The sequence below is a fragment of the Mustelus asterias genome, chromosome 5 (assembly GCF_964213995.1).
Source record: "Mustelus asterias chromosome 5, sMusAst1.hap1.1, whole genome shotgun sequence".
Taxonomy (NCBI): Eukaryota; Metazoa; Chordata; class Chondrichthyes; order Carcharhiniformes; family Triakidae; genus Mustelus; species Mustelus asterias.
Window position 1 is genome coordinate 79,896,557 of NC_135805.1, and position 144,179 is coordinate 80,040,735.

General features: G+C 43.2%; 1 protein-coding gene across 1 annotated transcript; it reads right to left on the reverse strand.

Moving 5' to 3' along the window:
* Positions 1–14,832: 14,832 nt before the first annotated feature.
* Positions 14,833–104,355, reverse strand: ptchd4 (patched domain containing 4). The gene is made up of 3 exons (XM_078213731.1): positions 103,804–104,355; positions 76,879–77,356; positions 14,833–16,469 (listed from the first exon to the last, which is right to left on the reverse strand). The coding sequence occupies exons 1-3, from the start codon at positions 104,350–104,352 to the stop codon at positions 14,833–14,835; spliced, it is 2,664 nt and encodes an 887-aa protein (XP_078069857.1). The 5' UTR covers positions 104,353–104,355.
* Between the last annotated feature and the right edge of the window lie 39,824 nt (positions 104,356–144,179).

The window sequence follows — 144,179 nt, forward strand, 5'->3', positions numbered from 1 at the left end:
AAAAACAGATGACTGGCCATATACTCAACTGCTTTGGCTGATAGATTTGCCATTTGGCCTTATTAGGAATGCTTGACAGGGGAGATATGAGATGATATGGAGAGATTTTAGAACTATGGGGGACATGAAGGAGGCCTGGGGGCTTGATGGGAGCTGGAGGTAGGTGGGGGGCAGGGGGGAGGGGGCAGGGTGTGTGGTGGGGGCTAATGGGCCTAAAAACTATGATTACAACTGGGCCGATATCCTAGTAAATGGAGACAGGCCTGCTGATCCTGCCACTTGCCTGCCTCTGTTTCTACCTCAGGCCTGTCTCCAGAGGCGGTAAGCCTGTTTCAGTATGTGTCCATCTTCAAGACACGTATATATAGTGAACTGGTAGGCTCATAGAGTAATAGAATCCCTACAGTACAGAGGGAGGCCATTCAGCCCATTGAGTCTGCACTGACAATAATCCCAACCTATCCCCATAACCCCACATATTTACCCTGCCAATCCCCCCAAAACTAGGGTCAATTTTGCATGGCCAATCAGCCTAACTCGCACACCTTTGGACTGTGGGAGGAAACTGGAGCACCCGGAGAAAACCCACGCAGACACGGGGAGAACATGCAAACTCCATACAGCCAGGAATCCAAGCCGGGAATCAAACCCAGGTCCCTGGCGCTGTGAGGCAGCAGTGCTAACCACTGTGCCACCGTGCGCCACTTCTGCAGCACGGAGACAGGATTGTGTGGTCCGAAAAATTGCTGAGTCCCGGTACCAGTTTCCTTGTCGAATATCTGGCCATTAATCTCTATTTCCTGATTTAACTGTCCTAAATTCTAATCAACCTTGCTTGTTTCCTGCATTGTGGGTCCTTTAGCTTGGCTCCACAATGTCCAATTTTTAAAAATATGCATGGTGGAATAAATATAAAAGTTATTGACTCCAAAGGACACTGATTGGTTAATATATAATTTTATTGGTTGGAAGTATGACAAAAGAGAAACAAATGAAATTTCCAAAATGGAAAAAATAACTGACATCATCCCATTTTAAGTTAAACAGTTAAAAAAGAAAATTAATGGAAACAATATTTTCCGATGGAACTGTTTTGTGACAGAAGTATCTTATTACAGTCATTGTGCAGCCATTCATGAAAGTACCTCAGATCCGTGGCTGCATTATTCTAACTTGTGTGCTGTAAATCTGTTTAGCATCTGCCGCCATACTGACTTCACATTTCCAAGCAGTTCGACACGTTATAGTTAGCAACTTGAAATTAAAAAAATATATTTAATTCAGCAGCTGAAAGTGGAAATTTCATTGCCCACAACATCCTGCATATCTGGGCAAAATATCTGTGAATGGTACTCTCACTACCACTGTCATTTTGTAATGTTTTAATAGATCTGACTTATTCCCAGGCTCTTGAAATCACCTACTCATCCGTGCATGGCCACCACATCCAACTACCACCGAAATGAAGGAAAGCAGGTATAGAAGAGAATCTGATCGGTTTATAAAGAACCCATTCCCACATTTTAGACATATTGTCATCTCCACACCAGTTCATGTAGGGTTTTTTTTTAAAATTGCAGATCTATTACGTACACTCAGCACTGGAAAGTTAATCATTTTCAAAGTGCTGTAGTGACTGCCAACATGGCATGCAAAAATGTTATAGCAAATAATGTAGACACTAGCTTCAAAGATACGAGTGAAAATGAATGTTATGTTCTGTTACTTAATCTAATGTAATGGAGCTGTTTATCTGCCTGAACTGTGGCTTGGTAAATTCTTCTTCTTGGAACTATTTTATTCACTTAATTCATAAGTTTAAAGAATAGAAAACACAACCTGCCAAATATGTGTGTGCTGAACAAACAGGCCAAAGGTTTCCGTGCCAATTATTTTGAATTATGAATTATGGAGTAAAATAAATTAATCTATTGTACATTTGCTTTTGATGCATTGAAAGTGTATTTTGTTGCAAATAACATTCCAATATTAACTTTTGTTTTGGGGGCAGATTCCCTCTGTTAAGCACAAATGTTAAATCATTGTCTGGGCTGTGAGGAAAATTGGATGGAAAGTATCACACAGCCGAAATGAAACTCACCTGATTTTACATCGATTTTAATGCTTTAATGTCCAAACACAAGTGAAGAAATTTTCTCCGATCAATGTGAACTCTCAATACAGCACTTTGAAAATTGAATTTTTTCCAAAGGTGAGGTTGGACACTTGGGCCAATGAAATAATTGTGTCCTCCACTTCAGTGGCAATCAGGTTGGCATGATGGAATGAGGTTTACAAGGTGGCCAGTCCTGACCTGAAAGCTGGGTTAAGTTGCAAGTTCAATGGTATCATTCCTCACAGTCACTATGCACCAATTATGATCTCTGACAGATTTCTGGTGGATGTATCTCTTTCATTTCAAATATAATACGAGAACTGATTATATTTACTCACCAGAAAATTCTTCAACAACTTTTGAGGAAAATACAGTTGATTCCACAGTTTGTGATGTTAGAGAATAGTAGAAAGTATTGAGTGTTGTCTTCATTTACAATCAATGATGACATTTCTTAGCATTTCACTAACATTAAACTTTTCTTTCAACTTTACACCCAGAGTGTGTACCCATACTAATCACAGGATATTTTTATTGTTCTATGTTTAGAGTGATGTCCACGAATAATGAGGTTTGCGATTTCTGATTGATTCTATACTTTTAAGTAGCTAACTGCATTAATGCTTGTCTAGTATTGATAAACCATTAAACAATGAAATTGCTGGTGTTATTATTCAGATTATAGAACCCATTAATCAATAATAATAGATTTTTCTTTTGATAGATATTTCCCTGTCATGCTAAAATTGTTACTAATACTTATATTGCAGGTTGGTATTGCTAGGAAATAATAATTACATTGACAGACCACTGCTTTACATATGAAAAGATTCAGAGTTTCATAAAAGTTTACAAAAATATTATTAAACAGACTGATAGAATTTTACAAACATATTAACATGCATATGTGAAAGGTAATACTGCTGTTAGCCTTAACACAGATGCATAAAACAATACGAGATTCAGATAGGATGTAAATAAAAAAATGCTGTCTAGACTTTGTGGTTGTAATGACAGCGAAACTGTTAGCGTTTGCTGTTGTTACTCTGTGAAATCGATGGCAACTTCTGGCATCCCCACATGTGTGGTTAGACGTAGAAATCCGGAATTTGGCGTCACGGATACCCTGCTCCTGCACAAGATGAACTGTTTCTGTTTTCACAGATGCAATGAGCAAAGAATCAATGACTAATGTTAACTTCAACTTTTTGCACCCTATTCTCACTACAAAAAGACAATGAAAATGTTACACCTTGTCGAACAAGGTATAACTTGAGTTTTTAACGGTGTACCAAGTCATAATTTCTGATGAACAACCTCTCTTGACCCTGAAAATCTAATTTCAGAAGTATGGAGGGAGTGTCATTGTCCCCATTTCATGACAAAATTTCCGCAGGGTATTAAAATTTAAAAAAATCTTTTTTGGGAAAAAGTCGTTTGCGATCCTTCAGCTTCTACTTTAATCCCATTCTCTCTGTGACTTGATTAACAAGTGAGTGATAATCTGTGCTTCTCATTTCCTAGTTTGCTGTCTGTGATAATTCTTCCATCTGATTGAGTGATCAGCCTACTCAATGACTTCACTGTTCTGGACACCAGAGATTCCCCATAGCTGCAGCGAGAATGAAACTTATTTTGTAATAGAGGAAATTGCTGCCTTGGCGCTCGGTAAATCTTTGCAGGCAGATTTGTTCTCGCTCAGTGTGAGTTCTGTTCCTCTGCCCTTGATAGCAAAATCTGACACTATAGATAAATGAAGGTAAGCAAAGATTGCCTGAAATATAACCTACTGCACCCACACGGTAATGAAGTGAGAACATTTTTTTTGTAAAATTACTACTTATCACTTGTTACTTAGTCAGTTTACACTAGTTTGTAATCAAATTAATAATAGTTAACTGCAGCAACTTGGGAAAGAAATTCTAACTGTTTGAAGCACTAAATATGTGTGTAGAATTCAGTATTTACTTCCAGGTGTTGCACAAAAGGTCATATTAGCAATATAATTTAGAGCATCACAGAATGGCAACAGTAAAGAGTCCATGGTGTCCCTCTGCAGGGGAACTCAGTTAATGCCACTTCTACTTCTTTCCCCTTAGTCCTTCAAAATGTTCTGTGTCAAGTGTTTATCCAATTTCCTTTCGAAAGTAACAATTTAATCTCCTTCTACCACACTCACAGGCAGTGCATTCCAGATCCTCACCACTCACTGTACAAAAATACATCTCTTCACTTTGGTATTGTTTCTTTTGCTATTCCCCACAAATCAGTTTCTTCTGATGGCCAACCTTTTGCAATCAACTCTTCCTAGACCCTCCTATGGTTTTGAGCGCCTCTATTGAACTTCTTTTCAAACTTCTTTAAGGAGAACAACTTCAGCTTCTCCCATCTATTCTCATAACTGCAGTCTCTTATCCCTGTAACCATTCATAGAATCATACAGTAGGAGGCCATTCGGCCCATCGAGTCTGCACTGACCACAATCCTACCCAGGCCCTAACCCCATGCATTTACCCTAGCTAGTCCCCCTGACACTAAGGGACAATTTTAGCATGGCCAATCCGCCTAACCCACATATCTTTGGACAGTGGCAGGAAACCGGAGCACCTGGAGGAACCCCATGCAGACACTGGGATTTCCTCGGGGATTCCTGTAAACCTTTCCTGCACCCGCTCCAAACCCTTCACGTCTTTCTTAAAGTGCGGTGCCCAGAATTGCACGTAGGGGGCATCTTGGCACTGCCCACCAGGTATAGGGCAGTGCCAAGGGTGTGGGGCCTAAAGGGGGTGGGGCCTCTGTGGGGGCGATCTGTGAGAGTGAGGGGTCCTGCTGCCACTCTGCATTTGGGCTAAGTGACAGAGGGAGTTAGGCCAACGATTGGGGCTAGACCATCGGGGGAGGGGGCTGCCGGTGGGGGAGATCGAGGTGGGCCGGTGCGGGGAGGGGTTGGGGAGGTCTAGGCTGGCCTGGACATGTTTGGGGGGTGCCAGCAATCGGGCTGTGGAGGGGTGGGAGGGCCAGCAATTGCACTGGCCAGCAATATGGAGGCCGGCAGACAGTGGCCACTGCACATGCGCCGATCTTGGCGCTGACAGATCAGTGCATGCGCAATGGCCCACTCAGTGCTATGCTGCCGGCCTCTTCAGTGGGAATAGTGTATCCGCCCACTGAATTTTAATCCATTGAAACTCTGCTGAAAAAAACCAGCATAATTTATCCCAGTTTTTACACAAATTCGGCACTTCGAATTTTTTTGGGAGAATCGCCCCCACATTCTAGTTTGAAGAGAAGGGATAAAAGACATTGTTGCTGGACAAGCTTTCAGTGTATAATTGTTATCGCATGCAATGTGAGAGAGTGGCAGGATGACGGATGAAGGATAAGTTCATTTCACCAATGATAGGAAATGTTGATGATAACACTAATATTCCCATTAAAATGTGTGGACGTCTGGAGAAAACACATTGCTGGGAACAGAGTACAACATACAAAGTGCATATACAGTGCAGCAATGTGATCATTGGTAGTCACAAGTGCATTTTACAAATAAAGAAAGGCAGACTTGAGTTTATACAGTGCACTTCATGTTCAGAGAACACCTCAAAGTATTTTACAGCCAATGAAGTAGATTTGAATTGTTGTCATTGTCACAATGTAAGAATAGGAGGTTACTGTAAAACTGTAACATATTGCTGTATTTGCCCTAATTAATTTACTTTAATTTGCAAAAGTAAGCTATTTATGAAACTAGCATTTGCAAATGTCAATATCATATCTGTCTACATTAACCATGGTTTCAGGGATAATTAAATATTCAGTAGTTCATGCATTGGTGAAAATTACTTTAGGAATAGCTTTCTTCTAATGTGTTGTTTGATGTCAAGCTACTCAACACACTTCTGGATCTGTAAAATGTGAAATTTAAACACGCTCATTTAAGGATTATCTTAGTCTATGATAAGGTTTCTCAAAATCAATCATTGCCGTCTAGATCATTATTCTCTTCACTACCAATCTTTGATAGAGTATGTTTCAAAAATGAATACCACTTACATTAATTCCCTTAGGAGGGATAGTTCAAACGTAATCACAATATGTTAAGACCTTATGTACATCATTTTGGTTAACACAGCTAGTGCCTACTGCCATTCAAAACCAGGTAGAATGATAGACACAGCACTGAGCAATTGTATTTGTGTTTCTGAAACTGCTGTCGTTCCGGAATTGGATTATGGACATTTTCAATAACAGTAGCCAGAAAGAATGGGTTCCTAGACACAACCAGACAACCATCAAAGCATCCCTGAGGAGGTCAAACCCATCAACTCATTACTTGTGACCAACTAAAATGGAGAACGCTTACGCAGGAAGGCACTGAACACATTGAGAGAGTTTACCTGGAATGTGCAGGCATGAAACCCGGGCATTGAAAGGAGCAGAAAAGCCTCCACACAACCCATCAAACTCCATTTGCCCCACATGTGTCAGAATCTGCAGATTATGCATTGGACTTATCAGCAATTTCAGAACCTATCAAATCAAAAGGAAAACAAGTTAGCCTCAATCTTGAGGGACTGCATAAGCAGAAGATGACATCAGAAACAAAGACACAAACCTCTATGGCTCTCAAGTGAAAGAGGAAGGGAGGATTCACTGTTGCTTTGAAGTCAAATATCGCAGCCAATTAAAGCACAGAAGATCAAATAAATACCAAATTAAATAAGTAAACAGCTAATCCACTTTGTTGATTGAGAGGGGAATATTGGGAGCCTCCGAGGAGGATATTTGATTTGGTTTGCAGCCGGGCAAGCTCAGACAGATGCTCTGAGTGCTATGGATACCAGTGTTCAAAGAGATTCTATTTATTCCAACACTGGCATATGTCCCAATTCAAGTAAAATAGAGGATATTAAAGCTATGCGAGTTCCAAAGATATGAATGACCTTTGAAGATGTCTAGGCCTCTTTAATTTTTTGTCTCGATACATCCCAAACTTTGCTCAAAAAATCTTCATCACTAAGGGAATTGTTGAAAAAAGAAGTACCTTCCCTGTGGCACAAAAGCCACTAATATTTCTTCAAAACACTGAAATAGTCATTATCAGAAAAAAATGACGTTGCAATTTATGACCCTATGGAAACCTACCCTGGAGATAGATGCCTCACAGAAAGGTCCAGGAGCATGCAACTTCAAAAAGGCAAACCAATTGCTTTTGCTCCAAAATCTCTGTCCATAATTCAATCAAATTGTTCCATCATGGAGCAGGAGACATTAGCTTTAGTGTGTGGAACTATGCAGTTTCATATCTATCTATTTGGCAAAAGATTTGTGGTAGAGACTGGCCACAAGCCACTGGAGATGATTTGGTGAAAACGATTGACCAGTGCACTGCCAAGGTTGCAACCTAACTTAATAAAGATTCAAAGTTATGGAAGATTAGGTACAAGCCAGGTAACCTGATGATGACATCAGATACACTTAGCAGGTTGCATAACCTAGTGAAAGCAGTTTATATATTTTTAGAGTTACACGTTGACTTAATTGACATTGAACTTGAAAGTGTTCTCCATATTGATCTGGTACATTTTGTTCAACGCAAATGGCAGCAGCTACAAGAAGAAACGGCAAAAGGTTCTGCACTAAACAGACCATAGAAAAGCTTCATTGAACGATGGCTTGATTCAATTTAGCGTGTCCATGAACACATGAGCCTATTTTGGCCTTATCGTGATGAGCTAAGCATCATATAGGAATCTTCGCGATCTGATATTCTGCAACAACTTCATTACTCACACAAGGGCATAGATTGGATGAGAAGCCTCACAAGAGAGACAGTCTATTAGTAGGGTATGAACAATGACATTGAAGGTGTTGTCAATAAATGTGAGGCACACAGTCCAAAGATGTGCGGGTTAGGTGGATCGGCCATGGGGGACTAGCTAGGGTAAATGCATGGGGGTTATGGGGCGAGGGCCGGGGTGGGATTGTGGTCAGTGCAGACTCGATGGACTGAATGGCCTCCTTCTACATTGTAGGGATTATATGATTCTAAGGTGACAATAATTTGTTTGGAACAAAGATCCTAAGACGTAATTCCACACAAAGATGCAAAGTGTAAATAAGAACAAATCAGATTCATTCCAGCTCCTTATACACTATATCATCCTATTATATTAAGGATAACATCCTAAATGCAACCAGGAATAACATCCCAGAATGACAATCCCACAAATTACTGTGTGCAATTAAAGAAACCTTCAGCTGGCGAGGGGTAGGATGGTGGGGGGCGCGGGGGGGGGGAGGGGGAGGGTGAGGGGGGGGCGGTGCAATCTTGAGCCTGCATTCACTATCCATGCAAATGACAGCAGGAGCTCAAGATCTGGACGTTGCAGTTCTTGCCGGCGAGATTGTGATCTCGGATCTTACCCGGCCGGCCCTCACTGGTGACGTTCATGCCCATAATGTCCATGCTTTACATGAACTTGAATGAATTTTATTATCATTAACCCACCCACTCTCCATATATTGAACCTGCCGTATAATGACACCAGCGCAGCTAACAACAGGTTCACCTAGACGTGAACCTGTCGTGGGAGTCACTCCAGGTGAGTATAGCCCCTGGTGGAGAGGGGCATGGCCAGGCAGTGGCCTGGCAATGCAGCCTGGCACTGCCCCTTGGCACTGGTTTGCACTGCCAGGTTGGCTCCATACCCATACCAACCTGATTGGTTGTGGCCTAGGAGCAGATGGAGGAGCAGGACAGGCGGTGATGGCCATTAGTGGCGAGGGGGTTGGATGCCGACTCTGAGTTTGGGGAGGGGGGGGTGGTGGTTAAGGTGATGATCCTGGTGGGGGGAGGGGAGGAGAGAGAAGTGTCCCAAGACTGAGTGGGTGGAGGGTGGGGAGGGGGGGGGGGGTTGGGGGGGGTGCAGGCAGGGGAGAGAAATGTCGACTTTGATTGAGGTGGAGAGAAGAGCCCCTGAGACCTCCGTGGTGGGCAGGGTGGAAGTTTATTCAGCCCTTTAAAGATGGCGCCCTGATCTCAGTCCAGCCGGGCTTTGCAGGTACTCGAGGCCCCGGCCCCCGAATGACGATGTGAAGCAAGCCCCTTGATTTCCTAAGGCAGAGTGTCATAAGATCTGGAGAGAAAAGTGACGTTTTTCTCTGGAGAGAAACACACCGGTTTTCCCAGCAAATAAAACCCTCTGCCCAAGATTTGAGTGTGTGAGCAGATTACATTTATACTTTAGAGACCTTTTGGGTGGGTTTCTCTGGCCTCCTAGCCACGTGTTTCTCAGCATCAGGAGGTGGCACACTTCTTGTCGGTGAAAGGGTCTCTGGTCCCATTGCTATCAATAGGATTTCCGATTGATTCCACCTCAGATCACCGGGAAACCTGCAGCGGGATCGGACGATCCTGCCAGCATGAATGGCCAGAGAATTCCAGCCATAGGTTCATCAATTCTAATCACTTATCTAATAGCATTTAAACATGAATATATATTGTAAATAGTTATACTAACCCGTAATGAATTTGTCAAACACAATTTCCCTTTCTTAAATCCATACAGACTCTGCCTAAGCATATTATGATTTTCTAAGTGTCCTGTTACCATGGAGGCAATTCACAAAGAAATTCTAAGGACCAAATTCAGGTGAAAACGGGAGTAACCCCTGCTGGTTTTTTAGTGGAATTTGCAGAATGAATCTCCCGCACTCTGTGCACTGCACAGTGCCCTAGCGTGATTTATTCTGAAAATCCAGGGACTGCTGGAGAGGCCAGCAGCATAGCACTGAGTGGGCCACTGCGCGTGTGCCGATCTGTCAGAGTGGAGATCTGTGCATGCAGATTGGCCCTGCACTGCCAACTTCCCGATCGCTGGGCAGCTCGATCGCTGGCCAGCTCCGTGAACCCACAGGGCTGCCATTCCAACCCCCCCACCCCTGATCGCAGCCCTCCCGGACCTCTCTGGGCAAGCCCTGACATTCCCCCCACACCAGCCAGACGTGATCTCCCCGACCTCCCCTCTAGCAGTCCTGACCTCTCCTCCCACCCCCTGGCAACCCCAACCCTCCTGGCAGCCCAATCCTCCCCCTGGCAACCCAACCAACCTCCCACCACCTAGATCGCCAGTCCTGATCACCCCTTCCCTCCTTCTCCCAGCAATCCTTTGAGAGAGTGGCAGTGGACCCCCACTCCCATGACCTCCCCCCCAGTAGGCCCTGGCCCCCAATTGGCCTTGCCCTCTGGCCTGCCCCCTTGACACTGCCCAATGCCTGGTGGGCAGTGCCAAGGTGCCTCTTGGACATTTCTAGTTTGCCCTTGGCCAGTGCCAGAGGGCCAGGCTGGCACTGCAGATTTGGCACTGCCCAGGGGGCATCCTCCCCTTCCCCCTGACCTCCTGGCAGGTCCTCAATGGCCTCACTCCAGTGAGGTCGGACTGCCTGTTCCCCATTCATGGGGAGCTATTACAAACGCTGATGGAGGGAAACACTCCTGGCTTGGGGAGAAGTGGGGGAGGGGGAGATGCTAGTGGGCCCAGAGACTTCAGTTCCGGGCCCGCTAATGGGATGCAAAAGAGAATTTCAATATTTAAATCAGCTTTGCGTTGATTTACGGCACATTGCTGATGACTCCAAAAAACGTTGCCATGGAGACGCGGAGGTCTGGATACCCAGCAGGCTGGGGGAATCATTCCCCCATGTTTCTAATCATACACTCTAGCATTTTCCCAACTACTATGTGACAATAATTGGTCTGAGATTTACCATTTTACCTGTCTCTCCGTTTCTTGGACAGTGTGGTTGTTTTGCTACCTTTCAATCCACGGGTCCATCCTATATTCTAGGGAATCTCTAAGATCAAAACCAATGCATTCACTACCTCTGTAGCCACTTCATTTTCAACTCTAAGATCAAGGCCATCAGGCCCAGAGATTTGTTAACTTCTGGTTCTGTTAACCTCTCCAGTACTATTTCTTTCATAACACTAATTTCTTTAATTTTTTGATTCTCACTAGACCCTCAGATTCAATATATTTTGTGTGTTCTACCGTGAAGACAGATAGAAAATCGTCTTGTTCCCAACTATAATTTCACCAATCTCTGTCTCTAAGTGGCCCACATTTATTTTGCTCATCTTTTCCATTTTACATACCTATAGAAGTTTTTACAATCTTTTTCATGTCCCCTGGTAATTTACATACTTTCAATTTCCTCTCTCTTTATCAATTTCTTTTTTTGCTAAATTCTAAAGACATCTCAATCCTCAGGCTTACAATTCCTTTTGGCAACATTAGAAGGCTGGTCTTCTAATTTAACTTCTTTTGTGTTGTGTAATCAACATTTGGACTGCTTTTCCCATTGGGTTTTATTTCTTAAGGGAATGTACATTCATTGTAAATTATTAAATATCTCTGTAAATACTTGACATTGCTTATCTACCATCATGGCTTGAATGTTACAGCTGTTGACGTCCTGTTGCCATTGCAATTGAGGACAGATCAGGGATGCGGGGGGGTTGGGGGGGGGGGGGGGGGGTCGGGTAGGCTGGTGATCTGAGGTTGGGGATGGCCTGCAAAAAACAAAGTTGGGAGGCCAGTGATCCGGAGGCCGGCGATGGCGGAGTCAGTGCGCGTGCGCTGTTCTCCCCACTGGCAGATCAGCCATGCGTAATGGCCCGCTCAGCACTATGCTGCCAGCCTCTCGGGTGGAATGAGTCCCTGCCCCCCCACTTTCTGGCATGAATCTCTCTAAGGTGCTCTGTAAATGCCAGAGATTTGCTCAGCGAAGTATGCCCAAAAAGGGGCAGGAAATCCTTGCGTTTTCCTGCCCATTGGGCACTTAGTTCTTTTTTGTGAGGATCTCAGCCAATATGTCTTGAAATAATCTGGGCTAGAATGTTCAATCATCCATAGAAATGAGGTCGATTGTGAGCACATTTTGAAAATGGTTCTCATGGATGAAGGGTCAGTGCCTGACACCACCAGGAAGCACTGGTACTTACAAAGTGAGGGTTGGCAGAGGAGGGGAAGGGGAAGCTGAGAACACACTCCCTTCCAATAAATGTCCTGTTAAGCCCCTTGAGGAGCTCATTAATGGGTTGGGAAGGAGAAGAAGGTAATTTTCAATTCGCAAAGGTATCATTTCTTGACAACGCAATCACGAGATGATGCACTACCCACACATACGCAAACACAGTACCATTGCCTGAAACACAAACATGGAGTCTGCACATGCGCACAATTTACCTGGCTGTGTTGGCACGGCACACTTCAATTTGTAAACCACTTAATGAGAGCAAACGGCTGCATGCTAGTACACAGCTGTCAGGTTCAATTTGGGGAAAAATTAAATGCTTTTTGTGAAGATAAGTTTTTGCAACTAGGGTTTTTTCCTGCACTATCAGGCGCAGTGAGGTTCCTGGCCCTCTAAAGTCCTGCCTTTTCTCTTCTGCAGCTCAGTGGCAGGCTCTGCCATGGTTGTTGCCTGCCTCTAGTGATCATGCTCAGCAGGCAGCTGCCACCTCCAATTAAAACTTGACACTATGAGTTGGGCACCAAGCTTGCTCTCAGTCCAATTAGGGCATCTGTATTTGAAGATTACATTTAGTGAGCCACGCAGATGTGGCACAGTGTCAGTGGACCTGGAAATGATGTGGGCATTGGATTCATTGGATTCCTGATCCTGGATCAAAAATAAAGCCACTGTTGTCAACCTGGCAAAATTTGGACAGTGTTGAGACAATTTTCTCTAATGTAACTGAAATGGACCCTTTATAAAAAATGAAACTGATAGATTCAATCGAAACACAGATAGCAACTGAGCACACTGTGACTGAAGGCATTAATTTCCAGTGGAGTATATAACCCTGCTTCACATTGATTAAATAATGAAAGATCAGAGATCCAATTTTCATTATAGATAAGAAATAAGTTTGTTATATTTTGGTAAATTGCATGGTAAGCAATTGGTGATGCTATTTACGAGAAACTTCATCATATCAGAGAGGAGTATAAGATCATTGCTATCTTATCCATTACAGTAATAATGTTATCTGTTACGAGAAGACTATTAGTCATTTCTTTGCATTTCTTAAAGTAGTTGTTGAAAACAAATCATAAATTCTAGAAATATAGAGTAGGAGGGTATAGTTGTAGAGATGTAATAACATTACGGTGTGGATCTTTCATCCAAAACAAAGAAAGAACCCACGAGTTAACATTTCTGGCATGTATTCTTTGTTAAAAACAAAGGCAGAATGAATGGACCCTTTGATAAAGGTTCCTGGAACATTATCCTATTTGCTTGGAATACAGTAGCACAGTGGTTATGTTACTGGCCTACTAATCCAAAGCCCCGACCTAATGATCCACACATGTAAGTTCATATCCCATGGTGGCAACTGGGGAATTTAAATTCAGTTAATTAAATAAATCTGGGATTTTGTTTGAAAAGCTAGTGATGGTGATGATGAAATTATTATGTTGTCATGGAAACCTATTTGGTTCACTAAATGTCTTTCAGGAAAGAAATCTGCTGTCCTTACCACATAGAGCAAAATGGTTGAGTCTTAACCACCATCTAAACTGATTTAGCAACTGCTCAGTTGCACAGGGATGGGGAATAAGTGACCTACATACTGCCAATGAATTAAAAAAGAGTTATGTTTCATCTACATATGCTGTATGACCTAATGAGTATTATCAGCATTTTTTGCTTTTAGTTCAAATCTCCAACATCTGCAGCTTCCTGCTTTTAGCACTTATTACTCTTTGTTAATGTTCCTACAATATTTGGAATATACCTGCATAGCATTTGAAAATATAATTTTTGATGGGATTTCAACAGGAAAATAAGATTTTCATCTTATTTTTCAAGACTCATTAAATAATAAGCAAACCATACTGTAAAAAATGTTTGCAACGTGTACGCAATTGACAAGATTTATAATACAATCTCTGCAAAATAATGAGTACATAATTAGAAATCTATGGTTTCAATTTTTAAAAAGTTGTACTAAAATAATGGCTGATTTCCTCTCACACAGACCTTGTGTATCAAGTACACATAATTCTTAACTGCCCTTTGGCTTAGTTACAAGAGGGATGAGGGTGCTCTTGTTGTTGCTGTCAACTGCAATCCTCCAAAATTACTATTTCATGTTAATTTTATAGAAGACCAAGTAAATCTTATTGACAACTTCATGAAAAAAAAATGTCTGTGCATAAGGCTTTGTATTGTGAATGTTTTCTGATAACTAGCTTTTAGTCATTAGCAATTCTTTGTGGTGGTCCATTTGTTCATGCAAAGATATACTCTTTCCTATCCAACTCTCCCCAATTTGTCCATCATTTCCCCATTCCAGTTCAAAAGAGGAAACTGCCAAAGAAAGAAGGTGGTGAGAAATAGTACGTGGTAAGTTTTGTTCCTTAAACCTTCACGTCATGATTGACAATTTACTAATTAATTTCAGTATTTCACTTTCATTGCACCCTTAGTGTCAGGTGGAACAGGTTTGTTCTTTTGAAATCATATCTCGATTGCCTGTTTAATGACAGAACATTTCAAATCACCCATGCTTCCTTAGTTCTGTCCTACTGGCCAGCACAAGCTGTCAGGATTGAAGTAAGCTCAGACCTTACCAGGGAGTCAAACCACCTGTTTTGTGGGTCTGTTCTGATGCAGATTTTACCAGTGATGTCTTGTTCAGGTGTTCAGACTGTGGTGACGTGATCAACCATCCCTGAATTATCTCGTATCTCCACGCATTCGATTTCCTCTTTCCTTTCCACGCGTTTCTTTTTCTTGTGTCTTTTCTTGGATGGAGGAAAAAATGTTAGAAAGACGGGTAATATAACAAAACAATGTAGGAGTGTACAGGTGGCTGTGAGAAGTAAGCACTTAAACAGTGTGAAGGTCAAATTTGAAGGCACAAAAACCAGGGGCATCAACCCTAAAAGAAAACAAATATTACTCTGCAAGATGGCTGCTCCATTCCATTCTAAAGAGTTTTTGATACATTCAGTCCTGGTGCGTTCTTTTTCTAATACAAATGTAAAAAGCAGAGGTGTACAGTGGTCTATGGCATAGTTCAAAGAGTAGATAAGGCACAAGATTGAGATGCTGTCCATATCTACTTTCCATAGTGTCATCAATCCAACCACACCAAACTCCATTGATGTTACGCTAAGGATCACCCAAACATTACCCAATGCATTGATAACCAAAAAAACAGTCAACAGTAGAATGATCAAGACGCTTACACTGGAGTTCAGGATGGGGGAAGTGATGGAGGAGCTATATCGATCCATGAAAACAAAGGTCGGATTGAACACTATATATTTTATCCTCGAAATGAGGGAGTGTTTCCGTAATGTTTCCAGTAAATCAATCATTTCTTCATGTATATTCTCTGCAGTTCTAGCCACCATGTACACCCGGGAGGCTATGATGTCTACTTCCTCAGATGTCTTTGAAAAAATGATATCGTCCATGTAGTTTTGAAACTCCGGTTGCTTTAGAAATGAATTAGCCAGAATGTTGATAAAATCACTTTTGGTTAGTACTGTAACATTCAGTTTTTTCAAATACTGTAAATAATGCTCAATCCATGATATTCTGATGAAACCCCTGCTGATTACTCGCAAGTCTTCCTGTATTGTTAGATTCCAATATTCTATTGGCTCATAAATATAAAAACCTATGACCGGGCTGTAGTTGCTGAAGTATTTTTGCTGCGTTATTGTAAAGGAAACACTTTGTGAGTCACTTGCAAGCAAATTAATGAGATTTGATCCATTACTGATTTGTAAACATCCCATGAAGGAAAATGACACATAAATCAGGTACAGTAACACAACAAAAGGCTTGACATATGTATTAATAATCCATTCAGTGTAGTGCTCTCTCAAAAAACGCTGAAGGAAATGTTTTTGATATGGATCACACTCATGAGAACCAGACTGCTGAAATCCATCGTTCATCATAGTTTTAAACCAGACTGGCCTCGAAGCCAGGTATTCAGGTGAAGGAATTCGACAGCAAAAGATACTGTGGTAGCGGTTTTGTTCCAGTTGCCCAGCAAAGACCAAGCACGAGCCATAAAAGGAAACAACATAGAAATAGTTTACTAGGACAGTGACACACATGTTCTGACAGAAGATTTTAACAGACTCAACATTTGTGAATGGGCTGGCACCCATACCGAAGGTAATGATATAGAGGGAGCTCGTCATAGTGTAGGACACCATTGCATCAGAATATGCAGCTGCTATTCTTTCCTTAAATGGCTGATCTTCTTTTGTTCTACGCCATCCAGCTAGTAGCTCAAATATTCCTTTAGTTCCATGACCTTACAGAAAGTAGAATAAGTAATGTTAGCACATGAAAATTCAGTGTGTATAAGCATTTCTACTGATGTCATAAACGTTAGTGTCACGTGGTTAACTTAGTGTTTCATGTCAGTACATGTATTATCAAGATTTGGCCAGGAATAACTATCAACACAAAAAAAACTCATCCTTCCATATCATTTTAGGGTAATATGTGTACAAAGTGAATTGCTTATTTTGTGGTACCATGTGGAAAGATATGGTGGGGAACACCTTTGTTTTCAACTGAATCAATAGAATGTGCAGATTCATTATCAGCAAAACAGGGAAAAACTTAAAGACAATTGTCTCAGCCCAGGACTTTGTGAAGGTAAACTTCTCATATCCATGGGTAACACATAATAGTTATCATATCTTTATCTGCACAAAATTACAAGGAACATTTAATAAACTTGAGCTTCCAATACAGACTACACATATCTGGATTGCATCGTGGAAATTTACAGATTGGGAAGGTTCGTTCATTCTACTGGTTGGGATGTCCTGTGGGGACTATTGATGTCCTCACCAAAGCTCCTGATTATTAATCCCAGTATCATTCATATATTTATTGTGACAAACTCTCTCCATCTATAACACATTAAGAATGGTGAGGGGTGAGAGAATCCCCAGTATACTGCGCCTATAGACAATGCTGTCAATGTAATGTTATGATACGACAGGGTACCAATTGCATCATAATACCTTGAGTGAATGGTCATGCTCAGCAGAGAATGTGGAAGGATTTGAAGTCAAGAAATGTCACCAGAGGTTGTTTTTTATTGGAAAAGAAAGCAATAGATTCCAGTCTTTGAAATTTATAGAGGAAACATTTACCTGCTACCCCTCTACTGAGCAAATTAACATTTCCTAAATCCCCCACTGAAAAAGCTTTTGGCTTCATTGCCCTGTCACTGAGCTACTGCTTTCCCTCGCTAAACCCTCCCTCCCCAGAAAGTTTGTTCTGTGCTGAGCAAATTTGTGACCACCAGCTCACCCCATTGAGTATCTTTCTGCCCCTTGCTGTGCAAGTTAAAAGCCACTGAAGAAATGGGCAAAATACATTTTAAAAGATATATTCCAGCTTCTTTATATCCCCCCTTTCTTTTCCTACCTGTCACCAGCACCCCACCCCCCCAACACCCCCCCCAACCCGCCCCCCCCCCCCCCCCCCCCCCCCCCCACCCCCCGCCCTCTCTGAGTGCAATTGGTTGAGATGCATAGAATCCCTCTACAGTGCAGAAGGAGGCCATTCAGCCCATCGAGCCTGCACCGACCACAATCCCGCCCAGGCTCTATTCCCGTAACCCCCACATATTTACCCTGTTAATCCACCTGACACTAGGATCAATTTAGCATGGCCAATCAACTTAACCTGCACATCTTTGGACAGTGGGAGGAAACTGGAGCCCCGAAGGAAACACACAACAGACATGGGAGAATGTGCAAATTCCACACAGACAGTGACTCGAGGCTGGAATTGAATCCAGGTCCCTGGCACTGTGAGGCAGCAGTGCCACCTCCCCCTCTGTATGTTTACATTTTTCCATTTCCACCCTCCTGTCTTTTTCTCCTTCTCATCCACCTCTCCTCTACATTGGTTCTCCCTCGTCAGATTATTTGGACTGGGAGTTCCTCACAAGATTTAAGGTAGAAATGGATAAGATAGAACAGGCAGTAAGACCAATAGCAAGGTTCAATGTTATCTTAAAATATAGAGTTGAGCCATGTTATGATGATGACTGGAGACAGTTGGAAGAGAAAGGAGCAAAGATTTGAATATCAATGGGAAAAGTTTGGTTAGGAAATTCAGAAAAAGAGGTTATAAAATGTGTAATTTGAAGTAAAAGATCTCACTCACATCAGCTGCACATAATATCTGGGATCAGAAGGCTCTGTAATGTAATTACAGAAATGTATTGCAGAAGATTGAGATGCTGTCCACTACTTTCCATAGTGTCATCAATCCAACCATACCAAGCTCCATTGATGTAACGTTAAGTATTGCCAAACATTAATCAATCAATCTTAAAATCAACCTGGGCATTTTTATTAAATATGTCTTACTGGAATGGCAGCGTCTCTATAACAGATCAAAACAACAGCGAGGATGGACAAAAGGGAATTCCCATTAGAAATGTTTATGCAGCATTTTTTGAAAGTATGCAACTCTATTAGACAGAATTTCAAACTGTTATTGCCATAACTGCCTAATTAATGAAATTCTGGAGATATTGCTCATGCATCTTTCCCTAACGACAATACCAAAACTTGTAATTGTAATAAGTACTTAGTCAAGCATTTAATAAACTGTCTGTACAACAATGGACAAAACTTGTATGACATGACAAGTTACTCCTCCTGCAGAGACCCTTACTAAAACAATGGCAATTGATACATCCTGCGAGCCACAACATTATACATCTCAGGAGCCACAAATCTGGTGCTGGGGCCTAAAAGTTCAACACAGTTTTTTGGTGCAACTTCATCTTTTGGTGGCAGTAAAGTGGGACAGAAGACAGGTTAGGCTGACTTTCTGTCTCAAAATTGATCCACTTGAATTCTCCATCCAGCAATGCACTTGCCAGGTGCAGACTGAACTCATTTAGTGATTTTGTAACGAAGCCAGCAGTGCTGCAGCTCCATGATTTATAATTTGGCACTTGCAACAGATTCCAGATGAATTAGACCCAGAATTCTAAGGTGCAGTATTCCCCTTGGTCAGATAAGTGTCGAGTTTGTCAGAGGAGAAACCGGACTCCTACCTGCCACTTACTGCATGAGAACTTGTAGCAATATAATGCTCTTTCTGTGGCAATAAAGGTGACCACTGTAATCAGCATTTATGGCAAAAGCTTATTCGGGCAGCTTTTGGAATTTCAGAAGTACAGCTATGCTTTTGACTGTTTACGGACACACCTTATAAAGTTGAGAGTTGAGAAATTTATCACTATTGGCATCATAGTAAGATAGGACCATGCATGTTAACAGGAATGCTGGTTTTCCCAAGATCCAGGGTACAATAGATGATTTCTACGTTGTTTTGTGAACTCATATGGCGATCTCCTCAACTTCCTCAACAGATAGGGGTTCCTCTCCCACGAATGCACAAGTCACATGTGATCTCACGTCAGTGAAAGTTACGCTGCAAGTTGTTGCAATGTTCTCATCAATTTCTCCAGAGAAGAAATTTATGTTACTGAATAGCTTGTGGGTGATATTGTAGTGATCAGTTCCGACACAGGGCCATCAGGATCACCGAGCTGAAACACTAACTCTATGGGATGATTTTGAGCCCGCACTCTCCATGGAGGGAATGGTGGCATGTGCTCTAAATCTGGAGAGTGAGATTCACGCCAGCGAATTTCTGAGTTCCGATCTCACCAGCCCTTTACCGGCAGTGTGGTGTGAAACACACTGCGGGACCTCAGAAAGCTCATTTGAATATATTAGCATGTCATTAGCGAGCACTCTCTCTTAGACCTCCCCCGCCTCACCGGTTATTCAGAGGTGCTTTCATGCCGACACCATTTACAAGAGGTTCACCTCGATGTGAACCTGTCGTGGAGGTCTCCCCGGGGGCGTAAAGGTAAGTATAGCCCCCGGGGGAGAGGGACATGACCAGGCAGTGGCCTGGCAATGCCCCCTGGCACAGGTTGGCACTGCCAGGTTGGCACCATGCCCATCGGTGTGAACGGCCAGAGATTTCTGGTCAAAGTCTTTTGACCAGATAATTGAAATGCTCAAGATCATTTTAAACCCCGGTCATCATATTGAGGTATAAATTTTATACTGCAGTCCAGAAGCCATCTCTGGTTTAGGGCAGCACGGTGGCACAGTGGTTGCCTCACAGCACCAGGGACCCGGGTTCAATTCTGGCTTCAGGTGACTGTGTGGAGTTTGCATATTCTCCCAGTATCTGCGTGGGTTTCCTCCGGGTGCTCCAGTTTCCTCCCACAGCCCAAAGCTGAGCGGGGTAGGTTGATTGGCCATGGTAAATTGCCCCTTAGTGTTGGGGGATTTGCAGGATAAATTCATGGGGTTAAGGGGATAGGGCCTGGGTTGGACACGGGCCAAATGGCCACCTTCTACACTGTAGGGATTCTATGATGTTTTCATGGCGAGATTCGAAGGGTTAGCAGAGCACTGCAAATTCAGCCCAGCTTGGCAGATACGTTAAGAGACCACTTGCTCTGTGGAAGCAACAGCCTCACAATACAGAAGCTGGCTGAGACTAAATTCTCTGTAGAAAAAGCCATAGAGATGGCCCAAGCAACTGAATGTGCCGAGCAGGGTGTAAATGAACTACGAGGCATGCTCAATGAGGTGAACTGTTTGTTGCAGGAAATTGCTGCTGCAGGGAACAGCCCGAGTGAGGGCGCAGCAGAGCCCGAAAGGGGTAGTATAGCACCGGGGGAGAAAGCTTGTTTTCGATGTGGGGAAGAGCACTCCCAAGAAACATGCTGGTGCAAGAATTATGTATGTCTCTGTTGTAAAAGTTAGGATCATTTACTTGAAGCTACAATGAGTCGCCTTTGACTATACTACAGTACCCTGTTCCCTCTATGCTTTCAAATATCCAAGACTGCCACCTGATCGGACCTTTATCACCCAGCGGCCATACCCTGGTTTGACTTGGTGGCTAAAAGCTTGTTGGAATAGTTGAATGACATTGTAAACGCATCACTTCTGTCACAAAGATAGTGAACATTCACAGCACCATATGCCAAGTGTAGTTGCCCATCAATGGCACATTCAGTGAGAGGTAACCATTGTCTTTGTGGCACACCACAATGTTAATATACAGCATCCACAAAGCCATGTGCTCAGCCATTAACACTCTGCATATTGGGGAAGTTTGCTATCTTGACTACTTCCCTATGTTTGGCGAGAAGACAATGAAGTCCTCTTTCTTAGTACAAAGAGCCTCTGTCACCTCTCTGATGCAGTGGACATGAACTCAGAAATGTCTGATATTTTGCCTGCTCCAGCCTGGAAGGACCACAACATGAAGAAATTCAGGGCAATGGTCACCTTCATGACCACTGGCAGTGCCATCCTTGCCCATTCTGAGACTGCAGGTCTGGTTCCAAGAGGTAGTAGAGTGCTATGACTACCCCTTCATAAAGCACAAACATTGAACACACTGCTTCTTCCTTAGGTGTATATAAGAGAAGTGCTTCTGGAAGATGGCGGGTTGATAAGGCCTCTGGCTGACAGCCCTTCTCCTTCTCCTTGCCCTTCCAGCATGAGGGGCTTGTCCATCCATTTATGGCCTCTGCAACATCCTTCTTATGTTGCAGCCAAGGGTGTCTGCCATCCATTTCCATGAACCAAGCAGTGTGCTCAGTGTAGAATAAAGGGTTTACATCAGAAGCACATGAAGCTGATGTTATAATGATGTGCTTAACAGATTATTTTCTTTATTCTTTCATAGAATGTGGGTATCACTGTTGCCCATCCCGAATTGCCCTTGAACTGAATGGCTTGCCTGGCAATTTCAGAGGGCAGTTAAGAGTCCACCATATTGCTGTGGGCCTGGAGTAGGCCAGACCAGATAAGGACAACAGATTTCCTTCCCCAAAAAGGCATTAGTAAAATAGATGGTCCTTTAAGACAATCAATGTTAATTTCATGGTTGCCATTACTGCATCTAGCCTTATATTGCAGATTTATTAATTGAATTCAAATTCTACCTGATGCCATGGTGGGATTTGAACCCATGTACCCAGAACATTAGCAAGGGTCTCAGGATTACTAATCCACTACACCAATGTCCCCTCTGGAGGGAGGAGAAGTTCTAACCTGATGCAGAGGTCCTAATATGCACATTGTAGTGGAGTGGCGAGAATCCAGGAGAGAAAACCCAGCTGTGCAGCTGGAGAGGTAGATGCCAGTTATCACGTGGAAACTGACAAAATATAAGAAGATTCTGCCTTCATTACCAATGCTGTGGAGCGCAATTTTGCATCCTAAATGTTTTATTAAGGCGTGCTCACTTTCCTTAGAAAAAACATAGAGTATTCTATCAGCCAGCAGGCCTTCATATTTCATGGTCTTTTAGCTTAGTTCCATGTAACCACTCCATCAGCACTGTAATATGCTTCTTGCATGTCTGTCCATATTTGCATAGCAAAATAATGGAAATACCTATAGATTCATTCTACACAAAATCTACCACTCGGTACGTTTGTTTGATAGATTACAAAAACCACAATCGCTTGGTATAACTCATTTAGTATAAGGCTTGATCAATAAATGGCGATAAAAGTTAAATCTTTTGCCTGTACAAAATTGCAGCCGTAATTTAACCAGGCTTTGTTTTAATTTAGATAAATGCCAATAAACGAATGGTGAATTTCTTTATTGTCCCACACCATCCCTCATGGAATGGTTGTTATGTGACAAAGTATCCCATATATTAATCATGTATATGAAGCTACTGACAAATGTGAGGGCCGTCAGCATTTTAGGCACACTTAGTCTGGCAGCATCTCAAGTACTGCAGTGCAGGAGGATGCCTGACAATTCCTTGTATAGCGACTGGGTAAATTCCCAATTAAGTTTGGCCCATAAAAGAGCACACTGTGCTCCCACTGCCAGTATTTTCTCACCAAGATTTTGTTGATCAACAAATGAGGTTGAGTGCAAATGATCTCAAATATTTTAAAATAGCTGCCTACGGATATTACCGGCACTCAGAGCTAGAGTGTTTTAACTCTATCAGCTGTCACATAAGAGCTTTCACATTAGTGGCTATGTGCTTGCATTTCATTTAAATTCATCCCTTGAGCCAAGACTAGATGACAGATGGCTCCCGAATTTTCTCTTACTTGTCACAACCCCGATCTCAATAGTGCAAAGTAATTGCGCTATCGAGATCAGAGCTGTGTCAAGTAAGCAGTTTCGAGTTTGACTGCACACAGACATTTCCGTGTTAAAGAGGCTTTCCCCGAGAAGATCAACCCAACTTCACTGGAAAAAGATGGGCAGAGTTTAATTATGCCCTCGAGAGTGGACTGGGAGTGTGAGCTGCGGGGGGGAGGGGGGGCTATTCCAGTATTGGGAGGGAAGACAGGGTGTAGTACCTGTCACCTTTCTGACTCCTACCAATTTAGTCAGGGGTGAGAAATGATGTGGAGATGCCGGCTTTGGACTGGAGTGGGCGCAGTAAGAAGTCTCACAACACCAGGTTAAAGTCCAACAGGTTTATTTGGAATCACCAGCATTAGTTGCCCATCCCTAATTGCCTTTGAGAAGATGGTGGTGAGCTGCTTTCTTGAACTGCTGCAGTCTATTTGCAGACTCCTTCCTGAATGCAATGTGCTTGACTGTTTAATGACTTGGTTAACCCTACTGTACCCAAGAAAACATCTAAGGCAGTGCTGCATTTCCTGGAGCAGCACCTGCAATGCAGCATTTGGAAAGGGAGGTGTTCTGGAATGTTCTTCAGTCACCTGCTTACCAAAATCTCCTGGGCAGTGCTCTGTTCATTGCCCATAAAGAAGTACAAACTCTTTAACCAATGGTCACAGATTTTTAAAAACAGAAGCGGCTTGCAATGTCAAAATTCCTGCTGTCAGCAATTTCCTACTGGGAAGTTCAATTTAGGTAACAGTTCGCTATAAATATTTAATTAGGCCAAACTGCAAGATCAATGCTTGCCTCTTCCAGAATAAACAGTCAGTCGGACAAGTTATCCGACATGAAAAGACAGTGGAAACAGTATTCATAGGCATAGTGTCACTAGGGCTAGTGCTTCATAAACATTGCTCCCTCCTGGGCATTGTGCTGACAACTGTTTTTGGTATAACCTCTTGAGAATGGTGCCCATGTCAGAATCCCCTGCATGCATTGGAAGCAACAGAATGTGTGCTATCCCAACATCACACACCCCTCCTGACTGAAGTGACAGTCTGAATTTGAACTACACAGATTGAATGCATTTGCATGTCTCTCCTCAAAGATCAAACATCAAACTGCAAGATGGACACAGCAGTAGTGCTCCTTAAAGGAAGAGGTGCCCAACTTGCAGGTGAAGTGATTTTTTAGAACTTTTGCTATTGCAAAGTTTCTGGAGGTTTAGTGGAGTGTTCTTGGAAGTGTGCTGTTGAGATTTTAGATTTGACAGGGATTGTTGCTACATGCTCACAGGAAGAGTATGGAATAACTTGTCCATTTTAGCTGTTGGCTTTCCCTCGATTCTACCCTAGTTTCTGTCAACGGTCTTCATGTGACTAAATTAACCACTTCCCACCTGCAGATCTTTGGGGACATCAGGCAGGATGCACCATGAGGTAGTGGGATCCAGAGTACAGGATTCGCTTCCTTTTCTTTCCTTTTCTGCTGGCGCTGTGCTTCATCAATACGATGTTGTGACTCAATGGACAATGCGGCTTGATGGACAAATCATCATCATTTTGAATGATTGGTAGCAAGCTCCTCCCAGCCATTAATATCAATGCTGTTTTAGAACCATAGAACCATAGAACATTACAGCTCAGAAACAGGCCTTTTGGCCCTTCTTGTCTGTGGAGTGTCTTTGGAGTGTCTTTGGAGTGTCTGTGGCGTGTCTTTGGAGTGTCTTTGAAGCATTTTCTTTTCTCCTGTCTGGAATGCTCGCCATTGAGAGGTGTGAAAACAGAACCTGGTGGGGGGAGGTATTTTTTGGACTCCCAGACACAGTCCAGTCCATCATGATTGGTCTTGCATGATTTGAATGCTTGTGCAGCTGGCTTCAAGAAGGACATTATCAAACTGTCCACACAAATGCTGTGACAGGTAATGGGGACCGCAATGCCTCTGTGTCTGCAGCAAGGCAGGGAGATAGAGCAGAATCTGTGGACAGATAAAACACTGCACAATGCCTTCTGCCACCTTGGAGCCAGACTCCTCCATCCTCCTTGACCGTGTCAGGAAGTTGTCTGGCAGATGTGGGCGGCACGGTAGCACAGTGGTTAGCACTGCTGCTTCACAGCTCCAGGGCCCCGGGTTCGATTTCCGGCTCGGGTCACTGTCTGTGTGGAGTTTGCACATTCTCCTCGTGTCTGCGTGGGTTTCCTCCGGGTGCTCCGGTTTCCTCCCACAGTCCAAAGATGTGCGGGTTAGGTTGATTGGCCAGGTTAAAAATTGCCCCTTAGAGTCCTAAGATGCGCAAGTGAGAGGGATTAGCAGGTAAATATGTGGGGGTAGGGCCTGGGTGGGATTGTGGTCGGTGCAGACTCGATGGGCCGAATGGCCTCCTTCTGCACTGTAGGGTTTCTATGATTCTATTCTATGATTCAGACCAGCCAATGAACCAGCGTTCCTGTCCGTGTCAATGAATATCTTCCTCTGAGTCCCCAGTAGTATACCTCATTCTTAGGCAATATCCTCTGGAGGACTGAAAAATGAACCATCCTTTACCCAGCCTGGTAAGAGCCCACTTGTGCTCACAGATTCACAACTTTAGACTAGCTTCCAAGGTACAAGCAATGCCAGTATCTGAGCCAGTGGCTGTGAGTGTCAGATCAAGTGACAGGGTTCTGGTGTTGCTCTTTCTCTCTCTCATTCCCCTGGGGCTGTTGTTGCTGGGCAGGAAGCAGTCCTTGGGTTCCTGAAAGCAGAATATTGGAAGGAAGCAAAAACATAAAATGGTGGAGAAACTCAGCAGCTCTGACAGCATTTCTGGAGAGGCAATAGAGCCAACATTTTGATTTTGGATGACCTGACCCTGAAATGTTGCTTTACTGGGAGCCAATGTAGGTCAATGAGCACGGGGATGATAGGGGAACGGGGCTTGGTGCGAGTTAAGATAATGACAGCAAAGATAACTTCAGGTTTACGCAAGGTCAGAGATTTATTAAAACATTTGTGGTACTGACTTATCCATGTACAGTAAGTAAGTAAGGACTGTTCCTTTATTTTTTAGGAACTAAAAATCCCTAAATCACACATACTTCAGTAATCCTCCATGGCAGTTGGTGGAATTTGAATTCAATTAAAAATATCTGGAATTAAAAGTCTATTGATGACCATGAAACCATTGTCAATTATCGGAAAAACCCATCTGGTTCACTAATGTCCTTTAGGGAAGGAAGTCGGCTGTCCTTACCTAGTCTGGTCTACATGTGACTCCAGAGCCACAGCAATGTGGTTGACTCAACTGCCCTCCAAGGGCAACTAGGGATGGGTAATAAATGCTGGCCCAGCCAGTGACGCCCATGTCCCATGAATGAATAAAAAAATAGAACTCAAACACACTTCTTTCCAGATGTTTATGCACTGTTCCTCTTCTACAACCAAACAATTCCTTGTAACAGTGTAATCTTCAGCTCACTGTTAGCAATGCAGAAGGAGATCTATTATTGTTAATATTTTTTCAAATTAATTCAGAATGGTTTTCTCCCTGAGAAGATAGATAGATGGTTGTTTCTTTTTACTTTCTATTGATGGTACTCTGTCACTGTTTCAGTTAAAAGACTGCAGTGTTAATATTTATTGCTTTCACATTTTCTCCACACCAGCCCAATCTGTAACACAGTAAACTGACCTGAGCTAAAACCAATGCCCTTTTTACTTCAATGTTGCAATAGACCGAGTTTTTATTACTCTTGGAGAACTAAAGATTAGAATGACATATTTAGTGATGGTGAGGCACAGGGGATTGAGAAGGGATGTTAAAGAAGTGTTAAGGGGTTTGATTCAATTGAGCAAAGATTTATTTTTACTTTGTTATGATCATAGCCACCCTTAATTATAGAATTTCTTATAGGAAAATCATTCAATGTAGTTTTATATTCTGAGATTGTTTTGAATAAAATCTTTGACTTCTGTTGTTCATGGTTACAGACTGATGAAATAACCACTCCAATCATGCATCTTTCTGTGAGACATAGTTTTTGTGAAATAAGCTGTCAGCAGAACTATTTCTCAATAGTTGCAGTGCCAGATTCCCTTAGGTACAGTGCAAGATGATTAATTATGTCGGTATTCATGTTGTTCACTTACAGTTCCCTAGATCACAGAGAAAAACTCTTCCCCTAGTTGTCCAACTGCACTCCATGTTATTAGAAGATTATTTTGTGTCAAACGAATGAATTTTTATTCCTCATAGCTTATAAGCCTTATCCAATACACATGCAACTATTCTTCACTTACAGGTTGGACTTCATACACAATCTGTACTCACAGCTACTACTGCAATCACCACTGGCTTCTGAATTAAAGACTATCCAATCTGATATTTCAAATATCCACTAAATGTTGACAATGCCCAGTGCAATTCATCATTACCTCTGACAACAGAAATTGAGTGAATTCCTTTTGGTAGTTGAATGTACCTTATGTTATAGCACCAAGACACACTGATTTGATTCTTGGGCTGAGGTTTTGTCAACTGTGTATCATTCCTGATGTTGTAACCGAGTGTGCATCACAGCGAGCCCACACGAAGGAAGGAGAAAAATAAAGACTATAGAGATGAGAGCCAACTTGAACGAAGAGCGCAATAAACAAACCGCCATCTATCACTACAAATGAGGGATCGACAAAGAGCAATTCAATACCGAAGAATGGATAAAGAAGATGAAAAGTCTCCCAGACACCAGGACAACCTGTCATTCAACAAGGCTTTCCTCCAGCGACAGAGCCTACCACTCCTCCAACAGTAGTGAGAAAAAGAACTGGAAAGGTTTTAAGGCATCCAATCTGTCTGAGCCTATGAACTCAGAGACTTGAGGAGAGGAGATAGGGTAGTAGTAATGATATAAATAAATGAGGTAAACAGGGATAACTTGTAAATATATTGGATAAAGACCTTGGGGGAGGTGTAGTCTAAGGGTCTGACTCATAAAGGGTTAACGTGGGGCTGAGCACAGCACCACCAACACATGATGTAAGAGATCACATGATATGCACTTAGGAGTCAGTTTAGTATTGGATAAAGTCGTGTGTAGAAGCAAGTGTGGAAAAAGCTCCCATCTTGGACCTTTACCATACTTATGTATATAGTTTCTAGCAGTTAATATATACTTACTGCTGAACTATCTAAGACTAAGAATACCTTAATAAGACCTACTGAATTATGACAACCACCTCTACACAGCACCCTTCATTGTGTCACTGAGCTAACTGGGTATCCATGGGGCATTGTGATCCATCAGTGGCGGAATTGTACTCAATCGCAATCTGTAACTTCATTGGCCAGCATATCACTCTCTCTACCGTTACAGACAAATCGGGATCGACCCTGATTCAATAAGGAATGTAGGGGAGCATGCCATAAACAGGAATGGGCTTACCTAAAAATTAGGTGTTAACCTGTTAAGGCTACAACAGAGGACCATATACAGCAGAAGGAGCTTAGACAGAGCTAAGTGATTCCACAACCAATGGATTACCCAGCCTAAATGATGTTGGAACCCAACATGTGAGTGAAAAAGACAAAATTGAAGCATTTTCAGCCAAATACCGAATCACCAAGTGGATAATCCATCTCACCCTCCTCCTGAGGTTCTCACTGTCATGAATGCCAGTCTTCAGACAATTCCATTCACTTAATGTGATATCAAGTAACAGCTGAAGGCACTTACAGCAAAAGCTATGGATACTAACAACATCTGAGCTGTAGGACTGAATATTTGTGCTCTAGAACTAGCTATGCTTCGAGCCAATCTTTTTCAGTAGAGCTACAAAATTGAAATCCACTTGACAAAGTGAAAAATCGCACAGGTATGTCCTGTCCACAAAAAATCAGGACATATCCAATCATGACGATTACTGCCCTAACAGTCTACTCTCAATCATCAGTAAAGTGAGAGAAAATGCTGTTGGCAGCGCTATCAAGCAGCACTTATTCACCAATAACCTATTCACCCAAGCACAGTTTGGGTTCTGTCAGGACCACTCAATTCTAGACCTCATTAGAGCCTTGGTCCAAGCATGGATTAAAGAGATGAATTCCAGAGCTGAGGTGAGAGTGACTGCCTTTGACATCAAGGCAGCATTGACCCAGTGTGGCATCAAGGAGCCCTAGCAAAACTAGAGTCAATAGGAATCAGGAAGAAAACACTCAGACTTGACACAAAAGAATATAGCTGTGGTTGTTGGATGCCAATTATCTTAACTCTAGGACACTGCTCTGAGAGTTCCTCATACCTTTAAAGCAAGCACCTCCAGCTGTTTTATTAATGATCCTGCCTCCATTATAACATCAGCAGTGGGATGCTCCCTGATGACTGAACAATGCTCTGTTCCATTTGTAACTCCTCAGATGTTGAAGTAGATCCTACAGCAAGACATATAGGCTCAGATTCACAAGTGGCAAGTTACCACTAGTCACTTCCTGACTCTTCGAAGTCTATCCACCATCTACAAAGCACAAGTTTGGAGTGTCATGGCATAGACTCCACTTGCCTGGATGAGTGCAGCCTGAGGAGTTCACTAAGGCTGCACTCATCTAGAAATGGAGATGCCGGCGTTGGACTGGGGTGGGCACAGTAAGAAGTCACACAACACCAGGTTAAAGTCCAACAGGTTTATTTGGTAGCACAAGCCACAGGCTTTCGGAGTGCTGCCTCTTCATCATGTGAGTGGGAGTTCTGTTCACAAACAGGGCATATAAAGACACAAACTCAATTTACAAAATAGAACATAGAACAGTACAGCACAGAACAGGCCCTTCGGCCCACGATGTTGTGCCGACCTTCATCTGAAACCAAGATCAAGCTATCCCACTCCCTACCATCCTGGTGTGCTCCATGTGCCTATCAAATAACCGCTTAAATGTTCCTAAAGTGTCTGACTCCACTATCACTGCAGGCAGTCCATTCCACACCCCAACCACTCTCTGCGTGAAGAACCTACCTCTGATATCCTTCCTATATCTCCCACCATGAACCCTATAGTTATGCCCCCTCGTAATAGCTCCATCCACCCGAGGAAATAGTCTTTGAACGTTCACTCGATCTATCCCCTTCATCATTTTATAAACCTCTATTAAGTCTCCCCTCAATCTCCTCCGCTCCAGAGAGAACAGCCCCAGCTCCCTCAACCTTTCCTCATAATCACATTAAGTGAATGGAATTGTCTGAAGACTGGCATTCATGACAGTGAGAACCTCAGGAGGAGGGTGAGATGGATTATCCACTTGGTAATTCGGTATTTGGCTGAAAATGCTTCAATTTTGTCTTTTTCCTCATTTGTAATGTTCTATGTTCTATGTTCTAAGACCGACACTCCAAACCAGGCAGCATCCTGGTAAATCTCCTCTGCACTCCTTCCAGCGCTTCCACATCCTTCTTATAGTGAGGTGACCAGAACTGCACGCAATATTCCAAATGCGGTCTCACCAAGGTCCTGTACAGTTGCAGCATAACCCCACGGCTCTTAAACTCCAACCCCCTGTTAATAAAAGCTAACACACTATATGCCTTCTTCACAGCTCTATCCACTTGAGTGGCAACCTTTAGAGATCTGTGGATATGGACCCCAAGATCTCTCTGTTCCTCCACAGTCTTCAGAACCCTACCTTTGACCCTGTAATCCACATTTAAATTAGTCCTACCAAAATGAATCACCTCACATTTATCAGGGTTAAACTCCATTTGCCATTTTTCAGCCCAGCTTTGCATCCTATCTATGTCTCTTTGCAGCCTACAACAGCCCTCCACCTCATCCACTACTCCACCAATCTTGGTGTCATCAGCAAATTTACTGATCCACCCTTCAGCCCCCTCCTCTAAGTCATTAATAAAAATCACAAAGAGCAGAGGACCAAGCACCGATCCCTGCGGCACTCCGCTAGCAACCTGCCTCCAGTCCGAAAATTTTCCATCCACCACCACCCTCTGTCTTCGATCAGATAGCCAGTTACCTATCCAATCGGCCAACTTTCCCTCTATCCCACACCTCCTTACTTTCATCATAAGCCGACCATGGGGGACCTTATCAAACGCCTTACTAAAATCCATGTATATGACATCAACCGCCCTACCTTCATCAACACACCTAGTTACCTCCTCAAAAAATTCTATCAAATTTGTGAGGCACGATTTGCCCTTCACAAATCCGTGCTGACTATCCCGGATTAATCCGCATCTTTCTAAATGGTCGTAAATCCCATCCCTAAGGACCTTTTCCATCAATTTACCAACCACCGAAGTCAGACTAACCGGTCTATAATTACCAGGGTCATTTCTATTCCCTTTCTTAAACAGAGGAACAACATTTGCCACTCTCCAGTCCTCTGGCACCATCCCCGTGGACAGCGAGGACCCAAAGATCAAAGCCAAAGGCTCTGCAATCTCATCCCTCGCCTCCCAAAGAATCCTAGGATACATTTCATCAGGCCCAGGGGACTTATCGACCTTCAGTTTATTCAAAACTGCCAATACATCCTCCCTCCGAACATCTATTTCCTCCAGCCTATTAGCCTGTAACACCTTCTCTTCCTGAAAAACATGGCCCCTCTCCTTGGTGAACACTGAAGAAAAGTATTCATTCATCACCTCGCCTATCTCTACTGATTCCATACACAAGTTCCCACCACTGTCCTTGACCGGCCCTAACCTCACCCTGGTCATTCTTTTATTCCTCACATAAGAGTAAAAAGCCTTGGGGTTTTCCTTGATCCGACCCGCCAAGGACTTCTCATGTCCCCTCCTAGCTCTCCTCAGCCCCTTTTTCAGCTCGTTCCTTGCTAACTTGTAACCCTCAATCGAGCCATCTGAACCTTGTTTCCTCATCCCTACATAAGCTTCCCTCTTCCTTTTCACAAGACATTCCACCTCTTTCGTGAACCATGGTTCGCTCACTCGGCCATTTCCTCCCTGCCTGACAGGAACATACCTATCAAGGACATCCAGTATTTGTTCCTTGAAAAAGTTCCACTTTTCATCAGTGCCTTTCCCTGACAGTTTCTGTTCCCATCTTATGCCCCCTAATTCTTGCCTAATCGCATCATAATTACCTCTCCCCCAATTGTAAGCCTTGCCCTGCCGTCCGGCCCTATCCCTCTCCATTGCAATAACAAAAGACACCGAATTGTGGTCACTATCTCCAAAGTTCTCTCCCACAACCAAATCTAACACTTGGCCCGGTTCATTTCCCAGTACCAAATCCAATGTGGCCTCACCCCTTGTCGGCCTATCCACATATTGTGTCAGGAAACCCTCCTGCACACACTGCACAAAAAGTGCCCCATCCAAACTATTTGACCTACAAAGGTTCCAATCAATATTTGGAAAGTTAAAGTCCCCCATGACAACTACCCTGTGACCCCCACACGTATCCATAATCTGCTTAGCAATTTCTTCCTCCACATCTCTATTACTATTTGGGGGCCTATAGTAAACTCCTAGCAACGTGACCGCTCCTTTCCTGTTTCTAACTGCAGCATATTACCTCAGTGTGCATATCCCCCTCAAAGTGCTTTTCCGCAGCCGTTAAACTATCCTTGATTAACAATGCTACTCCTCCACCTCTTTTACCAGCTTCCCTACACTTACCCCGGAATGGTTGGAATGCGAGTCTTTAAAGGTAATCAAGTCTTAAAGATACAGACAATGTGAGTAGAGAGAGGGTTAGGCACAGGTTAAAGAGATGTGTTGTCTCCAGCCGGGACAGTTAGTGAGATTTTGCAAGCCCAGGCAAGTCATGGGGGTTACAGATAGTGTGACATGAACCCAAGATCCCGGTTGAGGCTGTCCTCATGTGTGCGGAACTTGGCTATCAGTTTCTACTCAGCGACTCTGCGTTGTCGTGTGTCGTGAAGGATGCCTTGGAGAATGCTTACCCAAAGATCAGAGGCCAAATGTCCGTGACCGCTGAAGTGTTCCCCAACAGGAAGAGAACACTCTTGCCTGGTGATTGTCAAGCGGTGTTCATTCATCCGTTGTCGTAGCGTCTGCATGGTCTCCCCAATGTACCATGACTCGGGACATCCTTTCCTGCAGCGTATCAGGTAGACAAAGTTGGCCGACTTGCAAGTGTATGTACTGTGTACCTGGTGGATGGTGTTCTCACGTGAGATGATGGCATCCGTGTCGATGATCCAGCACGTCTTGCAGAGGTTGCTGTGGCAGGGTTGTGTGGTGTCGTGGTCACTGTTCTCCTGAAGGCTGGGTAGTTTGCTGCGGACAATGGTCTGTTTGAGGTTGTGCGGTTGTTTGAAGGCAAGAAGTGGGGGTGTGGGGATGGCTTGGCGAAATGTTCATCTTCATCGATGACATGTTGAAGGCTCCGGAGAAGATGTGTGAATGAACGGATGAATGAACACTGCTCGACAATCACCAGGCAAGAGTGTTCTCTTCCTGTTGGGGAACACTTCAGCGGCCACGGGCCTCTGATCTTCAGGTAAGCGTTCTCAAAGGCAGCCTTCACGACACACGACAACGCAGAGTCGCTGAGCAGAGACTGATAGCCAAGTTCCGCACACATGAGGACGGCCTCAACTGGGATCTTGGGTTCATGTCACACTATCTGTAACCCCCACGACTTTCCTGGGCTTGCAAAATCTCACTAACTGTCCTGGCTGGAGACAATACACATCTCTTCAACCTGTGCTTAACCCTCTCTCCACTCACATAGTCTGTATCTTTAAGACTTGATTACCTGTAAAAACTCACATTCCAACCATTATTTTGTAAATTAAGTTTGTGTCTTTATATGCCCTGTTTGTGAACAGAACTCCCACTCACCTGACGAAGGAGCAGCGCTCCGAAAGTTTGTGGCTTGCGCTACCAAATAAATCTGTTGTACTTTAACCTGGTGTTGTGTGACTTCTTACTGTGCTCATCTAGAAGGAGAAGGGCAGCAGAGACCTCGGAACACCATCACCTGGAAGTTCCTCTCCAAGTCACTCACCATCCTGACTTGGAAATATATCACTGTTCCTTCACTGTTGCTGGGTCAAAGACCTGAAACTCACTTCCTAAAAGCACTGTGAGTGTATCAACACATCAGGGATTGCAACAGGTCAAGAAGGCAGCTCACTCTCACATTTTCAAAGGCAATTAAGGATGGGCAATAATTGCTGGCATAACCAGCCTGTAAATGAATAAAAAAACAGCATTTAAAAACCTTGACACCATCCAGGACAAAACAGTTGATTGGCACCCCATCCACCACATTAAACATTCACTCCCTCATCCATTGGTGCTTGATGACAGCAATGGGCGCCAAATGCAAGAGGGGCTGCATGAACTTGTCAAGCTTCCGTCAACAGCACTTCCAAAACTGTAACCTCTACCAGCGAGAAGGATAACACTACCACCTGCAAATTCCCGTATAAGACACACACTCTCCTGGAACCAGTGTGAAGCAGATTTTCACTGTTGCTAGCAGTCAGATCCTGAAACTCCCTTCCTAACAATACTCTGGGTATACCAGCACCACATGACCTGCAGTGGGTCATGCCAGTGGCTCACCACCATCTTTTCAAGGGCAATTAACCCTAGCTTTGCCAATAACATTAATTCCCAAGAATTAATACAGTAATTTCCCGCTGTTCACAGGGGTTACGTTCCCACAAACTTTACAGATGGCAAAGTTGCAAACAATGAACATGTTTTTCAAAGAGACTTAATTAGACATGTTCCAGTAAGTTGTGGTGCAGTACCTGTATAGGACAGAGGGGGGAGCATCTGAGCTATACTGTCCAATATTGTTCGTGCTGCACCTCAGTTCCCAATATAATAATCACTTGACCACATAAAGGCTTAATTTCTACTTTCTTTTTTTTAAACAAAACAGCATCAGGAAGAAGACAAACTGTTGTGAGGAATCGGTTTATTTGGTAGCAAACGCCACTGGCTGCTCCTTCGTCAGGTGAGTGGGAGATCTGGGAGATCTAGACAATACACATCTCTTTAACCTGTGCTTAATGCTCTCTCCACTCACATTGTCTGTACCTTTAAGACTTGATTAGCTGTAAAGACTCACATTCCAATCATTATTCATTATTCTGTAAATTGAGTTTGTGTCTTTATATGCCCTGTTTGCTGTTTATGAGCAGATCTCCCACTCACCTGATGAAGGAGCAGCGCTCCGAAAGCCAGTGGCGTTTGCTACCAAATGAACCTGTTGGACTTTAACCTGGTGTTGTTAGACTTCTTACTGTGTTTCCCCAGTCCAACGCCGGCATCTCCACATCGTGTCGAATCTGTGTCAGGAAGCTTCTTCCCACCTGAATCCACAAACTAACACTTAACCGGCCATAAGCCTCAGAGAAAGAGGAGAGAAAGGGTGTAATAATCTTTTCAAGGCCAGTCTTTTGCCACCAATCACCCTTCATTTACAGTGTGCTTGAAAAGCTGTTCAGCAGCTATAGAGTGCAGGTCAGCCCCGAGTCTTTCAACTGCCGGCCTGAGTGGAGCCAGCGGATTTTAAACCCTCCCCGATGCGCCTTCCCTATTGGGTGAGCCTAATAGGAGAGCTTGTATTTTATGAGGGCAGATCTGCTGATGATTCCCCCATGGCCATCATAACATTCTTCCCCCTTCAAGTCTGTTTCTTCCCCCCCCACCCCCTCCCCCACCACCCATCCCCCCCTCCCGCCCCCCACCCTCCAGGGTCCTTTTCCGCTGCTTAGCGATCGGCCTGGATCGATTGGAGGCAGGACCAGATCAGGGGAGTGAAGCAGATTGGAGACCTTCGCTTCCAAAAGGAGCAGCGTAAAGCCACTGACTCCGCTTCTTCGTGAGGTCTCACTTCACTCTCTTCCGCTTCTACCTCGGAATCTGTGTCCTCATGACCAGGAGGGGCAGGAGTAGTGTCGACTTCCAGTCGTGGTTCGACGCTGGCAGTGGTCGTCTCCATGGCTGGTAATGAGGTTTGCACTGGCACGGGCTCCCTACCCCTGAGCTGGTCCAGGTGCTTCCTGACAATTTTGCCCTGTGCTTGGACATTATAAGACACGGGCACCATTTTCTCCATTATGATCCTGGGGATGCAACTGAGAATGTCCCTGAAGTTCCTCACGTGGACTGTGTCGCCAGTTTTGAACGCTCATTCTGTCCTTGCAGAATCATAGTTCTTCTTCTAGTTCTCTTGTTGGGACTCCATTCTCCCCATCAGGTTTGGGAACAGTAAGTTTAATCTTGTCTGAAGCCTCTGTCTCATGAACAATTCCACTGGGGCAATTCCTGCCATTGTGCAAGGGGTAGTCCCATAGCCAAATAAAAATCCTGCCAGTTTGGTCTCTATGGACACTGCGGGTTACTTCTTCATCCCGGGTTGAAAAATCTGCCAACCCATTTGATGACAGGTGACAGGGTGCTGTCCTAATATGCTTGATTCCATTGGAAAGCATGAAGAACTGAAATTCAGTGCTTGTAAAGGCAGTGCCATTGTCAGAGACAAGGACTTCAGGGCTCCCGTGTGTGCAGAAACTCTATTGTAGTTTCTCAGTGGTAACATAGAAAGTGGTGGAACCCGTGCAATGTATCTCCAAACATTTGGAATGTGTGTCAACCATAATTAAGAACATGGAGACCAAAAGAGGCCCAGCGAAGTCCACATGCACTTGCACCCAGGGCCAACAAAGCCACTTCCATGGATGCAGGGAGGATGAAGGGGCGAATTTTTGATTCTCTTGGTATGACTCACACTGCCTGACCAAATTGGTAATGTCTGCATCTAGGCCAGGCCACCATACATGGCTCGTAGCTAGCATATTCATCTTAGGAAACTCAAGGTGGCTATGGTGTAATCCCATAAGTATTGGACGTCGTCCTGGGTGAGGGACAACTACACGTGAGTCCCAGAGAATGATGCCACCCCCAACACTGAGCTCATCTTTCTTCATTCAGTGGTGTTTCTTTCATCTGAGGGCTGTCCTCTGAATTCCCCCATACAGTATTATGCTTTTTAATTTATTCAGGATTGGGTCCTTTTGTGTCCAGTCCTTGATTTGCCTTGAGATACCGGCAAGATGTCCAAAACATTGAGGCTCTTCCACATCTGGTAGCAAAGCCGGGCTTATAAGCAATGGCAGACAACTCAGTGCATCGGCATTAACTATATGCGCCCCGGGGCAGTGATCTTGGAGGTATTCATAAGCCACCAGTAACAAGGTCCAATGCTGTAACTGGGTGGAGGTAATGGGGTTATTGCCTTGTCTTCTTTAAAAAATCTCAGCAATGGTTTACGATCAGTTACTATGATGGAGCATCTACTGTAGACATACTGATGGAATCTTTTCATGGCAAAGACAACAGCCAACCCCTCTTTCTTGATCTGGGAATACCTCCACTCAGCATCCGAGATGGTCCTAGATGCTTACACAATAGGCTTCTCTGTTCCATCTCTCCAGCGATGTGCCAGTACCGCTCCAATTCCATAAGGGGAGGCATTGTATGTCAAGATAAGGTCCTTTTTTGTGTCAAAATGGGCAAATAAAGTAAAGGACAAAAGTTGCTGTTTAAGACTCCAGCTGGAGCGCCCCTCAAGACCACCTTTGATGTTTCCATTGTAGACTATGCAGGGGGGCCAGTAAAGAAACTAAATTAGGAATAAAGTTCCCGTAATAATTCACTAGCCTGAGGAACAATTTCAATTCTGTGGGGTTCCTTGGAGTTGGAACCTCCTCAATAGCTCTCACCTTGTCCTCCACCAGATGAAGGTCCTTGCCATCTGCCTAATAGTCCGAATAGGTGATAGCACTTGCTTGGAACTCACATTTTTCCCTTTTCATGCGTACAACGAACTCCGACAATCGCCATAAGACCTCTTCCAAGATCGGTAGGTGTTTGCGTTCCGAACTTACTGTCACCAAGACATCATCTACGTATGCCATTACTTAAGGTAACGCTTAGAGTATGTTCTCCGTGACCCATTAAAAAATGGCACATGCAGCCAAGACGTCAAAGGGCAGACGAGTGTACTTGTATAGGCCTTGGTGCATATCAATTGTCACGCACTTTTGGGAAGGCTCCTCCAATTCAAGTTTGACTTGATTTATTACTGTAACATGTATTGGGATACAGTGAAAAGTATTGTTTCTTGCATGCTATGCAGACAAAACATACCGTTCATAAAGTACAAAGAGGAGAAGGAAGGAAAGGGTGCAGAATAGCTAGAAACATAGAAACTCGTAGCAGGAGTAGGCCATTCGGCCCTTCGAGCCTACTCTGCCATTCATTTTTGATCATGGCTGATCATTGAATTCAATATCCTGATCCCCCCCTTCCCCCCCATCTCCCTTCAACCCCAAGAGCTATACCTAATTTCTTCTTGAAATCTGACAATGCTTTAGCCTCAACTACTCTCTGCGGTAGTGAATTCCACACATTCACTACCCTCGCCTCACCTCAGTTCCAAAAGGTTTACCCCTTATCCTCAAATAATGAGCCCTAATTCTGGATTCTCCCACCTTTGGGAACATTCTTTCTAAATCTACCCTATCTAACCCTGTTAGAATTTTATAAGTTTCTATGAGATCCCCTCTCACTCTTCAAAACTCCAGTGAATATAATCCTAACTGACTTAGTCTCTCCTCACATGACAGACCCGCCATCCCAGGAATCAGCTTGGTAAACCTTCGCTGCACTCCCTCTATAGCAAGGACATCCTTCCTCAGATAAGGACACCAAAACTGCACACAATACTCCAGGTGTGGCCTCACCAACGCCCTATACAATTGCAGCAAAACATCCCTATCCCTATACTCAAATCCTCTCGCTATGAAGGCCAACATACCAATTGCCTTCTTTACTGCCTACTGTACCTGTGCACTTACTTTCAGCAACTGATGCATGAGGACATCAAGGTCTCGCTGAGTATCCACCTCTCTCAATTTACACCCATTCAAGTAATAATCTGTCTTCCTATTGTTGCTACCAAGGTGGATAACCTCACATTTATCCACATTATGCTGCATCTGCCATGCATATGCCCACACAGTCAGCCTGTCCAAATCACACTGAAGCATCTCTGCATCATCCTCACAGCTCACCCTCCCATCCAACTTTGTGTCATCTGTAAATTGGGAGATAATACATTCAGTTCCCTCACAGATCCCTGCGGAACCCCACTTGTCACTGACTGCCAACCAGAAAAAGACCCATTTATGCCAACTCTTTGCTTCCTATCTGCTAACAGGCTTTCCATCCATCTCAAGACATTACCTGCAATCCCATGTGCTTTAACCTTACATAGTAGTCTGTTATGTGAAACCTTGTCGAAAGCCTTCTGAAAGTCTAAATAAACCACAACCACTGGTTCTCCCAGTTATATCCTCAAAAAATTCCAATAGATTCTTCAAGCGTGATTTCCCTTTGATAATCCATGCTGATTTTGTCTGATTATACCACTGCTTTCCAAATGCCGATATATGAAATCCTTGACAACGGCTAGGGTGTAGAGAAAGATCAGCTTAAAAGTCTGATGGCAGCAGGGAAGATATGCATGACTGATGTCCAACTTTGAAAATGTTTGGCCCTCTGTTAACCTGGCATACAGGTCTTCAACACAACGCATAGAACATAGAACATTACAGCGCAGTACAGGCCCTTCGGCCCTCGATGTTGCGCCGACCAGTGGAACCAATCTAAAGCCCCCCTAATCTACACTATTTCAATATCATCCATATGTTTATCCAATAACCATTTGAATGCTCTTAATGTTGACATAGGGTATCTGTCACATTTAAAAACCCCATTGACAGTAAGCTCCTGTCTCCACAAAGTCAGACCGATTTATCCAGTTTAAGGACACGATCAACAGGTATGGCCCACTCCGTGAACTGTATGGGTCTTATGCCCAGTTTATCCAGACATTCCAGTTCTGACTCACTTTTTCCAATAGGGAGTATGGAACTGGTCTCGTTCTAAATTACTTAGGCGTAGCATTGGTGTCGACGTAGATCTTGCTTTGGCTCCCCTTATTTTCCATAATCTTCTTGGAAGACTGCAGGATACTTATTGATTACCTCATACAGTCCCCCCAGCCTAGCCTGAAGATCTCTAGCCATTTCGGTCAAATGTGTTGAAGCCAATCTCTCTCCATAAGGCTAGGTTTTTGTTCCCATACAATGATGAGTGCAAGTCGAGTTGACTGCTGCCTGTAAGTCACTAGGGTTGCCATGGTGCCATTTATCTGCATTGGTTCTCTCCGCGTAGGTGGCCAGCCTGGCCTTTGCGTTTTCTAAGTTCAGGAGCTGAATATCAGCCCAAAGATGATCATAAGTCTGCTCCCTGATAAGGGAGATTACAGCCCCTGAATCCACTTGTATTTTAATGCGTGGCCATTTACTAACAACTCCACTATTATAGGGCAACCTTTGTCATGGAGATGCAATTTAATTGCAATGTCTCTGTTGCTGGTTGTGGGCCTACCTGCAAGGTACGGTCTGGAATGGCCTTGGCCTTTTTTTGAAATAGCATGCATTTTGGCTGTCCCTGTATCTTAGCCTCAGTTGTCATCTGCAGCAGTTGCAATAGTCCACGGTCAGGCATCTACCAGCTTCTGGAAAATGCTCCCCAGGAGTCTGAAGGCTATCCCTGATCTTCCTTGACTGCCTGGTGATGCGACTTGGGCCCCAACGCTGTAAAGGATTCTGAGATATTTTGAGATCCCCTTGCTCTCAGTTGAGGGATGGACATTGCTTGAGGCCCTCCCCCCAATCGGCGAACATTGCTATCTGACGTCCCCTGTAGTTCCTGAACTCCTTTCTCTACATTCTCCAGTGATAGAATTATCTCAACAGCCTTTCTTAGATCTAAATTGGGTTGTGTCAATAATTTATTTGGACTGCCACATTGTTAATTCCACAGACCAGTCTATCTTGCAACATGTCATTCAGGGGTGGCCCGAATTTACATGGATTCTGCCAATTTTCACAATCTGGTCAGAAATTCAAGTTCACCCTGCCATGTTAAAGTGGTATCGCTGGAGTATTATAGAAAGTTTTCGATTATAATAGCCTTTAACCAAGTCCTCCAATTCATTAAAGGTTTTGGAGTCAGGGACACCCGGGTAGGTCTGGCTTTTTTTTGTGCTGAAGGTGGGGACCTCACACGCTGTCAACAGGAAGACTTTCTGCTTCTTGTCCCGCTCAATATTGTTGGCCCCAAAAAAATTATTGTTTGTATTCTGTGTATTGGGCCCAGTCTTCTATACTTGCATCGCAAGCTTCAAGTTTACCAAAAAGAGGCATTTTTCTGACCAGAAGATTACTTGGCTTGACATTTAATAATCCTACTGAGGCCTGTCTTCCATCACCCTTTATTTACAGTGTGTTTGGAATGCCATTCAGTGTCTACAGAGTGCAGGTCAGCCCTGAGTCTTTTGACTGCCGGCCTGAGTGGAGCCAGCTGGTTTTGAATCCCCCACTGCTCCTTCCCTACTGGGCGAGCCTCCGCTTGCCTTACAGGAGATCTCGTATTCGATGAGGGCCCTGGGGAGATCTATTGATGATCCTCCCATAGCGATCATAATCGAGAGGGGAAAAATTTGAATGAGCGAATATTGCTCCCTCGATGGACGATTCAGGCACAAAGTGCAAAGCGTGGGGAAGTGAAAATGCAAACAAGGAAGTCACATAAGACAGAACTTTGCTGTAAAAGAAATGTTCATACCACACATGCACATGGAAACTTGATCACTTGCAATCCCTCCCCGAACCCCTCTCCACCCTGCCCACGTCCAGGTCACAAAACAAATTGGGGGAATTCTTCCATCCCGCCAGCCACGGGGATCGTAGAGGGCGGGGGGGCAGACCATGCAAAGGTCCATTGATCTCGGGTCAGATTTTGGGATGAGCGCGGCTGGAGAATCCCACCCATTGATTTGCAAATATATTCTCAATTTTCCATCATCACTGATTCAAATTCCTAAGGCTTGCCAATAGCATTGTGGGAGTATTTACATCATGTTGTCTGCAGAAATTCAGGATGGTGGCTCATGCCTACCTTCCCAAGGGCAAATAGGTTTTGGCAATAAGTGCTGGTCTTGTCAGCCATACCCACATTCCCTGAGGCAAATAAGAAGTGACTCGAAACGCACTTGAAATACAAAGAGGGAAAAACATGTCAAGACTGGTCGCTCACCCTTTTTCCTTTGAGAAACAAGGTATAATGAAAAAAAAAGGAAATATAGAAAATAGGAGCAGGAGTAGGCCATTCGGCTCTTTGAGCCTGCTCCACCATTCATTATGATCATGGCTGATCATCTAATTCGGTAACCTGTTCTTGCTCCCCTCGCCCTTTTGATCTCTTTAGCCCGAGACCTTTTATCTAACTCCTTTTGAAAGCATGCAATGTTTTGGTCTCAAATGCTTTCTGTGGTAGATAATTCTAAAGGCTTACCTCTCTCTGGGTGAAGAAATTTCTCCTCATCTCGGCCCTAAATGGTTTACCCCATATCCTCAAACTGCGATCCCTGGTTCTGGATTCCCCTGCCTTCGGGGACATCTTTTCTGCATCTAACCTGTGCAGTCCTGTTCGAATTTTATTGGTTTCAATGATATTACACACCTCATTCTTCTAAATTCCAGCAAATATAATCCTAACTGACTCAATCTTTCCTCATGTGTCAGTCCCGCCATCTCAGGAATCAGTCTGGAAAACCTTTGCTGCATTCCCTCAATCGCAAGAACATCCTTTCTCAGATAAGGAGACCAGAAATTCCAGATGTTGTCTCACCAAGGCCTTGTAAAACTGCAGCAAGACATCCCTGGTCCTGTACTTGAATCCTCTCGCTATGAAGGACATCATACCATTTGCTTTCTTTACCGCCTGCTGCACCTGCATGCTTACTTTCAGTGACTCGTGTACAAGAACACCCAGGTCTCGTTGCACATCCCCCTCTCTCAATCTATAGCCATTCAGATAATCTGCCTTCCTATTTTTGTTACCAAAGTGGATAATCTCACATTTATCCATGTTAAACTGCATCTACCACGCATTTGCCCACTCGCACAACTTGTCCAAATCACACTGAAGCATCTCTGCATCCTCTTCACTGCTCACCCTCCCAGTCAGCTTTGTATCTTCTGCAATTTTGGAGATTTTACATTTAGTTCAATGGAGAAAATAAATCAACTTCAAAAGTTTTCAGCGACAAGAAAATATCATTTGAGCAATCAAATTTCAAAACTAATGTAGTCAATTCCTGTTCTGAATAAAGAACATAAGAACTAGAAGCAGGAGTAGGCCATCTGGCCTCTCAAGCCTGATCCGCCATTTAATAAGATCATGGCTGATCTTTTCGTGGACTCAGTTCCACTTACCCGCCCGCTCACCATAACCCTTAATTCCTTTAGTGTTCAAAAATGTATCTATCCTTGTCTTAAAAACATTCAATGAGGTAGCCTCAACTGCTTCTTCTGAGCCAATGAATAGTGTTCCAACCACACCCTCAATTTTCAAAGACTGATACATTCTCAGAATAGTCTGACAAGGAAGATAACAGAGACAAAACATTGGGATATAAAATTTGATTAGATGCTATAATGGGAGAATTGTGTAGTAGGAAGATGACCTTGATGGATTGCATAGACTTTGCTTAAATCTATATATTAATTGACAATAGTTAACACAATCACTCTGCTGCCTTCTATATATAAAACCAACAAAGCTTAGTAATGGAGCATAATATTGAAATGTAAATGACAACAACAATCTGTGATGATGTTGTGTCTTTATAAATAGTAAAATGTCCCAGGGCCTTTGCAGCAGTGATTATCAAACAAAATTTGTCACTGAGCTAAAGAGATATTAGGATAGACTAGTAGGAAGGAACTTAAGAGGGAAATTGGAAGAGCAAGAAGGGGTCATGAGAAGGCCTTGGCAGACAGGATAAAGGAAAACCCCAAGGCATTATACAAGTATGTTAAGAGCAAGAAGATAAGATGTGAAGGAGTAGGACCTATCAAATGTGACGGTGGGAAAGTCTGCATAGAACCGGTAGAAATGGCAGAGGTACTCAATGAATACTTTGCTTCAGTATTCACAGTGGAAAAGGATCTTGGTAGTTGCAGTGCAGACTTGCAGTGGACTGAGAAGATTGAGCATGTGGACATTAGGAAAGATGATGTGTTGGAGCTTTTGAAAAGCATCAAGTTAGATAAATCGCCGGGGCTGGATGGGATGTACCCCAGGTTACTGTGGGAGGCGAGGGAAGAGATTGCTGAGCCTCTGGCGATGATCTTTGCGTCATCAATGGAGACGGGAGAGGTTCCGGAGGATTGGAGGATTGTGGATGTGGTTCCGTTATTCAAGAAAGGGAGAAGAGATAGCCCGGGAAATTATAGACCAGTGAGTCTAACCTCAGTGGTTGGTAAGTTGATGGAGAAGATCCTGAGAGGCAGGATTTATGAACATCTGGAGAGGAATAGTATGATCAGAAATAGCCAGCACGGCTTTGTCCAAGGCAGATCATGCCTTACGAGCCAAATTGAATTTTTTGAAGATGTAACTAGACACATAGACGAGGGAAGAGCGGTAGATGTAGTTTATATGGATTTCAGCAAGGCGTTTGATAAGGTGCCCCTGCAAGGCTTATTGAGAAAGTGAAGGGGCATGGGATACAAGGGGACATTTCCTTGTGGATTCAGAACTGGCTTGCCCACAGAAGGCAAAGAGTGGTTGTAGATGGGTCTTTTTCAGCATGGAGGTCGGTCACCAGTGGTGTGCCCCAGGGATCTGTTCTGGGACCCTTGCTCATTGTGGTTTTTATAAATGACCTGGATGAGGAAGTGGAAGGATGGGTTGGCAAGTTTGCTGATGACTCAAAGGTTGGTGGTGTTGTGGATAGTGTAGAGGGATGTCAGCAGTTGCAACGAGACATAGATAAGATGCAAGACTGGGCAGAGAAGTGGCAGATGGACTTCAACCCAGATAAGTGTGTGGTGGTTAATTTTGGCAGGTCGAATAGGATGAAAGAATATAATATTAAGGGTATGACGCTTGGCAGTGTGGAAGATCAGAAGGATCTTGGGGTCCGGGTTCAGAGGACGCTCAAAGCAGTGTCGCAGGTAGAGGCTGTGGTTAAGAAGGCGTATGGAATACTGGCCTTCATCAATAGAAGAATTGAGTTTAGAAATCGGGAGATAATGCTGCAGCTGTATAGGACCCTGGTCAGACCCCACCTGGAGTACTGTGCCCAGTTCTTGTCGCCTCATTACAGAAAGGATGTGGAAGCCATAGAAAGGGTGCAGAGGAGATTTACAAGGATGTTGCCTGGATTAGGTGGCATGCCTTATGAGGATAGGTTGAGAGAGCTAGGTATTTTCTCCTTGGAGAAGCGAAGGATCAGAGGTGACCTGATAGAGATGTATAAGATGTTGAGAGGTATTGATAGAATGGATTCTCAGAGGCTTTTTACCCAGGGCTGAAATGGTTGCCACAAGAGGTCACAGGTTTAGGGTGCTGGGGAGTAGGTACAGAGGAGATGTTAGGGCTAAGTTTTTCACTCAGAGGGTGGTGGGTGCGTGGAATTGGCTGCCGGTAGTGGTGGTGGAGGTGGATTTGATAGGGTCTTTTAAGAGACTTTTGGATAAGTTCATGGATGTTAGTAAGATAGAGGGTTATAGGTAAGCCTAGTAGGCAGGGACATGTTCGGCGCAACTTGGGGGCCGAAGGGCCTGTTTGTGCTGTAGCTTTTCTATGTTCTATGTTCTAGATGGTGAAAAGGTTGGTCAAAGAGTGGTTGGGCTTAAAGCGCAACGTAAAGAAGAAGAGAAAGGTAAAGAGGTGAAATGCATTCGGAAGGGTAATGCAGAAATTAGATCCTAGGGCCTCGGCAGTTGAATCAAGGCTGCTAATAGAGGGGGTAAAGGATTTGATGTGCACAAGAGACCAGAATTGGAACAGCACAGAAATTCCAGAGTGAGACAGCTCTCCCAATTTTGGCACAAGCCAAAGATGTCAGTAAGACAGACTTTGGAGGATCAACGGAGTTGAGTCTGCAGCTGTTGGTTCCACTGCCTAGGTAAGGTGTTGTGTGGTCCCTCCAATATCATTCCTTATTGACTTGTTTTTAGATATTTGATACAGCTCAATAGCTTGTAAGGCCATTCCAAAGGGCATTTAGGACTCAAACACATTGCTACGGATCTAGAGTCACATGAAGGCCAGACCAGGGTAATCATGGCAGATTTCCTTCCCCAAAGGACATTAGTGAACCAGATGGGCTTTTCCAACAGTTGATATTGGTTTCATGGTCATCATTTGACTTATAATTCTAAATCTTTATTGAATTCAAATTCCACCACCTGCCCTGGTGCGATTTGAACCTGGGATGGCAGACCATTACTCTGGGTCTCTTGGTTACAAGTCCAGTGACAATATCACTGCCCCACCACCTCCCCCAAACCAGGGGGCACAGATTCAATGCAAGGGATCTCTCATTTAGGATGGAGATGATGTAGAATTTCTTCCTTCAGAGAGTTGTTGGAGTTTGGAATTCTCTTCCTCAGTGAGCAGTGGAGGTGAGGTCATTGAATATATTCAAGACTGAATTAAGAACATAAGAAATAGGAGCAGGAGTAGGCCATCTAGCCCCTCGAGCCTGCCCCGCCATTCAATAAGATCATGGCTGATCTGAAGTGGATCAGTTCCACTTACCAGCCTGATCCCTATAACCCCTAATTCCCTTACCGATCAGGAATCCATCTATCCGTGATTTAAACATATTCAACGAGGGAGCCTCCACCACTTCAGTGGACTGAGAATTCCAGAGATTCACCACCCTCTGAGAGAAGAAGTTCCTCCTCAACTCTGTCCTGAACTGACCCCCCTTTATTTTGAGGCTGTGCCCTCTAGTTCTAGTTTCCTTTCTAAGTGGAAAGAATCTCTCCACCTCTACCCTATCCAGCCCCTTCATTATCTTATAGGTCTCTATAAGATCCCCCCTCAGCCTTCTAAATTCCAACGAGTACAAACCCAATCTGCTCAGTCTCTCCTCATAATCAACACCCCTCATCTCTGGTATCAACCTGGTGAACCTTCTCTGCACCCCCTCCAAGGCCAATATATCCTTCCGCCGATAAGGTAGTTAAGGGTTGTGAGGGACAGTCAGGAAAGCATAATTGAAGTCACTTCAGACCAGCCATGATCTTATTGACTGGTAGAGCAGGCTGGATTAGCCAAATGCCCACTATTGCTCTTATTTCTTATGTTTTTGTGCTCTTAAATCTATTCCCGCCTTCCACGTTTGAATAGTCCAATCAGTATACCATCTCAACCACATCTGAAATAGCTCTTATCAAAGTCACATTTGACATTCTAAGTGACTGCAGCAAAGTTAAACATTGCTTCCGTTCCCTTCTCAATCTATGCACCATCCTCCTCCAACATCTCTCCACTGCCATCCAGCTGGGTGGGACTACTCTCATCTAGTTTCATTCTTATCTACCTAATCATAGCTAAAAAACCATTTACAATGGATTCCTGCCTGCTCCTGCATCTCTGCTATCCTCCAAAGATCTATCCTTGGCCCACTCCTATTTCTCATCTACACGTTGTCATTTGATGACATCACCTGATGGCAAAGTGTTGGTTTTCACATGTACAATGGTATCATCTCGTTCAATCTCCCCAGCAGCTCTCTTGACTTAGAGTCATAGGGCCCGATTTTACCATCACGTTGTGCCCATTTTCAGGCACAAAAACTTGGTAAAGTCGGGCGTGAGCTGACTAGTGCGATCTGCGTCCACCTCTGCGTGAGTTCTCCTTTAACCAAGGCCCGAAAATGGCTGCGATCAGGACGGTGCCTGAAACGGGCGCAACACCCATTTAAATTAATTTGCCAGCATTTCAATTGACTTAATGAGCTGCACGCCCAACCTTATCCTTTACCACCCCGTTTGCCTGTCCAGAATTGGCGTGAAACAGACATGCTCTACAAAAGTCCGATTCGGGCGCTCCAGCTAGTGAGGAGGTAAGTGCCGAGTGTCTGACGGCTCTCTGCTTAGGATCGGTGGGGGGGAGGAGGGAGGGTTCGCTGCCACTCTGCCTGTGATCAGTGAGGGGGAAGGGGGGGAGGGGCCCACGATCGGTTTGGGTGGCCGGGGAAGAGGGATGTGAGGATAAGGGGTTCAGTAATGTTGGGGGGGAGGGTGGGGCAATGTCTGTGGGGGCCAGGAGGAGGCGTTATCCAGCCCGGGAGGGATGTGGCAGGGGAGCTGCATTCTATCCTTTTTTTTTCTGTGCATGCGCAGTTGATGGCGCCAATCGGAGCTGCAGGATTTTGGGCTTCTGTAGCGCGATTCGGAATTGCTGATAGTTTTTTCAGGCAGAGTACGTATGGGGGCGCCTGAGAAAGGATTTAAAAGTTGGATCTGAAACACTCCCAGTTTCAAATCCACCCAACACTTCGAATGAAAATGGTAAAACAGGCCCATTGAGTCATCGAGGTTTATATCATGGAAACAGGCCCTTCGGCCCAACTTGTCTATGTCGCCCCTTTGTTTTTAAGCACTAAGCTAGCCCCAATTGCCCGCTTTTGGCACATATCTTTCTATAGCCGTCTTACCTATGTAACTGACCGAATACTTTTTAAAAGGCAAAATTGTACTGGCCTCTACTACTACCTCTGGCAGCTTGTTCCAAACACTCACCACCCTCTGTGTGAAAACATTGCCCCTCTGGACACTTTTGTATCTCTCCCCTCTCACCTTAAACCTATGTCCTCTAGTTTTAGACTCCTCTACCTTTGGGAAAAGATATTGACTATCTAGCTGATCTATACCCCTCATTATTTTATAGACCTCTATAAGATCACCCCTCAGCCTTCTACGCTCCAGAGAAAAAAGTCCCAGTTTATCCAGCCTCTCTTTACAACTCAAACCATTAAGTCCTGGTAGCATCCTAGTAAATTTGTTCTTCACTCTTTCTAGTTTAATAATATCCTTTCTATAATAGGGTGACCAGAACTGTACACAGTATTCCAAGTGTGGCCTTAACAATGTCTTGTACAACTTCAACAAGATGTCCCAACTCCTGTATTCAATGTTCTGACCAATGAAACCAAGAATGCTGAATGCCATCTTCACCACTCTGTCCACCTGTGACTGCACTTTCAAGGAGTTATGAACCTGTACCCCTAGATCTCTTTGTTCTATAGCACTCAACGCCCTACCTATAACATCCAACGCCCTACTATTAACTGAGTAAGTCCTGCCCTGGTTCAATCTACCAAAATGTATCACCTTGCACCTATCTAAATTAACCTCCATCTGCCATCGTCAGCCCTCTGGCCCAATTGATCAAGATCCTGCTGCAATCCAACATGCAATCCAACATCCAACTCCGAGGAATGAAAATCGATGGGTGACGGTGAGAGGGGCTGGGAGGAAGCAGTCAGTGCAGGGATCCCCTGTGGTCGTTCCGCTTTGGATACGGTTGAGGGGGACGACACACCAGTGGTGAGCCGCAGTGAGAGGATCTCCAGCACTGTGTCCGTTTCTGTGGCTCGGGAGGGTAAGGGGGAGAGCGGGAGGGCAATAGTTATTGGGGACTCGTTAGTTAGAGGGTTAGATAGGATGTTCTGTGGCAGCAAAAGAGACTCGAGGATGGTATGTTGCCTACTGGATGCCAGGGTCTGTGACGTCTCGGACCGTGTCTTCCAGATTCTTAAGGGGGAGGGGAAACAGTCACAAGTCATGGTACACATTGGTACCAACGACATAGGTAAGAGAAGGGACGGGGATTTAAAACAGGAATTTCGGGAGCTGGGCTGGAAGCTGAGAGCCAAGACAAAACATGTGGTCATCTCTGGTACGTTACCGGTGCCACGTGATAGCGAGTTGAGGAACAGGGAGAGAGTGCAGTTAAACATGTGGTTGCAGGGATGGTGTAGGAGGGAGGGTTTCAGATACGTGGATAATTGGAACACATTCTGGGGAAGGTGGGACCTGTACAAACAGGACGGGGTGCACCTGAACCAGAGGGGCACCAATATCCTGGGAGGGAAATTTGATACGGCTCTTCAGGGGGGTTTAAACTAATTTGTTAGGGGAGTGGGAAAAGGAGTTGTAGTCCAGAAGTCAGTGTTGAGGGTGGTGAGGTATTGGGGAAGGTATCAAGGTCAAGGGTGGGTACCGGTAGACAGGAAGGTGGGTTGAAGTGTGTCTACTTCAATGCAAGGAGCATCCGGAACAAGGTAGATGAACTTGGGCGTGGATTGGTACTTGGGACTACGATGTTGTGGCCATTACGGAGACGTGGGTAGAACAAGGACAGGAATGGTTGTTGGACGTTCCGGGGTATAGATGTTTCAGTAAGTGTAGGGAAGCTGGTAAAAGAGGTGGAGGAGTAGCATTGTTAATCAAGGATAGTTTAACGGCTGCGGAAAGGCACTTCGAGGGGGATCTGCACACTGAGATAATATGGGCTGAGGTTAGAAATAGGAAAGGAGCGGTCACGTTGTTAGGAGTTTACTATAGGCCCCCAAATAGTAATAGAGATGTAGAGGAAGAAATTGCTAAGCAGATTATGGATATGTGTGGTGGTCACAGGGCAGTTGTCATTGGGGACTTTAACTTTCCAAATATTGATCGGAACCTTTGTAGGTCAAATAATTCGGATGGGGCAGTTTTTGTGCAGTGTGTGCAGGAGGGTTTCCTGACACAATATGTGGATAGGCCGACAAGAGGTGAGGCTACATTGGATTTGGTACTGGGAAATGAACCGGGCCAAGTGTTAGATTTGCTTGTGGGAGAGCACTTTGGAGATAGTGACCACAATTCGGTGTCTTTTGTTATTGCAATGGAGAGGGATAGGGTCGTACGGCAGGGCAAGTTTACAATTGGGGGAGAGGGAATTACGATGCGATTAGTCAAGAATTAGGGGGCATAAGATGGGAACAGAAACTGTCAGGGAAAGGCACTAATGAAAAGTGGAACTTTTTCAAGGAACAAATACTGGGTGTCCTTGATAGGTATATCCCTGTCAGGCAGGGAGGAAATGGCCGAGTGAGGGAACCATGGTTCACGAAAGAGGTGGAATGTCTTGTGAAAAGGAAGAGGGAAGCTTATGTAGGGATGAGGAAACAAGGTTCAGATGGCTCGATTGAGGGTTACAAGTTAGCAAGGAATGAGCTGAAAAAGGGGCTTAGGAGAGCTAGGAGGGGTCATGAGAAGTCCTTGGCGGGTCGGATCAAGGAAAACCCCAAGGCTTTTTACTCTTATGTGAGGAATAAAAGAATGACCAGGGCCGGTCAAGGACAGTAGTGGGAACTTGTGTATGGAGTCAGCAGAGATAGGTGAGGTGATGAATGAATACTTTTCTTCAGTGTTCACCAAGGAGAGGGGCCATGTTTTTGAGGAAGAGAAGGTGTTACAGGCTAATAGGCTGGAGGAAATAGATGTTCGGAGGGAGGATGTACTGGCAGTTTTGAATAAACTGAAGGTCGAGAAGTCCCCTGGGCCTGATGAAATATATCCCAGGATTCTTTGGGAGGCAAGGGATGAGATTGCAGAGCCTTTGGCTTTGATCTTTGGGTCCTCACTGTCCACGGGGATGGTGCCAGAGGACTGGAGAGTGGCGAATGTTGTTCCTCTGTTTAAGAAAGGGAATAGAAATGACCCTGGTAATTATAGACCGGTCAGTCTTACTTCGGTGGTTGGTAAATTGATGGAAAAGGTCCTTAGGGATGGGATTTACGACCATTTAGAAAGATGCAGATTAATCCGGGATAGGCAGCATGGATTCGTGAAGGGCAAGTCGTGCCTCACAAATTTGATTGAATTTTTTGAGGAGGTAACTAAGTGTGTTGATGAAGGTAGGGCAGTTGATGTCATATACATGGATTTTAGTAAGGCGTTTGATAAGGTCCCCCATGGTCGGCTTATGATGAAAGTAAGGAGGTGTGGGATAGAGGGAAAGTTGGCCAATTGGATAGGTAACTGGCTATCTGATCGAAGACAGAGTGTGGTGGTGGATGGAAAGTTTTCGGACTGGAGGCAGGTTGCTAGCGGAGTGCCACAGGGATCAGGGCTTGGTCCTCTGCTCTTTGTGATTTTTATTAATGACTTAGAGGAGGGGGCTGAAGGGTGGATCAGTAAATTTGCTGATGACACCAAGATTGGTGGAGTAGTGGATGAAGTGGAGGGCTGTTGTAGGCTGCAAAGAGACATAGATAGGATGCAAAGCTGGGCTGAAAAATGGCAAATGGAGTTTAACCCTGATAAATGTGAGGTGATTCATTTTGGTAGGACTAATTTAAATGTGGATTACAGGGTCAAAGGTAGGGTTCTGAAGACTGTGGAGGAACAGAGAGATTTTGGGGTCCATATCCACAGATCTCTAAAGGTTGCCACTCAAGTGGATAGAGCTGTGAAGAAGGCCTATAGTGTGTTAGCTTTTATTAACAGGGGGTTGGAGTTTAAGAGCCATGGGGTTATCCTGCAACTGTACAGGACCTTGGTGAGACTACATTTGGAATGTTGTGTGCAGTTCTGGTCACCTCACTATAAGAAGGATGTGGAAGTGCTGGAAAGAGTGCAAAGGAGATTTACCAGGATGCTGCCTGGTTTGGAGGGTAGGTCTTATGAGGAAAGGTTGAGGGAGCTAGGGCTGTTCTCTCTGGAGCGGAGGAGGCTGAGGGGAGACTTAATAGAGGTTTATAAAATGATGAAGGGGATAGATAAAGTGAAGGTTCAAAGACTATTTCCTCGGGTGGATGGAGCTATTACAAGGGGGCATAACTATAGGGTTCATGGTGGGAGATATAGGAAGGATATCAGAGGTAGGTTCTTTACGCAGAGAGTGGTTGGGGTGTGGAATGGACTGCCTGCAGTGATAGTGGAGTCAGACATTTTCGGAACATTTAAGCGGTTATTGGATAGGCACATGGAGCACACCAGGATGATAGGGAGTGGGATAGCTTGATCTTGGTTTCAGATAAAGCTCGGCACAACATCGTGGGCCGAAGGGCCTGTTCTGTGCTGTGCTGTTCTATGTTCTATGTTCTATAACCTTCTTCACTGTCCACTATGCCACCAATCTTGGTGTCATCTGCAAACTTACTAACCATGCCTCCTAAATTCTTATCCAAATCATTAATATAAATGACAAATAACAGTTGACCCAGCACCGATCCCTGAGGCACACCGCTTGTCACAGGCCTCCAGTTTTAAAAATAACCTTCTACAACCACCCTCCATCTTCTGTCATCCAGCCAATTTTGTATCCACTTGGCTAGCTCACCATGGATCCTGTGAGATTTAACCTTATGCAATAACCTACCATGTGGTACCTTGTCAAAGGCCTTGATAAAGTCCATGTAGACAACATCATCTGCACTGTCCTCAATGACCTTCTTGGTTACCCCTTCAAAAGGCTCAATCAAATTTGTGAGACATGATTTTCCACTCACAGAGCTATGCTGATTGTCCCTAATCAGTCTTTGCCTCTCTAAATGCCTGTAGAACCTGTCTCTCAGAATACCTTCTAACAATTTACCCACTAGAGGTGTGAGGCTCACCGGCCTGTAGTTCCCAGGCTATTCCCTGCAGCCCTTTTTAAACAAAGGCACGACATTTGCCACCTTCCAATATTCAGGCACCTCACCTGTGGCTGTCGATGATTCAAATGTTTCTGCTAAGGGACCCGCAATTTCCCCCCTCTTCTCCACTATTGCTAAATTATTAGTCTCCTATCCAACATCCAGCACTGAATGAGCAAAAATTTCCTCCAATTAAATGCTAGGAAGTGTTAAGCCATTGTTTTCAGTCTCCATTCCAAACTCCCTTCCTTAGCTATTGACTGCATCCATTGCCTGGCAGCAATCTGAGCTGAACCAGACCCCAAGATGAGCACCCGTGTCACATTCATGATTTCACTAAGACTGTCTACTTCTACCTCTGTTAGATCGCCCAACTTTGCTCCAGTCTCAAATCATCTACACGCTGTTACCTCTAGACTTAATTATTCCAATGCACTCCTGGCTGCTCTCCCTCCTTCTACATACCATAAACTGAGGCCATCTAAAGCTCTGCTGCCTGTGTCAATTCCCATTGCCCTATCCGTTCCCCCTCCAAACCTCTCCCCATAACTCTCAGCTAAGCAACACTTTGATTTTAAAATTCACAACCTATTTTTTCAAATTCCTCTGTGCTCTTGCACCTCCTTATCTCTGGAATCTCCTCCAGTCCCACAACCCTCTGAGGTATCTGCGCTTCTCTAATTCTGATCTTTTGAGCATTCCCATTTTAATTGTTCCACCATTGGTGGCTGTGCCTTCAGTTGCTTGAAGTCCAATCTCTGAAATACCCTCCTGACACACCTCTGCCTCTCCAACTTGTCTTCCTCTTTGAAGACATTCTTAAAACCCATCTGTTTGATCAAGCTTTGGTCATCTGACCTAATATCTCCTCATGTGGCCAGGTGTCATATTTCGCTTCATCATGCTCTTGCAAAATGCCTCGGGACACTTTATAACGTTAAATTTATTGTTTCCCAGTGGCAATGCGACAAAAGTGCTTCCTTTGGCAATGAAGGCTGCAGTGATCTGTCCAATACATAAAAATCTATTCAGCTTTACAATCTAGCAAACATCATCGGTAATAACTTGAAATAAGCTTTCAAATAAAAAAACATAAAGATGGATACCTAACACATAAAATGGCTGCCTGGCACATAAAAAGGTTACCTGGGAAAGAGACATTAAGCAGGCACTGACTTTTAGTGCAGACACCTACTTGAAATTAAAACATGCAGGACAGACAGTTATTTAAAGTTAAACATGCAGGAATCAGATACTACAGGAAACCAGTAAGGGCTTGAGGCACTTTTGGGATAAGGACAGACCTAGGACAATAAGGACTGATAAAGAGATTAGCCACAAATGGGAACGGGAATACATAAATGCAGGAAAACCAATTACTGTATGTATAGACCGAAACTAAGTCATTGATAAGTCACTGAAAGAGGAAATGTATCCCCCATTCTATGAAACAATGCAATGTTAAAAGCCAATGTCTGTATATGTCTGGCTGTAACGATGTGTTAACTATCGATCCTACTCAACTGTAACGATGTGTTAAATGGCTAATGTCCGGACTATCCATTGTCTGAAAAGTATAAAAAAATGAACCACTCCTATTGTATCATTGAGAGAAGGTAGCTGCCTAAAGTACTGCGGAGTGCCAGTGCCTTTTCTCCACGAAGCTTCGTTAAATAAAACTGTATTGTTGAACCTCCAGTCTGACTCTGGTGGTTTTCCCACAACAATTGGCATAGCCGGCTAGGATCCTATTACTGGTAAGCTGGTAAGCTCCGATCGATTGGTCATGATCGGAAAGCCGGGATAGAGAGCACTGAATCTGTGGGAATCAGACAGGGTCAAGAATACAGTTTGAAAGGGGTTAAACTTAAGGGGTATTTGTAGTAATAAGTATTGTTGTATACGGTATAGTGATAAGTACTAACTGCTGATAGTGATAAGTAACTGTTGCTTGTGCTGACCGACAAGAGGACAAGGTAGTGCCTGTCTCAAGCACCCAGCCTTAGACCGGTTGTTAAGAGGGGAAATCCCCCATGCGATGGTCAGGAATTGAAGTGGGCAAAGAGACACCAAGGGCACTTAGGATTGTGAAGCACAAGTGGCAGAGGTCAGTTAACATCAAACTCTGTCGTGGCGAACAAACGCAGAGCTGCCATCTGATTGCATGAAAGTTTGTAAAGCTGGGTACTGGACTGTCAATGTTGTAAAAGCGGGGCGGAAAAGGAGCTTGATCAACCCTGACCTAAACCGGACTCCAGTGGAGAAGCACATTGCCGAGGTGGGATTAGTGGAAGCCGTGAGTATAAATTGAAACCCTGAGACGGTAGTGAAACACGGTGCTAGAGTAGTAATAGTGGCCGGGGGTAGTGAAATCCCTACGGTAGAGAGCACACTTTACTAGGAAGTAATCGTGGCCGTACAGTGCCTAAAACACGTTACCAAGGTGGCAATAGTGACCGGGGGTAGTGAAGTCTGCAAAATGGCAGATAATGAGGTAAAAAGGTTCTCAGGTTCTCTGCTCTCAATCTAATACAACAACAACCACCTACATTCAACAAGCAACCAGATCACACAAACACACTAATCTGCAGATTCTCTCATTGAAGTGTACATGACAGACAGGCAAGCATTAATAAAGAGGATGTAAAAGGATGGCTGGGATACTTCTCAGACCTTAGAGCAGCAGAGAAAGTGGATAGATAAAGAAAAGAGAAACAAGACAAAGAAGATAGGAGTATTGTTAATACATCAGTTAGCTGGTCTAATTGAGCAAGTAGTCACCTCTAACAAAGAACAGTACAGTACAGCACAGGAAACAGGCCCTTTGGCCCTCCAAGCCTGTGCCGCTCCTTGGTCCAACTAGACCAATCGTTTGTATCCCTCCATTCCCAGGCTGCTCATGTGACTATCCAGGTAAGTCTTAAACGATGTCAGCGTGCCTGCCTCCACCACCCTACTTGGCAGCGCATTCCAGGCCCCCACCACCCTCTGTGTAAAAAACGTCCCTCTGATATCTGAGTTATACTTCGCCCCTCTCACCTTGAGCCCGTGACCCCTCATGATCGTCACCTCCGACCTGGGAAAAAGCTTCCCACTGTTCACCCTATCTATACCCTTCATAATCTTGTACACCTCTATTAGATCTCCCCTCATTCTCCGTCTTTCCAAGGAGAACAACCCCAGTTTACCCAATCTCTCCTCATAGCTAAGACCCTCCATACCAGGCAACATCCTGGTAAACCTTCTCTGCACTCTCTCTAACGCCTCCACGTCCTTCTGGTAGTGCGGCGACCAGAACTGGACGCAGTACTCCAAATGTGGCCTAACCAGCGTTCTATACAGCTGCATCATCAGACTCCAGCTTTTATACTCTATACCCCGTCCTATAAAGGCAAGCATATCATATGCCTTCTTCACCACCTTCTCCACCTGTGTTGCCACCTTCAAGGATTTGTGGACTTGCGCACCTAGGTCCCTCTGTGTTTCTATACTCCTGATGACTCTGCCATTTATTGTATAACTCCTCCCTACATTATTTCTTCCAAAATGCATCACTTCGCATTTATCTGGATTAAACTCCATCTGCCACCTCTCCGCCCAATTTTCCAGCCTATCTATATCCTGCTGTATTGCCCGACAATGCTCTTCGCTATCCGCAAGTCCAGTCTACTAAGAAGTGGAGTGAAGATAAAGAAAAGATTAGAGAATTAGAATCCCGAGTAAGGGAGCTGGAGAAACAAAACCAGGTATTAGAAGTAAAGCAATGGAGAGGGGAAACTGTTCCTCTACCTCCTTATGAGCCCACATAACAGGGACCAACCGCTCTTCCAGAGGAGTGGGAAGCACTAGAACACAACTTAGCACCTAACCCGAGGGGAAACAGATGCGCAGCCAAAGGCAAATTATAAACCCTTCACCCCAGGTGAGAGACAGCAAATAATGTCTTCCCTGGGTAAATTACAACCTAGAAGCGCAAACACTAAATTCTGGGAAGAATTAGACACAATCTGGGTAGGACACCAATTACACCTGAGAGACGTATACCAGCTGGTCAGGGCAACCTGTCCAGCAGATAAGTAGAGGCAGGTAGCAGGTGGACCCGCCACTCCTCCAGCACAGGATTATAGCGGGGGACGTTGGACACATGCAGTCACCCTAACATCAGAGATAGATGCCCAACAGGCACCCTTCACCCAGTTTAAAGCAGAGATTCAGAGGGTATTAGGGAATGCTCCCACTAACTGGAGCAGAATTACCACAACAAAACAGTTAAAAGGGGAAGGAGCTTCTGAATACGGGGAACGGTTGTTCCAGATATATCAAGAGTGCTCAGGACAAGGGAACCCAGGTCGAGGAGATCGAGCGTTCATCCAGGCTTTTAAGGATGGACTCTCTAGCGCTCACCAGGTCATCCTAAAAATGGGAGTGATTATGTCCCAAGATTACGATGAATTGGTAGAATGGGCTAGTGGCATACCTGGAGGTGGATAGGAGAGATCTTAGTTTTTGTATTTCAGTGTGTTTGTGTGATCTGGTTGCTTGTCGAATGTAGGTGGTTGTTGTTGTATTAGATTGAAGCCTGTTTCTTCCTGTGGAGTGTTTGTTGCAGGCAATGGGTGCAGTGCTTTGCACTTTGGGTTAGCCTCAGGGAAGCTGGGGAAGTGTTCAAACTGTTAAAGATTAAAGTGATAAGATTTCTTGAATTTATTTCTGTTTTGAGTTTAATTTCAGTTTGGAAGAAAGAAGAATAAAAGCGACTGTCTTAATCAACGTTCTGTATTCTCTTTAAGTGTTTTACTCTCATCCCAGTTTAAAATGTTAAGTTTGAATGAAAGAGGAAATGCTGTGGAATGAATGTTGGAAGCTTCCATGTGTGTCTGTGTGTGATTAAACAAAGTGGTTGCGTGGATGTTTTGTTGTCGCATGCTTTAATGTTTTAATGTTAAGACAGGATTTGAACCTTGGAAGGAACCATGTGCTCTTTCCTTTGTCTTGAAGTAGAAATTATAAGAGTTAGTTGAGAAGTTAAGAGAAGAAAATAAGTAATTTTGTGGAAAGTAGAAAAGCAGGAACAAAAGAATGAGGTAAATATATTGTCTATGAGTCAGTATAAAGTATATCAAGTCAGTGAAATGCAGTATTAAGGTCCGCAGAAGATCGCGATTTACGAACGTCTGATAGTTTAGTATTCTGTAACCGGTTAAAACTATGTACTGCTGTTGGAATTTCATGTGCCATCTATTGTTCAAGGTTTGCCAAATATAAAAACACTGCAGAGCTTAAAATCTAGCCAGTTAAGAATCAAACCAAAACGTTTCTAATCAATTAACTAGTATGTATTGTACCTACTTTGATTTTGATTTGGCGCCTGTTATTTTCCTCGAGTGTGGGGGTTTTGACCTGGAACTCAGTTTAAAAATGGAAACGGCTTGAATTAAAAGGGTTTGGATATCCCGGTTACGATGTGTAAAGTGGTATGATACAACTGCCGCTTGATTATTTTTATTATACAGTATAGCACTGCCAGATAGACTCGAGAATAAAATCAAATCCTGAATAACTTGCACAAAATGTTGGTGCTAGGCATTTGAATGCACTTCTTTGTAGATAGGGTAGTGGCATTTTGTGAAGTACTGTAATGCGGCGCTTGCACGCAAACAAATGATCAAATTAGAGATAATGTAAGAGTACATCATATAAAGATGGGAGCTGTATGGCATGTGATTTTAATGGGGAAAGCGATGTCTTTTGATAGGATTACACACAAATGAATGGACGTCCAGCTGCAGCCAAAAAAGGCCAGTACAAAGTGTTATTTAATTCACATTAAGCTTTCTATGGAAGGGGGATATGTAATTAAATGTATAATGCACTAGCTAAAGCTATACAAACATCGGGAAAAATGTGGACAGAAGTATTGCCCACTATACTAATGAGACTAAGGGCTACCACAAACCGGACAACCGGACTAACCCCTTATGAACTAATGACAGGACGGGCGATGCAATTACCAGAAAGCATCATAACAGGTGGGACCGATGTAGGTCCACTAAAAGATAAAATCAGGAGATATGGTCTGGAACTAAGCACCCAACTAAAAGGGATGCACAAATTGGTAAAAGACAATCACGAAATGAAAGACGCAGAGAGAGAGCTTGAAATGCTCCCTGACGTCCCAACAGCGGGAAGTCGCGTCCTAGTGAAAACACTACCTGACAAACCAGGGTTTGCACCAAAATGGAATGGGCCATATGAAGTTATAATTAGTGGAAACACCTGTGCCTGTATAGACATAAGAGGGAAAGATACATGGAAACATTGAACACAGCTAAAATTACACAAGGGAACAAATGAGTAACTGAATTAATGAACTAACAGAACTGCTTTCCTCAACACAGGCAAAGACTGCAAGCAAGAACAACTGGCGTGTGCGGGTTAATAGATAATATAACTTTTGAAGATTATATAAATTATAGTGTTAGGTTTGATATTTGATCATTGCGAATATGTGTGTAATCGTGTATGTAACTGTACTATGTGTTGTCGCGACTGTAAATTTAACTGGATTGGAGGATAACTTGTTTTACAAAGCTCACATACATTTACACGGGATTCGAACTGTATGTTACCCGTTAGCACAATCGGTAGAAGCCCTATTTGTAGCCACCCCTGGGTGGACCCCTCATGACTTATATACAGTGATACATCAGATGCACCCTGTAAGGGACAAATTGGCAAATATAAAAGAGGTATACAGGGGAGATGTGTGGGACTTGTAAACCCCACAGATCCTGTGTGCAGGGGGTTCCAACATGTGGGAGGAAAAGCTTGTTCAGATACTGCAAGCTATCCGCTTTGTTTTACGGGGCAGGGATGGCAATGTGCCTATGCCTTGGTCCCTAAGAATGATTCCTGCATACAGACGCAGTGTGTACATCAACATTGTCGGGTTAATAAGGGACAGTTTACTTGCACTTGTGATGAACAGAAATGTCTGAATATAACCACGGGAAGACAGCTCATTTGTGGACAATGCAATGGAACTCATGTAAGCTCAGTCAAATGGACATACCCATTTGATACTTACCAGGTGGTGGGATCAAACGGGGAGTCAAATAAACCAAACAATTGGCAATATGAACAAACTCATAATCAAGACACTAAATGTTATCGGGCTAAGAAGGGATATGTGTTCCTCTTCAATGGTACTTACATGACAGAAACACCAAACCTCCCAAACCATTTTGCAGTAGGGACAATAGGACCACTGACTGTTCCATGCCCTCATAAGGGGCATATTCGGAGGAGAATAGTAACTCAGGTTATCAGCAAAGAATTCTGCGCTGATTGGGAAGCCCCGGGCACAATGGGATCCTCACTGGGATATGGGTCCCTTGGAGCCCTATCTCTGGGAAGGGCAGCAGGAGCGATTAGTGCAAAGAATAGAAATCATTTTGTTTGTGGACTAACAGTCCTAGGAAACAGCACTTCAAAAGCACTGGAGGCTGTTAACCAAGAAATGGCTGAACTGAGGTTATATGCACAGCAGACACGATACGCAGTAGACTATCAGTTAGCACAAGGGGGAGTGTGTACAATTATAGGCAATAAATGCATAACCCATGTCACAGACGAGTCTTATAACATTACACAGGTCATCAACAACATCAGAGACAACTTGATAGCTTCAGACAGGGACCCAACAAAGGAAGTAACTGGCTGAAAATGCTAGTTGGGGGGTCCTGGGAATTTTACTTATTACATGGATTGGTCATACTCATTTCAATTGTAATTGTCTGTTGTCGAATTGTTGGATGCCTAAAGGTCTGCTGCAAGGTTATGGTAGCAAGAATTGTGCCAGGAGCCAGTGTATCCATCGAGGAAGAACCCATGATGAAGATCCCCGAAGACATCAGAAGAAACGAAGAAAGAAAGAAGATTGACCTTTATATATGAATGTATAATTGTTGGTCAAGGGATTATTAAAGTCATAATCCGGACCAAAAGTGGAGACTGAAGTGGGGAAAAACATAAAGATGGATACCTAACACATAAAATGGCTGCCTGGCACATAAAAAGGTTACCTGGGAAAGAGACATTAAACAGGCACTGACTTTTAGCGCGGACAGCTACTTGAAATTAAAACATGCAGGACAGACAGTTATTTAAAGTTAAACATGCAAGAATCAGATACTACAGAAAACCAGTAAGAGCTTGAGGCACTTTTGAGATAAGGACAGATCTCGGACAATAAGGACTGATAAAGAGATTAGCCACAAATGGGAACGGGAATACATAAATGCAGGAAAACCAATTACTGTATGTGTAGTCCGAAACTAAGTCATTGATAAGTCACTTAAAGAGGAAATGTATCCATTCTATGAAACAATGCAATGTTAAAAGCCAATGTCTGTATATGTCTGGCTGTAACGATGTGTTAACTATCGATCCTACTCAACTGTAACGATGTGTTGAATGGCTAATGTCCGGACTATCCATTGTCTGAAAAGTATAAAAATGAACAACTCCTATTGTATCATTGAGAGAAGGTAGCTGCCTAAAGTACTGTGGAGTGCCAGTGCCTTTTCTCCACAAAGCTTCGTTAAATAAAACTGTATTGTTGAGCCTCCAGTCTGACTCCGGTGGTTTTCCCACAACAAGCTAATAGCATAAAAATTCAACCCTGTGCTCTGAGGTATGGGGACAGAGTCAATGGCAATGCTGTGATGGTAGAAGAAAATAATGGTAATGGTGTCAGTAATGGTAAAGATAAAGGTTGCTGCAGATAAACAGGGTTTCCACACACTCTTAGCAAAGGTTAGGTGATGCAACAGGAGTGGCTCCATGGCAATTCCAGGTTTACAGTTTGGAAAACATTGCTGGTAACATTAGCTAACATTTGCTCTGTAATTTCAGATTATATTCCCGTCTGCTATTTTAGTGGAAGCTTATTTAAAGTAAACGAGTTACCATTTTGATTCAAATAATATTGTACCAGAAGAATGCCAAATGAATATATTAAACACTTGACCAGAAATAGCGCTGACAGTAAAACCCAAATTATTGATGATCCGAAACAGTTACTTCAAAAATAATAAAGCTTTGCTTCCCATTAATTAAATAAATGGAAACCAGAGCCTAGTGAATTATGGCTTCCTGAAAGTGCTCAAACATCACTATAAGGACCCTTTTAGGGTAATTCTAGACAATGAGAACAGTAGTAATTGGATTACTTAGAGATGAAATTTGCCTTCTGATCCCAAGTGACATATAGTCTATTAAGCCGGTCCCCTCAGTCAAGCTCTTCAGATAATTACTACTTTATCATTACATTGGACTACAGCTATTAGAGTGACATCAAAGCACAAATACATATTATTACTGCACCCTTCCTTGCAAATGCATATTGAACTTGCACTTTTAAAACAATAGAACATCGTTCAAGCCCTCTTCTGCTGTCTGGATATATTAAACTAATTTCCCCCACGTTGGATCTGGATGATTCATGTGGAATATTAATGAATAATATAACTTTGTCATTATGAAACAATTATCTTTCTCATGTTATATTACTGCTTTCAGATTCACAAATTATGTGAATCCTTCAGGACTTCCAGTCCTTGAAACATCGATACACAAAGAAATGAGATACAAAAAAACAAATAAACTTTGATATCTTGCGATATAGATGAAGCAATCAGATTTTAAACTTTGGCTTGATGTTTTAAATCTATCTTAGGTGCAACATGTGATGAGAATTTTAAATGAGAGGTGTGGGAGATGGATGATGGTGAGGTGTTTGAAGTAGAAGAAGGTGGCAGAGGAGTACAAAATACAGCCAGATTGCCACGTAGAGAAAAGAGCTGCTTCAACATCTTGAGAGTTTTGGCACAGTCAGTGGTGAAAAGTATAGGGAAGCTTCTTTAAGTAGGAAGGGTTGACATGCATGAGACATGTTTCTGTCAATGGCGATACAATTATCCACAATGAGATCATGTGCCTTCTTTTTGAGCAATTGGACATAGAAACATATAAACATACAAAATAGGAGCATGAGGGGGCCATTCAGCCCTTTAGGTCTGCTCTGCCATTCATTTTGATATGGCTGCTCATCCAACTCAATAGCTTGATCCCCCCTGCCTTTCCCCCACATCCTTTGATCCTCAAGTGCTATAGAACATTATAGAGGGCCCACTGAAAGGAAAATAATTGGGAGGGGTGAGCAAAATTCATTAGTTGGCATTAGGTGTGCACCACCTAATGGTGCACACAAGAGAAATCTTGCTCTGAAAAAAAAGTTCAAATCAATGACCTATGACTGGTTGCACTTTATCTGAGCTTTATTCAGGAATTTTATTTCAGCTTGTATGGAATATTGTAGCTCCACGGCCAAGGTGAGTTTGTTCAGAGAATGCAGAGGGCTTGCAGCCATAGGTGTTTGGTTACACATGAAGAGTTTATTAAAGGGGTAACAATCTAACCCACTCCTCCTATTTACAATGAGGTTTCAGAACCCATAACTTCGCGGACAGTGCCTGCCTCCCATTTAACCTTAATTCTGAATTGATCTGCTATTCTTTGTGCAAAAAGATGATGCAGGAAATAGTAACAGCAGATTTCATACAGATGAAGAGGGCAAAAAAAAACACAGCTGCTACAAGGAGTGAGTACTGATCTGCATGACATGGAGCTAGTGGTCACTGAGCAACTGTACATTCATGGCATCAGATCCTTTCTGGTCATATTGGCCATTGTATTGCAGCAAGGGACCAACATGACCGTGAGTGCATCACACCCTGTATTCCTCAAATACCTTGCAAAGTTTTTTGGGTTACAAAACACCCAAAGGTAGTATAGTAATTCAGCAAAACACCAGTTTCCCATCACCAAGCACCTTTTATCGTGTACCAAGAAAGGAACAGCTCTTCTGCTCACAGCTAGATAGTTCAACACCCGGAACCAACGACCTGCTTTGGGTGAAGCAACAGGTTTAAAAACCCCTGCTAACCACTTCCTCTTGGCTAAGCTTCCGTCTATTCAATAAGGGAGCTCATATTCATACACAGAGAGATCTATCGCTGATGCCCCATGGTCTTTGTGGCCATCATAACATCCTTCGCCCCTTCGGACTGAGTCTCTCCCAGCACCCCCATTACAAGAAAGTCCTATGCATCGTTTCACGATCGGTCGGAGGTCCTTTGAAGGCTGGGCTGGATCAGGCAACGTAAACCAGACAGGGGACATTCATTTCCAGAGGGAGCATCAAAGGGTTACCATAGCAGATTCCTCCTCAGGCTCTGTTTCAGCCTGGAGGCCCACTACTTCAGCCTCCATCTCCAAGTCCGCACCTTTACTATCTGGAGGGGCTAAAGCTGAATTAACTTCAAGCTGAGGACTGGCACTGACAGTGGCCATCTCCATGGCCAGTAGTGGAGCCTACTCTAGCATAGACTCCCTGGCTCTCAGATGGTCCAAGTGCTCCCTCAAGGTTTTACCCTGGACTTTGACCTTATACAATACCGGTCCTGTTTTCTCCATAATGATCCTCGGGACCCAGCTGGGACCTTCCCTGAAGTTTCTCACGTGAAACAGATCACCCATTGAGAAAATTCTTTCTGTCCTTGCAGAATCGTAATTTTTCTTGTTGAGACTCTATCCTCCCTGCGAAGTGTGGGAGTAGCAGGCTTAATCTGGTAAGAAGCTCATTAACAGCTCCGCTGGGGTAACACCTGTTGTTGTGTGCAGTGTGGTCCTGTAATCGAAGAAAAATTGTGCTTCCTCACACTTTTTAAAGGTTCTGCCAGTCCATTTGATGATGGGGTTATAAGGTGCAATTTGGACATGTCGGATGCCATTGGAGAGCACGAAGTACTGGAAATCACTGCTAGTAAAGGCCAGGCCATTATCAGAAACCAGGACTTCCGGCATTCTATGTATATTGAAGTTTTGTCATGATCTCTCATCATAGCCTAGGAAGTCGTAGAGCTGATGTGTGAACCTCCAACCACTTGGAGTGTGCGTCCAGCACAATTAAAAGCATGAACCCATAAAAGGGCCCACGAGGTTCACATGCACCCACACACCTGAGGCCTGCCTGGCCACTCCCATTGGTGTAGGGAGGCTGAGGGTGGGAATGTTTGATTTTTCTGGCACAGGTCACATTGCACCAAGTCTGTGATTACAGATTACAGACTGGGCCACCAGATGTAACTCCTAGCCAGCATCCTCATTTTTGATATTCCCGGGTGGCCATTATGTAGTTCCGTTAATATTGGACGTTATCCTGGGGACGGAACAAATGCGCAGGACCCCCAAAGAATGATCCTGTCCTCAACATTAAGTTCATCTTTCTTATTGAGTTAGGGTTTCATTTTTTCGGACGATCGTTCATGGAATCCCACATGCAGAGTCATGTGCCTAACTTTAGATAGGGTAAGGTCACTTTGGGTCCAGGTTTTAATCTGCCTTGTTGACACTGGCAAAGTTTCCCATAAATCAGGGTCATCACGACCTCTTCCAATGCTGGTACGGAGCTAGGATTGTGGGCAACAGGAGGTGACTCAGTACATCAACATTAGCTCTCTGGATTCTAGGACAGTGTTCAAAAGATATCCATAGGCCACCAATAACAAGGTTCACTATTGGATCCAAGTGGAGGCGATATGGGGATTGCGTTGTCCTCTTCAAAAAGGCCCAATATGGTTTGTAGTCAGTAACTATAAAAAAGCATCTACCATAGACGCATTGATGGAACTTTTCAAACCAAATACAACCATCAACCCTCCTTTCTCAATCTGAGAATACCTTCGCTCCGTGTCCAAGAGTCCTGGGGGGATACGTGATGGGCTTTTCTGTCCTGTCTTTCCAACAATGTGACAGCACCACCTTAACCCCATATGGGGAAGCATCACAAGTTAATTTAAGTTCTTTCCTCGGGTCAAATGGACTAATAGGTTAGTTGACAGGAGCTAATATTTAACTTCCAGGACCATGTCTGGTACTTTCACTGTCGGACATGCAAGGAGGCCAGCATGGAAGCCAAGCTCAGGATCAATTTTCCATAATAGTTTACTAGTCCCAAGAAGGATTTCATCTCCGTGGTGTTCAAGGGATTGGTGCTTCCTTGAGGCCTTTAACTTATCCTCTGCAGGAAGTAAGCCCTTGCCATCTACGCGGTAGCCTAAATAGGTTACTTAAGTCACTTCAAAAATGCATTTCTACCTCTTCAAGCAAACTCCAGCTCTGGAAAATCTCTGCAAGACTTCTTCTATGTTGGCCAGGTGTTACTCTTCTGAAGCCTCCATGACAAAGACATCATGTAAATATACTGCAACCATGATGGCCCCTGGAGGATGTTTTCCATAACTCTTTGGAAAATGACATACTGATGAGACCCCAAAATGAAAGCAGGTATACTCAAATGTGTGTTGATCATCACATATTTCCAGGAGGGCTTATCCAAGCTGAATATAGGCATGGCTCATGCCCAACTTGGAGAACATCTTGCTGTCTGTTAACTTAGCGTACAAATCTTTGATTCAGGGCATGGGGTACCTATCAAGTTTGGAGATCCAACCGACAGTTTATAGTCCCCAGAAAGACAAACTGATTTGTTGGCCTTAATAACAAGGACCACAGGGGCAGCTTATTCTGCAAATTGCACGGGTCTTATTATATCTAGACTTTCAAGGCATCCTAGTTCAGTTTCCACCTTCTGCAGCATGGAGTACGGGACTGATCCTTCCTCTTAAAAATCTGTAGTGTCGGGGCCAATGTAGTTCTTGGCCTTGGCTCATCTTATTTTTTGCACACCCTCTTGGAAAACTCCAGGGGGTATCAACTAATAACTTTGTACAGTACCCTCATGCCTAGCCTAAAGATCTCCAATCAGTTCAGCCAGATCTGCTGGAACTAATCTCTCCCATAAGGCTTTGTCCTCAGCCTTGTACAACAAGGGGTGGGAGGTGAGCTGATTGCTTCCTGTAAGTTACTGGGGCCATTGTGGTGTCTTTTATCTGTAAAGTTTCCTCCGTGTAGGTGGCTAGCCTGGCCTTCATATCTTCCAACCTCAGGAGTTGGATGCTAGATTGGAGATGCATATACATTTGTTCTCTGATAACAGAGATTGCATTTCCTGTGTCCACCTCCATCTTCAAGGGATGGCCATTCACTAATAATTCTACTAATATTGGAGCAACTTTTGTTCTAATGATATGATTCAATTGTAATGTCCCTGTTTTTAGAAGAGAGAATGGCTGCATGGTACCAGTCGGTCCTGGCTTCGGATTTTTCCCTCGGCAGCACGCTTTTTGCCTGTTACTGAAACTTCATCTTGGCTGTTTCCTTTGAAACTGCTTACAATAATTCATCATCTGGCAATTGTACCTTTCTAGAGTATGTTCGCTTTTACTCTTAGGGTCATCACTTTCCTTGACTGACAGGTGGTGACATTATGATTCCTGTATCGACACTTTAACACCTGGCTTACTCAAGCACTCTCCATTGAGGAATGATTACATGAAGTCCCTCCCCCTATTTGGAAGACATTGCTGCCTGATGCTCCCAGTAGTTCCTGAATCCTTTTTTCAGTGTTCTCAAGTGATAATGCTATTTCACAATGGCTTTCTTTAAATCCAAATCCCGAAAAGAGGAATAATGCTTTTCCTTACCGGAGAAGATACTTGACGTAGGGAGGTTGGCCGAAGGAGAGGAGATGGAGAAAAAAAATTCTCGTTGCCAGTATAGTAATTCAGTCAAACACTGGTTTCCTGTCACCAGCGCCCTTTATTGTGTATCAAGAAAGAGACTGCTCCCACGTCTCACAGCTAGCTAGTTCAACACCACGGGACCTAGAAAACAGGTCCGGATTGAGCATCAGGTTTAAAAGTCCCCACTGAACCTTTCCTATTGGGCAAGCCTCCACCCAGTTAATAAGAGAGCTCATACTCCACAAAGCTAATGGGGAGATCTATCAATGATCCTTTGTGGCCTTCGTGGCCATCATAACAAATAGAAATTAGGCAATGCCTGAAACTGGATGCAATTCTGCACATTAGAAAGGAAAGCTTGAAGAACCAAACTGGTAAATTGGGTTCTGAAATTGAGGCACTAGGAATTGGAATTACGGCCTTGTCATTATAATTCCAGCAAAGTATGAACATCAATTGAGTGCTTTGTCATAATTTGTCAAGCAGGGATTCACCAATTTCTGTTTATGCCGAGGTTCGCAGGTAAAGTGAGGGGATGAGGTGTTGGTGAAGGAAATGGTTTGGCAGCAGCCCTTAGTTTTATCACAGTATCAGGCAAAGCGCTCATGTTCCTACCAAACACTGAATGTCTTAAAGTTTCACAGCCCTTTTTTTGTGAGCAGTTTCTCCTGGACTGTTGGCTCAACCATTCAAGACCCAGAAATTTGTGGGATATGCAGCTAACGATTCAACAAGTCTGACCAAGTGGAGTTTCAGAATTTGAAATGAGATCTGTGCTGCTGCCAGACTCACCAAAAAGAATGGCTGCATGAGTGATCAGCAGTGGCCTGATCACTCATGCAGATCCGGTGCAGCCCTCTGCCCTGCTAAGTTGGTCTACGTTGATCTGTTTTATGCCTTAAAACAGATGGAACAATGCTGGAACTATATCCACCATCTGGGCCTGTGATAAATTCTGAGATCCTTCTTCAGTGAAGTTTGGGGGCGACACAGTGTCATAATAGCTAGCACTGCTGCCTCACAGTTCCAGGGACCCGTGTGTGTGGAGTGTGAACCTTCTCCCCATGTCTACGTGGGTTTCCTCCGGCTGCTACAGTTTCCTCCCATAGTGCAAACATGTTCAGGTAAGGTGGATTAACCATGCTAAATTGCCCCTGAGCATCCCAAAATGTGTAGGTTAGATCGATTAGCCATGTTTAATGTGTGGGGTTACAGAAATAGGGTGGGGGAGAGGGCCTGCATAAGATGCTCTGCCAGAGAGTTGGTGCAGACTTGATGGGCCGAATGGCCTCTTCTGCACTGTAGTAATTCTATGATTGTATGATATGAAGGGAGTCTCCTTAGTTTTAATGAATGGAGACAACTTTTCAGGACCGTATCCACAACCACCTGTGTGGGGCTCTGCAAAGGCACAGAACTAATACTGACAACGCTGCCTGCACCTCCTCACATTTGCCACTTTTAGAGTGGATGTTATTATTGGTCAAAAGCACCTTTGGATGAGGGTAATGAGTGAAAGCCTCATCCCATTCAGTCTGGACCCTCGGTCTTCCAGTGGTAAAAACAAATTGGGGAAAAGATCAGCCATACAGAGGCAATTTTACATGTTCAAATTCCCTACTTACAGCGCTTTTATTTGGGGCTATATCCCATGATACCAGTGTGGAACTCCAGAAGGACTCCACTTACGCTGATGGCTGCTACTGTACACCTGGTAATTGACTGCTGAGCCTGTAAGAGCTAGGAATGAAGGAAATCTCGACGTAAGGAATCTATGGTCCTGGTCCTGGCCCGACTTCCTCACGCCAATAACTTTGTTTAGCACATGCACATTAATCACACTGAAGTTATGAATCCTTCAGTGCAAACTTTATCACGCAATAGTTCTTTGGAGTGTTCTGGTCATCGATTTACATCAAGAAATTGAAAAAAGTGAATAAGCCTAATAGGTCTAAGATACATCAAAATAATCACCTCCTCTGGAAGTTCTGTTGATGCCATAAATCCCAAGGAGAAATGCCATCATAGCACCCAAAGTGAAGTACACAGTGTTACATGAGCAATTAACTGTAGGAAAGTGGCACATTTACTTTAGCCTAATGGAGAGAACACTTTAATAATATTGATTGCTTCATTCCTTACTATGCATCCTGTATGCCTTTTATGAAGACCAACTGGTAGCAAATGGAGGAGATGATAGAACGTAGGGCAAGAGTTTGCTGAAGATGCGAAAAGATTTAGTTTTAACTTTCTGAAGCCATCATCAAATTTAAACTGCTCGAAACGATTTTGGATTATATGCAGTACACCAATAAAATGTTTGTCCTGCCATGTTTGGGATGTTGTCTATGCAAAGTTTAGATGACTGTGAAGAATTGCCAAAATACTAATACTAAGTGAATGCAATGACCTGTGTTCATCATTCAATATGATACTAAAGCAGATATTAGCAGAGCCACTATTCATGTGCAGCAACTATTTATCACCATTAAAATTATGTATTTTCATTTATATACAAGGTGAGGTGGTGATGGATTAAAACCAATTATGCCAATGTTATAGTTACAGTAAGCACAGTTCTCAAAACTACTATTAAAATTACCATTGAATAATGTTTAGTTGGCTTAAAAAGAGCCAATATCTAAGTGCAGTTGCTTATGACAGTAGACATCTGGTGAGAATTTCAGTTTCTGTGAGAGGGAGTTCCACCTGGTGCAGGATGCAACTATTGCTATGTAGCACGGGAGCAGAAGGCAGGCAGATTTCGGTATGGCTTACATTCACTGCACCACAACTGCATAAAGCAGATGGCAGCAGTAAAGCACATCAAAGAGTCTGATTTAGTCAGCAGGATCAAGATTACTAGATTGACAATTTAAACAAATTAAAAGGTTAAAAATTCAAACATTTTTTCAAAGTTAAAAACTTAAATATTTTTCAAAAGTGCAATAAATTTGATCAGATAAATAATTTAAAAAATATTTAGAATGTCTGATAAATCATGCTAAAACATTTAACATTTTACTTCTTTAACACTGTTCATCAGAGTTAGAACATAGAACATAGAACAGTACAGCACAGAACAGGCCCTTCGGCCCACGATGTTGTGCCGAGCTTTGTCTGAAACCCAGATCAAGCTATTTCCTCCCTATCATCCTGAAGTACTCCATGTGCCTATCCAATAGCTTCTTAAATGTTCCTAAAGTTTCTGACTCCACTATCCCTGCAGGCAGTCCATTCCACACCCCAACCACTCTCTGAGTAAAAAACCTACCTCGGACATCCTTCCTATATCTCCCACCATGAACCCTATAGTTATGCCCCCTAGTTACCGCTCCATTCACTCGAGGAAATAGTCTTCGAACGTTCACTCTATCTATCCCCCTCATCATCTTATAAACCTCTATCAAGTCTCCTCTCAACCTCCTCCGCTCCAAAGAGAAAAGCCCAAGTTCCCTCAACCTTTCCTCATAAGACCTACCCTCCAAACCAGGCCGCATCCTAGTAAATCTCCTTTGCACTCTTTCCAGTGTCTCCACATCCTTCTTGTAGTGAGGTGACCAGAACTGCACACAATATTCCAAATGTGGTCTCACCAAGGTCCTGTACAGTTGCAGCATAACCCCACGGCTCTTAAACTCAAACCCCCTGTTAATGAACGCCAACACACTATAGGCCTTCTTCACGGCTCTATCCACTTGAGTGGCAACCTTCAGAGATCTATGGATATGAACCCCAAGATCTCTCTGTTCCTCCACATTCTTCAGAACCCTACCTTTGACCCTGTAATCCACATTTAAATTAGTCCTACCAAAATGAATCACCTCGCATTTGTCAGGGTTAAACTCCATTTGCCATTTTTCAGCCCAGCTCTGCATCCTATCTATATCTCTTTGCAGCCTACAACAGCCCTCCACCTCATCCACTACTCCACCAATCTTGGTGTCATCAGCAAATTTACTGATCCACCCTTCAGCCCCCTCTTCCAAGTCATTTATAAAAATTACAAATAGCAGAGGACCAAGCACTGATCCCTGTGGCACTCCGCTGGTAACCGGTTTCCAGTCCGAAAATTTTCCATCCACCACCACCCTCTGTCTTCTGTTAGATAGCCAGTTACCTATCCAATCAGCCAAACTTCCCTCCATCCCACACATCCTTACTTTCTTCATAAGCCGACCGTGGGGGACTTTATCAAACGCCTTACTAAAATCCATGTATATGACATCAACTGCACTACCTTCATCTACACACTTAGTTACCGCCTCAAAAAATTCTATCAAATTTGTGAGGCAAGACTTGCCCTTCACAAATCCGTGCTGGCTATCCCGGATTAAGCTGCATTTTTCTAAATGGTCGTAAATCCTATCCCTAAGGACCTTTTCCATCAACTTACCGACCACTGAAGTAAGACTAACCAGCCTATAATTACCAGGGTCATTTCTATTCCCTTTCTTAAACAGAGGAACCACATTCGAATTTTTTAAAAGGTTAAAAAATTCAGTCTATTTTAATTTCTAGAATGGTGTAGTCCTCCACTTTAAGTATTTGGGAGGAGGCCCCTTTAACCTTGGTACAGGTTTAATATTTTAAAATGTAATTGATTTGCAATTAGCAGGCAATTAGCCCAAATTCGCATGGGTTCCATGCAAATTTGTTCTGATTAAAATAATAAACATTCGGAATACAGCATTGTTGGACCCACTCCAACTTTTAGATTTGTACGCTACAGGTCTGCATATCTCAGGAGCTGGGGAACTTCTCTGACAGCCAGTGGCAGTGAACACCATTACTGGCATGTCAAAATCTGGTCCAGTGTTCTTTCAGTAGACTTTCCAAAAGTCTAATCTTGTCACAGTGCCGTTATTTATATAACACTGACTTCCAAAGATTAGCGAATTATCACGACTTGACAGTGCATCTATCAAATCAACTGCGCATTTCAATTTCTTCAAATTTTGTACAGTACTGGCATCATAAATGTGTCCCATGAATTGTAACCATGGCCTGAAGTTTTTTTTAAAAAGTACTTACTATCCTTGGGCGTATTGTGATCTCAAACAATTATAAAATGCACTATTCCCAACCCCAATCCTACAATAAACCTTTACCATGATGCCAAAAGGCTGGTAATGGTAATACGAGTAACAATTTGCCATAGATTGAATACAATGAAATCCTACATTTGCTTTCCAGGAATTACTGTTGTATTTTTTCTAGTTATCATGTAGTCATTTCATTACTTTTTCAAACCTCAAATCCAACTAGTAAACCTTTGAATACTTCCACGTAATTCAATGCTAATAATGGAATCACTTCATTTCAAGAGGATGAATGCTAGAAGCCCACTGCAAGGCCACAAAAATTAGTGAATAATGACAACTGATTCTGAATTAAGGCTCTAAGAGGCAAGCAGACACTCAAAACTCTTGGATGATTCCAGACCAACATTCAAAACCCTTTGCAGAATAATGTCACACATTGAGAGATCATTGTTGATAGCTGGCATGAATAATTCTAAATGAATACTTCCCACGTGTTCTAAATTGATTTGAAAATGTGTCCACTCTGTCAAGAAGATGAAGAAAGACATTAAGTGGGATGTTGTGATACCCATATATCAGGAGTTTGTGATGTGGAAACCCATCCTCCAGCAATACTGCTGGCTACAATTCACTGGGCCATGCAAATACTGTGCACCATTCTTTCTTCCAAGGCACTGCTTGTGAAAATGGACTGTGTGTGGGGTCCTATTGTCCTGTAGAATTCAATAAATTGAATGAAACTGTAAGAATGACCTTCCAACTTTTCATAGGTTATTGGTGATTTTGTTTCTATTCACTAAATTAAATTGCTTAGCTGAGCTAGCAAGGTTGTAGCGAATCCTATTGAATACAATGTTCTGCAATAAAACATGGTAAACCCGATTTTGTATGCATTACTTTATAAGTGCCCATGGGGAATTTGTAAAGTTACAAGGTAAGGGCAAACAATTTTGGAAATAATTTGATTCTCTAATATATCTGTGCAGTTGTTTTGGTGATGAAAAGATCCTGAAGGCTGAGCATTAACCTCCTGTCTACATCTCTGTGAACCACACCACACAGCAGGGAGCTCCCTAGTGCAGGGGCCTGAGAAGTGAGAATAACAGCCAGAATTTTCTCATCTCCTAGGTTGTCCCGTGGCTTGCACTGAAAATAGGCTGCGTGCCGGCATGGGTGAGCAGCAGGGTCCTGGATTGCATTTTATCAGTTGCGCCTACTAAGAGAGCGCTGCCAGGATTGCTGTCCAATGGAGGATGGAGGCCAGCCTCTCAGAGCTGCTGGCTCAATGAGAGGGGCTGGCAGGTTGGCAGCCCACACATTGTCACCGATGGAAGTGGTCACTGCTGAGAAGCATCCACGTTGAAGCACCCTCAAAGGCCAGGTAAGTTTTTTTTTCATTTAATGTGCTGGGACCAGGCAGGCAAGCCCGGTGATCAGTGGGCCAATCACTGCAGGTGCTTCAGTGTGGCATCAGAGGGGAACAGCAGGGCAAAGGCCCTCCTGTGGCAATGGGGCAGACATGTAGGAACTCACAGGAAGGATGCCTTAGTTTACGTGGTCATGTTTCCATGCACCAGGGATCCATCCCGACACCAGTAAAATGGCAGTGGAAGTGGAAAATTGCCCTGAATTCTCCAATGAATGGGTTTGATCAGCTGCCTGCCTCCAGTTGGTGGAAGCTGTGCCTCTTCCCTTTCCAGCACTCAGAATATCCTGTGGCAAAGGGAAAACTAGAGGGTCTCTCCCAATGCTTTCTGCCACCAGCATCTGAGGCCTCCCACTTCCCAACCTGCTGTCAGAGGGCTGGTAAAATCCAACGCAAGTGGTCTTATAAATACACCACTTGGCAAATGGCATGAATTTGGTAAATGTCTTACTTTTGTTGATAAGGTTACTGTTTAAAAATAAGGGGTCACCTATTTTACTTATGGACATAAAAATTAGGAGCAGGGATGGGCCATTCAGCCCTTCAAGCCTGCTTTGCCATTCAATAAGATCATGGCTGATCTGATTGTAACCGCAACCCAAATTCCTTCCTACCCCCAACAATCTTCCACCCTCTTTTTAATCAGGAATCTATCGAGCTGTACCTTAAATACAATCAAGTACTCTGCCTTAACCATCTTTTGAGCAAGAGAAGTCCAAAGACTTTGGAACTCCCTTCCTCAAAAGGTGATTGAAGCAGATGCCGGAATTCTACTGCCCCGCCCACCACGGAATCGGAGCGGGCGAAGGACGGACACCGGAAATGTCCATTGACTGCGGGCGGGAATTTCTGGTCTCGCACGAGCAAGGCTGTAAAATCCCACCCTTTGTCTTTGAGTATTTTTAAGGCAGAAGTAAATAGATTCTTGCTAAGCAAGGGGGTGAAAGGTTATCGGGGTAGGCAGGAATGTGAAGTTGAGATAAAATTACATCAGCCATGATCTTATTGTATGGTAGAGCAGGCTCGGAGGGTCAAGTGGTCTACTCATGCTCCCAATTCGTACGTGTAAGGTAAGAAATCAAGTTACCACTGGTAACAAAATGTGCTGAATGTATTTGTTTAGTGAAAGCTGAATTAATTTAAGAGCACTTTGTTGCCACAAGGAAGAAAATCGGTTTCCATGAATTTTGAGTTCCCATGGAACCCAGTTATAGATTATCTCTGACGTTATTCCAATGGAAGTGGAATCTTTCTTCATGCTTAATGTTACTGCACTTCTCCTATAGGTGGGAAAGATTACATATGTCCTGGGTGGTAGCGCATGACAGCTGATAGTAAATCAGTAGTCCATGGAAAATCGTACAAGTGTACCACAGATTGTTGATTTACTATTACCCAAGACAAATTTCAGCCCAGGTTCTCTGTGATACTTAAAGTGGAATTCTTTTAAATTGATACCCGCATACGTTTTGTACTGTCTCCTTAATCAAGTCTCTTCTCAATGCAGAAGTCAGTTCTGAAATAGTTGTGACTTTTACTCCAAAATCCAATTACTCCTCTGCCAGTGGTCACATTTTATAATTACACAGGAAGAAAAAAAAGCAGCAGTGAGACAATTGGTCTCAGTAGAAATAGTCAGAAACATTCCAGTACATTTAACGCAGCTTTGTTAATTTTGCATCATATCAATTATAAAGGAGATATAAGCTTCACAAATGTATCCTTGAAAATGTACACTCTAAAACTATGGTTTATTAAAGAGAGGTTTTGGAGCAATAGTTACCCATGGCAAAGAAAGGGATTCCCAGTAGAGTGGAGTTGTATTTGCCATCAGTGCTGATGAATATCCCTGCTGCAGTGACAGTGGAAAGGCAGATTGTGATAACTCCTAGCAGTCCTAGAAAGGGTTTGCTGCGGAGGCAGTCCCTCATTGCGCTGGTGAGTGTGGCAGCAATCAGAACCAATACTAGGCTCACCACCACCTCAGTCCTGGCCACAGTATTGGTCTTATAGAAGTCCTTCCACAGACCAGAAGATGTCAGGGGGTGCAGCTGCAGACCACTGTGCTCCTGTTGAAATTTAAGCATGAGCTTGCAGAATTCAGCTTCCCATTTCTCTGCAACATCTTGTAAGGCAGACCCGTAGCTTTGCAGGTAGTAGGTGATCTGTACTGCACTGGCTGATTTAACCTGGTGTTCTCTACTGTTGGGGATGAAGATCACTCCTCCAAGCTGATGTCCGATAAAAGTCACCCTACCGTCCTTTAATGATAAAATGATTATGTTCATATTAACTGACAGTTCACAAAAAAGTTGGTACAATTTTTTCATTAAATATATTCGAGCTAAGTCATGCAGTATTATATCACTAAAGAAAACCTGATAAGCATTTAATGTTGTCATGCTGAAAATAATCAAAATAATTCCTATTGTTTGGAAAGATGATAAATTCTGACTACGCAGCCCAGTGAACCTAGAATTTCTGCACTGTTTTTAGTATGAATTTGTATAATTTGGGTGAGCGAGGAATTTAGGGAGGAATCCACTTCCTGCGGTATTCTTCCCTTTCAGGTCCCATTGATAAATTTTGATGAGATAAGGAAAGAAGATATCTTCTGACCCTACTGCTATTATGATCTTACTTTCACCGGTGAGGTGCCAAACTGCCCCATAAATCTAGCCAGTTCTGCCCACTGTATGGTCAACAGTAAATATGCTTGCATGAAGCAGGCATAGAAGGACTGTTAGTGAGCTCTGTAGAAACAAATCTTAATTGGAATACATCTTAGGTGGACTCATTGTCATTAGGGGATTGATAAGCGGCTAAAGAGTCACTCAGCAAGGTAAGTCAGACTGTAGAACTCAGACTGCTCCTACCCTCACCGGCCCACCATTGAGTGACAAGGTTACATGCTGACATTCTTTATGATTCCACTGGATAAATTCTCTGGTCGTGTGTGGATGGCATGGGAACCTGTTTGCATTATGCAAAATGGTTTTGACCCAGGAATTCTATTCAAGAGAGTAGCAAATGGGCATATGGAATTCCTATCCTACCACATTTGCATTGACCGAGTTGGATCTCTACTTTATGTGCAGAGAGAAAAAAACCTTATTTGCAGTGAGAGTTTAGGATCAGGAATGTCTTTCCTGAGGGTGTGATGGAGGCAGATTCAATTGTGGCTGTCAAAAGATAATTGGACATAGACCTGAAGAGGAGCATAAAATACAGGGCCACGGGGAAGGGTGGGTTAGCTGAGTTGCTTTTGCTGTGAGTTAGCATAGGTATGACAGGCTGAATGGCCTCCTCCTATGCTGTAACTATTCTACAATTCTACATGGTAGCTGAACCCAAGATAATCTTCCACTCACATATCAATGCCATCACTAAGATAGCCTACGTCCACCTCAGTAACATCACTTGACTCTATCCTGCCTTAGCTCATCTGCTGATGAAACCCTTATCCATGCCTTTGTACCCTCTAGATTTGACTATTCCAATGCACTCCTGGATCACCTCCTATGCTTCATCCTCTGTAGAAATGTGAACATTTAACCCTCTTCTGTCCATGTCCTTACATGATGTGGAGATGCCGGCGTTGGACTGGGGTAAACACAGTAAGAAGTTTAACAACACCAGGTTAAAGTCCAACAGGTTTATTTGGTAGCAAAAACCACAAGCTTTCGGAGCCTTAAGCCCCTTCTTCAGGTGACTCACCTGAAGAAGGGGCTTGTGGCTTTTGCTACCAAATAAACCTGTTGGACTTTAACCTGGTATTGTTAAACTTCTTACCATGTCCTTACACACAGCAAATCGCATTCACCCATCATCTCTGAACTCACTGACTAACATGCATTTCCACTGGCGAACTGTGGATTTAAAAATTCCCATCCTTCTTTTCAAGTCACACCATAGTCTCAGCCTCTCCTATTTCTATCCGGCCCCTCTTCATTCATGTGTGGAATTCACTACCACAGAATAGTTGAGGCCAAAACATTGTCTGATTTCAAGAAGAAATTAGATATAACTCTAGGGGCTAAAGGGATCAAGAGATATGGGAGGAAGGGGGATAAGGATATTGAATTCAATGATCAGCCATGATCAAAATGAATGGTGGAGCAGGCTCAAAGGGCTGAATGGCCTACTCCTGCTTATAGTTTCTATGTTTCTAACCCTCTATGATATCTGCACCCCTCTAATTGTGCTCTCTTGAACATTGCTGATTTTAATCACTCTAAAACTGGCAGCCATGTCTTCAGTAGCTTGGGCACTAAGCTCCACAGTTCCCGCCCTTCATCTCTCTACCTCTCTTGTCTCTTTTAAGTGCTCCTTAAAACCTAAGCCTTTGACCAAATCATGTGACCTAATATCACCTTATATGACTTAGTGTCCTATTTTGTCTTATAATTCTTCTGTGAAGTGCCATGGGACACTTTATTAAAGACACCATATAAATAAAATGTGTTGCTGTTCTATGTATATTATACGTGTTCTTAATATATACAGTTATCTTCTGAATAAAAAGTGTTGTCGGTATTAGTGGACATTCCTCTCTTCACTATTTTAATGTCAGTGTTAAAAATATCAGGGTGGTAATGCCATTAATAAAATAGAGGTAAATAAATATACAAAAGAAATAAGACGTTTTTCTGCATACTTTACTATCTGTAATTGTTGTAGAATATTAGTGAAAGCAATATGCTGGTTATGTTGTAAATATATGTAATGTGGCCTGCAATATAGTAATATAATTTTGCATATTAATGTAACAAATATTACCAATAAAATTGTAAATACCATGGAATTGCAGTTAATAAGCAGTTGTGTTGACGCAACACATTTTGAAGGTTAACAAGAGTGTCCTCAGTTCTAGATCATTTATAATTGGGTTAACAAAAGTGCTGCAGCACACAAGCACAAAATTAAGTTTTAACTATTGTGTCGTTTTCAATGAGGCTTTCTACAATCTCACGCGAACTGATTTATTGATGGTGCTGCCAGATTTACCAAGTGGCAAGTTCAAAATTGTCAATAATTTATTACAAATCTCAGAAATTTCCAAAGAGATGTGTTTTCTTTGCTGTCAGTTGACTTCTAAAGGGTATGGACTTTCAGCTTAATTCCGACATGATACAGCACTAAATTAGCAATCTCACGAATAGAGAGCACAAAATTGCTGCAGTGAGAAATGAGACAGTGTTACCGTGGTGAAGGAAGGGGTGTTTATCTAAGGATGGAGTTAAAACACAATGGGCCCGATTTTACCATTGTGTCGTGCCTGTTTTCGGGCGCGAAAACTTGGTAAAGTTGTGTGAGGCCATTAACGCGATCCGCGCCCGTGTCCGCGCAGATTGCCACTTTACAGAAACCCGGGAATGGTGGCGATTCGATTCGCGCCCAAAACAGGCGCAACAGCAATTTAAATACATTTGCATGCATTTAAATTGAATTAATGAGCTGCCCGCCCAACTTTATCAGCATTTCCCCCTTTACCACCACGTTTGCCAATCCGGAACCGCGCCGTAATGGACCTGCTGAATAAAAGTCTGAATCGGGCGCTCCAGCTGCTGAAGAGCGCGTTCGGTGTTTCCAACGGCTCTCTGACTCAGATCAGAGGGGGGCAGGAGGGAGGCGGGTCAGAGCATTCTCTGGTGGGGGGGAGGGGGGGAGTGAGGCCAGATCGTTGTCTGGTTGGGGGGGGGAAGGGGGAGGAGGTGGGTCAGATGTATCACTGGTGGTGGTGGGGGGGGGGAGAGGGGAGTGAGGCCAGATCGTTGTCTGGTTGGGGGGGGGGAAGGAGGAGGAGGCAGGTCAGATGTATCTCTGGAGTGGAGGAGGGGGGAGAGGGCTGATCGTTGTTTGGTGGGGAGGGAGGAGATGGGTCAGATGTTCTTCTGTGGAGGGGGCATGAGTGAGGCCATACCATTCTCTGGGGGGGGGGAATGAGTGAGGCCAGATCATTTTCTGGGGGGGGGGGGGAGGAGGGAGGCCCAATTGCTCACTGGTGGGGGGGGTGCAGATGGATCTCCAGTGGGGGGGGTCCGATGGATCTCTGGTGGGGGGGGGGGGGGGGGGGCAGGGGGGTCCGCTGCCACTCTGCGGGCGATCGGTGGGGGGGAGGGGGGCAGGGATGGTGATCGGTCTGGGCAGTGGGGGGGGGTGGATAAGGGGGACGGTGATGTCTGTGGGTAGTAGGGGCTGTGGATAAAGGGGACAGTGATATATGTGGGTAGTGGGGAGGGTGGGTAAGGGGGACAGTGATGTGTGTGGGTAGTGGGGGGGGTAAGGGGGACAGTGATGTCTGTGGGTGTGGGAGGGTGGATAAGGGGGACAGTGATGTGTGTGGGGGCCATCACTCCTGTTTTTCGCTCCCGGGCCGCTTTCTCCACTTTCTGCGGCCCGCGAGCGATCTGACACAGGCGCGCTTTTTCAAATGTTTTTCTAACTGCGCATGCTCAGTTCAGAACTCCGATCGTTTCGGCCGCGCTAAGCCCCGCCCACAGCGCGAATTGGACTGGAGATGTTTTTTTCAAGCTGAGTGCATATGGGGGCGCCTGAAAGCAGGTTTCTAAGTCGGATCTGCATTACGCCCAGATTCAGCACTTAGAATGAAAATGGTAAAATCGGGCCCAATTAGTTACGACAACAAAGCATTTGAACGTCAATATTTCAATCTATCTATGTAACTGAAACCTCAAGTCTTAAATCATTCTCAGGGATCTTTGATGCACTTTCTTAATGTCTGGCGCCCAGCACTGGATGGAATATTCCAGTTGAGGTCAAACCAATGTTTTATATAGATTTGACATAGCCCTCTTGCTTTTGTACTCTATGCCCTTATTAATAAAGTCCAGCATATTTTTAAAAAATCATTTACAGGACATAAGCATCGCTGACTGAGCCAGCATTTATTGCCTGTCTCTAACTGTCCTCCACTCCAGCGGGTGTTGGATCTGGAGTCACATGTAGGCCAGGCCAGGTAAATATGGCAGATTTCCTCCCCCGAAGGACATTAGTGAATCAGATGTGTCTTTTCAAAATCGACAATGGTTTCATGGTCATCATTAGACTTGTAATTCTCGATTTCTTTTCTGGATACTGAATGCTTTATTAATTGCTCCTGCAACTTGTCCTGTCACCTCCAATGATCTAGACACATATATACTCAGGTCCCTCTGCTCATGCGCCCCTTAAGAATTGATTCCTTTGCTTCATATTGCCTCTCCAGGTGCTTCCCACCAAAATGAATCACTTCACATTTCCTCGCATTGAACTTCATCTGTCATTTCTCTGTCCATTCGATCAATTTGTCAATGTCCTTTTGAATTTCTACACTATCCTCTTCATGATTCACACAGTTTCCAAATTTCATATCATCCACAAATTTTGAAACTGTCCCCTTTGCACCAAGGTCTACATCATTAATATACATTTGAAAGAGCAAGCATCCCAACACTTACCCCTGGGAACTCCACTACAAATCTTTCTCCAGTCCAAAAAAAATCCATTAACCACTACTCCCTGTTTCCTGTCACTCAGTCAATTTTGTATCCATATTGCTACTGTCCCTTTTATTCCAGGAGCTGGAACTTTTCTCACTGGCAGAATGTATTTGCTCTGCTACTGCCGGTAATCAGTATGTTTTGAATGGAAAGAGGTGCATCTATTCTTACCTTTGGAGTGTGTATTCCAATTAAATAATTCAGCAGCAAGTGTTAATGAGTCAAAAATAAAGTTGGTTATTTATTCCCATACTCGGAATTAATACAATGTCACACACTCAATCTCTCTCTCGCTCTCTCTCTCTCAACCACACAAACGTACACACATAAAGATTGGTCACTGATACAAATAGTGTACTTTTGTAGCTTATAGTTAATTCAGTCTCTGATTTATGATTTATGGTTTCACAAGTAGCAGACCAGTGGTTTCTGAAATCAACTTGATGATTTAAAGTTGAGCTGAAGGCATTGTAAACCTTGTTCACAGCTGGTTCTGAGGTTTTATGCAGTTAAATGGAGGCTGGTGCTCAGGTGAACTTTAAAACTGGAACAAGTTAAGTATTTTGGTTGTTTAATGATTTGCAGCCAGTTTTAAGGTTCTCAGACCGCCTGCCTACTTTGTTCCTAAAAGGCAAAGATGGCATAGCCTTTTTCTGTAGATGTTGCATAGTTGATGAACTTATGTAATCTGCTCAAGTCTCTTTTGGACCTTGGAGCCATTAAAGATCTCAGTATCAGAAGCCAGTTTTGGTGACATGGCCAACAGCCATTATCCATGCAGAACAGTTTAAAACCAAAAGGCCATTGATATACAATAGGAGATAGAAGCTTTCACACCAAATCTGTGGATAACTGGTCCCATCAGTTTTTCTTTGTTAAACTGCAAACCTGGAGAAATAGAGTATAAAAGTCCATTGACTCTGTGTTTTGAGTAAGCCTCAAACAATGGCAGGTTTGAATTCCATAGATAACATTTGTCTTGTTATGGACATTCCATGGGGAGGTGCACTCTGTGGTTATTCAATTTGAAATTCTCTGGATGCTTGGTCTTCTGCGTTGAATAAGCAAAGGCCACCTGACCTCTTGACAGCTATCTTAACAGTTCAAAAATATCCATTTCAAATGTATAAGAGGCAGTTCCCAATGCTTCTGTATGAGCTCAGTCCATGCTTCAAGCTATGAATTTGGCCTTTACTGGGCATGATGCACCTATGTTGCATGGGGGAAAAAATGGAATTATGATTACTTTGTTTACTATTGCTTTTTTGGTGGAGCAAGAGAATAGGATCACACATTCTGCATTCATTCTACGATCCACATATTCATTCCAGACTGCAATTGTCTGTTCCAGTTTTCTTTTCAACCCTACATTTTTCATCATCTCTCTTGAGATGAATGTTTGACAGGTGTTAGGGACTGTTTTGAAGAAGGCTTGTATTTCGGACTCTGCTGTCATTCCCTTTTCCTTTTAAAATTTCTAGATTACATTTTATCTAGTGGGCTAGGACTTTTATTAATATTTGGGAGTGCCAGGGAAACTTTATCAGCAGCAGACATGTGAATTCTGATGAGCTGTGGAATAGTGCAGTGTCCAGTTTAATTTTGAGTGCTGGAAATAATTGGATTTCACAGGGTGTTGCAAGTACAATGCAAATTCCTGTTACTGCATAGCTGCCCTGCTTGTACATGTGGTGGCACAGTGGTTAGCACTGCTGCCTTACAGTGCCAGGGACCCGGGTTCAATTCCTGGCTTGGGTCACTGTCTGTGCGGAATTTGCACATTCTACCTGTATCTGCGTGAGTTTCCTCTGGGTGCTCTGGTTTCCTCCCACAGTCCGAAAGACATGCTGGTTAGGTGCATTGGCCATGCTAAATTCTCTCTCAGTGAACCTGAACAGGTGCCGGAGTATGGCGACTAGGGGGTTTTCACAGTAACTTCATTGCAGTGTTAATGTAAGCCTACTTGTGATACTTGGGGCGAATGGGATCAAAGTTTATAGGGAGAAAGCAGGATTAGGCTATTGAGTTGGACGATCAGCCATGATTGTGATGGGAGGCGGAGCAGGCTCGAAGGGCCAAATGGCCTCCTCCTGCTCCTATCGTCTCTGTTTCTAATAAACAAACTAATAAATAAACTTAAACAGTGGCTTCAATGCTATTTGTCTTAGGGTGCATTGTCTTTCTGTTGCCATTTACCTTGGGCGTGGATTTTTCCCAAACCAATCCCATGCCCTTTGGGACACTGCTGCCCTCAGGAGGTGATCTGGACTCTCCTGTGGCATTTCAACTAGGTGAGGTACCTTTCATGTTTTCTGTCTGCCATCTTTGGAACTCTCTTAGTCCCTGTTTAAATCCTGGCAGAAGATTTCTACCAACCACACCTTGGGTGCATTCCCTTCAACCTCTGCAGCTTCTGTTCCATCACTTACACTTTCCTCTGGCTCTATTTTGGAGCTTTTAAATTCTACAGGCCCTATTATGATCTCTGTAAATCTGACGGCTTTAAATTCTATAGGCTCGAGCTTAGCTCCTGTAAATTCTGTTGGCTGTTTTTGCCTCTTTAGTCCTTACTGGTTCAATGCAGTCCTCCCTCTCCTCCATAGACGTTGGGATTTCCTCAACCCTCTGAAGCTGAGCAGCATTTTGCTTGGTCCCAACATTTTTCCCAATTTTGATGAACTGATCTTCACCCATTAGACACAAAGCCTCATTTCCAGCTCAGTAAAAGTAAAGTCACCATAATCTGTGAGGGGGAGAGCTGACTGGTGGCAATTTAACCTAAGTATCACCACATCTCAAATGAAAAGCAAGGTTAAGGAGACGAAGCCTTCTTGAATAACCTCAGCCAGTAGAGGAATTCAACCTGGGCTGCTGGAGGTGCTCTGCATCACAAACCAACCATCCAGCCAACTGAGCTAACTGACCCCAAATACCCAACAATACGTCATCTCCATCATTGGCAACCTCAGAATGACCCTGGCAGTCACTACTGAGAAACTGAAAAAATTAGTATTAGTAAAAAAGTAGTACTGGAGAAATTAATGGAACAGAAAGTTGATAAACCACCAGGACCTAATGATCTACATCAGTGTTATGAATCATAGAGTCATAGAGGTTTACAGCATGGAAACAGGCCCGTCAGCCCAACTTGTCCATGCCGCCCTTTTATTAAACCACTAAGCTAGTCCCAATTGCCCGTGTTTGGCTCATATCACTCTATATCCCTTTGTTGGAAGAAGTGGCTGCAGAAAATTCTGGAACTTCTGGAATGGCTCCTGCAGATTGGAGATAGCAGATGCAACCGCACAATTTAAGAAAGGAAGGAGGGAGAAAAGGGGAAACTACAGAGCTATTGTTAGCCCGACATCAGTAGTAGGAAAAATGTTAGAATCTATTATAAAAGATAACTGGACATTTAAAAATAATGGTAGAGTCAACATGGATTATGAAAGGGCAATCATGATTGACAAATATGCTGGAGTTTGTTGAATATATAGGAATATGAGAATAGACATCAGAAAAACTAGTGGATATGGTGTATTTGGATTTTAAGAAGGCTTTCGAGATGGTCCCAGATAGAAGGTTAGTAAGCAACACAAGAGCACATGGGATTGTGGGTTATATAATGGCATGTATTGAGAATTGGCTAATTAACAGAAAGCAGAGAATTGGAAAAGGTCATTCTCAGGTTGGCAGACTGTGACTAGTGAGGTACCAGCTATTCACAAAGTATATCAATCATTTGGATGTGTGGACCAAATGTAATGTTTCCAGGTTTGCTGAAGACATAAAACTAAGTGGGAATGTGAGTTATGAGGAAGATGCAGAGAGGCTACAAGAGGATTTAGACTAAGTGAGCAAGAAGATGGTGAATGGAATATAATGTGGAAAAATGTGAAGTTATCCACTTTGGTAGGAGAACACAGAAATGCACAGTATTCCTTAAATGGTAAGAGGTTGGCAAGTGATGCCCAAAGGGACCAGGGTGTCCACTGAAATCTAATATGCAGGTGCAACAAGAAATCAAGAAAGCCAATGGTATGATGGCCTTTATTTCAAGAGGCTTTTAACACAGAAGTTAAGAAATCTTTCTGCAATTGTACAAAGCATTGGTGAGAATGTGCCTGGATATTGTGTGCAGTTCTGGTCAGCTTAACTATGGAATTGTCATAGAGGGAATGCAACAAAGCTTCTCCAGACTAATCCCTGGGAATGCAGGATTGTCCCATGAGGAGAGATTGAGGAGACTGGGTCTGTATTCTCCAGAAGAATGAGAGGTGATTTAATTGAAGCATACTAAATTCTTACAGGGTTCGACAGGGTAGATGCAGGAAGGGGGTTTCCTCTGGTTGGGGTTCTAGAACCAGGAAAAATAGTCTCAGAATAAGAGACAGGCCGCTTAGGATTCAGCTAAGGAGAGATTTCTTCATTGAGAGGCTGGCAAATCTTGAGAATTTTCGACCCCAGAGGACTGTGAAAGTTCAGCCATTGTTTATATTCAAGACAGAGATTGATAGAGTTCGAAATACTAAATATATCAAGGTACATGAGGATAGTGTGGGGATAGTTGGGAGCAGGCTCAAGGGGCAGAATAGCCTATGCCTGCTCCTATTTCTTAAATTGGGTGGGATGGTGGCACAGTGGTTAGCATTGTTGCCCCGCAGCACCAGTTCCAGCCCTGGGTGACTGTGTGGAGTTTGCATGTTCTCCCCATGTCTGCATGGGTTTCCTCTGAGTGCCCCGGTTTCCTTCCACAGTCCAAAGATGTGCATGTTAGGTTGACTGGCCATGCTAAATTGTCCCTTAGTGTCCAAAGATATGTAGGTTAGGGGGGTTAGCGGGATAAATACGTGGGATTACGGGGACAGGACCTAGGTAAGATGCTCTGTCGGAGAGTCGGTGCAGACTCGATGGGCCGAATGGCCTTATTCTGCACGGTAGGTATTCTATGATTCCTATGTACTCAGATGACCAAATACTCTGCGGGTAAGCTTTAACGAAGCGGGTTTTGAAGCATTTGCCAATAAGCCCTTTTACGAACACTATGGTATTTGTTCTGTTTCAGGTGGCAATTCCCTGCAACCTTTGATACAAGCAGTATTTGAAGGCAGCCAGTGTCTCTGAGGATAGTTATCTTATTTCTTGGGGCCTGGGATAGAAAGGGACCATTTTTACTTTGTGTAATAACTGATATTTATCCTGGTTTTCTCTGGTTATGGTTCAGCTCAAGTCCTAAATGGCCTATCTCATGGCTATAAATACTGTCCTGATTGCAGTGCTGCAGCTTGTTTCTTGACATGCCGGCAATTTTCTTTACTATGTTCAGGTTTTCCACAGTGAAAACACACAGGGTGGGATCCGACCGGTTTCCCATCCAGGTTCTTTCTTCTAAAAATGGACGACTGTTCTAGTTTTTCTTCCCTTCTGTCCTTTTCATGGGAGCATGTTTCAGTTTCACCCACCTCCTCTCAATTGCTCTCTAGATAATAGGTGTTACTAAACCCTGGTTTATTCTGAGTTAGGGGGTTGTAGTTCAATTCATAGTCATCTGTTATGATAGTTATATCTCTGGCTTTTGAAACCATTTGTTCCCCCATGTGGGTTTTAAGGTTTGTATGAGAGGCACTTTTTGAACTCCTCTCGGAGGATTACTTCCCTTAATTACTTGTATTTGTGGTCATTTTATGGCACTCACACCCGCCAATCAAATGCAAGAGTTCCAGAATTGTTGGTGGTCCACCTCCAGTGTGGGTTCATAGGCAGTCAGGGTGGCAGCCTGAATCTGTTCATCATTTGCAGACATGTCTGCAGGCAGCATGGAATAAACCTCACAAACAGTGGTTAGCACTGCTGCCTCACAGCGCCAGGGACCCGGGTTCAATTCCCAGCTTGGGTCACTGTCTGTGTGGAGTTTGCACGTTCTCCCCATATCTGCATGAGTTTCCTCCGGATGCTCCGGTTTCCTCCCACAGTCTGAAAGACGTGCTAGTTAGGTGCATTGACCCGAACAGGCACCAGAGTGTGGCGACTAGGGGAATTTCACTGTAACTGCATTGCAGTAAGCCTTACTTGTGACTAATAAATAAACTTTAACTTTCTCTATCAGCTAGCCTTGCATTTGGAGAGTCTGGGTAATGCTGAGAATATTTTAAAGAATCAAAACGTGTTTTTGAGCTGGTGGTAGTTGAATTACCAGCAGTGTTCCTACTAGGTAAAGACAAGTTCTCCCTAAATGCTTCAATCTCCCTTAGTTTCCTATCCTTTTGTGGCCAAACTACTTTCACCAGCTGGAAAGATCACTCCTGTTCTTGTTCCTGGAATACTCTCTCCTCCCTTTCCTTCTGAAACTCTTACTGCAGCCTTCGTTCTTCTCGGTGAGTTTTGGCTAAGGTGACCTGATCTGTTTCAGGTTCTGTATTTTCTGCTTGTTCCAAGTCTGGAATGAGGCCAAGATTCTCAGGCAGCATCTTTAATAGCTCGGGCTTCTGTGCTTTATGGTTTTTAGCTGTGCTTTGATTAGGGACACTAATTTCGCCCAAGTTAAGGCCTGCTGCTGCATGAATTCATTTACATAGAAATCAGCCATCTTACTTTCCAATGTTAGTATTCACATAGCTTACTGCTATAAATGCTTTTGTTTTTGTTTCAACAAATTTAACGACTTCTACTTTTCCTTTAAAGTCAGATACGGCTCGTTCGCTGCAGTGGATTTAAATCCTGGATGCAGCCCCCAGTTTGGTCATGGACAGAATGTATTTGCTCTCTTACTGCCTGTAATCAGAATGTTTTGTATGGTAAGCAATGTGTCCTTTCTTACTCTTACTTTCTTACTAATTCCAATTAAATAATTCAGCAGCAAGTCTTTGTGAGTTTAAAATAAAGCAGGACATTTATTCTCAAACACTTATCCCAAATTAGCACAATGTCACACACATACACACACACACGCACACACAGGATACAGATAAAGACAGTGTACTTTTAGAGATTACAGTTAACTCAGTTCCTGATTTATGGTGGTGAATTACCCACATGGCAAGTTTATGGATGGATTTGATGATTTAAAGTTGAAGTAGGGGTCTTGTAAAGTGAAGGGTTCATTGCAGGCTGTGAGGTTTCTTGTAGTCAAATATCTAGGAAGTTGTTGCTTAGGTGAAATTTGAAACTGGGACAGGTTAAATACTGTGGCTCCTTGATGAGTTGCAGTTAGTTTCAGTGTTTGATTGTCAGATTGGCTGACGACTGATGGTTCTGAAAAGACAAAGATGGCACAGCATTTCTCCGTGTTCTTCTGCAGTCTGCCAAGTTTCTTCTGGGTCTTGAGATAATAAAGGATCTCTGTATCCAGAAGCCAGTTTCAGTCATGTGGTCCATTGCCATTTTCCACACAGATGGATTTCAGCTGGCTATTGATATACAATAGGACATGGATGATATTTCACACTTATGCTGTGGATAACTGGTCTCCATTAGTTTTTCTTTGTTGAATTGCAAACCTGGAGGTATGGTGTCCAGGAGCCCATTGACTCTGTGCTTCAAACAATAGCAGGTATGAATTCCATAGATAATATTCATTTTGGTATGTCCAATCGAGAGGTATTCAATTTGGAACTTTCCAGAAGCTTGATTGCCTGTGTTGAATAAGCAAAGGTCACCTGGTCCCATGGCAGCCACCTTAGTAGTTCATCAGGACCAATTTTGAACAAATAAATGACAGTTCAAGAAGCTTCCATGTAAACTAGTCCATGATAAAGTTATGAATATGATATACACTTTACTAGACATGATATTTTACTCACAGGTCTGTTGTGTGGAATTTTATCATATGGAGACAATTTCCCAAAAGTGCTGAATTGGCAGCAAAACTGTTCTAGATCGCAACGTTCTCACCTGAATCTCTGCACTCTGTGCAATGCAGAGGGCCCAGTCATGAATCTCATTAAAAATCCAGGGAGGTGGGGCCTAATTGCGCCGGAGTTTGACAGTTCAGGAGCTCTGCGCATGCGCAGTGGCCCCAAACTGTCAGACTCCCGTTTGTTGGCCAGCCTGATCACTGGCCAGACCGGGACACCCGCAGTGCTGCCCCTCCAGCCCCCCCATGACCCAATCATGGCCCCAACAATTCCCAGACCAGCCCTGACCCCTCCCTGTCCCAGAGCGCCACGATGCCCAGGCCCCACCCCCCCCCCTCCCCAGCAGTGGCGATCCCCCCACCCTCCTGATCCCGGCAGACCCCCCCCCCCCCCCCCCCCCGCGGGGTCAGACCCCCCCCCCTCCCCGGTGTCAGACCCCCCTGGAGGCAGGCCCACCCCCAGGGGGATCAACCCCCTGCAGCCTGCCCCAATTGCTGCCCTCCCTCCATCCCAGACCGATCCCAATGCAGAGTGGCAGCAGGACCCCCCACCCCCACAGATTGCACCCAGGTCCCTCCCAAAAATAGGCCCTGCCCCCTTGGCACTGCCCGATTTCTGATGGGCATTTTGCCCCTGGGGAGTGCCAGGAGGCACAGGATGGCACTGCCAGGGTGCCCATGCCCAGGGGGCACTACCCCCCCCCCCCCCCCCCCCCCCACAGCCCGACCCCAATCTGCACCTGCAATTCACCAATTTTATTTATCATATTCAGTGCATGAGGTTGGGAGCAGAAGTCATGTCTCAAGGTAATTAATGTTCCAATGGACCTTAAATCACTATGGATGTTATGCCCACTTCCACATCCGCCAACGGGCTCTGCACACTGAATATAAATCCAGTCCTTAATATTTGTTGTATAGATTGTACTACTGCTGCGATTAGTTAATTCTTTCTTGTTAGTTAGCATCTAAGAAGAAGTCCAATATAGAACATTTGCTGCTTTCCTATGTCAAGGACCATTGCATGATAAAACCCAATAGCTGAAATAAACGGACATAGGTTTTCCATTTGATCTATGGGCATGCTATGAAATTGTCACATAATATTTGGGCTAGTGACAGCACTCCATGAAGCATAAAGAGGTGTCACTTGCACAAGTAACCTGAGATACAGAAGCTAAAAACAAATAAATTCTACCGTAAAGAATAAAGAAACCAGAAAAGGGAACAATCATTTTCACTCATCCAGCTGTGTACAAACTGAACATTAAGGTTTAACAAAATAAACTTACAATAAATAAACAATCAATGTCCTATTTTAAAAAAAGCTTTTCATTTTCTTCACCTGTTTCTTGTCTAAGGTGGAATTGTGACTTATTTTAGAGATAAGGAGGGGGCTCCCTGCTGTAAATGCTGGATTTATTTGAACCTTCCTGTCACTGCACTCTGGACTTGCCAAGATTGGAAATACATTGGGATGTAGGTTTGAGGCTTAATACAATTTTTAAATCTATACCAATATTCCCATGTTTCAGACTTTACTGCAACTTATTGACACGACATGCAATTTAGCCCTAATTGTGGGTGAATTTTAGCATCTGTTTATAATCTCTAACTTTAAAAACTATTTTCACTTTGTTTACATGCTTATGGTGGATCTTAATTTGTCACTGTATAATACTGGTAAACCCATATTACAGTGGTCAACAACGATTGGGGAATTTACTTAATGCTCAATAACAGCATGGCAACTTTCAAACCTCAGGCTAGAAGCTATCCATCAGATCCACCTGAGTAAATTGAAAGCGGCTCCCTGCACAAACTTGTGCAATCATGCGCTTTTCAAATTTAGTTTGCTTTGAATGATTACAGCATAGTTACTAAAATATAACCTTTACAACAGCATTGTGAAAGCATTATAGATTAGAATTTATTGTTAGTAATTATCATTATTTGAAATTAGTAAATATGCTCACAATATATCTGTTTATCAGCTATGAATAGGTACGGAGGATTAGTTAGTGCTGTGTTTAGTTTCTGTAGAAATAAGTTAATGAAATTATTCTCCTTAGGTGAAGATAGCTGTAAAAGACGCCATGGTCAGATGAGGGCTCTGCAATAATGGGAGGGCAACTGGTTTGAGACTTAAAATCAATAACTATTCTTCAGATATGTTTTATGTTTTTCATTTAATCCTGTCTAATTAAGACGGCTGAAATGCGAACGTTAAATAGTGTATAGAGGTCAAATCGAAGTTACTTTGGTGAATCACCCTATGGTTCAACAGTCTGCTAAGAAATTAGAATGGTTAGGCTGGGTAATACTTTTGAAAGCTTATTAACAGCCCCAATTAAAAGCTCTGAACTGATGACAGGCGAATATGAACAATGAGGCCCCTGAAGGTAAGATTACAGGTCGAAGATGATATTCAAGGGAGTTATAAAATAGATTGTGGGAAACAGAATTGGAATGGATAAGGAAAACAGTTTGGGGGTAATAGGCTTTAAGCACATGGCTATGGACACCCATAAAGGTTGGGTGGTATCGTAGGCATGGGCAATTATGTTATGGTTTAGACAAAGAACAGAACATATCTTTGTGCACCTTATGCATTTTTTTTGTACAACAAGTTATGATCTAGAATGCACTTCCTGAAAGAATAGTGGAAACTCATTCAATAGTAATGTTCAAAAATGAATTGGACAAAATAATTACAGGGAACCAAATTACAGAGCCATGGGAATAAAGCAGCAAAGTGGATAGCTCTCGCAAAGAACTGACACAGCCGTGATGCGCCAGTTTGTTTATTTCTGTATCATTCTATGATTCAATGATCCTGTGGATAACTATTGTCTAGGACACTGGGAGGACCCCTATCCTCTTTAACTAGTGCCATAGGATCTTTTACATCCATGCTGAAGGAAGATAGAGCTTTGGATTAGCATTTACCTGAAAAATGGGACTTCCAACAATATAGCACTCATTCTGTACTACACTGAATAAAAGGGACACTTTTATAGGACAATTAATCCTGACAAGATAACATCAGGGTCTGCCCCTGAAAAAGGACGTCAAGCATAAGTTTTGAAGCAAGCCATTGCAATAGGCTGTGAAAAGGAGGACACTCAGTACTGGAATCATTCTGACTTCAGCCAAAAACCCCTGGGTAGATTGGAAGACTTCAAGAAGGAGTATGGCCTTAAGAAAAGACTGAAAAGAAAAAGAGAAAGGACGTTTGCAAATGCCAGCTATCCTGTCTAATCTGAGCTGGCATGGTAGTGTGTTTCGTTCTGTCTTAAACTCTGATTAAATTCAGCATCCACACCGTAATGATTGTGATTGACCTGATTGTGATTAAATAATTGACAATAAGAATTAATTGTGGTTAAATAGAAATATATACGAATTTGTGAATTTAAAAATGTATGGGCCGGCATGGTAGCACAGTGGTTAGCACTGCTGCTTCACAGCTCCAGGGACCTGGGTTCGATTCCCGGCTTGGGTCACCATCTGTGTGGAGTTTGCACATTCTCCCTGTGTCTGCATGGGTTTCCTCCGGGTGCTCCGGTTTCCACCCACAGTCCAAAGATGTGCAGGTTAGGTTGATTGGCCAGGTTCAAAAAATTGCCCCTTAGAGTCCTGAGATGTGTAGGTTAGAGGGATTAGCAGGTAAATATGTGGGGGTAGGGCCTGGGTGGGATTGTGGTCGGTGCAGACTCGATGGGCCGAATGGCCTCCTTCTGCACTGCAGGGTTTCTATGATTCTATTGTGGTTAGTGGTCAAACTTTAAAAGATATCCATATTGAATTTCCCTGACCAGCATTTTAACAGAGGCATTGTTGTGTTTCAAGATTTTTAACTTTGTGGCTAGAAGAGATTTTACAGAATGGTTCTGATATTAAGAATTAATTCCCAAATGTCTAACATCAGGAAACACTTTGGCATCGCAAAACCTTGTCTGTCAGCCTTGGTCAGTGTAGTGCTCCTCACAGTGCCAAGGCCCCGGGTTCAATTCTGGCCTGATGTGACTATCTGTGTGGAGTCCACGTTCTCCCCGGGCCTGTGTGAGTTTCCTCTGGGTGCTCCTTTCCTCCCACAGTCCAAAGATGTGCAGGTTAGGCTGATTGGCCATGCTAAATTTCCCCTTAGTGTCCCAAGATGTGTATGTTAGTGGGATTACTGGAGTAAATATGTGGGATTACAGGGATAGGGCCTGGGTGGGATGCTCCGTTGTTACACAGTCGATGGGCCAAATGGCCTCTCTTTATGATTTTATGATTCTATGAAAAGATTTAAGCCCCATTCCAGAGGCTTGAACAAAACCTAGGCTAATAGAGAGAGAATGCTGCACTGTTGGAGGTGCTATCTTTCAGATAAAATGCTAATCCAAGGCTCTGTTTTCCCTCTGTGTGGATGCAAAAGATCTTACATTTAAAGAGGGAGAGAGTCCTTCTAGTGTCCTGGACAATATTTATCATGGTTGTACTAGTTCTTTGGTAGAGCTATTTACTTTGCTGCTTTTTCCCCACAGCCCTGTAATTTGTTTTGCTGTAACTATTTGTCCAATTCCTTTTGAACATTACTCTTGAATCTGTTTCCACTATTCTTTCAGGAAGTGTATTCCAGATCGTAATAGCTGTCTGTACAAACAATGTTTCGTCATGTTAGCTTTGGATTTTTGGTTTACTTCCAATCACTTTCCATCTATTTACTGAACATACCGGAAAAGATTTCTCTACATTTATTTTACCAAAACCATTTATGATTTTGAAGACACGATCAAATCTCCTCCTAATCTTCTCTGCTTTGTCCTTTAGGGAAGGAAATCTGCTATCCTTACCCGGTCTGGTCTACATGTGACTCCAGACCCACAGCAATATAGTTAAATGCCCTTTGAAATGGACAGAGGAAATCATTCAGTTCAAGGGTAATTAGGGATGGGCAATAAATGCTGGCCCAGCCAGCGACACTAATGATTAAAAAAGGAGAAAACCCTATGTTTCGCCAGTCCCTCCAAGTAATTGAAGAGCCTCATCACTAGTACCAACCAGTAAATCTGCCCTGTCTCTCCTCTCTCCAAAGCCTTGGCATCCTTCCTGAAGTGTTGTGTCCAGGATTGAATACAATTTTCTAGCTGAGACCTAACTGGTGTTTTATTAAAGTTCAGCATAACTTCTTTGCTCTTCTACTTTGTTCATCTTTTACTAAAGCCAATGGTCTCATATGCATTCAGCAACCCTCTCAACGTGTTCTGTCATTTCCAAATATTTATGTGCATATATCTGCAGGTCTTACTGTTCTTGCATCTCCTTTAAAATTGTATCATTTCATTCATTTTGTTTCTTCTCATTCTTCCTATCAAATATGTCACTTCTCTGCGGTAAATTGCATCTGCCAAATGTCTGCCCATCTCACCAATCTACATCCTCCTGAACTCTGTTACTATTCTCCTCATTGTTTACTACATATCTGAGTTTGATATCCTCTGTAAAGCTTCAAATTATGCCCTTTAATGAAATCCAAGTCACAAGTAAGCATTGTAAAGAACAGTGATACCAACATTTGGTGAACACAATCGTATACTTCCCCCCATTATGTAAAGCATCCATTCACCATTACTTTCTCACCCTTTTGGTCTTTAATTTTACTGAAGCTACTTATAGCAGCTTATTGAATGCCTTAGAAAGTCAATTTATACATCAATCACTTTGCCTCCATCAAACTTTGCTGTCACTTTACTAAAATTACTAAGTGCAGGAGAGCCAAATAATAAAGGCCCAAGAATAGCATGACATTTGTTGTTCACGTTTTATTTAAATAATCCAGATGAGCTGCTGGTGCCTCTTGCATTTCCAAGCAGTTAGTCCAACAGAAACATGCAATTCAGGGTTTGCAGTGGATGGCCACTGGGTGAAAAGCAGAGAAAGGGAGCAAAATAGCAGGTGTTGGAAGTACTCTAGAGCCAGGAGAAGCATTCTTCTTTCTCCTGGAGCCACAGTAATAAAGAAAAATGTAATTTGCAGACTTTTTAGTGGCAGTTGCTGGTTCGGCCATGTCCTGTGAACCTCATTGAATCAGGCCTCGAGGCAGCTCAATTTCTGGTACAGGTTCTCCATCAGACATCTAACCCCTCTTTAATTCATGCAAGGAGCCTAATACTTGTTTTAAACAGCTAATGTTGATGTCTGAAAATTTATCACACCCAATTTCTGGTCTGGTTTGACATTTTCCAAACATCTTTGAGGACATTGGTCCCTTTTGTACTTATTCTATAGCTGTGAAACTGATGAAACACACATCAATTTCTACCCCTACATGTGGTTATTTATCTCATTCCTGTTTCTGGGACCTTTCTGTCTGCAAATTGGTTTCTTATTTCCACAGTTCAATAATGACTACATTTCAAAAATAGCTTTGACATCCTTTGGGACCTTCTGAAGTGGTGAAAATATTATATCAATGCAATTCTTTCATCAGACAACTGGGCATGCCTGAGAAAGATCTTCTGATGAAAATTAAAAGCTTTATAGAATTGGATTTTAGCAGCTTATTTAAATGCTGGTCTGGCTGGAACAAAAGAGGGCCAACTGTCATAATATCTTCCAAATCATAATGACTCTGCCACAAAAATTATTATTTAAAACAATGATTATGCCATTAACATGTTCCAACAATGACAATAATAATTCATAAATGGTATGTTTCAATAATTGCAGTCAAGCAGCAGTTGACCTGCAGAACTCACTCCCGGTTGAGTGTCTGCTGCGTTGATCGACACTTCAAGTAACCAATCCTACTACATATTGGGTTGAGGGAAGGTGGAGCAGGAAAGAGGTCAAAGTGCTGGTCTTTCTATTCAACTGTGGAAAAAAATAATCACATGCTGAAGGGGGAAGTTATTAATCAGCGACTAAGGTTTTAGGCAGAATACATAAGACACTGACAATATTACCAGTAAAGAATTAAATGATTCTTAAAACGAAGTTAATAAGTTAATGAGATAAATGGTTTGCACAAGTATAAATGCAGTAAGAGAATCAAGCAAGTAATTATGATTTTAAATTAATACTGATACTTTAAAAATGTATTTTAAGTATTGTATGAATCTTTGTTCACTCCAGCTAAGAGCAGGTCACCGTGAGGGATGATGGTGAATGTGAAGAGCTCAGAGCCAAAGGCCAGGGAACCCTAACAGTTAGCAGAATTCATATCAGAAAATCCCTGGTGAGGAACACATTTTGCTACTTTATGAATAGGGACATTCATTGCCCAGACATAGAACAGATTTGTACTTGGACACAGGATTACATGTTCATTCAGCTTGGCAGTGAGCCAGTGGGAGCGTTCACTTTGACCTCTATGATGAGCATCTATAGGTGAACAAGGAAGTGAGTTTAGCCAAGATGGGAGTTAGTGTCTGGGTTGAAAGGACAAATGAAATATCATTATGCTGAATGGTAAAATGCGATTGGTTGAGGGAAGTGTCAGAGATTATTATTGATATATGTATATTGAATGTAATTGATTTTAAACTAATATGAGGCAGGAATGATCAATAAGAAAATCTATAATTGATCAGTTTTTGATTGTACATATTAAATTCATCTGCTGCTCTATTCCAGAGCTGCTTAACCCTTTTGGTAATCTCCAAGCAGCTGCTTGTTGTGTTTTTGTTTTAAATAAATGTTGCGTCTTTATGCAGAGACACTTGCCTTGTGAGTTTTACATTGTTTAAGTTAAAACATAATTGGCCATGTCAAAATACCCCGCAACATGTGCGCTTCAAGAACAGTTTGTAAGAGCTGGTAAAGAATTCAAATTTAGAGAAAGGAAGTTTTGCATACTGCTAAATGGATTCAAGAAGAACATTAACCTGTAAGTCTATTTTTCTCGCTAATATGATTAATGTAATCTGATTTGTTATTTTCTATGCTTTGAGGACTGTTACAAAACAAGTTGATATTTAATGTATTTGTTTCTCTATTGCATGTGAGGTCACATATGAAAGGTTGGTATCTGTTTCACATAACATTGAAAAACTCTTGTTATGATCCATAAGATATAGGAGCAGAATTAGGCCATTCGGCTCATCGAGTCTGCTCTGCCATTCAATCATGGCTGATAAGTTTCTCAACCCCATTCTCCCACCTTTTCCCCATAACCTTTGATCAAGAACCTATCTACTTCTGTCCTAAATACACTCAATGACCCAACCTCCACAGCCCTCTGTGGCAATGAATTCCATAGATTCACCACCCTCTGGCTGAAGAAGTTCCTCCTCATCTCAGTTCTAAAGGATTGTCCCTTTATTCTGAGGCTGTACCCTTGGATCCTAATCTCACCTACTAATGGAGACATCTTTCCCACGTCCATTCTCTCCAGGCCTTTCAGTAATCTGTATGGTTCAATGAGTGTGTCCCCCCCCCCACCCCCACATCCTTCTAAACTCCATCCAGTACATCCACCTGGGTCACCCTAGCATATGATTGAATAAAGGTGAACTACTGCTATAGGGTTCACTAAGGGGAGAACTGGTAACTGAACCTAAAGCAAATCTAATCCAGACCCAGGTATTTTGAGTTAAACAATAATGTCCACCTTGATGATCAAGAACAATTTCAAGTCTTATGTATTTAAGGCAGAAAATGTTTGAAATGCACAACATATTGACAGCACATTTAAAGCATTCTTTAACATTTCTCTTAAATTCAGGCAACTCACCCCCCCACCCCTGCACCCCCCCCCCCTCTCCCCAACTCGACCCTAATTGTAGCCTGTAGCCTTTTCTGTCTCCCTTCCCTTTCACACCTTCCACCACCCCAGGAGGAAAAATAAGTTGAAACCAGTTGAAGTCTGAAACTATACCTCCCATCTGAAAGGAAAGGAGAGTTCAAGAATAAGGAAAGGGCAGTGAAGAAAAAATGATAAGGAGCAGCAGAGGAAAGAAGAAAGAAACAGAAGGGCCAGCAGAGGGAGAATCAGCAACATAAAGACTTCAGAGTTGGGTAAGGAAGTGACAATTATTCTCTGTTTTACTGGACCCAATATCATGCGAGATTGACTGAGTGGTATTCAAATCAGAATGGCATACCTCATGTGCATTTGCATGAATTAAATTTCTGAGTTGCAAACCTATCACCAATATGATTTATGCAGGTAATTGAATTACAATTACACAGAGATTAATAGTAGGGACCAAAGGCAATTGCTTTTATCTTCCGACTGTTTAGCTGAAGGAAATTGCTGCTTATCCAAGCAGGATGTCAGACAAGCAGTCTTACAGTACAAAGGCAGCGAAGGAGTTAAGAGAGGTGCCGGAGAGTTAAGGATGGGTGTTATCAGCATGCATGTGGAACCTTACCCCATATCTACAAACAATTTTGGCCAAGAGACAGAATTAGCTGAAGAAAAGGCAGAGGCTATAAATTGATCCTTGGAACCTTTTGCAGCTGACAGCTAAGGGGTGGAAAACCATTGCGGAAGATATCTTGGTCGTGATCAGATCATATGATCAGTGAAAAACTCAAAAAAGCTGTTGAAAGAGGATGATTATAGTTGACCATGGTGACAGAGATTAAGGGCAATGCAGTTGAATACCTAGCATTCTTCAGCTTATTCTTATTTTCTTTTCCCCTTGGTTTAATCATTGCTTAATATCTGACAGAGTCATCTAGATTCGAAACGTTAGCTGTGTTCTCTCTCCACAGATGCGGTCAGACCTGCTAATATTTTCCAGCATTTTCTGTTTTTGTTTCAGATTCCAGCATCCACAGTAATTTGCTTTTAGCTTAACATCTGAAGTTGAGTTAGCTGGTTTGGAGCAGGTATTGTACCTATCACTGAGAAAAAATGATTAAAAGTACTCAAATGGAAAGATAAGGTTGCTGAAGTGGTTTCAGTATATATCGGTATCTTGTCCACTCATATGAATTCACATCCCGCATGCCAGTATGCTCAGTATTTCATATTAACCAGTACACCAGTGCTATCATCACAATCACTGTTTAAATGCAGTTTTTCAATAGAAAATGGGATCGGTTAATTGAAGTCATATGTAGCTAATTTTGAAATTTATTTGGCATTTCCATTCACTCCTTAAAACTATTGTTATTGAAAAAATCCTGGGGACAACTCATCTGCTTCTTTTTTGATACGACTAAGATTCTGATAACACTCTATGCCAATCTTTTACATGGTATAATTCTTCACCTCTACAGCCTGCTTGGAAGAATATTTAACACAACTCAAGTGATGTTTCCTATATGCACTACAATGCCTTTATTTTACTGATATTTTAATTTGATCATTGATACCAATATTTTACTATCTGTGTCCTTGAACTTGACCATTCCAATGCACCCTTGCCTGGCCTGCCATGTCTACTCTCAGTAAGGATGAAGTTATCCAAAAATGTCATCTTTAATCAAACTTATGCCAAGTCCCGTTCACCTGTCACGATTGTCCTTGCTGACCTAAACTAGCTTCTATAAAATCAATTTTAAAATTCCCATATAAATAAAGCAAAATAATGCAGATGTTGGAAATTAAAATAGAAAATGCTGGAAAAGCTCAGCGGGTCTGGCATCTGTGGGAAGAGAAACAGAGTTAACATTTTGAGTCCAACATGACTTCTTCAGAGCTCATTTTTGTCTTCAAGTCCCTCCAAAGCCTTGTTCTTCTCTACCTCTCTGATCTCCTTCAGTCCCACAACCAAAGGGCCTTTTCTGCACTGTATGACTCTATGATTTTATGGCCTCACTCGGACGAGACCGGAAATTCCCACCAGAGCTCAACAGAGATTTCTGTTGTTGGACCATTGCCCGCACCGACTCCGTGGCGAGGACTATTATTCAAGGATATGGGACAAGTGCATGAAAATGGGATTAGCGTGCCTTTAGTGGTAAATATTGTCAGTGCAGATTCGATGGGCAAAGGGCCTTTTCTGCACGACAACTCTCTTCCAGTCTAATCTCTTGAGCATCCCAGTTTCAATTTTTCTGCTATTGGTAGCTGTGTCTTCAATTGCTAAGCCCTTAATCTCTGAAATTCCCTCCTTAGATGCTTCTCTTCCTCTCTTTTCCTTCAGGATTCTCCTTAAAACATACTTCTTCGACCAACTACCCTTATATCTTTGTACATAGCTTGGTATTTTATAAGACCCCTCTGAAACACTTGCAATGTTTTGTTATGCTACATAAACATAACTTGCTGTTGCATTTACCTTACTGAAATTTCTTTAATTCAATTCACTCCAACATATGTATCTTTCCACAGATACATAAATTCCCACTCCCCAACTTGCATTGGTAATTAGAGTCTTTCAAGCTGAATTAAGATAACACTTTTTTAAAACCCTATTTTACTTTGCAGGTGAATTCATATTTAAATTTATCAGCATCCCTGTACATGGGCATGTAATGCAAAATATGCCTCCTGGTAATTCATGCACTGAAAAAATGTTCCTGATGGCACTTTCACATAACACAAACATTAGCCCAATGACACATTCACCCACCACCAAGATGCGCAATGATGAATTCATGCACACAGCACAAAGAAACTCCTAACAAGCTCTTCATGTATTGCAGAATGATACTTATTAGCCCTTGAACTTAATTTTTTTTCCACAACTTCTGCTTGTACTACAAGTGCAAAAACTAACGTATTAATATAATAACTAGTGAGTTAGCTTCAGGGATCAGGTTGTTCAAACCGACTATGATAGGCATTCCTTGTTTTCTATTGATTGTAGACTTATTTCCCAGGATTATCAAAGAGTATTAGAACAGTTTTAATATCCTAAATGGAAAACCTCACACTGAAGGGCTCTCTTACAAGAATTTATGAGGTACTGTCTCAATGTGAGCAGTGCTATTACCCTTGATCTGAAGCCATTTCACTATTATGTTCAGCATACAATTAAACATAAAAGGGGAAGTTCCAAACATGGTTTCTCAATGCTACAAAGTGACAACCATCTTATCAGCAAATTTCTCCATTCAATATACAACCTGTAATCTGATACTTTTATCTATTTGGGAATTATTTAACACACCTGACTATATTGAATGTGAAATATAATCGAATAACTAATGGAAAGTTAACACAGCAACTCTCAAAGTGTAAGTTTCCCTATTTCATTAACTACTGTCATTAAACTAGTAAACTTTTCATATGCTTTCCCTAACTAACTGACTTACACACTTTCATATTTTACACAGATACAGGACAACAGCTGGAAGGGGGCCCATTTCATTCCACAATTATATCCTCAAATTCGATTCATTCAACCTGTCCGTGTGTAGGTAAAGTGATTTTGATAGGCAGTTTCTTATTATCATCATTATATGACAACGCAGATAAATCACTGTGTAATCATTTTAAGCTAATAATTCTTTTTTTGATATTCCGATAAACACAATGTTAATATATTAGGAGGGCTGTCTGAACAGTTTTCATGAGTTAATACTTTAAAAGGTAAACTTCATGCATTCCAGCTGCACCAGAACCTTATGGCTGCCCTGATGATCTTTCTAATATGTTAGCACCACACTCTTCTCTGTAACAGTCTACCAGGAACAGGGAGAGGTATTTGAGCCTGGCTCACAAACTACAGTAAAATTAAGAGTTCTAGTGAATGAAAGGAAATAATTGATTTGTTCTCTACACCGTAAACACTAACTTCTGAATTTTAGAGAAACAAATACCTAGATTATTGAACAGCAAGTTGGGAATGAAACTCTATAAACATGGGGATGGACTCGAAGTCATTTAAAAAAAAATCTATACTGCTATTGTTTTATTCTGATTGATAAAAACCATTGAGTTTCTGCAACACGTCATTTAGCTGCAAGGATGCGTCCAAAGATGCACCTCTTTAAGTATGAGCTCCTTCAGTGTTCTCATTGCTACTTGAGTACTGCAGGTTAACCCTAGTGTCCAATACTGTTCCCGAGCGACTTACATCCTTAAAAGTATCACCAACTTCCCGTTCAGTTTTACAATTAGCACATTTTACCCTCAATTTAGTCGAGTACTGTTTAGGAACCGCCGATTATGGAGAAGCGTGTGTTTTTCAGATAAACAATTCCGTGACTAAAAAGTAAAGCGAGAGATCCCCTCCTCCCCCCCGATATTTCTCACAAACCTTGTCTACAAATGAAGCAATGACCCCCCCGCGGTGTGTGCAGGGTTCAAAGCAATCTCGTCAATCCGGTAAAGCTCGGCAAAAAGCAGCAGCAGCATCGAAATGGGGGGGAGGGGGGGGGGGGGGGAATGAAATGAATTAAATAAATCACTGTCTTTGGAACGACAATCTTCCCAACAAATAAAACAATGAACGTTAGGTTTCACCTTTAATTTAGTATTAGGGTAGCGCAGTGACTTCCTCGGTGCGGTATTGTTAGACAGTGCGGCTTGACTAAGATCCTCCAACACTTCGATGATATCGTCAAGCACGCACCTCTTGTCGCTGTTCCGCAACATACAAATATGAGAGAAAGAATAACTGAAGCCCGAGCCGTTGACTCGCATCTCCAGCACGGCTCTGTGCATCTGCAAAATCTGATCCGCTCTCTCCAAGATATCAGCCCCCGATAGGGAGGTAAGTACCACCCGGCCGTATCTGCCCGGGGTATGCAGGTCCGAGTACAGGTTGTTCTTGGACTGGTTGATGGAGAAAAGACTGTTCACCAGGGTCCTCTCGATCTTGGCCAGGCTGTGCTTGGGCGCCACCAGCAACTCCAGGTCAGTTTCCCGCTGAAATTTATTAAGGAAGGTCGCCCCGAACAGAATGGACAGGACGGAGGGGACTGTCAGGAAAAAGACGGGATGCCTGCTCACGAATAATCCCAACCAGTAGAAACATCCCTTCAGCCCTGAGTGCACGACTTGTGGCAGCATCCTCCTCCAGCTCTTGCAGATCCCCCAGCCCTGGATCTTCCTTCCTGTAAAGCTCATCTGACATCTGGCTTTGCCCCGTTTACATGTTATTCCACACCAATCCCTTTTGGGTCTTACCCTGGAAACACTGCAGCAATTTGCAGCAGACGGCCAACTATTGATCATTCAGGGCTTTTTCTCTCTCTCTCTGCTAAAGGCCAGCCCTCGTTTCGCCATTGAGCGGTAATAGTTGTATTATTTTCACCGCATCGCCCTCCATACATATGTGCATTAGGGAGCAGTATAGGACTGTTGGAAGTGCTCTATAGGCGTACTCTAATTTATCGACCTACTGGAACCAAGTGTGTGGTTCTGAATGGGGGAGGACGCCGGATGTCTATTTATAGAGCCTTGCACACACTACACTGGATCCCGACTGAATGGAGCACAGGCTCTGGACTAGAATCGTTCAAATGACGGGCAAGGATTTTGCTGCAATTTACTGAAGTCTGCTTCAAAATTGCACAAGTTGCAGTTTGTATCCTCCCTCCCTCTCCCCTCTCCCCCCGTGTGCTGTTGCGGGGCCTCGGGGAAGTCTTATTCAGTGTTTGATTTTATATTCTTATTCGAATCTTTGAAGCCGATAGAAAACGAAGCACCTTCTGATTGTCTTATCCGGCATCATCGGGTGTCCGCAATCGGGAATCAGAGGATTGAGAGAGAGAGAGATCGCTTTGAGTTCAGTCTCTCTCTATCACTCTCTCTCTCTCTATTGTATGAGTGGTTTAACCCGATAGGCAGAGGGCTTTTTTTTTAGTTACAGTATTTCCTACAGCCTGTTTATTTATAACTAAGCACAGTATGTGTCTAAAATTATGCATGATTCCACGGGAACTGAGGAATCTCTTTTTATATTTTCTGTGTATTGCTGACTTTTCAATTGCCCTCGAATGAAATACAGATTTCAGAAATAAAAGTAAACGGTCTCAATGATCTGAACAAATGGATAAAATGATTTAAATCCACTATCCAGGCTGACATGAGAGAGATGTTTTTAACTTGTTAATCCCTGTATTGTTAACTTTTCAATCACCTTTGCTGATATGTTTAAGGGGATTGAGTGAGGCTGGAATCAAGATAAGCTTCAAAGCTTTCCCCTGCCTGAAACCCCTCATTGGCTCAAAATCTTTCTCAGATTCTGGCCTTCACTCCCAATGTGAAATGTCTGGCAGCGGAGAGGCCGCATTTCCAACAGGACATGGGCACCAGCTCCAGTTCACTGCCCACATGTGTTATGATGGGGAATTTCAGAGGGAGTTTGGTGTGGGTGAAAGTTGGCCACCTCAAACAAGGCAGGTTGGCTCGCTCAGATCCTGAGTGCCCAGTGATTTGAATTCTAACAAGATCCCAGTATCTATGACAACGTGAGGGGAATGCAGCTGGGTCCCAACAGGATTTCTAGGCTAGTGCCCTGGCCTGGAAAGCCACAGAGCAGAGATAGAGGTTGGAGGATCTGTATCAAGGAGTGGAAGCAAATGTCTTAAAATTACCCAAATGTAAAGAGCAAATTAAGGTAGCACAGAGTGGGGAAAGAGCAGGGAAATGGAACCAAATTGATAGATTATTTGGAGAACCAGTAGGAGCAAGGTGGGCCGAGTGGCTTTGTGCTGTAAAATCCTGTGATTGCACAAGTCTACGAAACATACCTTGGGCTCCATGTGTGCCACCAGATCAAGGGGATTAAGCTATTGTGTTGGATGATCATAATGAATGGTGGAGCAGGCTCAAAGAGCCTCCCATTTTCTATGTTTTTAAGTTATTGCAGAAGTGAACTGAGGATTGAGCATTAAGCCACAATATAGCAACGGAAGAATGGATATGGGTGCCAATGCAATTCCTCAAAACTACCATCTACTGCAGTATGTGAGAGGGCCAGCTGATGCTAATACATTGGGCATGCAACACCCAACAATTTATTTACAAATTTGATTTTACCTGGCTAATGGGAGGGCTACATAAGCTTGTGGCTCTCTGCATTCAGACAATCTCCGAGCAATTTGGGAAGGTACAGAGAACTCAGTGACATACGTGTTTGATGGAAACACTGGGTAATGAACTTTTGGAAATATGCAAGCTAATATAACAGTTACTGCTCACAACAAGTTGTGACAAATTTCAGCCCTCCCAAAAGCAAAAATATGGATGAAGCACTTGTGTGACATATATGTTTCAGAATGGGTATGTACAGAAGCTGCCAGATCTCCGGACATACCCTATCCTGGAAAATAACTCAATCCAGACATCGCCATCCAGACAAACCCAGCTGATGCCAGGAAGATAAGAGAGAATCAATACCGACCACAGTCACAAGCTTTCAACAATTTCTTTCTATTTGGACACTAAATCCCCAAAACCTCTCATGGGGTAATAACCCAACCCCGAGAGTCCCTCTCCTATTACCAAATTACCCAAAGCAACAGCAAAACCTGTATTTATATCGCACCTTTGATATAATGTCCAAAGGTGCTTCGCAGGAACGTTGTCAAACAAAATTTGACATTGAGCCACATTAGAAGATATTAAGATTGATGGTTAAAGAGGTAGTGTATGAGGAGCATCTTAAAGGAGGAAAGAAGCATAGAAAGGAGGGCAGATTCAGCAACATAGGAAAAGGAGTAGGACTTTCAACTCCTTAAATCTGTTCCACCATTCATTAAGATCATCACTGATCTGCAACCTGACTCCAACCTAACTTGTTATATTATTCATTCGTGGAACATGGGCATCGCTGGCTGGCCAGCATTCATTGCCCATCCCTAGTTGCCTGAGGGCAGTTGAGAGTGGCTTTGGAGTCACATGTCGGCCAGACCAGGAAAGGGCATAGAATCATAGAGTCATAGAAGTTTACAGCATGGAAATAGGCCCTTCAGCCCAGCTTGTCCATGACGCCCTTTTTTTAACCCCTAAGCTCATCCCAATTGCCCGCATTTGGCCCATATCCCTCTATACCCATCTTACCCATGTAACTATCTAAACGCTTTTTAATAGACAGAATTGTACCTGCCTCTACTACTACCTCTGGCAGCTAATTCCAGACACTCACCACCCTCTGTGTGAAAAAATTGCCCCTCTGGACTCTTTTGTATCTCTCTCTTCCCACCTTAAACCTATGCCCTCTAGTTTTAGACTCCCCTACCTTTGGGAAAATATATTGACTATCTAGCTGATCTATGCCCCTCATTATTTTATAGGCCTCTGTAAAATCACCCCTGAGCCTCCTACGCTCCAGAGAAAAAAGTCCCAGTCTTTCCAGCCTCTCCTTATAACTCAAACCATCAAGTACCAGTAGCATCCTAGTAAATCTTTTCTGCACTCTTTCTAGTTTAATAATATCCTTTTTATAATAGGGTGACCAGAACTGTACACAGTATTCCAAGTGTGGCCTTACCAATGTCTTGTACAACTTCAACAAGACGTCCCAACTCCTGTATTCAATGTTCTGACCAATGAAACCAAGCATGCCAAATGCCTTCTTCACCATTCTGTCCACCTGTGACTCCACTTTCAAGGAGCTATGAACCTGTACCCCTAGATCTCTTTGTTCCCTAACTCTCCCCAACGCCCTACCATTAACTGACTAAGTCCTGCCCTGGTTCGATCGACCAAAATGCATCACCTCGCATTTATCTAGATTAAACTCCATCTGCCATTCGTCAGCCCACTGGCCCAATTGATCAAGATCCTGTTGTAATCCTAGATAACTTTCTTCACTGTCCACAATGCCACCAATCTTGGTGTCATCTGCAAACTTACTAACTATGCCTACTAAATTCTCATCCAAATCATTAATATAAATGACAAATAACAGTGGACCCAGCACCAATCCCTGAGGCACACCACTGGTCACAGACCTCCAGTTTGAAAAACAACCCTCTAAACCACCCTGTGTCTTCTGTCATCAAGCCAATTTTGTATCCATTTGGCTACATCACTCTGGATTCCGTGAGATTTAACCTTATGCAACAACCTACTATGCGGTACCTTGTCAAAGGCCTTGCTAAAGTCCATGTAGGCAACATCAACTGCACTGCCCTCATTTACCTTCTTGGTTACCCCTTCAAAAGACTCAATCAAATTTGTGAGACATGATTTTCCATTCACAAAGCCATGATGACTGTCCCTAATCAGTCCTTGCGTCTCTAAATGCCTGTAGATCCAGTCTCTCAAAATACCTTCTAAAAACTTGTCCACTACAGATGTGTAGTAGATTAACTTCCCTAAAGGACTTTAGTGAACCAGATGGGTTTTCCTGACAAGCAGCAATGGTTTCATGGACATCAGTAGATTCTTAATTCCAATTTTATTTTTGATTGAATTCAAGTTCCACCATCTGCTGAGGCAGGATTCAAACCCAGGTCCCCAGAACATTAGCCGAATTTCTGGATTAATAGTCTAGTGATAATACCACTAGGCCATCACCTCCCCCTTTGCCCCATATGCCTTTATACCTTTGGATATTAAAAACCTCACAATCTTAGATTTAAAATTCAGGATCAATTGCAGTTTGTGGAAGAGGGTTCCAATATTCTATCATCCTTTGTTTGCAGAACTGTTTCCTATTTTCTCTCCTGAAAGATCTAACTCTAATTTTTAGACCATAGCCCCTAGTCCTTGACTCCTCAACCAGTGCAAATAGTTTTCTCTACCTACTCTTTATGGAGAGTTTGAATCATGATGCTAATGGTGGAGCAATTAAAACCAAAGTTACGCAAAAGGCCAGTATTGAAGCACTGCAGATATCTTGGAGGATTGTGAGGTTGGAAGAGATTACAGACATAGGGAGGGGTGAGGTGACTAAGGGATCTGAAAACAAGGATGAGAATTTTGAAGTCAAGAACTCTGTTTCATCCTTAGTGGAAGCTGGACACAGCAGCCCAGATTTTTGGGGAGTCATGGAAGCTCTGGAGACCTTTTAAAATAACATGTGAGATCTGGATATGGAGATCCCAACCCCATTTCTGATTGATCCTCTTTTTGCTGGTAGGGGAAAGGGGTTGAGGTGAGACTCACACATGAGGAAATCCTGAACTCAGCTGGGCCATTTGAACACAGTGCTGAGTTAAACAGACTCAATTTTGACCGTAGCAAGGGTCTTAACCCACAGTATGCGGGATAGAAATGTTTAGAATAGACATAAATGCTTTTGGAAGGTGAATAGGCCTGAAGAACTGTTAATCTGTGAAGTTATTTAAGTCCCCAGCCCTTTAAATAAACAGACTGCCTGCGCTAGTGAGAGGTGGGAAAATACTCTATTCTGGAAGTTGCAATAGCTCTTTGTTGACATTACCTTAAGAGTTCTTTATGAATGCTTGGCTACTTACAAAAAACTATCATTATCTCAGCAGAGGTTCTAAGTTTACAGCTCAAGGATGTTATTAAAGGATTACTTGTCTTTGATATTGGGTTATGGATAGGAATTTGCTTTTGTAAGGGCTTAAACAATTATGGAGATGTAAATGTTTTGAATGCACTTTCATGAATGGGAATTTTTATATATAGTGAAGGCGACAGTAGATATTTAGACCTTTATTTTATTTTATCCCAACATGGCTCCTGAGGTCTGCCCTTGGTGGCTACTGGGTGAGTTGGCATAGAGTGTGTAAGGGCCAAGGCTGCTGGGTGAGTTGGTATGAGTTGGCATTAAGTTGACATGAAGAGTACCAAGGGCCATGGGGTTTATGGGGCGCATGAGCTGGGATGGATAGGGCATGGAAAATGTGGAAGTGAGAGAGGTGTGAGGGATGAGGGCTCAAGGGCCTAAAATGTATGCAAACAACAGAGACAAAGTTCAAGAGAATCCAGGCAGGCCTTTTAAACAGTTTGTCTCAGCACTTGAAAACCCTTGTGGCTGTCTCCTGGGGCAGGGGGCAGGCCTGACTCCATCCTCCATCCCCCCAGAATGAAGATCCTGCTATTGGGGGGCAGTTTCTCCTGGGATAGATGCAGTAAGCTGGGAAATTTCCTGACTTGTGCCAACCACCTTAGGTGTAAAAATATGAGCCTATGTTTTTGGATATTGTTGTCGAGGGATGCATAGTGATAAGAAACAGGAGGGGACAAAGGATATATCTTTGGGGAACAGCAGAGGTATTGATGCTGGAGGGGAAGAGAAGCCATTGCAGATTATTTTCAGGATAATGTTTAGATAACTAAATTGCGCACAATTCCCAGAAGACACATAATTGCACCAACATGCTTTATATATTTTGATGATTTTCCTATCCTGAACTATTCTTCGAACTATTTCCTCAAAATGATAACTAAGTTAAAATTGGTGGAATCATATATGCAAAATATTAGCTTGGCTAAGTGCTAATGTTCACCTCTGGATCAGAAGGTATGGGTTCAAGCCAAACTCCAGAGACATTAGCACATAACATAGGTTGATGTTTCAGTGTTGCACCATTGTAGGTGTGGTCTTTCAGATGTTAGGGGCATTGATACTGTTCTCTGTGACCAGGATTAAGAATCCCGAAGGTTGTGTTGCCTGCCTGGTGCTCGGGTTCGGGATGCAACCCTTAGGGAGCTGTGACCACAATATGATAGAACTTACCCTGCAGTTTGAGAGGGAGAAGCCGGAATCCGATGTAATGGTATTACAATTAAATAAAGGTAACTACGAAGACATGAGGGAGGAGCTGGCCAGAGTTGATTGGAAAGGGAACCTAACGGAGAAGACAGTGGAACAGCAATGGCAGGAGTTTTGGGGGGTTATTCGGGAGGCACAACAGAAATTCATCCCAAGGAGGAGGAAACATACTTAAGGGGAGGACGAGGCATCCATGGCTGACGAGGGAAGACAAGGACAGCATAAAAGCAAAAGAAAACGCATACAAAGTGGCGAGGATTAGTGGGAAGCCAGAGGATTGGGAAGCCTTTAAAAGTGAGCAGAGGACAACTAAAAAAGCAACAAAGGGGAGAAGATGAAATATGAGTGTAAGCTAGCTAGTAATATAAAAGAAGATAAGAAGAGCTTTTTCAATATATGAAAGGTAGGAGAGAGGCAAAAATAGACATTGGACCACTGGAAACTGAGGTTGGAGAAGTAATAGTAGGAAACAAAGAAATGGCAGAGGAACTGAATAGTTACTTTGCATCAGTCTTCACGGTGGAAGACACCAGTGGGACGCCAGAGCTCCAGGAGAATCAGGGGGTAGAGATGAGTGCAGTAGCCATCACTAAGGAGAAGGTTCTGGGAAAACTGAAAGGTCTGAAGATGGATAAATCACCTGGATCGGATGGACTACATCCCCGGGTTCTAAAAGAGATAGCTGAGGAAATTGTGGAGGCATTGGTGGTGATCTTTCAGGAATCACTGGAAGCAGGGAGGGTACCAGAGGACTGGAAAGTAGCTAATGTAACACCACTGTTTAAGAAGGGAGGGAGGCAGCAGACATGAAATTATAGGCCGGTCAACCTGACTTCTGTCATTGGCAAGATTTTAGAGTCCATTATTAAAGATGAGATCGTGGAGTACAGTAAGTGCATGATAAAATAGGACTGAGTCAGCACGGCTTCGTCAAGGGGAGGTCATGTTTGACAAATCTGTTAGAGTTCTTTGAGGAGGTAACAAGGAAGTTATATAAAGGAGAACTAGTGGACATGATTTATTTAGAGTTCTAGAAGGCCTTTGACAAGGTGCTGCATAGGAGGCTGTTAAATAAGTTAAGAGCCTATGGTGTTAAAAGTAAGATCCTGGCATGGATAGAGGATTGGCTGACTGGCAGAAGGCAGAGAGTAGGGATAAAGGGGTCCTTATCAGGGTGGTAGCTGGTGTCTAGTGGTGTGCCTCAGGGGTCGATGCTGGGACCACAACTTTTCACAATATACAATTGGGAAGAAGAACTGAAGGCACTGTTGCTAAGTTTGCAGATGATATAAAGATATGTAGAGGGACAGGTAGTATTGAGGAAGCAGGGGGGATGCAGAAGGACTTGGACAGATTAGGAGAGTGGGCAAAGAAGTGGCAGATGGAATACAATGTGGAAAAGTGTGAGGTTATGCACTTTGGAAGGAGGAATGGAGGCATAGACTATTTTCTAAATGGGGAAATGCTTAGTAAATAGGTAGGAGAAGGGACGGGGATTTAAAACAGGAATTTCGGGAGCTGGGCTGGAAGCTGAGAGCAAAGACAAAACATGTGGTCATCTCTGGTACGCTACCGGTGCCACGTGATAGCGAGTTGAGGAACAGGGAGAGAGTGCACTTAAACATGTGGTTGCAGGGATGGTGCAGGAGTGAGGGTTTCAGATACGTGGATAATTGGAACACGTTCTGGGGAAGGTGGGACCTCTACAAACAGGACGGGGTGCACCTGAACCAGAGGGGCACCAATATCCTGGGAGGGAAATTTGCTACGGCTCTTCAGGGGGATTTAAACTAATTTGTCAGGGGAGTGGGAAAAGGAGTTGTAGTCCGGAAGTCAGTGTTGAGGGTGGTGAGGTATTGGGGAAGGTATCAAGGTCAAGGGTGGGTACCGGTAGACAGGAAGGTGGGTTGAAGTGTGTCTACTTCAATGCAAGGAGCATCCGGAACAAGGTGGATGAACTTGGGGCGTGGATTGCTACTTGGGACTACGATGTTGTGGCCATTACGGAGACGTGGGTAGAACAAGGACAGGAATGGTTGTTGGACGTTCCGGGGTATAGATGTTTCAGTAAGTGTAGGGAAGCTGGTAAAAGAGGTGGAGGAGTAGCATTGTTAATCAAGGATAGTTTAACGGCTGCGGAAAAGCACTTTGAGGGGGATATGCACACTGAGGTAATATGGGCTGCAGTTAGAAACAGGAAAGGAGCGGTCACGTTGTTAGGAGTTTACTATAGGCCCCCAAATAGTAATAGAGATGTGGAGGAAGAAATTGCTAAGCAGATTATGGATACGTGTGGGGGTCACAGGGTAGTTGTCATGGGGGACTTTAACTTTCCAAATATTGATTGGAACCTTTGTAGGTCGAATAGTTTGGATGGGGCACTTTTTGTGCAGTGTGTGCAGGAGGGTTTCCTGACACAATATGTGGATAGGCCGACAAGGGGTGAGGCCACATTGGATTTGGTACTGGGAAATGAACCGGGCCAAGTGTTAGATTTGGTTGTGGGAGAGAACTTTGGAGATAGTGACCACAATTCGGTGTCTTTTGTTATTGCAATGGAGAGGGATAGGGCCGGACGGCAGGGCAAGGCTTACAATTGGGGGAGAGGTAATTATGATGCGATTAGGCAAGAATTAGGGGGCATAAGATGGGAACAGAAACTGTCAGGGAAAGGCACTGATGAAAAGTGGAACTTTTTCAAGGAACAAATACTGGGTGTCCTTGATAGGTATGTCCCTGTCAGGCAGGGAGGAAATGGCCGAGTGAGGGAACCGTGGTTCACAAAAGAGGTGGAATGTCTTGTGAAAAGGAAGAGGGAAGCTTATGTAGGGATGAGGAAACAAGGTTCAGATGGCTCGATTGAGGGTTACAAGTTAGCAAGGAATGAGCTGAAAAAGGGGCTGAGGAGAGCTAGGAGGGGACATGAGAAGTCCTTGGCGGGTCGGATCAAGGAAAACCCCAAGGCTTTTTACTCTTATGTGAGGAATAAAAGAATGACCAGGGTGAGGTTAGGGCCGGTCAAGGACAGTGGTGGGAACTTGTGTATGGAATCAGTAGAGATAGGCGAGGTGATGAATGAATACTTTTCTTCAGTGTTCACCAAGGAGAGGGGCCATGTTTTTCAGGAAGAGAAGGTGTTACAGGCTAATAGGCTGGAGGAAATAGATGTTCGGAGGGAGGATGTATTGGCAGTTTTGAATAAACTGAAGGTCGATAAGTCCCCTGGGCCTGATGAAATGTATCCTAGGATTCTTTGGGAGGCGAGGGATGAGATTGCAGAGCCTTTGACTTTGATCTTTGGGTCCTCGCTGTCCACGGGGATGGTGCCGGAGGACTGGAGAGTGGCAAATGCTGTTCCTCTGTTTAAGAAAGGGAATAGAAATGACCCTGGTAATTATAGACCGGTTAGTCTGACTTCGGTGGTTGGTAAATTGATGGAAAAGGTCCTTAGGGATGGGATTTACGACCATTTAGAAAGATGCGGATTAATCCGGGATAGTCAGCACGGATTTGTGAAGGGCAAATCGTGCCTCACAAATTTGATAGAATTTTTTGAGGAGGTAACTAGGTGTGTTGATGAAGGTAGGGCGGTTGATGTCATATACATGGATTTTAGTAAGGCGTTTGATAAGGTCCCCCATGGTCGGCTTATGATGAAAGTAAGGAGGTGTGGGATAGAGGGAAAGTTGGCCGATTGGATAGGTAACTGGCTATCTGATCGAAGACAGAGGGTGGTGGTGGATGGAAAATTTTCGGACTGGAGGCAGGTTGCTAGCGGAGTGCCGCAGGGATCGGTGCTTGGTCCTCTGCTCTTTGTGATTTTTATTAATGACTTAGAGGAGGGGGCTGAAGGGTGGATCAGTAAATTTGCTGATGACACCAAGATTGGTGGAGTAGTGGATGAGGTGGAGGGCTGTTGTAGGCTGCAAAGAGACATAGATAGGATGCAAAGCTGGGCTGAAAAATGGCAAATGGAGTTTAACCCTGATAAATGTGAGGTGATTCATTTTGGTAGGACAAATTTAAATGTGGATTACAGGGTCAAAGGTAGGGTTCTGAAGACTGTGGAGGAACAGAGAGATCTTGGGGTCCATATCCACAGATCTCTAAAGGTTGCCACTCAAGTGGATAGAGCTGTGAAGAAGGCATATAGTGTGTTAGCTTTTATTAACAGGGGGTTGGAGTTTAAGAGCCGTGGGGTTATGCTGCAACTGTACAGGACCTTGGTGAGACCGCATTTGGAATATTGCGTGCAGTTCTGGTCACCTCACTATAAGAAGGATGTGGAAGCGCTGGAGAGAGTGCAGAGGAGATTTACCAGGATGCTGCCTGGTTTGGAGGGTAGGTCTTATGAGGAAAGGTTGAGGGAGCTAGGGCTGTTCTCTCTGGAGCGGAGGAGGCTGAGGGGAGACTTAATAGAGGTTTATAAAATGATGAAGGGGATAGATAGAGTGAACGTTCAAAGACTATTTCCTCGGGTGGATGGAGCTATTACAAGGGGGCATAACTATAGGGTTCATGGTGGGAGATATAGGAAGGATATCAGAGGTAGGTTCTTCACGCAGAGAGTGGTTGGGGTGTGGAATGGACTGCCTGCAGTGATAGTGGAGTCAGACACTTTAGGAACATTTAAGCGGTTATTGGATAGGCACATGGAGCACACCAGGATGGTAGGGAGTGGGATAGCTTGATCTTGGTTTCAGATGAAGGTCGGCACAACATCGTGGGCCGAAGGGCCTGTTCTGTGCTGTACTGTTCTATGTTCTATGTTCTAAATCAGCAGCACAAAGGGACTTGGGAGTCCTTGTTCAAGATTCTCTTAACGTTAAAGTGCAGGTTCAGTTGGCAGTTAGGAAGGCAAATGCAATGTTAGCATTTATGTCAAGAGGGTTAGAATACAAGAGCAGGGATGTACTTCTGAAGCTATATAAGGCTCTGGTCAGACCCCATTTGAAGTATTGTGAGCAGTTTTGGGCCCCGTATCTAAGGAAGGATGTGCTGGCTTTGGAAAGGGTCCAGAGGAGGTTCACAAGAATGATCCCTGGAATGGACAACTTGTTGTATGCGGAATGATTGAGGACTCTGGGTCTGTACTCGTTGGAGTTTAGAAGGATGAGGGGGGATCTTATTGAAACTTACAGGATACTGTGCGGCCTGGATAGAGTGAACATGGAGAGGATGTTTCCATTAGTAGGAAAAACTAGAACCAGAGGGCATACCTCAGGCTAAAGGGATGATCCTTTAAAACAGAGATGAGGAGGAATTTCTTCAACCAGAAAGTGGTGAATCTGTGGAACTCTTTGCTGCAGAAGGCTGTGGAGACCAGGTCATTGAGTGTCTTTAAGACAGAGATAGATAGGTTCTTGATTAATAAGGGGGTCAGGGGTTATGGGGAAAAGGCAGGAGAATGGGGATGAGAAAAATATCAGCCATGATTGAATGGCGGAGCAGACTCGATGGGCCGAGTGGCTTAATTCTGCTCCTATGTCTTATGGTCTTATGGAGACTATAAATCAAAGCCCTTTTTGCCCTCTGAAGTCCCTAATTTCGAATAATGGCAAATTAACAATATATTTTCATATAAAATGCTATATTTTATTGTATACATGAACAGGGGTAGGTCACTTAGCCCTTTGAGCCTGTGCCTCCATTTAGAGAGATCAGGGCTCAGTGACCTAACTCCTGATATCCACCTTTCCCCCATGAATTATCAGTTGCAGAAGAGAGCTCCAAAATTCTGCCACTCCTTGTGAGAAGAAATGTTTCCTAATTTCTTTCTGATAGACCTAACCCATCATTCTAGACTACTAAGCCAGTGGAAATCTACTATATCTGTCCTACATAATGCCTGAACTTTAGCAGTTAGTGACAAAAGATACAAAGAGCTCAGAACATAAATGTAGTTTTAAAAGCCAGGAAGGTACATTTTGGTAATAACTGGCTTTCCAAATACAAAGCGATCTCTGGAGTGATTTACTCTCAGTTCCCTTTACGCAGTGTAAATGCATCTAAGTGTATGATTGTCATTGGCTGTCCAAAATGTGAAGTGTTATACTTCCATGCTCCACATTTAAAAAAAAACACAAAACAATCAGATAATAATTAGAATCCTGAATTGTGAGATTTTAGCCTATGTATAAATGTAGATGACTGGATTTTTAAAACTATTCCCACCTTCCTAATGAGGTTAATTTGCTCAACTGTTCAACAAAGGCACACATTACAACCATGAAAATAACACTGGTTATCTTTATCTGTACAGAAGGAAACAAAATACCATCATAGAATCATAGAGTCATGGGGACAGCATGGTGGCACAGTGGTTAGCACTGCTGCCTCACAGCACCAGGGACCTGGGTTCAATTCTGACCTTGGGTCACTGTCTGTGTGGAGTTTGCACATTCTCCCCGTGTCTGCATGGGTTTCCTCCAGGTGTTCCGGTTTCCTTCCACAGTCCAAAGATGTGCGGGTTAGGTTGATTGGCCATGCTAAATTAACCCTAGTGTCAGGGGGATTAGCAGGGTAACTGCATGGGGTTACAGGAATAGGGCCTGGGTGGGTTGTGGTCGGTGCAGACTCAATGGGCCGAATGGCCTCCTCCTGAATTGTAGAGATTCTATGAATTGTGTCTGAAAGCTCGCTAATATCTCTGCAGTTCCTCTGAAAAAAACATCTGTCAGCGCCATCAGCACTGATCAACAGATGACAAACAACAAGTAGTTGTGATAATAAATAGTCTTTTCAGTTATGCCGAGATTTGATTAGCGTTTACTTGCTGTTTCAGAAATGTTAAATTAATTTTCCAAATAATGCTGCATATAGATAAAGTTGTTGGTCTAAAAATATTTTCACTTGAAAGAAATGAAAGTGTGGCACAATTTTCAAACTGATTCACACATTGCTATTTGTGTGCAAATCCAATAGGACCACACTCTGCAGGATTAACTGGGGCCAGATTATAGTATTTATATGGATATAGTTCTTTCCAAAATCCTACACAGAAGTTTACTTTTGACAAATAGAGTCACATTGGCTTTATCTGAGAAAGTTAAGCTTCGGAAGGGACACTTTGTGGGAGCCGAGTTGAGGGAATGTTACCGGTTGTGAAACTATGGGTGAGATTCTCCGGCCTTCCATCCGCGTGTTTCCCACCAGCGGGAGGTGGCGCATTGTTTGCTAGTGGCAGGATTCTCTGGTCCCTCCACTGTCAATGGAGATTCCCACTGATGTCACCCATGCTGGCGGGAAATGCATGAGTGGGGGTGCACTGTTGGCGGGACCTGAGAAGCCCGCTGCCATGAACGGCCGGAGAATTCATGCCTATATCTGATATTGGTATACCCGTAAGTAGAAACCCCCAACTCTTATATTATTCACCCTGGTGTATGTCATCAAAGTTAATTAAAAGAAAGATTTGTATTTATATAGTATCTTTCATAACTACCAGATATCTCAAAGTGCTTTACAGACAATGAAATATATTTGAAGTGTAGTCACTGTTATAATGTAGGATACCAACATCCGATTTGCGCAGAGAGAGGTTTGAGAAACAGCATTGTGTTAATATCCAAATAATCTGTTGTGATATTGACTAGGTCATAAATATAGTTTCCAGGGCTAAAACTGTAGAAACCATAGAATCCTTACAGTGCAGAAGAAGGCCATTCGGCCCATCAAGTCTGCACAGACTCTCCAACAGAGCTTCTTATCCTGGTCCAACCCCCATCCCACTCTATCCCTGTAACCCTGCATATTTACCATGGCCAATCCATCTAACCTGCATATCTTTGGACTGTGGGAGGAATCAGGAGCACTTGGAGGAAACCCATGCAGCCACAGTCGGAATCAAACCCAGGTCCCTGGTACTGTGAGGCAGCAGTGCTAACTACTTTGCCATTGTGCCACCCGCATAACTCACTTAGAAAGGCACAGATTGATCAGTGATAGTCAGCATGTTTTTGTTAGGGGAAGATTGTGTCTTACTAACTTAGACATTTTTGAGGAAGTAACAAAGAGGATTGATAAGGGTATTGGAGTGGATATTGTCTACATGTATTTCAGAAAGGAACTTGACAAGGTCCCACGTGGCAGATTGGTCAGAAAAGTGAGATCTCATGGGATACAGGTGAAGGTGGTAGGATGGATCCACAAATGACCCAGTGACAGGAAACAAAGAGTAATGGTTGATGGATGCTTTTATGAATGGAAAACGGTTTCCAGTGGCATTTCACAGGGCTCAGTGTTGGGGCCCTTGCTGCTTGTTGTATAAATTAATGACTTAGATGTAAATCTGGGAGGCATGATAGGGAAATTTGCAGATGACACAGAAATTGGCCATATAATTGATAATGAAGAGGATAGCTTTTGACTCCAGAATTATATAAATGGTTTGGTTGAGTGGACAGTGAAATATAAAAACATAGAAACTAGAAGGAGGAATAGACCATTCTGCCCTTCAAGCCTGCTCCACCATTCATCTTAATCATGGCTGATCAACAAATTCATTATCCTGATCCCGCCTTCCCCCATATCCCTTGATCCCTTTAGCCCCAAGAGCTATATCTAATTTCTTCTTGAAACCACACAACATTTTTGCCTCTACTACTTTCAGTGGTAGTAAATTCCACAGATTCACCATTCTTTGAGTGAAGAAATTTCTCCTCATCTCAGTCCTAAAAGAGTTACCCCTTATCCTCAAACCATGACCCCTCGTTCTGGCTGAAGGGCTTCTTTCCACATCATAACTCTTCTGTGGTTTCTAACTCCCCTGCTTTCCTTCAAAATAGCACCATGTACAGATTTATGGGGCATCAATTTAATGTCTACTTCTACTTTCAAAGAAGTAGATAATAAAACTTAGGGTAGACCACCATTATCGTTAATGACTTAACATTGGTGAGACAGCGCAGCACTCCCTCAGTACTGCACTGGAATGTCAGCCTTGATTTTTATGTTAAAGCTGTGGAGTGGGACTTGAATCCTGAACTTTATGCCTCAGAGACCATCGCACTACCAGCTGAACCATAGCTGACACTCCATTGGGTTAATCAAACTCTCATTCATTTCAGACAGCTGAAGGTTTTGCAGTGTAATTCCAAAGATGCAAAAATAATGATCAAATGCCAAAATGTGTCAGAGAACATGCGATCCTTTTACTTATAATCTTCATTGACAAGGAAAGAGTCCTTTGGGAACAATATGGCAGTTTGTTCAGAAGCCATTTGTAGCAATTTTATACTTTAATCCATAGAAAGTTTTTTCTTGGTGTATATGTTTGATTTAACAAGCTGAAAGATGTCAGTTTGCTTTAAGTGGAGGACAAAGCTCATTTGTGAGGAAATTATATTCACCTGGCCCAGATAAGCAGGTAGTTGTTAATATAGAAACTCGCCTTTATGCCAGGAGGCATTTAATCTCAAGAGAACTTCTATAATTACACTGAAATAAACATTCTAAAATAAGATAACAGTGCAAAATGCATATCTTCAAGAGAAATACATGTTAAATTATGTGCCAGTTTCTATTCCTATTCAGCAGCAGCTTTATAATATGTTTTAATTTCATTTCCACCCAAATGGTGCGTGAGCAGAGTCTGTGTTTGTCCTTGGGAAATAAATCCTCTTCTGCCGTTGGCTAACCTTTATGAGGAGCAAACTGCTCTTCAAAATGAGAAATTGCTGGCCAGCAAAATCTGCAGCTCCACTGCCTCACCAATGTTAAGTCATTGACAATAATGTGAGAGTCTATCTCAAGTTTTATTATTATCTACCTCTTTAAAAATATTGTGATTGAATGAAGCAATCTCACTCCACCGCCATAGCTACGAAGACTAAGTTCCTCTAGCACCCAGGGAAGTATGTTCAAAATAAGGGTGGGAGGGAACCCTTCAGAGGGCCAGGCTGGGGTGAGAGTGAAGGGAAGATGGGGAGAATGGAGGGGCAAAGTAGGAGAGTATGAGAGGGAGGGGTGAGAGAGTGTGAGGGGGAAGAAAGCGTGTGGAGTGGAGTGGAGGGGCAGGGGGATAGAGTGTGTGTGTGTGTGTGTGTGGTGGTGGTGGGGGTGGGGGGGGGGGGGTGGAGTTGTTGAGTGTGTGCTTTTGCATCCCAAAGTTAATGTCACAATGGCTGAGTGCTGACATGTACGTAACATTAACAAAAGGTTCAATATACCAGTTCTTTATGCAGAAGTCTTAATGGGCTGGGTTTTCACCACTGAGGTAGACGGTGTGAGTTGTGAAATTTCCCAACTTATCAGACCCAACTTGGTCAAAAGTAACTCAAATTGTGTCCTTTTCACTCCGGCAGGGAGAAGGATGGATGTGGGATGGAATTGGACCCGCCAAGCTCAGTAGCAGAGTGTAAGCAGCCACAAGGGTGGGTATGTGCCATGGCAGGCTGGGTAGAAGGCCTGTTTCAGTTCTCTGAGACTTCATGCTTGTAGTTTCAGAACCGTTTGGGCCTCTCAACCTTAAGTGTCACACCCTCTCCTTCATGCCCATCCCCCCTGCCAAATTCCAATGGCCCCTCATACTCTCCGTGTCAACTGAATGCCAACTCATGCCCCATCCTCCCCAACCTTCATACCAACTCAATGCCACACATGCCTTTACCCATCCCCCCATTGTCCCTCATATACTCCATGCCAACCCCAGAACCACTCCACCGGGGGGAGACCTCAGGAGCCATGTGGAAATGAAAAGATCATAGAATCACAGAATCCCTACAGTGCAGAAGGAGGCCATTTGGCCCATTAAGTCTGCACTGACTCTCCAACAGATTAGCCCATCCAGGCTGTATCCCCGTAACCCCATGTATTTATCCTGCTAATCCCTCTAACCTTGGGACACCAAGGGGCAATTTAGCATGGCCAATCCACCTAATCTGCACATCTTTGGAGTGTGGGAGGAAACTTTAGCATCCGGAGGAACCCCACGCAGAGACCGGGAGAACATGCAAACTCCACACAGACAGACACCCATGGTCAGAATTGAACCCGGGTCCCTGGCGCTGTGAGGCTGCAGTGCTAACCATTGTGACACTGTGCCATCCTTAATCAAACAATTTCACTCCTATAATCTCGATAGCAAAAAATCTCCCATTCATAGAACCCATTCAAAGCTTTTAAATCTCCTGAAGTGGTTAATCTGCTATAAAAACAATAAACTTCTAATCAGACCCCACAACAAAGATAACAGCCCTTTAATAGTCTCCTTGAACTGTCAACAAAACTCAAGCTTCTCTGCTGAGAAAATTGTAGCATTTGAAACTCAGTCAATCCTTCATAATGACATAATGATAACTCTTAGGGAAATGTCAACAAAGTAGTCTATTGAAACTGCATGACCGATGTTACTATTTTACCTACCTGCAGCAGATTTCCTATCAGTTGAAGTAGTCCAGCAGAGAGTATTTTTAACTCTCGATGACAGCTGTAGCCTGCATTTTTAAGTTTAAAGTCCCTTGCAACAACCAAAAAAGTATTTGTTTGAATTCAGCACTGAGTTCAAATGGCCCTGCTGAGTTTGTGTTTCCCACCAGTGTGAGTCACACCCCGTTCCCTGTTCCCGACCAACAAATATTGGATCTTTTGGGAATGGGTTAGACTTCCGCATCTGGCCCGCTATTTTTAAAGGTGGAATCTTCTTGACTCTGTTAAAATAAGGCCTAATGTATTCAAAATAATAGTTAAAATATAATTTGTCACAAATGATCTAGGTTAATAAGAAACTTTAAAGCGGCTGATCATTATTTATAAAGGTCAATTTATTTCCGACTAATCAACTGTTGTTTGCTAAATACTTAAATTTCTATTAATCATTCAATGTGACTCTACTCACATATCGACACACCACTGAGTGCAGTTGCGCTGTAATGCTTCACCTACTCAATCTGAAAATATTGACAAAACATAAATTAATATCATCCCCGTGCACACCATGATATATAACAAAGAACAAAGAACAAAGAACAATACAGCACAGGAACAGGCCCTTCGGCCCTCCAAGCCCGCGCCGCTCCCCGGTCCAGGATTGAATCCTGAATCCAGGATCCCCGCCCAATTTTCCAGCCTATCTACATCCTAATATCCTATCCACCGAGCTGTCCCTCACAGCTACGATGCTTTGTTCATCACAACCTATTAACTCACCCCCACCCCCCCATTCCAGACCATGTGATCTCCAGGGAGAGGCGAAAACCCAGAGTGAAAACCTCAGGGCCAATATGGGGAAAAAAAAAATCTGGGAAATTCCTCTCCGACCCCCTGTGGCGATCGAAACGAGTCCAGGAGATCACACTGGCCCTGATCAGAAAATGCTTCCCAACCCTATTCATTTCCACTTCTGCTTTACGAACACCATCTGAATTCCCTGCTCCCGAGACAGGTTCCCAAATATCCGCAGTCTCGCTCTGTACTGGCACCAGCAAGATGATCATAGAATGAAGCCTTGAAACGAGAAACAAAGAACAATTAGCCCGCGCCGCCCCCTGGCCCAAACTAGACCACTCTTTTGTATCCCTCCATTCCCCCACATGTACCACTCCATATGGTACATAATACTGACCAGATTAGGTGAATTCAAAACTGCCTGTGGAATTCTGCTAATGGTTCTATTGATATTTAAATAATGATTCAGTTAACATTCAGGTGTTGTGCACAATGTCCAATCTGCTTAAAAATTCTTTGGCACAACTTGGTGTATGTTGCTTATCCCCGAGCAAGGCTTGCACGATACCCATCAGGTAGCCGCATGATTGTCAGCTTAGCAACAACATTGCTCAAGAGCTCCAGTGACTCAGTGAGTGAATGGTCTATCTGATACAGAGACCCAGAAGTTTTGATGCAGAATTATTTGACCTTAGTAATGTAATGACTTCAATCAGGCCATTGAGGTTAGCCTATTGGAGTATGAAATCCCTGATTAAGAATCCAATCAGGGAGTCTTTGCCTTGTATTTAACCGGGAGTGTCAGTTCCTCTGACATCCCAGGAGATAGACTGCTAACTGATAGCACTCTGTGCACTGCTGTTAGAGTTTGTAAATAAAGGGATTTTGGTGAAGGGACTTCTGCCTCGCGGACTTATTACAAGTACGGACAATGGGTTTGAAACTACCATTGTCCTCAACGTATTGAGCTGAAATACTGCTGGGAATCTGAAATAAGAAGAGAAAATTCTGCAAATGTTCAGCAACACTCTGCAGCTGCAGTCAGATTGGCTGATGATTTCCAACATTTTCTGTTTTTATTATTGCCCACCGCCTCCCTGGCCCAGGGAGAGGGAAAGGGGGCAGGAGTTGCAGTTCCTGGTTGTAATCTAGAGAATGCTGTATGTAAGAAGATTGCTTGAAGCCTCTGCTGTGAGGTTGCCATGTGTGACAGAAACTGAAGAATTTCTGTCTACTTTGGTTTGGTGGTTTAGATTCAATTACAGTACTTTGAAGGGGTGGGGAAATGACTTGTGGTGAGGTCCTCAGTTGGGTGTAAGAGGCTCCTTAAGGAAACAGCTCCTCCCCCATTCCCCCCACCTGCCATCAACCTGCAGGGCTGGCTGGGAGGAGGGAGATCCTCTGCCTGGCCTCGGAGTCCAGCCTCTGATACTCTGAGACTGACTGGAAGGTACATTGAATAAAAGCAACAGAATAACCCAGATTCGTTTCCAAATGGTTAAACCGATTGATCCAAGTGTGTGGAAGCGACGCAACTCGGAGTCAACGACACAGAGAAAAGTTTGTCTTTACTGGAGAGCCTCTCCAAGACTTACCTGGATAGTCACATGAGCAGCCTGGGAATGGAGGGATACAAACGATTGGTCTAGTTGGACCAAGGAGCGGCACAGGCTTGGAGGGCCGAAGGGCCTGTTTCCTGTGCTGTACTGTTCTTTGTTCTTTGTTCTTGTTCTTTGTGAGTGCTGGCCGATGTCTCCCACCCTACTGCTGCCAAAAGATCTGCGTGTGACTCTCAAGAAAAAATGTAAAATAAGTAACTATTTGAGTGCTCCACCACCAAAGAAGCTTCAGCCCATGTCTCAGACCGGCTCAGTTATTCTCACTTCCCAAGTATGCTAGTCTAAATGATCATTGCTCAGCCCCGCGATGGTCTTTAGCAAAAGGTTAATAGGATCTCCAAGGAGGATCCACATTCCCTTCCCACCCCTTCCCCTATTTCAAACCAAACTCTGAGAAAGAAATCTTTCCATTCCTTTTTGTGATCTGTTTTTTAAAAAATAAAAGCCCACTGCAAAACTGTAAGGATGGAAATCAAATACAAATGGGAAATGCAAGCAGAATATGTTGGAATTGCACAGGGCAGGTTAACCTGAAACTGAGGAACAGTGCCTGAATTCAAACAGGAGTCCTGCCGCATATTCACCATCCGCCCCCCCCCCCGCCCCCCACCTTAAAGCGGCACAAGGAATGGAAGCTTCTCATTTGAGTTAATACAATCCGTGTTCACCTCTCGGAATTACAAGGCAGGGATTTTAACTTCTGTAAGGATGTGTCCACAAATTCAGAGAAAACAAATCGTTCTTATGGAACACACAGGGACAGTGGGAGGTAGGGTGCTTCTCAATTTTAATGTTATAGTGGTTGATATCCCCATGTTTCCCCCCATGTCAACTGCAGTGAATGTGCCTGTGCCCCATGTAGACCACAGCCCTCCCCGCCTTCAGGTCTACTGCACCATCACATATAGGGACTTCCCCCACCCCCCAACCCCCATGTGTCCATCGACACTACCCAATCTACAAGCTGCAGATCCATTGAATCTCTACAATGCAGAAAGAAGCCATTTGGCCCATCGAGTCTGCACCGACTGTCCAAAAGAGCATCCCATCCAGGCCCTCCTTCCCCTCCACACTATCCCCGTAACCCCATACATTTACCATGGCTAATCTATCTAATCCACATATCCTTGGACACGAAGGGGCAATTTAACATGGCCATTCCACTTAACCTGCACGTCTTTAGACAGTGGGAGGAAACCGCAGCACCTGAAGGAAATCTACACAGACACGGGGAGAATGTGCAAACTCCACACAGACAGTGACACAAGCCAGGAATCGAACCCAGGCCCCTGGCGCTGTGAGACTGTAGTACTAACCACTGTGCCACGCCACTGACAGTGGACTGAGATGCTCTGCCACTTCCTGGACTGGGACAAAGTATTTTCAAACTCAAATCTCTACTTAAGTGCTTCTTAAGTTGGCTGTCTTGCCATTCTGTCTAGAACTCCCTTGAGACTGCTGCCTTTGACTCTATACTATCTGGCCATAAGATTTCTTTGCTCCCAGTCTCTCCACCCAACCCTGAACCCTCAGCCATGTATCTGAGCTCAATATTCCCCAAGTTTCCTTCCCCCACCCTTCAGTCAAGCCTTTGCCCTCTTACTCCTTCCCTGGTCATTGTCTTGTCTCCCCCCACACTAGTCAAACGTTTAACCCTTGGCACATTAGAACCCACCCCATCTTCCTGCTTGTCTGGTAAATTGAGCTTTGCTTGAACTAGCCCAACAACTTATATAACTTTGGTATTATTTATGCTGGTGCAGAAATGACCTAAATCAAGATATTAATATTTATTTAGTAATATGAGCCTCTGTATTGCTTACCAAACAAATTTGTTTTAACAGCACAACCTCTTCCCCTTAGTTAATTATAGAGGTTAGCATCTTTATGTAAAGATGTTTAATGACAAGAGTCTATTCAGATCTCCTTGCTCCACATGTGTTGTTACTTATTAATTATACAATGCTGGTTTTTATGCTGATGTATGTAGAAAAAAATGTATTTAGAAAACTTGTCCAAAGGACACTGGTGCTCTCTTGCTTTGGAATTTAATCTAAATTTCAATGATTGCAGGAAGAATATTCATTTATCTTCAAAGCCAGGAAATATAACCACCAATTCTACTGATACCTCTGTAAGTTTATTCAATGTGTTATTCAAGGTAGGAAAGTTTCAGTGTAATCCCCTGTCTGATTTTAGTTGGGACTGTGCAACTACTGTCAGCATTCTAACTCCGATGACTATCCAGTCATTCCCAGAGCTTGTTAAAAACAAAACTGAGGTCCACAATGAGGCCTCTGTAGTTGAAAGGCTTGGCTCACTAACCATTAAGGTACCCACATGTATTACACATACTTGAGCGAAACACAAATGACAGCCAGAATTTCCATACTCTCATGAGAAAACAGTCATGAGATATAGGCAAGAAACTTAATTAGAAAACAAATGTTGGGGAAACATTAGAGAAATCAAGTAAATAACATCTCATTATGTTAGATTTTTAGATAATCTTGCTTCCTGTTAACATCATTGAAGTATTTTGTTTAAAGGCTAACTCATTTTTTTTGTGTTCTGTAATATCATCTGCAACTATTGATCCAAATGCTTTCTAAATCCTCTGCCAATATTTTGCCTTTTTGGCACTTAATATCATTATAAACGACCACATTGCCAAATTCAGGTCTCCAAACAACACCAGCCATCTGCTCCAAGTTTATTAGTTTCACGTTGTGTTGTGTAATTACTTCAACTATATTTGATACTTGAAAGAAACATCCAAACATTGGATATATTTATATCCTGACTTCTTTAGTACAAGCATAATATTTCTAAACATCTTAATGAATTGATTTCACTTAAGCATTTGACAATTTTAACAGAAATTGATAATTATATTTGCAGTTTTAACATGAGAATTGTTGCAAATATGTCAAAGCTTGGAAAGGAAATAAGCATTTTAAAAAGCATTGTGTTCAATGATTGGATAGTTGAACACTATGGCTGGAATTTTCTGTCCGTTCACGCCAGCGGGATTCTTTGGTCCTGCTGCAGTGAACAGAGATTTGAGCTGAGCGCCTAAATTCTCCGTCCTTGCTTGCAGCGTCGGTGGGGCGTGAACGGCCTATATATATTAACCTGTCAGTGCCATCCAAGAATTCGCATTTTTATACAACACGAAAAATAGTTCTAATTAAAGGTGTAAATTGCTAACCTTCCAGATACTTGGTGCACTGTTTAACATCCCCCTCTAGCCCCACACACATGCTCCATCTACAGTTTATACTCTCCCTCTCAGGGTCTGTGAATCCCTGCTGATGTTACCCAGTTAGCAGCTTTAAATGTATTTTTAAACTAATTTCACAAAGTTGCTTTACTGTTCCATCTTTCAGGTAAGATGTTAAATAGAAGCCCTTCAGGTGGACATTAAAGAGTTTATGACACTATTTCGAAAGAAAGATGTCTGACAGTCCTTTCTCCATTCTCCTGGCCTCTAATTATCCTTCAGTCAACATTGCACAAACACAATAGATGATCACACTGCTGTTTGTAGGCCCTTGCTGAGGCCAAGTTGACTAACACATTCTCTACATCACAACAGTGGGGGCGATTGTGAGCCTGCGTTATCCGTCAGCATAAACAGCGATGTGGGCCCAAAACCTCACAAGAATCAGAAAATTAGATGTTTTCCCATTTTCCCCGTCCCTCACCTCTACATTAATTTAAATGTATATAAAGGGCTTCCCCATATATTGCCCCAGGTAAGAAATCACCCCCTCGCCAATGTGATGTCACATCGGCGAGGTTTACAACAGCTATTGCAAACGGGAATTAGGCAAGGAGATCCTGCTAGGGGTGTAAAGGTAAGTATTGCCCCTGGGGGGGGCGGGGGGGGGGGGGGAGGGCTTGAGGAACATGCCCAAGTAATGCCTAGGCACTGCCCCCTGGAAATCTGGCTGTGCTGTCACTGACAGGGTGGCACTGCCAGGGGGCTGAGACAGGAGTGGGCCCTCTGGGAAGCCCCGTTGGGGAAGGGTTTGCCTTATATGTTGGCAGGGGGCGATGCCCCAATGTTTGTTTGTGGGGGTGGGTGGGGGGGGGGGGGGGGGGGGCTCCTCCATTGCTTGTGTGGAGGATGAGGGAACATGTCCCTGTGCTTGTGGGTGGGTCCCCTTATGCACGGGGTGGCATGTCGCAGTGCTTGTGTGGGGGGTTTCCCCGATGCTTGTGGAGGGGTCACCCACGTCCTTTAAAAAAGACGCCCCGATCTCTCTGGAACCGGCATTGCCACCTCTATCGAGCCCCTCTCTACCAGCATGGTGGCAGAAACCACACTCTCAGACTTTCTATGCCAGAGAATCTGGAAGGAAAACTTGACTGTGGAGCTGGAGAACTACACGCTGGTTTTCTCACTGAAACCGACGCTCTGAAAAAGCACCGGAAGATTCCACCCAGTAACTACATTTTAAAAATACTTAATTGGTTGTAAATTCTTTGGGGCATCCTAAGGTTATGGAAGACATGAAATAAATGAAAGTTTTTAGTTCCTATTGTAATGAATTTCCAGGGAAATGAGAGGCCATGTGTTGAATATACAGTAAAGCTGATTTCAATGAGGTCATGATTCTGAGGATAAATGCTAAATAGTAGGGAATATAAAAACAACCAGAAATAGCATAGCAATTGAAGCCGCAAAAATTAATGTTTTACCTAAATTGCCCTGACAGCTTGTGAACACCATCATGGTTTTGATTTGATTTGATTTATTCTTGTCACATGCATTATCCTACAGTGAAAAGTATTGTTTCTTGCGTGCTATACAGACAAAGCATACCATTCATAGAGAAGGAAAGGAGAGAGTGCAGAATGTAGTGTTACAGTCATAGCTAGGGTGTAGAGAAAGATCAACTTAATGCGAGGTATGTCCATTTAAAACTCTGATGGCAGCAGGGAAGAAGCTGTTCTTGAGTTGCTGACTGCTGACCATTCAGTGGAAAGAAAATATACCCAGGACTTTTTGTTTGGATTTTGTTTTGCTCCGGCTCTAAAAGTCAAGTGGCTTTATTGATGAATCATTCAAAAGGAGAGAATATTTTGCCTCCTTAAACAAAAGTCAATGTGCTTAAGTTAAACTCAATTTCAATTTAAATCCATTCAATATTGTACTTTGAAATTGATTAAATAGTGTTAATAAGAACTTCTGCTGTTCGAAGATGAAATACTAAAAAGGTGAAGTTGCCCTTCACTTAATGTGTGTTTGATGAAATATCAGAAAACTGCTGAACATTGCGGGCATTGATGTATTAATCGATGTAATGGGTGGGGCAAACCCAGAAAAAAAATGATCTTGATGAATAGAATCTGTACATAGGAAATTTTGGAAACCTGCTCTCGTAAAGCTATTATCCTTTTATAATTATATTTATTATCAGCACCAAGTTAGGATTTTCTTTGGCCTTATTGTTGTAGGTACTTAGAATTATATAGAAACTACAGTGCAGGAATAGCCCAGCCAGTCCACACTCGTGCATATGCTCCACATGGTGGCACAGTGGTTAGCACTGCTGCCTCACAGCGCCAGGGACCCGGGTTCAATTCCCAGCTCGGGTCACTGTCTGTGCGGAATTTGCACATTCTCCCCGCATCTGCGTGAGTTTCCTCCGGGTGCTCCGGTTTCCTCCCACAGTCCAAAGATGTGTGGGTTAGGTTGATTTAGACATGCTAAATTAACCCTTGGTGTCCTGGGGTGTGATAGGTTAGAGGGATTAGCAGGGTAACTAAGCGGAGATAGGGGTTGGGTGGGATTGTTGTTGGTGCAGACTCGATGGGCCAAATGGCCTCCTTGTGCACTGTAGGATTCTATGATTCCCATAGCCCCCTCCTCTCCTTGCTTATCTGCTTCTATCTTTTAAAAATTCTTTCATCGCATACGGGCTTCGCTGGCTGTATTTGAGAAGACCACCTTCTTTAAGGGTAGGGGGGCAGCTTCCTGTCAATAACCCATATATGGCACTCCTGACCAGGCCAGCTCTATTGCAGAGATAGATACCTCCCACTGTGTAATTGTCATGGAGTTGGCCAGGTTTATTGAGAGTCAGGGTTCACAGCCACATCGGGGAAATGTCAAGCTTAGTGTACATGAGGGGACCTTTTAAGAAATAAGTTAAGAAGTCCACCGCATGTCCCCTATGCCAAGTAACACCCCCTAACCACTCTCACAGGCCCTTCATGTTCCTCTTTCTAAGCTCTCCCTTCCACCCTTCATGTCCTCTTTGCCAAGCTTTGCCATTCTACTCACTATCCATGTCTTCTCATGAGTCCTATGCATTGTTCTACTTTAACACCCACCCTCTATGTCCCCTAATGCCTCCTATGCCATGTTCTGGCACTTCCATTCCCATTTACCCATTGGATACTTTCTGAACCAAAGAACACCATCATTTATAGTGGAATCTGTGAAAAAAAGCTCTAAAAAAATGTAATCCTTGACAAATTTCTCCAATGAAAAGGAGGTCTAAACTAAGCTAACAAAAGTGTCAATCATCCAAGCCATTTAAAGTTTCAAAGACCACAAATCATAAAAACCTTTGGAAACCTCTTAACTTAAGTCAACAAACATCGTGAAATTGACTACAGAGATCAGAGAGCCTGAGCTGTCAATCAAACAGTGTTTCCTCCCGGGAATAAGTGTTCTGGTACGTAGTGGTGGATGGAATGGCAGCGCTTAGTATTTGGTCATAAACGGCCATAGAGGGTGGATGGGGGACTGTGAAATGGCATGAATGGGGCATGGGGAGTGTTTAGAGAGTGAAGGGATAATGAAGAGTAAGGGCCTCTGAGTCTTTGTTTTTTTTTCATTGGGACAAAGAACCACAGCACCGAGGTGGGCCTTTTAAACAGTCCTGGGAACTCCTGTGCCTGCCTCTACAGATCTTCTCAGGTCAGTTTGCCTGACCCCAGTCCACCCCAGACCCCAGAAATGAAGATCCTGCCTTTACAGGCACTTCTTTCTCAGGCGGGCAGTCTCCTCCTACCTTCTCAATGACGAAAATCCAGGCCAATGTTTAAGATGTGCATGGGGTACTGATCAGCCATTTGTTCCCTTATCCCACATATACTTGTCTAACCTTCCCTTAAATGCATCTAAAATATTTGTGTCAACCATTCCCTGTAGAAGCAAGTTCCAGAATTCACATCACTCTCTGGATAAAGAAGTTTCTCTTGAATTTCCTATTTGATTCCTTGGTGATGACCTTATAGTGATGGCCTGTTGCTTTGTTCTTCTCCACAAACATAAACCCTCACCCTCTCTGTTCTCTACCAAAACCTTCCATCATTTTACAGACTCTTTTAGGTCACCTTTCAGTCTCTTCTCTTCAAAAAAAAAGAAAGTTATCCCATGTATTAATGTTTTCTGATGGATATAACCTCCAACTTTTGATACCATCCTTGAAAATCTCTTTTGCATTTGTCCCAGTGTCTCTAAATACTTTTCATGCTATTATTGCCAGAATTGTTCATAGTATTCCCAAGGTTTGAAATAAGTTGAATATAATGTTCCTACTTCTCAATTCTTCCCATTTGAAAATAAACCATTGTGCTATGTTTGCCTTTTTTAAGGCCACATCAAACTGTCCCGACTTTAATGATTTGTGTAATTGTACTCAAAGATCCTCATATTCCATTATTTAGATTCCTTTCCATTTAGATGGTAAAATGTGACCTCACTTTTCTTACCAAAATGTAATATTGCACACTCATTAAAAGAAAGGCTGAATCTTTAAATCCAACAATCTACTAGATTTATCATACTTAAAAACTGTCCTTTATGAACAAAACTTATTGTAGGATGAATTGCCTGATTACAAAGAACAAAGAAAATTACAGCACAGGAACAGGCCCATCGGCCCTCCAAGCCTGTATCGACCATGCTGCCCGACTGAACTAAAACCCCCTACCTTTCCGGGGACCATGTCCCTCTATTCCCATCCTAATCATATATTTGTCCAGACGCCCCTTAAAACTCACTGTCGTATCTGCTTCCACTACCTTCCCTGGCAGTGAGTTCCAGGCACCCACCACACACTCTTTGTAAAAAACTTGCCTTGTATATCTCCTTTAAACCTTGGCCCTCGCACCTTAAACCTATGCCCCCTAGTAATTGACTCTTCCACCCTGGGAAAAAGCTTCTGAGTATCCACTCTGTCCATGCCCCTCATAATCTTGTAGACTTCTATCAGGTCTCCCCTCAACCTCTGTTGCTCCAGTGAGAACAAACCAAGTTTCTCCAACCTCTCCTCATAGCTAATGCTCTCCATACCAGGCAACGTCCTGGTAAATCTTTTCTGTACCCTCTCCAAAGCTTACACATCTTTCTGGTAGTGTGGCGACCAGAATTGAACATTATATTCCAAGTGCGGCCGAATTAAGGTTCCATAAAACTGCAACATGACTTGCAAATTTTTAAACTCAATGCCCTGGCCGATGAAGGCAAGCATGCCGTATGCCTTCTTAACTACCTTCTCCACCTGTGTTGACACTTTCAGTGACCTGTGTACCTGTATACCCAGATCCCTCTGCCTATCAATATTCTTTAGGGTTCTGCCATTTACTGTATATTTCCTATCTGTATTAGACCTTCCAAAATGCATTACCTCACATTTGTCTGGATTAAATGCCATCTGCCATCTCTCCGCCCAAGTCTCCAACCGATCTATATCCTGCTATATCCTCTGATGGTCCTCATTGCTATCCGCAAATCCACCAATCTTTGTGTCGTCTGCAAACTTACTAATCACAGTTACATTTTCCTCCAAATCATTCATTTATATTACAAACAGCAAAGTTCCCAGCACTGATCCCTGAGGAACGCCACTTGTCACAGCCCTCCATTCAGAAATGCACCCTTCCACTGCTACCCTCTGTCTACTATGACCGAGCCATGTATCCGTCAAATTAAATTAAATTTTTGATCAAAATTTGTGTCCGTGGTGTTACACTGGTGGCTGTTGAGCGAGGTTTGCAAGTGGAATGGCCTGTGTCTATGTTTTGGCAAATTATTATTTTCTGGAGCAGTAAGGATGGGAGATGCCCAGAGACATCTCCAATCCACAAGCATATGGTTTCACACAGGCAACTCTTGCCATTGGGGTGTGAGTGTGCATTGTGTTGGATAGGTTTGTGAAGGGTGAGGGCTAGAGAGCCTAACAGCCTTTTACACAACTGGGATGAAGGCCTAGGTTTTCACCTAGTCTGGATGACTCGAGAGGCCTATTAAAAAGAGTCGGTCAGTCCCAGTACTGGGAATCCTGACCCCATTCCCAAGCTATGTCATTTTTGGAAGCATTTTTAAAGGGTGTGGACTAGTTCCTGTCAAAAGCCTGCATCAGGCTAACTGGCTCCACTGCAGAGATAGGCATGTCCTACTCCTATGCAACTTTCATGAACTCAGGCCATGTTTTTACAGAGTCATGTTTCAGAACTCATCAGAGGAGTCATGGAACACATGAGGAGATCTTTGAAAAGAGAATTCAAAAGGTCCACTTCATGCCCCCTATGCCAAACTCTACCCTTCCACCCACCACCTACGACACCTCATGTAACCAATGCCAAGCTATGGCACTTCAATGCTCATTGACCCACTGTACACTATATTGAACCAATGAACCCTATGGTGACAGCAATATGTGTGAAAGAAAAATGCTTTCTAAAAAGTAATTCATTCATAACTTTCTACTAAGTTGAAAAAAGCCATTTCACAACAACCAATAAAAGTGTAAATCATCCAAACCCTTTAAAGTATTAATAACAAAAAACGCAAATGGGACACATGAGTTTCAGCCAAGCGTCATTAGTTATGCTTGGATGAGAACCAAGATAACTATTAGTCTTGTTGAAACTCTTTTAGAGGAGACAGGCCTGCCAAGTCAGGAAATTTCCCAACGTGAGCTTTCCACCTCGATGGTGGAAATCCTGCCTTGATTTTCAGCATACAATCCATTAGGCGATTGACCAATGTATTCTGAATCTAAACAACACACCACAATGTAAGAACTATGTTTGCAGTGAAGCAATATCTCTAGTTAGTTCTGATATGTTGTTGCAGTAAAATATTGTAAATATGTTTTAAAATACTGAAAAACAATTAATATCCATTTTTTCCTGATGCACTTCCTTCAGCTGAGTTCTTCCAACGATGCAAATTATTTCAATGATGCAAGTTCTTGCAATGAAATCAGTTGAAGTAATTTGTAAAAATCATTGAAGATCATACACAATTTCGGTGAAATTGGCAAATGTATGTTAGTGCAAAATTAGGAGCAAATCTAATTAAGTAGATTATAGTTAAAATTCTACTCTCCCAAGGGGATTGTTAAAATAACAAGGGATTCTATGATGTCTAACACCGAAAGTTGAAAAAGGCCAGGGTCAGAAATAACCAGATTATGGAAGAAACAAGCTTGCTTACCTGCTTTGCTCCAATGTTAGATAATTTTTTGAAATACAACCAATGATCAAAGCTTAGTCAGACTTCTAGGTTATAGGACAACCTTGGAGATCCCAAATAGAAACAATTAAACTGGCTGGGATGATTCACTACCCAAAAAACAAAATCCAGTAATTTATCCATGATGACAAGGAAGTTATTTAATTTCCTGCAGGAAAGTTACACAGATGTTTTTCCTCTGTCCAAAAATTGCCTTCCTGCCAACATAAACTGTCTTGGGGCATTTTAATATGTTAAAGATATATAAATACAAATTATTGTCGTGGTTGTTGCTGAAAAAGACATGAAACAAATACTAGTTTTCTTTTAAACTGTCATGCTGGGGTTTGTATTTGAAAGTGGAATGTGTTGAATTTTTGGCTGGTGACATTTAATCAGGTGGGAGGGAGATAGGTGGAGTCCATGTTTACCTTCTCACCTCCACTCTGATGTTAGTGGTGGGAATGCTTATAGATCTACAAGCATGGGCAAGGCTCACTGCTCCAGCTGGCAAGTGAAGCCCCTATTGCCACCAATAAATACTGCCTGTGTTCTCTGGATTACTAGCCCAGCAATATAAGCATGCTACCATACCAATTTCAATAATGTGCCCATCAAATCCTGTCTGGCAATTAATTTTAACCACTGCATTATTTTTCAGAACGATGTGAAACCAGCTGGAACATAGTGGTTGAAGCAGACAACATTGACCTAATGTAGAGGAGTCGATACACATGTAAAGGATAAGGAGATAGAATGATGAAAGTTCAGGCTGGGAAGGGCTAACTATTAGCAACGTAATGTAGAATATAAAAACCAGCATAGATCAGTTAACTGCTGTAAGTTACGTATATTTGTATGTATATTTTAATCTTTGAAAGTAACAGGGCATGACATCATCAAAGACCTGATTTAACCTAATTCACCTGACAGGATCAGGTCAAAAATCTATTTTTACATTTAGTGGTCGAGATTCTCAGGGCCCATTTGATGTGAGCGCAAATTCCATTATGGCCGTTAACTCTCATGAGAGGACCATAACAGGATTTGCAGTGGTGAAATCTCAGTTTGAGATCCTACCCCACCCCCCTCTCTTCCGCTGACATAATCAGATTCGGGCCCAGAAAGGTCATGAACCTGATTACCATGAAATTGACTTAATTTAAATATTATTGTACAGCTTTACGCTGTTGTTTCAGATGCTTCCCCTCCCCGCCGATGTGATGTCACACCGGCGGGAATTATGCCAGGGCATGGACGTGAGTAAAGCCCCTGGGGGTGAGGAACATGCCCTCTTACACCCTGGCACTGTCTCATGGCAGTGTCAATGTGGCAGGGAACCTCATGGGGGGGGTCCTATTATATAGGGGGAGGGGTGATTTTGGAAGGGGTTGTGCCTGCATGATGGTGAAGGATGGACACTGGGAATTAGTGGGTGTCTCAATGCTGGCAAAGATGGGGTTGGGGGGAAGCGGTTGGGTGACCCTGTTGCCTGCATGGTTGGGGGGGTGTCGACCCGACTATTGAGTGATGCGAGGCGGGGAGGTTGGCCCTCTGTGTTCAAGGGTTGGGGAGGTTCCCCTTGTCTGCCAGGCACCCAATGTCTGTTGGGGTCAAAGGGAGGCCTTTAACTTTACTTTGAGATTGGGGTGCCCTTTTTGCCCTGTCCCATTCAAATGACGGTGCCAAACATGGTCCCCTGCTTTTTTTTGAGAAAATGTCAGAAAATCTAGAGTGAAAATTTGGCTGTGTTTTTGGGTCGTTTTCAGAATCTGACACTGGCTGGAATTCTCTGACCTCACCCATGGCTGAGATTCTCCGATCCTGCTGCACTGAATAGAGTTTTGGCTGAGTGCTAAATTCTCCATTCTCACTGGCAGCGGTGGCAGGCCCTATGAGACCAGGGAATTCCGGCCTTTGCCACTTTTTTGGCAAATTCTGCCCAGTGTTTATTGAATGCAATTTGGAATAAAATTGTTCAGGGTGTTAAGAGACATTTGACCCAAACCTGTCTCATTCCCACTGGGTTGGTTAAAACTAGACCTAAATCTTTCTGTTAGTTTAAATTATCAGGCAAATTTTGCATAAATATATCAGTTGAAATAGGAGACTGGGGAACATTATGCAACTGCACTATGTGTTTAGCTTTAGTTTTTATATAAATGCTTTGTTTTTTTTCTGCTTTCAATCATCATTCACATTGCCATTTTTTATAAAAGATGGGTGGTTGACCAGTTTCAGGTAGTTCCACAGTTTAGTAATTGGTCTAATTGGTATTTTGCTTGCTAGCTCTTCATGTTCCATTATTCAAAATGTTTTGTACAGGTAATAACAGCTTTAAAATAGGAAACGTATTAATAATGGGAGCATTAGACAAATGCAAAAAAAAGTTTCAATGTCTGATAATGATGCTCTGCTTTAGCAAGCCTCTCAATGTTGAATTCAATTCCTATTCCAGCTACAAAGGTTCAACTAAGAACTCATATGCCTATCAGATTTTGTCCCTGTAGTCCTGCCCTTCCTGCATATCAATGTATTCTTAATATTGTTGCAACAGCTTCAATTATCCAAGTAATCTTACATAGCGCTCCCTTGCCAAGAGGCAGGTCATCTGTGATTCAAATATCACTGCTCTTCAAATGCATTAAAATAAGTTTATAAATAATTGTTAACTTATTAAATAATTGTTATTTTATTAAATAATTGTTAACTTATTAAAATTAGTACCGGTTATTGCTAATGCTGCACCTACTTTTATGTCCCGTATTTTCTTCAACTTTGGAGCAGCATAATGGCACAGTGGTTAGTACTGTTACTTCACAGCGGCAGGGACCCGGGTTCAATTCTGGCCTCGAGTGATTGTCTGCTGCCTCGTCCTGCTCATTTATGGGCAGAGCGAGCCGGTAAAATCTCGCCAGAGCCAAGAAATCAGGATCATGCCCGATTTCTCGGCTATCGCGAATTTACGAGAGCCGGATTTCCGGCGAGGTCAGGAAATGGGCGAGAGGCTGAATAAATTAGTTCATATATTATAATCTTAATTTACGTGTGTTTAGTGAGCCCGGTGCTCAGTTGTCCGGGCTCATTTGCCTTTATGGCCTCGCTGGGAGAGGTTCTTTCCGGCGAGGAAAACATCTGCTCCCCATGAACGGGGAACAGTCATGTTGGCCCTACCGTTACTGGATGCCACTGAGGCCCCCCGGGAAGGCCAAGGGCAAGGGGTGTGCCCCTTGGGCAGTGCCAGCCTGGCATCTTGGCACTGCTCACCAGGCACCGTCAGCACCTTGGCACTGCCCATTGGAGAGTGCCAGGGCCGGGGGCTATGTGGTGGGGCCTATGGGAGCGGGACCAGGCCTATGGCTGCAGGGGCAGCCCAATCGGACGGGGGGGGGTGGGGGGGTGAAGGAGGGCCCGCTGTGCACTCTGCAACGGGATCAGATTGGGGGAGGGGGGTGTGCTACACTCTCTGTAACAGAATTGGATCAAGGGAGAGATGGCCCGCTGCCGCTCTGCAATGGGATCGGTAGGGAGGGGGCCCACTATACCCTCTGCAATGGGATTGGAAAGAGGGGGCGGCCTGCTGCCACTCTGCAAAGGGATCACATGGGGGGGGGGGGGGGGGGCAACCCCTTGGCAGCGGGGTGGGGGGGGGGCAGTGGAGGCTAGATGCCCATGCACTGTAGGGTTTGTGATCAGCCGCAGGCTCCTGCGATTGCTAGAGGGGTGGGGGGGAGCTGGTTGAGGCTTCTTTCATTAGCATACGCCTGACAACTCTCTCTCTGTCTGTCAGACCCCTGCTGCTGCTATTGAGCACGTGAAGAATCAGCGGTCTGCACATGTGCAGTAGCTCCCTCTACAGGTTGGCTGGTGAATTAAGCCCAGCCAACTCCGGACAGCAGCTAGAAATGGTTTAGACCATTTTTCCAATCACTAGGTACATAAAATTGGGCGTGAAAACTCACCCAAAAAAACAGATGAGGAACTCTCCCATTTTCACACTAGCTGGACACTTAGAATCAATCTCATAAAGTTCCACCCTATATGTTCTCCCCGTGTTTGTGTGAGTTTCCTCCCATAGTCCAAAGATGTGCAGGTGAGATGGATTGGCCATGGTAAATTGCCCCTTAGTGTCAGGGGATTAGCAGGGTAAATATGTGGAGTGCTCATGTGTGGAGATGGTGTCTGCTCCCTCCTGACATTCAGTTTAGCTGAAAGCAGGGGTGCATTTCCATTGCTTTTAACAAATTTGTTATTTGGTTTATGTCAGTGCTGAAAGCAATTGTGTGGAGTGGACTTGACTAGAGTGAGCTCTCCATTGATTTGGAAACAGCAGTGTGTTGGCCACTGTTACTGGAATTGTAATCAAATTATCTGGACTAATATGGACTAATTACCTAGGTTCCTGAGTTTAACTCCCTCATGACAAGTTGTGAATTTTGAATTCAGTTTCTTCTTAAAACAAAAAGAAATAAAACAAAATCAGTTGTATTGTTTAAAAAACAGTTTCAGTAATATTGTTTAGGAAAAGAAACCCACTGTTGTTACTTGATCTAGCCTACATGTGACTCCAGTTTTAACTTTGGGACATAATGCAAAATTGATGATGTCAGCTGTCAATTATGGATCCTTTGCAATTGAAATAAATGTAAATTGAACACAGGAGATTACAAATAGGCAGCTAACCTGATGACACTGTCATTCAAAGTCAAAACTTTGACTTGACTGTCCTCTGGAGTGTTTGCAGGTAAGGCCTCCCACCATTTTCTCTGGGCAATTAGGAATGGACAACAAATGCTGGCCCAGTAATACATCATGCAACTTTCTACCTCAATGGAATAGACTTTGAGTGTTGGATTGTAGCAGCTCACAAGTGTGGAGATGCTCCAATCGACATTGCATTTGTCTGCTCATTGTCTGTGCACTAGCAATTTCTGCATGACACACCACAGCCTATAAGTCTGAATGGCCAGATTTACACACACAATTCTGCCACAATAAATGGGAAAATTCAAAAGTCTTGGCTGCTGATGACACTTAAAGAATAATTCTAACTTTCGGTATCTTTATACAGTTATGCAACCCACCGATTTTTGCCCTTTTCATTTACCAAACTGATATGCCAACTGCATGCATTAGCAACATTTCAATGTTATTGTAGATGCAATGTTAGACCTTATGCCAATCAAAAATAAGCTTGAAGCATAAGAATTTGGAGTTGTAGCAAATCACAGAGCTACAAACAGACCTATATGACTGGGGATTGGCCCTTTAGCACAGGTGTCTCAAAGAGTTTCAGCTCTAGCCATCTCCCTCAGGTTTTGTATGCGGTTCTGTACTGTCAGTATTAGGTAGTTGGTAATGAAACGGGAGGAAGGATCTCATACGTCTGTTCTCCCTTTTAGCCTTCTGTCTTCCAGGCTTGCGTGTTAAGTACAAACATCTGCCAAGCTGCTTATTTGACAAGCAGTGTAGCAACACTGCTACTATTTCTGTTCCAATTTAAAATGAGGGCAAACAATGATCAAAGTCTTTAGTACAGCTCAGTAAAGGCAACACAACAACAATGCCAACAACAGAAACTTGCATTTATAACGCAGCTGTCTAGGGAGGTATTAGTTTAGATTTCCAAAAGCTTGGTCAAAGATGCCACTTTTAAGGAGAGCCTTAATTCAGGAGAATAAGAGAGAGAGGTGAAGTTTAGGGAGGGAACTGCAGTGTTTAGAGCCTAGACAGATACAGGCACAGCTGCCAACAATGCAGCAAGAGACCAGAATTGGAGTCATGCAGGGATCTCGAAGGGTACTAGAAATGGTAACAAAGGGCAGTATAAGACCATAATGCAATTTACAAACAAGATTGAGAATTTTAAAATTGACGCATTGTCGGACCGGGGTCAGTGTAGGTCAATGAGCACAGGGGTGATAAGAATATAAGAAATAGGAACAGGAGTAGACCACGTAGTCTCTTGAGCCTGCTCCACCATTCAATGCAATCATGGCTAATTTTTTTTTGTCTCAAGTCCACTTTACCACCTGCTCCCTATACCAGGAGGAAAGATTTGCCTATCTCAGCTTAAATACATTCAACGTTAAAACACTGAAGCATCCACAACCCTCTGGGTTAGAGAATTCTGAAGATTCACAATGCTCTGGTGAAATAAATTTCTCACCTTAGTCCAAAATGATCAACCACTTATCCTAAAACCTATGCCCCCAAATTCTAGGAAAACATTCTCTCAGTGTCTACCCTATAACACCCCTGCAGAATCTTGTATACATTTCAATGAGAGCACCGTTCACTTTTCTAAACTAATAGGTGAACAGGACTGAGGAAATGACCTCAGTAAGTGCAATCCAGTACAATTGGGCAAAGAGTTTGGAGGCAGGAGAACATACCAATCTCCAGGTGCTACGGCACTGCCGCAAATTCATTTTATTCTGCCCTTGGCCACATTTAGCAATAACAGCAATGGTTGTGAGCTTAAAATTGGAGAGAAGAAAAGTTAAAAGCAGTAGGGAATATTTTGGGTTCAATTTAAAGGATGGCCAAAAGATTGCAGGAATCAGTCATTTATGTTTACTGAACATTTCACTGGATCCTTTTGATGCGATTGCCATCAGTTGTCCATGTTTGTGTTACTTGAATTATCACAGAGGCAGTTTACCTGATCGATTATCTTATCGATTCCTGTGAGACGTCCCTGTATGCAACTTAGCTGTTTCATTTGACATTGCAACCAAAGCTACCTTTTCAGCTGTAAGTTCTTTAGATATGCTGAAGTCATGAAACTCAGCTTGATAAAAGAAAATTCTTTCTTATAAGCACGTTGTGTTTGTGGTAAAAGCTTGTTTCATCACTGTCACTTTTTGGATTGTCTTTAATTGCCCAATTTGCAGAATCTCTGGCTCAGTCTTAATCCAACTGACAGAAACGGAGTGAGTGAGCATTTAAAATTTGCGTAAACTAATTGCCCTTTCTCAGCTGAAAACCGACAGTTAATGCTACAAAATCTATCTCCTGGCAGATACATCTCCCTCCAGCAGCATATCTTCATGAAATCATGTATGTGTAAATGATGCAGACCCATTGTAAAGAATAAGGTGGGTGAGAGCACATCAACACTATATGCTCAGCACATAAGTTTAGTAGCATTCATTTAACCAATCAATTATTTTTTAACTCAGTGATCTGGAATGCTGTGCCTCACAGAGAGGTGGAAGCAGATTCAAATTTTGGAAAGGAAATTGGATAATTACTTAGAACAAATTTGCAGGGCTAAGGGATTGAATTGGATAGCTCCTTCAAAGTGCCAGCACAGGTACGATGGGCCAAATGACCACTTTCTGTGCTGTAGCATACTTTGATTCTATGGTGATGCTATGGCCCTGATATATATGGGGAGGGATCAGGGTAGAATGTGCAGCATTGGAGCATGGGGTTTCTGGAGGTTCTATCAAATTTAATGGAAGGACTTAATTTAAAATTGTTAGACAAAAATGCAAAAGCAAAATACTGCAGAAGCAGGAAATCTGAAATAAAGACAGAAAATGCTGAAAATACTCAGCAGGTCAAACAGCATCTACGGAGCGTGAAACAGAGTTAATGTTTCAGGCCTGTGATTTTTCATTAGAACGAAGAAAGTTAGATATGTAATAGGTTTCAACCACGTGAACGAGGGGTGGATGAGAAGTAGAACAAAAATGGAATTTGACAGGATGGGGGGAAGGAAAGAAAAGGGATGGAATTTTCTGATTTCACATGCCCATTACCACTGCCAGCGAGGAACGGAGAATTTGGTGTTCAGCCAGATCTCCACTTTCAGCAACGGGACCAGAGAATCCCAGCCGCATCCGTTCTCGCTGGAGGCGGTGGTAGGACGTACAACATAGGAGAATTTAGGTCTAAATCAAAAATGTAATGTTGCAAGGCCGAAGGGATTGATAATGAGACAAGTAAAGATAGAAAAAATGTGTCCAGCACACAACAAAATGGGGGCAGAGGTTCGGATCTAAAATAGTTGAATTCAGTGTTGAAATCAGAAGGTTGTAAAGTGCCTGTTGAAAGATGAGGTGCTGTTCCTTTATTTCCTGGTCAGCAGCCAGCCAAGTCAGAGGTCTGAGAGACCATGGAATGATCTGGCTGAAAAGAGCAGTCAGGGGCTGGAGAGATGAGGGTGTGCCATCACAGAAGGAAAACATTGGAACATTGGGAATGACTGGTACTGGTCAAAATGATCTTATATACCTTGTCACGATGATATGACTTGTGTTTGAGTGATATTAATATTTAATTTCATCAGCTGATCAAACATATATTGAACTGTTTAAAAAGGATGTTTAAAAAAAACATGCAAAGACGCTGACTTAAGATGGCGGATGTCTGTATTAACAGTTGACTGGTCTTCAGGAGGATTCCAAAGTAAAATACAATTAAGACATTTCTAGACATCCTCATGGAATTTCACACCTGTTGATGTCAAAAACTACTTCGAAGGGATTTACTGAAAACTCACCCTTTGACCTCACATTTGCATTCAATATGGCTGCCTCTCAAGCAGAGACAACATGTTTACCAGGACAATAGCTATATGGAAAGATGTTTCTCCTACAGTATCTCATTAAGATGGTTATTGAATCATTAAGAAGCCAATAGCCAGGACATTATCGGCCGTGAGACAATAGCCACAGTCAGTTCAGACATCAGCTAAGCAAAAACTTTCTGAAAACATTATTCCGAGCGAGGTCATGTGACTGGAGTTGCCATTTCTGAAATTTCTTTTAATACGACATGGAAAATGCTAAAACAGTAGCTAAGAAAAACGACCAATGAAACAGTAACAAGCTTCCTTCTCTTCTCTCTCTCTCAAGTTAAGACTCTATTATCCTTATTCCAGTTTAAAAGCCAACATCATCAAAAGGAACCTCAGTTGCAA

Excerpts from the sequence above, each read along its gene's own strand:
- ptchd4 (XM_078213731.1), bottom strand. The coding sequence starts at position 104,352 with ATGCTGCCACAAGTCGTGCACTCAGGGCTGAAGGGATGTTTCTACTGG. Across the intron at positions 77,357-103,803 it reads ACCCTAATACTAAATTAAAG|GACGGTAGGGTGACTTTTAT; the intron begins GTGAAACCTAAC and ends TTATCATTAAAG. Across the intron at positions 16,470-76,878 it reads AATCCCTTTCTTTGCCATGG|GTCATGGAACTAAAGGAATA; the intron begins GTAACTATTGCT and ends ACTTTCTGTAAG.